The 105,193-nt window shown below is 47.7% G+C and overlaps 1 protein-coding gene across 3 annotated transcripts; it reads left to right on the forward strand.

Moving 5' to 3' along the window:
* The first annotated feature begins 2,708 nt into the window (after positions 1 to 2,708).
* On the forward strand, positions 2,709 to 100,514 carry PIK3R5 (phosphoinositide-3-kinase regulatory subunit 5). Of its 3 annotated transcripts, none has more exons than XM_037914177.2 (19): positions 2,709 to 3,052; positions 46,466 to 46,578; positions 64,898 to 64,998; positions 67,474 to 67,542; positions 69,060 to 69,198; positions 75,812 to 75,881; positions 78,382 to 78,556; positions 79,420 to 79,573; positions 80,804 to 80,887; positions 82,976 to 83,717; positions 84,285 to 84,438; positions 85,012 to 85,137; positions 85,808 to 85,936; positions 87,423 to 87,516; positions 89,334 to 89,410; positions 91,125 to 91,218; positions 95,385 to 95,467; positions 97,038 to 97,150; positions 98,659 to 100,514. In XM_037914177.2, exons 2-19 carry the CDS (start codon positions 46,479 to 46,481, stop codon positions 98,804 to 98,806), a joined length of 2,652 nt encoding a protein of 883 aa, XP_037770105.1. In that variant the 5' UTR covers positions 2,709 to 3,052; positions 46,466 to 46,478; the 3' UTR covers positions 98,807 to 100,514. The 3 variants fall into 3 exon arrangements, with proteins under 3 accessions (XP_037770105.1, XP_037770106.1, XP_037770108.1); XM_037914178.2 differs by lacking the exon at positions 2,709 to 3,052 and adding an exon at positions 3,304 to 3,372; XM_037914180.2 differs by lacking the exon at positions 2,709 to 3,052 and adding an exon at positions 38,989 to 39,891.
* The last annotated feature ends 4,679 nt before the right edge of the window (positions 100,515 to 105,193 follow it).

Raw genomic sequence — 105,193 nt, forward strand, 5'->3', positions numbered from 1 at the left:
ACCAGAGGTGACAGAACCCAAGGCCTCCAGAATCCCATTTCATTGACACATCACTGGCTGGAAGTTGAAGCTAGGTAAATTCGGACTGGAAAGTACTGATTTTGAATAGCAAGCGTAATTAACAATTGGAACAATTTACCAATGGCTGAGGTGGAGTCTCCATCATTTTAAAACCAGATTGGATGTTTCTCTGAAAGATCTGCTCTAGTTCAAACAGGAATGAACTCAGGGAAGTCTTATGGCCTGTGTTATGCTGGAGGTCAGACTAGATGACCGCAATGGTCTCTTCTGGCCTTAGAATCTATGACTATGAGTCACATGTGTTACACGTTTATTTCAAGTGTAATCAATGAAGGGGGGATTTTTTTCTCTCTCCCTTTCGGCTTCTTTTGAAATTCACTGGAATCTCACACAGAAACTAGCGTCTATTTCAGCCTTCGAGTTTCTTTCGGATCTTGCCACACGAACGACCTGCGGTCGCTTTCTTAAGAAAAACCAAAACCGCGAGGAAACCCAATGCAAAATCCCTAGTTATTAAACACCTTGCTAGCTATGGCCTCCTATGACCCAGTCACTGTGCAGCAGCAACAGGAACATGTTTCTTGCATGATGGCAGAGAGGGGGGGAAATAGGACGAATGCCCCTTTCCTCCACTCCTAACACCCCTGTTTGTAGTTGAGAGGATGGCAGCGGTCTCTGAAGACTGAAGATCATAGAATCATACAATCATAGGACTGGAAGGGACCTTGAGAGGTCATCTAGTCCAGCCATCTGCACTCATGGCAGGACTGTGTAATAACTAGACCATCCCTGACAGGTGTTTGTCTAACCTGTTCTTAAAAACCTCCAATGACGGAGATGGGGGAGGTGGCCAATTGGCTGCTTAAGACGCTGGAGAGGAGATAAGAAGAAGGCTCCTGGCCCACCACTCCAGAGAAAGGGCTTAAAGCAACCTGGGTGTGGGAAGGATTGGAACTGGGGAGCAAGAGAGGTCTGCAGAGTAGGCCTAGGCTGATCCCTGATGATATTTTTCGATGTGGAGGTCTGAAAGTTAAGCTTCCCGAATATGAATATTGTCTGAATCAGAATAATGCAGCATCTGCCCATCTCTGTCATGCAGCATCTCTATATCAATGACATAGACAGTGGCCTTGTACAGTGTGGCACAGCTGGCCTCTCCAGCATGATGTTGGATGTCAGCAGGTGATGGTGCATCTGCTCAGCCCTCCAGTATGAAAATCCCTCACTACAGAAACCCACTCAACTTCATCTCTGCACACTTTGGGGAGTGCCTGTAAAGTTCTTCAGTGTTTCTTCAATAACCTGGATTGGCCATTTATCCCTCTTCTCTTTCAATCCCTCTCCTGGACCGGGCCCATCCTGTGTTCGTGCATTCAGAGCTTGGCATTTCAAGGTGGGCTAATTCTAGTTCTAGCACTTGTTTCTATTAGGTTGTACAGCACTCCAGGCACTTTGACCAGGGGCAAGATTGGCAGTATGCCTACAATTAATGATTAATTGAAATATACATTAATTATTATTATTATATGTGTCTATAGTGGGTGAGAGGTATGAAATATGGCCACTGCAAGAACCAGACATTTGGTTTTTTTTTTCGTTTTTTTTTTTTTTTTTTTTTGGATTTGTGGTGCTTTTATATTAATAGCCAAAAAGTTGCAGAGTCTGAAAGAAACAATTAGCCAGAGAGACCAGCATTCTAGGATCTAGGGAGGAGAAAAAGAGATTATATAAAATGCTGAACAAGGCAGGAAAAATAGATACATGGATGCGTATGGAGATAGACAAACACAAAGAAAGAGGGGGCTGTATGGGATAGACAAACAGAGAGGATAGATAGACGTGTATGGGGACAGACGGATGTGTATATGAACAATTAGATAAAGTATGAGGACAGACAGAGTGGTGTGTATGGGGATAAACAGATGTGTGTGTGGACAGACAGACAGAGCGGTGTGTATGGGGACGGACAGACAGAGCTGTGTGTATGAGGACAGACAGATGTGTGTGTGGACAGACAGCTAGAGGTGTGTATGAGGACAGACAGCTAGAGGTGTCTGGGGACAGACAGAAGGAGCAGTGTGTATGAGGGTAGATGTGTATGGGGACGGACAGACAGAGCTGTGTGTATGAGGACAGACAGATGTGTGTGTGGACAGACAGCTAGAGGTGTGTATGAGGACAGACAGCTAGAGGTGTCTGGGGACAGACAGAAGGAGCAGTGTGTATGAGGGTAGATGTGTATGGGGACAGACAGAAGGAGCAGCGTGTATGGGGGTAGATGAGTCTGGGGACAGACAGACAGCGGTGTGTATGAGGACAGATGTGGCTGGGGACAGACAGACAGAGCGGTGTGTATGAGGACAGATGTGGCTGGGGACAGACAGACAAAGCGGCGTGTATGGGGGTAGATGTGTCTGGGGACAGACAGACAAAGCGGCGTGTATGAGGATAGATGTGTATGGGGACAGACAGAAGGAGCAGCGTGTATGGGGGTAGATGTGTCTGGGGACAGACAGACAAAGCGGTGTGTATGAGGATAGATGTGCATGGGGACAGACAGAAGGAGCAGCGTGTATGGGGGTAGATGGGTCTGGGGACAGACAGACAGCGGTGTGTATGAGGATAGATGTGTCTGGGGACAGACAGACAGCGGTGTGTATGAGGACAGATGTGTCTGGGGACAGACAGACAGAGCGGTGTGTATGAGGACAGATGTGGCTGGGGACAGACAGACACGGGTGGTCTCTCTCCCCAGCGCTGGCTCCTTGACGCCCCGTGCCGCGCAGTGCCGGTCCGGGCTCGGCTGCGCTCCAGGGCAGAGGCAGCCGCTCAGCCACGCCCCGCCCGCAGCCCGCCCCCGCCCAGCGCGTCCCGGTCCCTCGCTGGTGCAGCCCAGCGGCGGCTACGTTGCCTCGGCTCCATCCCGGCCATGGAAGCGGCTCGCTGCGGAGACCCAGCCCGGCGCCGCGGGCTGTAGCGCTGCCGCGGGACCCAGGATGGGCAGTGAGCCCCGGCGGGAGCTGCCCTGCAGGTGGGTGAGCGGAGCCCGGCTGGGGCTGGACGCCGGGGGGGCGAGCGGAGGCCGGCTGGCCAAGCCGGGCTGCAGGGGGGCGGCTGGGGCATTGGTGGGGCTGGCGTCCCGGCAGGGCGGCGGGACCCGGGGGAGGGGGGCCCCGAGCGGGGAGGCAGCAGCTGCCCCTGCCCGGGCATTTCCCCTCAGCCCGGATGCGGATGGGTGCTGCCCACCCCCGAGGGCGCCGTGCGTGGGGTGGGGTCTGACTCCCAGGCTGGGTGAGGTCTCGCCTGTTGACAGGAGCGATGGGGAAAGGCCCCGGGTGGTGAGATACAGAGGTGAGTCATTTCTGAAGCTTGTTTTTCTACCGGAGCCTGGTGGGTGTGAAAAGTTCCTGGGCTGTTTATGGGCCATCCCAGGTGTGGGACCCGGTTTGGGGGGGATGTCCCAGCTCAGCCCTGCCGGCGGGCGGGGAAATTCCAGGGGCTCTCCAGCCTGTCATTGCAGTGGCTGGATTTTTGAGCCTCTGTCTCTGCTGCCCCAGGTGGGAGAGCAAGCAGTGACCTGCTCCCCCCACTGCAGGAGGATGTTAAACAGTGGCCTGTTATGGCAGGATTGAATGCACTGGCTCTCCCAGGCCTGGAGTCCTGGAAATAACTGGAGAGGATTTGGGACCACATGCTTTTGATCAGTCCTAATCCATGTGTGATTTGTGAGAGGGGAGCCGCCTTCCCCTCCGAAGCAGCAGGGATCGAGAGGAGATGGGGGTAGGCACTAACGTGGAGACAGAATCCATCAAAAAAACGCCACATAGGGAATGGAATGTGGTTCTGGACTCTGCCCAGATGGACACAGGAGTAAATCATACTCCTAGGAACATAGAATCTAGAAGCAGACAAGACCCACCAGGTCTTTTACATCCACGTGGCTCTCAGCGTGGGATTGTTCCCTGAGGAGCTTCATCCAATCTAGTGTAAATCTGGGCACCGTCCCTTCACCTTTCTCTGCGGCAGGAATTCCCCCAGTCGAATGGAGACCGATGAGCCACTCTCCTTTAGTGCGTCAATCTCCCATCCCTAGTTAAACTTCACCGCAAAGATCATTTTGCTATGCAGCTGCAACTGGCTGGAGCTTGGATCCAGGCTGGTGCCCGTTTTGCTCTCGCTTGTCCTGACCACCTCCGAGAAAGGCTTAATGCAGATGTTATAAAGGAGTGAAAAGACTCAGTTGATTGAACTAGCTGCAGCGTACGAAATATACAGAAACAACCTCCGAGGCGTTATCCCCACTAGCATGTTTGTTCAAATTGCACACTATTACTAGCACTTGTTCAGCTTCACTGGCTGATTGTCTGTAGCACTGTGTCCCACTGTCACTACCAGCAGTCATGGTGCAACAGCGAGAGATGAAAGTTGGGGTTGCCTGCATTGCTGTGTCATCGTATCTCTGGTAGTGCTAAGCAGCAACAGTGTTATTATTCAGTAGTGAGTTTTTTAAATAATATGTTTGTATATTCTGCAAGCTTCTATTTAGGAAGATGAAAAATGCCATAAAAAACATTCTGGGGGGAAAAGACACTATTTCAGTCTTTCACTTTTTTATAGTAATACTGAGGTGGCTCTGAAAACTGGTGCAGAAATTTGAATACTAACAATTCCAGAGCACGAAGCAGATGTGTGAATTTCAGATCAGAGTTTGTAATGAGAAATTTGGAAGGGAGGAGGATAAAAGGTAAAAATATAAAGGAGATTTATATTTGGCGCCTTCCGAGCCACATACGATAATCTTCAGAAGTTTGAGAGCTGGGCACAGCTGCCAGGGCTCAGAGCTTCTGAAGCCACGAGCCCTGGCAGGTGCCTCCTATGGGGCTGAAGCTCCCTAGACTCCCCTCCCTGCTGGGCAGAAGCCCCTCTCCCCTCCATCCCACCCGCCCAGGAGTGCTCAAATTATAGACAGCTGGATAAGTATAGCTCCTGGATCTGTGCTATACAATCCATAAGTGCCCTGCTCTTTATGATGGAGGAGAAGTGGTGTGGAATCACAACAGGTCCAAGCATGCAATGCTCCATCTTGGTCCAAGTGTTCAGGCCCCTTTGTATGCCTGGCTACGCAGCCTCCATGGATTGTGCCTGTGAATTAAAGATGAAGGCAGCTGCTATCTGCGTCACTTCATGTAAACTTGATGCATCCTTTGGGCTCCTGGTGAGATGCCAATGCAGCCTGTCAGTTGGGCAAAGTTTGAACATCCCTGATGTGATAGGAGGGGACAGCAAACACGTTGGAGCAGGGTCCTGAAGTTCTTAGCAAGCAACCGAAGAGAGAGGCTACATGGGAGGCAGGGACAGAAGCAAAACGAAACTATGTTGTGGCTTCTTCTACTTAACTTTATAAATAAAAATTCATGTTATGTGATGAAAAAGAAGAACTGAATCTAGATGAAAGCGTCAGAGGAAAATTACCACACTGTGCTCTCAGAAGAGCCTGGCTTTAACAAGTGCAGTGGAGTGCTTGCGGCTTTCAATAAACTAGCAAACTCTGTAGCTGTAATTGCACCACTGGTGTAGCTCCGCTAGTGGAAGAAACATACTGTGGACACTAGTGTAGACAAGACTGGGTCACCTTTGTCGTTGTGTCAGCTCAGTGACAGGAGTGCTTGCAGCTTTTGTATGGTACAGCCACAGATCAAGTGGGGCTAGGTTTCAACTTCTATATTTATTTAATAAAGTGGACATTTACCTGCCCCTAATGTGTGGGGTGAATAATTTAAGTCTTGGGGTTTTCCTTGTAAACTTTTGAGGGGATGCCCAGACGTGGGACGATGTGCAAGGCATATTGGGGCAAGCCCTGCAAGAGCATTTTCAAGTGTGTGCCTGGAACAGTGTAGATTGTGTTGACTTTTAAGCTCTGGTCCTCTTTAAATGCTTCAGAGCTCTGTATTTCCATTATCTGGAATAGGTGCGAGGATTGGATCAGGTTCCTATAGAAACAGGGGCTCCCCCACTGGCTTAGCTCCACGGGTTGATGTGTGTTTTTCATCGCTAGCTGAAACTTTGGTGCCCAGTTGTGTGGTTTACAGAGCTGTTTAGCTGGGAAGATTTCAGGGTTGGAAATTTCATCCTGATGGTTCTGGGAAATAGTACTGCTCATTGATACAGTTGCTGATCTCCTGCTTTTTCTTCTCTCTTAAAGAAGATTACCTCTCCCCTTCCTCAGGAGGCCCTGGATGGTGGTGATCTTCCATTGCCAAACAGAGTCCATCAATGCCACTCTTAGCTTGATGTGCAGTGCTCCTTCCCCATCCAGGAACTGAGAAAACTCTCTTTGCAGCCCTGGCATCCTTTACCGGCCCAGTGACTGAGGGGGCTGGGCCTGGGGCTCTTAAATGTATGAAAGTGTGATGAGTTAGCTCTAGAATCCCCAGGCTGCTCTACTAGGTACTTCCTGAAACCACACAGAATAACATGCACTTCATGGTTGCTGCAGGGCTGTGTGTTTTTGGTCAGCATGCTTCTGCATTGCCCACTGAGCTGCTGCTCAGGTGAATGGGTGGTAGTTAGCAGCATTCTTGCCTTGCGTACTGTGCACGCCACGCAATAGTGAAATGCTTAAAGATACACAAGGGCTGTTGCATGGGCAACTTGGTGTCATCATCGTGCTGTGCTGTTGCCCCCTCTGTGAGGTGTCCCAGTAGGGTGGACACGACCTTCCCTCTCCTGGTCACAGGCCTAGTTGGTGGGGAAAAATCCATTTTTATTGTCCTTCTGGGGAGGAGAGCAAATGCAGTTTCCAAACTCACTTCCCGTTATAGACACCAAAAGGGGGCTTTTGTGTGTTGATGATCTTGTCTTTGGCTGCCAATTAACCCAGCATGAGAACTTGTCTCCCTAATGATGCTTCCATGGGACTCCTCGGGTGTTTTAATTGCAAAGATTTGAGCAGCTAGCAAGCGATGAACATGGAACGTACGCTGTGCAGTAGCTAAAAGACACAGTTCTTTGGCAAGCCTTCATTAGGAAATAAGGACGCTGGCAGGAATGCTTCGGAGATGCAATTTTCTTAATGAAAGCTACTGAATAGGGAGCCTCATGGGGAAGAACAGGCTCTTGCAGGGCGCTGCCAATTGCGCCTCTGTAGTGTTAATTTTGTATTTCCTCTTCATTGTTTCTAATACCCTCTTGGAAGCTTGCAGATAAACACTTTGTTTTCCTACTAATTGTGTCCTGTTTGGCAAGCAGTGGTTATAACACATGTTTTTTGGACTACATGAACTCCTAGGTTGTTAGTCTTTGATTTCAGGCTTTGCCATTTAAAAGGCAGCTTACATTTGCAGTAAGATGATCCCTATCATTAATATCACTGTCTCTCAATGATCTCCCCGTAGATATTTGACAGGCAAAAGCATGGCTGACTTTTAAAATATATTTATGAGAACTGTAGCTGGAGTTTTCATGTGTGAAATTGATGCAGTGCCCCTGTGAAAAGTGGTTTTGTAAAAAATGGATGGTCATGTTTGTGTCTTGATTGTTTTTGTGCCCAGTGTGCTACATTTTCAACAAAGGTGGCTTATCTAAATGACACCCTGAAATCTCTCCCAGAATCTGAGAGTTAAGCTGGGTTCTGCCTTTCATGCCTCATGACCTGTAATAAAGATTCAAATTCTTCTCTGGGACAGTTGTGCAACCTCACTGTTTGCATTGCATGCACACCTGTAACTAATTGGTTAGCTATGCTCCAGTTACAGGGATGATCAATTTATGCACAAGAAGGAATAAACTCCAGCATGGTCTTTCTTTCCCAGTTGTGCTGGTTCTGCAGGGGAACAAGGGGTAAAAGCAGAACACGTGTATTTTTGCCACTAATGTGGGCATATGTCATATTTTTGAGTTAAATAGGAAAACGGCATATGTTACTTGGCTAACTACTTATAGGCTATCCTCACTGTAGATCCACAGAGGGAAAGCGCTATTGAAATGCTGCTGTCTGTTTGACACAGTTCTCAGCTGTCCTTGTATTAGGAAGGATGTAACTTTCTTCCAGTTTTCTGTATCTTTTTTTATTTTTTGATCAAACATGCTTCTCCCAAAGTTCTTTCTTTCTAACTGGTATCTTGATGAGTTTGTACATCCCTTAACCTATTCCTTCAGCCACTGACGGTGTGTCTATTTAAACCATATCCTTGAGTCAGAGGCTATGCCACAAACAAGTTCTCATCCTTTCAGGTGGCATTTCCTTTTTCTCATTGTTTCTGGCAATCTGTATAAGTGAACCTGCACATGTGTTTCTTCACTAGCAGTGCTTTTGTGTTGCTAAACTTGGCAAATAATGGCTCAGTGTGAACTGAGGAAGACTGAGCTCCTTAATACAAGAGGGAGCATGATCTATTTAGGTAATGAAGTTGCAGTTCTTGGGTTAAGATAGGACTGCAATTCTGATTGAACATATTATAGCACTATAAATCTTGCCTTTTTAACACAATGAGGCTGCCATCCTGCATTGGATCTGTGCAAATGGACCCCCCACAGAATGCTCTAGACATTATGTAGGGCTCTCCTTGGGACTGGCCACGTAGATCCAGTTGAAAGATCGGGCTTAAATTGCTGCTGAGACACTCGAGAGTCCATAGGAGATTCTCTACCAGGTTAGCTTCATTTTAAGGTGGATCCAGTCTGGGTCGCTATTGTTGCTGGGTGAAAGGCAAAAGAAACAGTAGTCTGAAGAAACCACAGGGGCACAGTGGGCTCCAAATAACTCGTTGAACACAGCATGCGGGGCCCAGTTACTCAGACACACGGCAGCTCTGGCTGAGTTTTTTTTTCGTAGAACATAGTGAGCTCACTAACTATTGATATCAGTTTGGAGTAGGTGGTAACCCTTTAAATAAAGTACCTTTTATAAAAGTTTTGGGAGTGCTGGTGGTGATTGCAAAAATAGGTAACATCTCAGTCCCTAAAATTCCTCCCCTGCAATGAACTATTTAGTGAGCCTATTCAGCCTCCCATCACCCCTGTGAGATAGGGAAATGCTGTTATCCCCACCGTACAGATGAGGGACTTTGGCAAAAGAGAGACTTAAGGGTATCTCTATGCTGCAATCAGAGGTGTGACTGCAGCACGCGTGCGTGTACCTGAGCCAGCTTGGCTCTAGCTAGCTCCACTGACCATAGCTAGCTCCACTGACCATAGAAGCTGCGGCCGCATGGGCTGCATAAGCCCATCCAGGACTCTGGGTGTGTACTCAAGCAGCTGGCTCATGTTGCTACAGCTTACTGCTGTTGTTACTTGAGCTAGCTAGATCAAAGGTAGCCTGGGTATGTCTACACGTGCTGCAGTCACACCTCTGACTGCAGTGGAGACAGAACCGAAGCGGCTTGGCCAGGTCACGCAGGAAGCCTGTAACAGAAGAGGGAACTGAACCCAGGTCTGGCAAGTCCTAGCACCCTGGGACATCTTTCCTCTCTTCAGGTGTGTGCTGGGATCTGCTCGTCTAGAAGACATTGCAAGACTGGAGCTTTGGTGGATAAATATGTTTCATTCCCTAGCTGCTCCTTGTATTATGATAATGTACAATCCAAGAAAGCAGACCTGGGCTTGTATAGACTCCTTTTATTCTTGTATTCTCTTGTTCCAGAGAATGCTGAAGGTGAGACACAGAGAATTCCTTGATTCTTTTGGTATTGTGGAGCTGGCTTGCACGGGTGGGTAACTGGATGGATGTTGGACATTAAAACCCATCCCATCTTTAGAAATTAGCAAGACCATGCTAACCCTAGCCCATCTCCAGGTCAGAAGGTGGAGTGGTCTTCAGCTGCAGCCTGGAGAGATGTTGCTGTCAGATCCATAGTTGCAGTTGCATGCAATTTTGCAGGATAAATTGGGTTTAAACCCCTTTGTGAGCCATGAAAACAAATGTGGATCGGAATCACACTTTTACTCTCCGGGTCTGTCTGTGCTGGGGGAACTTCTGAAAAATGTCTCACTGTTGCTAACAGTGGCTTAGCCAAAGGTCAGTAGTGATAGGAACCCTAGCATAGATGAGGTTTCGGCTTTTGACATGGCTTTCAGTACCGCTCAGTTTAACCTTGCTAGGAGCAAATCTAAATGATTGAAAACAGTGAGGTCAGCAGCTGAAACAGTGTCCGTATTACCAATTAGGGCTCCCTCTCAGTGGGAAATGTTTACGCAAAGGGAGTTTTAGAAACAGGGCCTTAGGGTAAAGATTTAATTTGTTTTTTGTTTGTTTTTTGGTTTTCTGTTCAGTTTCAAACAAATCTGTTTAGTACCTTAAGAGTTAAAAAACAAAAAACAACATTCAGGAACATTAGGGCTGGGGTTTTTTCCTGACCCTTCTGTCCTGCAGTGTCTTTGTTTCATCACTAGAAAACTTAAGCAGACACAAATTGCATGTGTAAGCTAGTTTTTAAAAATAACTCTATTGGGCAAAGTCATCACTCCATATTCATATATGGAATTCACCAAAAAGAGGCAATGCAGAGTAGTGGGTAGAGCACTGCACTGGCACATGGGAGACATGGGTTCTATTCCCCACCCTACTATGTGATGCTGGGCAAGTCATTTAACCATCCTCTATTTTTTACCATCTGACCTCCTTGTCTGTCTTATCCTTTTAGACTGTAGTCTCTTTGGGACAGGGAATGTCTCTTATTATACATATGTACAGCACCCAGCACAATGGGGCCCTGCTCTCAACTGGGTCTCGAGGTGCAAACAGTACAGCCAATTGGCAGGAAGGGAAATGACTTACCATGTTATCTTTTATGTGCAAAGTCTCTGGGGCTTTTAAGACGGGAGCACTTTGGAGAGAGAAATGAAGCTGGATGGCCAGTGGAGCAGTGAAATAATGGGAGGGGGATGATTACATGGTATTGCAGTGTCCCTGTATTCACTTATTCCTGGTACAAACCTACATGATGGGACCACCCACATGTACCTTTCACATGTTAAAACTCTGGTTTTCCCTTAATGCTCTGTCCTGGTGGAGCTGTTGCCATGTGTCCTTTCTTCTGCCCTCTCCTTTTATCTTTCCTTTGTGGGTATCCATTCATGACCCCTTGAGGCTGGGCAGAACTTGGGCATGTGGCTGGGCACAGTGCCACAAGCGCAGGGAAGCAAAGCTTGATCCAGGGGAGCTTGCATTCTGAGCCTGTCCCCCGGGGAGCTGCTTCTGGGCTGGATGTTTTGAGGCCATCATGGGAAGTAGCTTCATGGGCAGTGGGTTATAATAGGACAGGGAAGGGTAAGCCTTCCCTAGTGCAACCACCTCCGGACACCTGGGCCGTGTGGCCACGCTTCTTCCCCTCCCTGCTCTGCCCCTTCCACAAGTCCCCCAGGGCTCGCTTCTGCTGCCTGCCTGGTAACTTTTCCTCCACTACACCACCCCTCCTGCCCAGAGATCACTGCTGCATTCCTCCTTTCCCCCGCTGGGGCAGGGTGTGTGAAGGGGGACGCAGCGAGCCAGTGGTGGATGGGGGTGTCTGGTGGGGGAGTGAGGAGGTGGGTGGGAGAGGGGTCTCACGGTGGCTGGGGGGGTGAGGAGGGACCAGGCGAGTGGGGGGTCTTGTGGTAGGACATGGCAAGTGGGGAGGGGACAGGGGGTAGAGACGAGGTCGGAAGAGGTGGGGCAGGGAGCTAGCCTTCCCTAGGGGAAGCTTCACCTACCACCAATGAGTAGCTTGTTGGTATAGGCATATAATTCTTACCCAGTATTTGAGAGTGGTTCTGGGTTCAAATCCCCTACAAGCCTTTTCAAATGCCAGTAATTGTCCTGTGCCTTCAGGATAGGCTCTAGTTCGAACAAGAGTTATTTCAGAGAAGGTCTGTTGCCTGTGTTTAAACAGGAGCTCAGGCTAGATGGTTGCAGTGGTCCCTTAGACTCTATGGGTAGTGCTTCTGGATTTAGAATCCATGAATGGGTTTGGGTCACTTTTAAACATTTTCCCAGTAGGTCTGGGGCAGGCTCAGGGTCCTGCAGTGTTCCCCATCCCCGCTGCTCATGCTCCCCAGGTCAGGGAGTGTTGCTTTAGCAGGATAAGAAGCTAGGTTTTACAAAAGTGTCCAGGTGCTTTATATCAGGGGGTAGCCGTGTTAGCCTGTATCCACAAAAACAACAAGGAGTCTCGTGGCACCTTAAAGACTAACAGATTTATTTGAGCATAAGCTTTTGCGGGTAAAAACCCCACTTCTTCAGATGCATGGAGTGAAAATTACGGATGCAGACATAAATATACTGGCACATGAAGAGAAGGGAGTTACCTCACAAGTGGAGAACCAGTGTTGACAGGGCCAATTCGATCAGGGTGCTTTATAACTTCCTTAACAATTCTTCCCTTTCCTCTGCCCTGTGAATAGCAATGGTGGAGTTTCCATTGCGTGCCAGTGACGGAATGCTCAATCCTACAAGTGAAACTATCAAACCCCACCGCTATCTCAAGTTAACTCTTCCTCAGGCTTGATACTGAAGTTGTAGTTGAGAGTATCATACCAAATGAAACTAAGCTTCACTGTTATGATAAAGGCCGAGGTGGGTTTCTTTTTTTGTAATTGATGCCAGGAACAAGTGCATTTTCTCTCTGAAAAGTGACTATGTACTGACCTTTATGTAATCATCGAGTCAGATACGTGTTTGTGTTTGGAGTCATTTCTGCTGTGAGGAAAACAAGCTGCCACCCTCCCCAGTTAGCCTGGCATATCACACACAGCAATGGAGGAGTGAACTGGATTGTGTTCAACAGGATGGTTACTGAGTTCAGTTATACTTGTGCAACTCCATAAAAGGCAGTGGGACTGCTCAGGTATTACTGAGGGCAATCTTTGTGAGGACAGGTGTTGCCAAGGACACATCTTATACTATGTGACTTTTTATTATTCGGTGAAGATGCTTGAGAAAGGAAGAAATCAGCTTGAATCTCAGATCCTAGGCTTAATCTGCAGGACTGACAGTTAAAACATCTTTTGATTTGTAAATTGAACACAGTTGATCTAGAATTACTGGGCAATGAGAAACAAGGAGCACCATGATGTTGTTTTTAGAAAGTTAATTTTCAGAGTTGAGCCGCACTTCAGAAAGAAGAATTCCCAGCATATAGTGGTAGCTTTTAAGTAACCATAGATGAGACCTGTTAGGTCATAGTTTTTAAATTTCTTGAGCAATAGGGCTTCCATAGTTTCCTTTGGGAACTTATCTCCTTATTAAGATGTTAGAATGTTATGTCTATGCTATGAATCAATCTAAAGAGCTGAGATGTCTTTTTCTGACTGCCCTAAATTTTTGACATTTGTAACAGTTGGAAGGAATCCTCTAATAAAGTAACATGGGAGGGAATACCTTTATCCTAGAAATGATAACTCGAATACAGAGCTGGGGAGAAAAACATGTGTCCGTTCTGCATTTAGCTGCTTTCTGACAAGATGCATGGTTTTTTGTTTTTGTTTTTATAAACAGTGAGTGCGTCTCCCATTTGAAGACTGCTCTGCGTTGCCTGTCTGGGAGATTAGCATGTGACATATCTTGATTTTTAGTAAGGCTTTTGACACAGTCCCACATGACATTCTCATAAGCAAACAAGGGAAATGTGATCTAGATGAAATTACTGTAATGTGGGAGCAACACTAGTTGAAAAAAACTTACTTGAGGAGTAGTTATCAATAGCTTGCTGTCAAACAGGGAGGGTGTATCTTGTGAGGTCCAACAGGGGTCAGTCTTGGGCTCAATATTTTCATTTCCACTTATAAAATGTATGGATGACACCAAGCTGGGAGGGGTTGGAAGCTCTTTGGAGGACAAGAGTAGGACTCAAAACAGGCTGGATATATTGGAGAGTTGGTTTGAAATGAACAAGAAGAAATTCAATAAAGACAAATGCAAAGTACTACTTTTAGGAAGTGCAAAGAACTACATATAGGAAGGAAAAATCAAGTCCCCAGATACAAAATGGGGAATAACTGGCTGGACGGAGTAGTACTGCTGAAGAGGATCTGGAGGTTATAGTGGATCACAAATGTATTATGGTATGATGCAGTTGCGAAAAAAGCTAATGTTCTGGGGTATATTAACAGGCGTGTCGTATGTAAGACATGGGAGGTAATTGTCCCTCTCCGCTTGGCACTAGTGAGGGCTTAGCTGGAGTACTGTATCCAGTATTGGGCACACACTTTAGGAAAGATGAGGACAAATTGAAGAGCGTCCAGGGGAGAGCAACAAAAAATGATAAAAGGTTTAGAAACCCTGACATCTGAGGAAAAGTTAAAACAACTGGGCATGTTTAGTCTGGAGAAAAGAAGACTGAGAAGGGAACCTGATAAATCTTCAGATATGTTCTGGGCTGTTATAAAGAGGATGATGTTCTCCATGTCCACAGAAGGTAGGAGAAGAAGTAATGGGTTTAATCTGCAGCAAGGAAGATTTTGGTTAAATATTAGGAAAAACTGTCTATCTCTAAGGGTAGCTAAGCTCTGGAATAGGCTCTGAGGGAGGCTGTGGAACCCCCGTCACTGGAGGTTTTTAAGAACAGGCTGGACAAGCACCTGTCAGGGATGCTCTAGGTTTACATGTTCTTGCCTCAGTGCAGATGGACAGACTAGAGCAGGGGTTCTCAATCTTTTTTTCCCCCTGTGCCCCCCCCCCCCCAACATGCTTTAAAAGCTCCAGGGCCTGGCAGAGGAGCCTCAGGGGGTTCAGGGCTCTGATTTTTCTGCCTGAAACCAGCTGAGGGCTGTGGACCCCTGGTTGAGAACTGCTGGACAAGATGACCCCTCCAGGTTCCTTCCAGCCCAACATTTCTATGCTTCTATGTGGGATAGTTTACGCGGAGGAGAGTCTTGGAGGAGGATTTGGTCTGGTGGGCAAAGTACAGATTTGTTGCAGTCTGTGCTGGAGATGACTTGGTGGGGCAAAATTAGCATCATTCTTTCTCAGCATGATCAAAATCCTCCTTCGTCATTTTAGAGGGGTTGGGAGTGGAATTCCCCCCTATCTTTCTGTACATCAAAAACAAAAATAGAGCTTGCCCTGTGACAGTGCTAATACCAAGAAAGATGTTTTAAAAATAAGCCTGGAGGAAGTGATAGTTTGCACATCTCCTTTCCAACCATTCTGCAAACAGTTCTGTCCTGTCAGTACCACATTGTGTTGATTCCCCAAAGACTGCGTGCAGATGTGGTCGCCCCATCTCAAAAAAGATATATTGGAAAAGGGTCAGAAAAGGGCAACAAAAATGATTAGGGGTATGGAATGGCTTTTGTATGAGGGGAGATTAATAAGACGGACTTTTCAGCTTGGAAAAGAGACGACTAAGGGGGGATATGATCATGACTGGTATGCAGAAAGTAAATAAGGAAGTGGTATTTACTCCTTCTTATAACACAAGAACTAGGGGTCACCAAATGAAAGTAATAGGCAGCAGGTTTAAAACAAACAAAAGGAAGTATTTCTTCACACAATGGAGAGTCAACCTGTGGAACTCCTTGCCAGAGGATGTTGTGAAGGCCAAGACTATAACAGGGTTCAAAAAAGAACTAGGTAAATTCAAGGAGGATAGGTCCATCAATGGCTGTTAGCCAGGATGGGCAGGGGTGGTGTCCCTAGCCTCTGTTTGCCAGAAGCTGGGAGTGGGCGACAGGGGGTGGATGACTTGATGATTACCTGTTCTGTTCATTCCCTCTGGGGCACCTGGCATTGGCCACTGTCGGAAGACAGGACACTAGGCTAGAGAGACCTTTGGTCTGATCCAGTATGGCTGTTCTTATGTTCTTGCTGCTGGCATCTAAAGCTAGACCTGCTCTCTGTGAAATCTCATCATTCATGCTGCTTAGTTATTGTGGGGAGGATGTCTGCAGATGCAGCTCCCCCCGATGTTCCTATGTGCCCCTCCCAGGGGGCTGTGAGGTGGGGATCGAGCAGTAATACCAAGCGCTCCGTGCATCCAGGTCACTTTCCCAACCTGGGCTGTGCTGTGAGGCGAGCATCAGGAGCTGCTGCTCTCTGCCCTCCCCTTACGCAGCCGAGGTGGAGAAAGTGACTGGGATGCAGGGAGCCCTGATGTGGCTCCTCACTCCCCGCTCCCTCACAGCCCCTAGTGGGGACTTGGAGGAGCAGCATTGGAGAGGGTGAATGAGCAACAATGCCAGCTGCTCCATGCATCCAGGTTTGTTTCCCCAAGTGGGCACGGGGGGTGCAGGGGTTCAGGGCAAAGGGGGCACAGTGCAGGGGATGGAACACAGGATGGGGCAGAGGTTAGGGGCGCAGGGGGCACAGTGTAGGGGTTAGGGGTGAAGGGGGGCAGGGGTTGGGGTGAATGGGGACAGGTGGGGAGTGCAGGAATTAGGGGTGGAGGGGGCAGAGTGCAGTGGTTAGGAGCGCAGGAAGGGAGTGCAGGGATCATAGTGTAGAGGTGAGGGGGCAGGGATTAGGGGCAAAGGGGGCACAGTGCAGGGGCTAGGAATGCAGAAGGGGTGACCAGAGTTAGGGGTGCAGTAGGGGGGCACAGGGGTTGGGGAGCCTGGGGAGTCCACGGGTGCCAGGGGCAATGGGGGGGAACCACACCCATGGGGGCGAGGGGCACAAAAATACAAGTTTACCCAGGACACCGTTTTCCCTAAGGCCGGCCCTGAGGGATAATACTGAGCAAGTCCTAAGGGTTGTAACGTAAATTACCATCACTGGGGAAAACATGCCTTGACACAGAGAGGTGGGGACAAATTGTGAGAGCAGCAAGGACCTCCATGGCCTATAGAGCCAGGGGGCAAGTCATACGTATCACTAGATTTCTGAAAGTGATTTTTTTAAAAGATCTGTCTGAGTTTAACTCGTATTCCCATAAAACTGCTCTCATTTTATCTGCAGCGAATTCAAACATATCTGTTCAATAATTAGAGAGATTTATGCCACACTCTCTAGATCGTCGTGATAACATCACGTAAGTTCCTGTGTTTCACAACCTGCTCTATCAATTGACTCTGTGGGTAAGCTCTGCCCATCAGCGTGATTTCTGCGTCTGTAGTAACTTGCCAAGTTGGAGTAGGGGGAGGAGATCAAAGGAGGGCAAAGCTGAATTGACCGGCGTAAACATGTGATTCGGGTGGGTGGGCAGAGGGCTGGGGAGGTTGGGCCCAGTAAAACTGTAACTGCCCTGCTTTTGGGGTGTTAGTTATGAATGGTGGAAAGGGCATTAAGGGGGTGGAAAGGGCTTTCAGAACAGCTTTGTGCTGTTCTAAGGGGTGTGAGCGAGCATGCCCGAAACCAAAAGCAGAAGTCTAGAGTGGGAAGCTGTCTTGGGGGGATAAGAGGGGGAAAGTCACAGACCATACACAGCTCCCGACCCCTGCTCATGTTAAATGCCTTCCTGGTTTGTTCACTGCTTGATTTGCCCCTTCTCCTCCCACCATCTGCACACACCGTGAAAGGGAAAACCTGTCCCTGATGACTAGCGACCTGCCAGGACCAATGCCACACAGTGCATTGCTGGCCTAGCATGTTACAAGTACAAGGATCTCCTAGACACCACCAGATACCCCTTCATCCACTGCTCCCACCGTGTGGTTCTGTCATGCACCAATTCCCCATCAATTTAATATTGGGTACCCCGACGGTACCTAGCACCTGGGCATCTGGGTGCCAGGCAACCAGTGAGAAGCACTGATCCCACAAAGGGCTGGGCTTTTGTAGCATCCCCTTTCCCCAGGGATGTTTTCATGTATCCTTCCCTTGAGAGGAGAGATCCTGCCCCTCTTATGGCGTTTCCTCTCTTCCCTCCTGTTTGTCCCCACGTGGGTCTGTCGGAAGGAGATGTTGTTTCGAGGGAGGGGGGAATGTCTCTGTCAGACAGTTGTGTCTGGCTGGCATTTGGATCTCGGCATGCTGAGGGTTGGGCTCAGTTTAATCTCCTCTGGAGGGGGTTCTGTAGCTAGGGGCCCTCTGCTGAGAATACAGCTGCTGCAGCTCCAGCTCCCCTCCGCCAAAATGTGGGGGTTCTAGCCCCATTCCCTCCTTCACACATGTAGGGTTCCAGCCCCACTTCCCCTGCCCTCCAGCCCCTCTTGGCCCCTTCCAATTTCTTCCTCCAAAATGAAAAATATACACTGGTAGCCCAAAGGCTCTGTCTGCAAGGAGGGCACCACGACCCCCGGAGCAGCTCTGCAGGTAAGAAACCCCACGGTGAGGTGCCAGCACCACTACCCAGCTCTGCTACACAGACTGTTCACTTTGGAAAGGCTCGTGCTACTGTGATAGCATCTCTTGCATCAGCTGTGCCATGCAGCTATGAAAGGCACCAGGGCCAGTCTCTGCTTTTTGGTGTCTGGTGCAAACCCAGAGCTATTCCATGGAAGTAAAATCCCTTTGTTATTAAAGCAGGGGATTACCCCAGGTGTAACTGAGAGCAGAGTCTGGCCCCAGAACTGGAGTAGGATGCACTTTTCTTCTGACCCCTCCAGCTCAGTAGCTCCATTGCAGACAGAAATCTTTATCTCTGACTTTCAGTTCAGTCTTTAGGGGAGGCATCCTGTCCCACTTCTGAAGGGACTAAAAGCCCGAGAGCAAACCTCAGTGACTACTGAGTCTAATCAACAGAATTATAATGCGAATGCTTCTGTCCATTTTATACTAGTGGTTTTTCTCTGAAATAACTAAAATGGTGCTGTGGTCACATTTCGCTAACTTTTGGTGCAACCCCACCTACCTATCTCTAAACTTTCCCACCAAGAAGCAAATGTAAGCTGTTCTGTGAGGTCAGGGTTATAGCCTTAATAGCTTGGAGAGGTACTTAAAACAAGAGCAAAGAAGTACCCTGTTGCCCGTACAACCCTTGGGGAACTGAGTGAATTAGAGGGTTGGAGTATATTGAGCCTCTCTTTTTGATTCAGACCCTGCTTGTCATTGGCAATCTTAATGGTAGCCTCAATGGAGGTGTCAAGGATTGAATTAAAGATTGGACTGCCTTTCTTTTCTAGAGAGGCTGGGTTGGGTGCTTAATAGCAGTAGACTGGTGTAACTCCATTGGGTTACATTGATTTACATCTATTGAAGATATGGGGTGAAATTCTGGTCTCATTGAAGTCTACAGGAGTTTGCCATTGAGTTCAGTGGAGCTAGGATTTCACCTATGGCCTGGTGTCTCCAGGGCATACATCTGTGATGGGGCCCATGGGGAGATGAAGTCCGTGCTGCCTGTTCTGCATCTGTTGGACTTTGGCAACCAGGATTGTCAATCCAGAACCTTTCATCAGCCCTAACGTCATATTTAATTTGGAATTTACTTACTCTTTGGTTTTGGCTACACTGTCAATCATCTAATGTAAGTTGTCCATGAAATGTCTATTAAAAATTGACTCTGAGTGATTATGAAGTACACATTCTTTATGATGAAAGTGGGAATAAGCTTGGTTTTTTTTATGGTAGGAATCTGCATGTCATACGCATCTTACTACCTGCCCAGTTCTTCGATTTCTAGACTGCTTTTCATTACAGTAGCTGGATGCGTCTTTACAAAGTTTACGCCTCACTTGCCCAAAAGTGAAGGTACAGTGGATACCCCTGGAGAACTCTAGCTGCTGTGGCCACCTACGGAAAGGTTGACTTCTGTTGTCATTTTTCACAAATCGAATTTTGCCGACAAAACAAGTTAAAGCCAAACCAGATGAATCTATCTTGCACTCTTGTGTTGTAGTGTCGGAGCGCCTCCCAATCTTTAATGTGTTTTATCCTCACGGCACCACTGTGAGATAGAGAAGTGCTGTTATTCCCTTTTTGCAGGTCCAGACTTGAAGCACCAAGAGACTAAGGGCGGAGTCCATGAAGGGACTTAGGCGGGGCATTGCAGCACCTAACTTTTAGGTACCTAGAAAATCGTAGGAACAACACTGTGATCCGCCAAGCTGAGTTAAGTGCCTAGGCTCCCTGTAGGATGAATTGGGAGAGATAGGAGCCTAAGAATGCAATCCACAAAAGCCAGCATGCTGGGCAGGAAGCTGCCTAAGCCAGCCAATAAGAGATGCTGACAAGAGGGACCCCACCTAGGCCCTGCCCCTCTCTTGGAAACAGGTGCCTAAATCTGGGCTACCGGGAAACGTCTATCTCTGCTTGTGATTCATGAACTGGTGGAGAAGTGGAGGAGGAGGGATGTCTGGCTGCCTAAGTTACATGCAAGGCCTAAACCAAATGGGGCTGCAGCAGGAGAAGGAAGATCTCTCTTATAACCTTTAGCCTAGTGGATAGGGTACTCACCCAGGATGTGGGAGACCCCCCCCATTCAAGTTCCCGCAACTGAGGGAGGGAAAAGGGATTTGAACATGGACCTCTCAGTTGAGTTCCCCAGACACTAGGCTATAGAGTCATTCCAACTCTTTCTCTGGTCTAAGTAATATTTAGGTGTGCCATTGTTTAATTAAAATGGAACAACTTCAATAGGAGAGCTTGAGGGAGCCCCACATCAGAATTATTTTGTAGCCTCATGGCTGGGGCACTCACCTGAGAGGCGGCAGATCCCTGATTAAATCCCTTCTCCCCTTCAGGTGCTGTTGGGACTTGAACCCGGGGTCTCCTCCAGCCTGATGAGTACCCTGTCCACTAGGCTAAAGGTTATAAGGGAGGGCCTCCCCAATCCTCCCCAGCTATTTTGCGTGTACTCGTCTGAGGGGCTCGATCGAGTAGCCGTGCTCACAGGCTGCCTGCTGGATGGGGCCTCCACATGCAACTTAGGCAACCGAACGCCCGTCTATCTGAGCGTGTGAAGTACTGTGGGGCTTAGTTGGGAGACAGGTGCCCAGGTGCCTAGATGGAGGCTGCTGTGTGCATGTCGAGGGGAAAAACTTAGGTGCTGAGTGAGTGTAGGCACCTACAGGTTTAGGCGGCAGCTGAGAGGAGTTTGTGGTTTGCAGTGTTGATGTACCTTCATGGATCCTACCCTAAGTGATTTGCCAGAGGTCCCAGAGAAAGCCTGTAACAGAGCAGGAAATCGAACCTGGGTCTCCCAAGACCTAGGGTGACTCCCTGAGCATTGGACCATCTTTGCTCCCTAAATATCTTGCATCATATCCTTACACTTCGCTATGTTCTGGCTGTGGTGGCATGGCAGGTGCCCTTATGTAGCCGTACCACCCGTCCTGGAGAACTCGGAACAGATGTTAACAGCTTCCCAGCCAATTTTAACTGCACTCATGGGGCATTGGGTGACAATATACGATGCATAGTGTATATTAGATAACTGGCTACCAGGACATTCAGGGCTTTAAAGATTTTTCACCAGCACCTTGACTGGTGCCCAGAAATGAACAGGAAGCCTTTGCAGAGACTTTAGCATAGATGGTGAGAATCTAGGGGCATTCATGGGTCCAAAAGGAGACGAAAGCTGTAAACCACTGTGGTAAAAGGTGTATGTATATTCCCACAATAGATAATGTAGATGCAGCCGTGACCCTTCAAACTGACCTCCTACCAACAAGCAGTACTCCTTAAACCATCTGGGTTGAGCTGTAAAGAGTTCATTTTCGTCTGGATTCTTATCTTGGTCAGGCACTCAGTGAGTGAGTAGTGACACCAGAGCCTGGGTAGCCAAAAAAGATCATAAAGCTGGCTGTCAGCATATGGGTGACCATGCAGTCCACAGTTATTTATCATCTCCCATAATGGCTTCACGTACACATTGAACAGAGGGGAGGTCACAAAATGGAACCCTGCAGAACCTCAAATTGGGGGCTTCTTGGGGTGGAAAGAGCCCACTGGGGAGCCACTCGGTCCATCTTGGAAGATCCATCTTATTCAGTGGGAACAAATGTTTCAAAACAGGCTCCTCAGAATATCGGACAAAGGTGTAACAGGATCCAATGGCTGGAAGTTGAGGCTAGACCATTTCAGACTGGAACTAAGGCATACATTTTTAACGGTGGGTGGAACTAACCATTGGAACAATTTACTAAGGGCTGGGGTGGATTCTCCATCACTGGCAATTTTAAAATCCAGATGGGATGTTTTTCTAAAAGAGCTGCTCTAGAATGATTATGGGGGACTTCTATGGCCTATGTCATACAGGAGGTCAGACTAGATGATCACTTGGCCTTGGAATCTCTGAATCTGTTTATGAATCAAAAGCTAATAAAAGCTGCATATATCCTTACCTTTGTCTGCTGTTGGTAGCTCATAACCAGTTATTGATATCAATGCCATCTACCCTCCTGATACTGATATGGGTCAAGAAAATGCCTCTCAAACTTTACCCAAAGGAGGGAGTGTCAAGACAGGGCATCGGCATCATGGCAGGGTCATTAAAGATGGCTTCTTGAGCAAGGGTCTTACTGTAGCTTATGTAAGTGGGACTGGCCGTCACAGGGACACACTTATCAGTAATAGACACCTAATATCTCCACTGGCCTTAATCAGCCATGAAGAACTGGCTCCATCACCCAGGGGGTCAGATGCACACTTTCAATTCTGAGAAACTACATGTGTCAGTTGTCAGAGTATGTGGAGCCATTGCAACTGAAATACAGATTAATACTAATACATAACACTAGCAATTTCATGTACAGGCACAGAAGCCTTCGGATGTTAAGAAGACCATTTTGGCCTTTTCCTTCAGCAGCCCTCAGATCCACAATTAGATTTGTTTCAGAAGTGCCAGATGATTGTTCTGAAAAGCTGGAAGTGTGTTTCCAGTGATAATGGAGGTGAAGCGGACTGTGTTCTCAGCATGTTCCTTGGGCATCCCGAACTCAGTGATAAAACCTTTGTTCCGCACCATGTATTCTGTACAGGTGGCAGGGACAGAAAATAAGTGTGCTGTGGGGAGGTGAGAGGTCTGCCTGACTTAAGGCATTTTTTATGACAACTCCTGACTTTCTAGCATCTTCAGTCCACGGGCAGATTCTCACACTTCCCAATTATGCAATAGACTAAACAGGGTGTGAATTACAGGCATAGGTCTTTGGCCTTTTGCTTGCTAATTAATACACTGTAATTCCCACACTGAAGAGTCACAGGGTGATTCGGAAGTATTACCTCTAAAAATAATTAGTCATGTTAATCTGGTGATGAAGCTACAACAGTAAATTCAAAGCAGGGAATATTTTGTGAATCAAACCTGACACAAAGCTCTTCTATAAAAAGGTTTCTTCTTGACGAATCCCCTTAGCAGATTGGAGAGCAAGAAATTTTCCCTAGTAGGTACAGGGAATCTACCCATCTGACTCTTTCGGACCTAAGTGATTATGGTTGTGACGAAAGCCTTCTCAGTGTAACTGAGGCAGTGATACCTGCCTGAGTCTGCAGATAGCCTGAAACAGCAGCGAGACCTGAACTCTCTGCAAATCCTGGCCTCAGTGCGTGGGCTGAGCAGAAGGACTATGCCCTGGGGAATTCCTCTGGCTCTGGAGATAGAAAGAGTCTTTTCTTTAGGACACCTTATGGCAGCCAGTCTGCAACTGCTACTCTGATGTCAAGGTTGTAATAGCCTCTGCAGGGAAGGTGGTGGATCCCCTGTCCCCAATCCCCACTGCAACATGCAGGGAGCAAGGGGAAGCTGGATTTCTCTTAGTGCAAGGAGGGGATGTCCTTTGACTTCTTGGCTCTCCAAAACGTGCCCTATCTCTGTATGGTGCAACTACACTGATTCTATAAGGGTGGGAGTATCAATGGCTGTGGAGGAGGGATGGCATCTGTGTACATCGGGTGTTGGCTGTGAATCTCCTCTCCCCCTGTTTCTGTATCGGTTTCATTGTCCAAGCTTCTGCCAACCTTTGACAGGTTCCCTTGCCCCCCTTAAATCCTGCATCCCCTTTGGTAGCGAGTTGGATAATTCTCTTGGTGAGTAACCAGCTGGGTGATTTGCCTTTGCGATAATGTGGTTATTTCTTGGCTCTGAATAACTTGTGTGTGGTTTATTTTTCTCTCGAGTACTCACACACGCACTCTCTCTACATTTCCTGGTACTGTACAGACTAGACCAAAGTCCTTAGCTGTCAGTGACCACACGGATCAGCTGCGTAGTGCGAAGGGATGCCATACGTGCGTCTCAGCAGTGGGAGGAGGGTGAAGTCATAGCCCAGAATAGGAAACTGCAGCAAAACTTCCTTCTGAATCCAGAGCGCTTCCCCTTTGGGGTGATCATACGAGAAGGTGAAGTAAGAGGATCTCTTCAGAAAATGCAGAAGTGTAGGATGCTGGTGGAAACCATCTTTAGCTAATGGGAGCTTCCTCTTCAGGCCCCAAAGCATTTGGGCCTTGGTACATGTGTTTATGAGGATGGATTCAGCCACACAGCTTGTGGCTTCCTCTTCAGACAGGAAGTCTATCGGTGTAAAATGAAAGATGCTGAGAGGAACTGGCTGTTTTCTCTGAAGAGTCTCTTTCCATCATGCTGTTGTGGTGACGGCTGGGAATTATTGGGAAAGCTCCTCACCTGCCACTTAACTGTGTCCAGAGTTGAAGTCTAGTCTGCTGTAGAGTGTAAACTCTTCAAGTTTATTCTGGACCCACATTGGCAGCTCAGGTTGTGTCCACTGTTTCTCTTCTCCCTCGTCAAGGGGAAAGGGGGTGAATTGGCAGACCGCTGTTGCGCTACTTAGGATGTCAACAATTTGTTCATCGTTGTTGCAACGGGGGAAAAGGCTGACATGTCAGGATTTCTTTTGTTGGAGTTTTCTTTGATGTAATTTGATTACTCAACTCTACGTTTTCTGAGCAGCAGATAAAAACAACACAGGGAAGTAGCATATGCAAATACATATCTGAAGCCAGAACATTCCAGATATGTGAGTGACATACCCAAAGTCACACAGCCGGTCATTGTCAAAACCAAGATTAGAACTTGGGTTTACTGATTCTCTAAGGTTTTTGTATGGTTTCCCACCCCAGCACAATGGAGCTGATGTGGTGCATAAGGTTCATAGAAATGTAGGGCTGGAAGGGACATCAAGAAGTCATCAAGTCCGGCCTCTTGTACTGAGGCAGAACCAGGTAAACCTAGGCTATCACTGAGAGGTATTTGGCCAACGTGTCCTTAAATCTCCAGTGACAGGGATTCCACAACCTCCCTTGGAAGCCGGGTCCAGAGTTTACCTGATCTTATTGTTAGAAAGTTTTACCTAGTATCTAATCTAAGGCTTTGTCTACACTAGCATTTTTTTGGTCAGGATGTGAAACCCACTTCCCCTTCCCCCCCCTCCAACTGGACACAAATTTCACTGACAAAAGCACCGATGTGGACAGTGCTATGTTGGTGGGTGAGCGTCATGTAGTGTCATGCTTTTCCCTTATCTTTATTGAATTTCATCTTGTTGAATTCAGACCAGTTCTCCGATTTGTCAAAGTCACTTTGAATCCTGTCCTCCAAAGTGCTTGCAACCCCCCGCCCAGCTTTGTATCATCATCAAATTTTATAAGCACGCTCTCCATCCCATTATCCCAGTCATTAATGAAAATATTGAACAGTACCAGATGCAGAAAAGACCCTTGTGGGACCCCACTAGACACACCCTCCCAGTTTGGCAGTGAACAATGGATAACTAGTCATTAAGTACAGTCTTTCAACAGTTGTGCACCCGCTTTATAGTAATTTCATCCAGACCACATTTCCCTAGTTTCATTATGAGAATGTCATGTGGGACAGTGTCAAAAGCCTTACTAAAGTCAAGATATATCACATCATTTGCTTCCCCCATCTGCTAGGCCGGTAAGCCTGTCAAAGAAGCAAATTAGGTTGGTTTGGCATGATTTGTTCTTGATTAATCCATGCTGGTTATTCCTGATAACCCAATTATCCTCTAGGTGCTTACAAATTGATAATTAATAATTTGGTCCAGTATCTTTCCAGGTACTGAAGGTAGGCTGACTAGACTACAATTGCCTGGGTCCTCTTTGTTCCCCTTTTTAAAGACAGGTACTATGTTTGCCCTTCTCCAGTCCTCTGGAACCTCACCCATCCTCCGTGAGTTCTCAAAGATAATTGCAAATAGTTCCGAGATCGCTTCAGTTGTTCCTTATGTACCCTACAATGAATTTCATCAGGCCCTGCTGACTCGAATACATCTAACTTATCTAAATATTCTTTAACCTGTTCTTTCCCTATGTTGGCTTCATTCCTTGCTCCTTGTTGTTGATATTAATTGTGTTTAGTGTGAGTCACCACTAACCTTTTTAGTGAAGACTGAAGCAAAATAGGCATTAACCACCTTAGCCTTTTTATGCCATCAGTCATTAGCTCTCCTTCCCTGCCAAGGAGGGACCTCCACTTTCCTTCATCTTTCTCTTGCTCCTAATGTATTTAAAGAACCTCGTCTTATTGCCTTTTATGTCCCTTCCTAGATGTAACTCATTTTGTACCTTAGGTTTTCTGCTTTTGTCCCTACATGCTTGGGCTACTCGTTTGTACTCCACCTTAGCAATTTGGCCATGGTTCCTCCTTTTGTAGGATTCCTTTTTATTTTCAGGTCATTAAAGAGCTCCTGATGGAGCCATATTGGCCTCTTACTAGTCTTCCTGTCTTCCCTTTCCATCCGGATAGTTGGTAGTTCTGCATTTAATATTGTCTCCTTGAGAAACTGTCAGCTCTCCTGAACACCTTTTTCCCTTTGATTTTCTTCCCATGGGACCTTACCTGCCAGCTGTCTGAGGCCATTGAAGCCTGCTTTATTTGAAGTCCATTTTCCTTATTCTGCTCCTCACTCCTTCCTTTCCTTAGAATCATGACATGTATCTTCATCAAAACTGCCTTCCATCTTCAGATTCACAACCAGTTCCTGACCGTTGGCCAGAATCAAGTCTAAAATGGCTGTTAGCCTGGTTACTTCCTCGACCTTCAGAACCCAACGGTTGTCCCCAACTTTTTGTCATGGGAAAATTGAGACACAGATGCAGTAAATGAGTTCCCTCACGGTGAGACTGAGGATTGGATTTGGCCTTGGAGTCTGGAGTTCCAGGTTTGATAGTGACCTGTTGTGTCAATTGTAGGATGACAATGCTTACCTGCCCAGCAGCACCCTGTGTGCAAACATTGTCTTTATAGCACCAAGGATTAAATTTAAGAGCCTTCTTTTTTGTTATATTAAGTGCCTCCTGCAGCTTGGAGGAAGAGAGCATGTCGCTGCCTAGTCATCAGTCATCCCTTCTTGTGTCCTGGCTCTGTCGCCATCCGCAGAGCCGGGAGGGGTGTGACATACTATGGGTGTGTACAAAGGGGAAGAGAGACCTGGAGGGCCTGGGGAGGAGGAAGCATTTCCTAGAACTAGCAGGTGCAGTCACAAAGGAACTTTTAGCTAGGCAGGGTGGTGTGGGGACCAGGAGATCCAGGTTCTATTCACAGTTCTGCCACTGTCCTGTTGTGAGGCCCTGGGCAAGTCACTTCCCCACTCTGCGCCTCTGTTTCCTCTTCCAGCCTTCATCTTGCTCTATTGCGACTGTAAGCACTTTGGGGTAGAGAGTCTCTCCCTGTGGCCAGATTCATACTGAAAACTTTTGCTGGCCCATCCACACCAGTCGGGGCTGTGATGAGCTGCAGCTACATTGCTGTTCCAGCCTCCTGTATTAAACTGGCAAAATTGCACTTTTGCTGGTATAGTTTATTTCACTTGAGGGAGCTGACATAAGCGATACCACTATCAACTGTGTCCCCAGTAGCAGCAGTTGGCCAGTATAGTGTACTGGCATAGTTATACCAGCAAAGCCTTCCAAGCAAGTCTTCCAAGTCCTGATGTCTGTACACTGCCTAGCACAATGGGTCCCTGATCTCGGTTGGAACCTCCAGAGACCGCTGTAATCCATATAATAGTAATAGATTTCAAGGTATCAGTTCTCTCACTGCTGAATAGTCTCAGCTCAGTCGATGTTAAAACGCTCTAGATTGGAGCTGATCCAGAAGAATTTTCAGCTTGATTTTTCCAAGTTCCTAATTTCAAAGCCATTGGTTTACTTTTGTTCAGTTGCTCCTCTAGTAGATTTCATGAGGTTTAAATACCAAGCCAAGACCTCAGGTTACAGCCCCTGAATCTCGCTGTCTGTGATAAACTCCAGTGTGGTACTGTTGTATCAACTGACACACTATCTCTCCACTTGAATTCGGGACTCCATCCCACTGTGTTTGTAAAGTTCAGCCTAATATTACCGTGTCCTGTCTCTTGAGGGCTTAATTTCCCAGCCATATTGTTGTGTTAATTATAATGTTTTGTGCGGATCACAGACAGAGTTCCTGTAGAGGATGATGAGGGTTGCAAAGTGGCAGAGTAAGGATCTGTCTCTGTCTATCTAGGTTAGGGATCTCAAACTTGAATCAACAGGAGGGCCACATGAGGACTAGTCCATTGGCCTGAGGACCGCATCACTGACACCCTCTGCCCCCGGCCTTGCCCCCACTCCACCCCTTCCATGAGGCCCCGCCTCTTCCCAGCCCTTCCACGCCCCTATTCCAATCCCTTCCCCAAATCCCTGTCCCTGCCCCGCCTCTTCTCCGCCTTCTCCCCTGAGCACGTGGCTCCCCACTCCTCCCCCCTGGAAAGCGCTAAGCGCCTGGAGGTAGGCAGAGGAGCAGGGATGCGGTCCGCTGCAGGGAGTGGGGGGAGGGGAGCTTGGCGGCCTGCAGGAAAGAACTCCGGGAAGGCGGGGGCACGGGGAGCTTGGCGGGCCGCAGGAAATAACCCAGCGGGCCGCGTGTTTGAGACTCTTGATCTAGGTACTTATATGGGCCCTATCACTACAGTATCTGAGCATCTAACAAACACTGAATTTAGCCTCATATGCTCCCAGGAAAGTATCTTTGACATTAATGTTCAGATGAGGAGTCGGGGCCAAGGGAAGTAAGTAACTCACCCAAGGTCAAACAGGTAGTCCATGGCAGAGCTAGATTTGAACCCGGATCTTCTGAGTCCCCGCCCAGAGCAATAACCACACCACACCACCATCCTTTCCCTTGAAGAAGGCATTGTAACCATAATGCTGCATTCCGGTATTTTCAAACTTTACGAGCAATTGTGAATGTCCTGCCTTTGGTGTTTTCTACTCCATGCATCTGATGAAGTGGTTTATAGCCCACAAAAGCTTATGCCCAAATAAATTTGTTAGTCTCTAAGGTGCCACAAGGACTCCTTGTTGTTTTTGCTGATACAGACTAACACGGCTACCACTCTGAAACCTGCCTTTGGCAGGCTTTCTTTAACCAACAACTTTCTGTACGAAATTAGGATCTTAATGCTACTTTTAAAACAAGTCCTTTTTTCCCGTCACAGTTTGCATTTTGTTCGCTCCCCAGCCACAAGCAAAATGCAGCTGAACTGGGGTGCTGTGCCTATGATCTTGCCCACTTTAGCACAGCTTTATATAAGAGATAAGCAGATTTATGTGCTTGTGTTTTTAAAACACTAATCTGTTCTGTTTTTTCTAATTTTTTGCTGTTCCTGCGTGCTCTGTGCCAGGTTCCTAGCTCCCTTGGCTGGAGTTGAGGCCAGCCCATTGCCACAGCTAAATCTTTTATTTATCTATTTGGCAATCGTGGGCAAAATAGCTAGCAAACGAATTAAACTTTTCATTGCTCGTGAATTAGATTTCCCAAGTGGAAATGCGAAATCTCCAGGGGCAGGATCCTCAGCTGTTCCAAGTTGGGATAGCTCTGTGGACTTCAGGGGACCTGCTCTGTTTTACACCAGCTCAGGATCTGACCTTAGATAGCTTTGCATAGCTTTGCTTTCTTGGTTGAAGTGATCTGAGCTCTTTTGTGTATTTGAGTGTTTAACCTAATTACGCTACTTTAAAGCTTCAGTCACTGGTGTATACTGCTTCTGAGGTACCCCTGACAGGATGTCTTGGTTAAAACAAGTGGTTCTTGTGGGTTAGAAAAAACCTCTATGAAATATAGTTTGTTTGTCTTTTTTAAAAGAAGCTTTCAACAGATGCACCCTGCTCCTGTTAAGGTCAAAGCAGGGTCTTTATTTTCACTAAAAACAAGGTGGTGTAAGAAAAAATAACGCTTCTCGTCTGCTATTCTTGCACTGCTTTGCAAACCTTAACTATCAGAGCCTCCTAGCACCCCTGTGAAGCATGTAGGACATCACCATTTCACAGAGGAGTAAACTGAGGCACAGGGACATCACCTTAGGTTGTACAGTGACTCACTAGCAGAGTCAGAAGTAGAAGCTAGGAGTCTTGACTTTCAGTTCCCCCTTCTAGCCACTAGGCAACACCGTCTTACTGTAGTTATGACATCTGGACTGTACACTAGGTTGTTGGGGAGACAGGGTTTGGATTTTTGGTGGCTTTATCTCTCTCTCTCTGTCTTAGGTACTTATCTGGCCCCCATTACCATAGTCTTGGAGCACCTCAGTTTTTAATGTTTATTTTCCCAACACCCCTGAGAGCTATTGAAGCTCTGTTATTACCATTACCCCCACACATTTTCCCAGATGGGGAACTGAGGCACAGAGACTCAGTGACTTGCCACTGACTTCTTGGGTGACCTTGAGCTGAGTGGTGAATTAAACTACATCTCCGGAGTCCCAGCCTAGAGCCCAAACCATGGGACGATGCTTCCTCTTTGATGAGCCATCAAGTCCAGTTGATCTCTCTTTGTGAGTGTCTTACAACATAACACTTTGGAGGATGAAATGAGAGAGCTGCTGTTCCATATGTTTGCCCAGGATTTCTCTGTAAGGGTTATATCTAAGCGCAGGCTAGATTCGCAAGGCGCTGTGTGTTGTCTTTGGACAAGAGGACAGGCAGGTCGCAGTATTCAACCCGGATCATTTTTGTAGTATCTGAACTTGATTGCCGTGCTGTAACCTGGGACTGGAATTTCCTTGTAATGGCTGGCTGGTAATTGATCACAATAACAGGGAGAGCCTTTTCTTGCAGCTGAGATGTTGAGACTCACTCTTCACTTGCCTCAGGGATAAAATTGGAAGGAGCTTCCAAAGAGAGTAAGGGTAGCAATTCTTAAAAAAACAAACCAAGTTTAAATTTTAACTTTGCAGAAATGTCAGCAGTATAACAACAAGCAAGTGTGGTCTGCTATCTGCGTGAAGCATAATGAGTGTTAGATGCTCACAAGAAAGTGCACAAATCCCTGGGCGGAGAGGTTAGTTAGGGGTGAAAGAGCAGTAGGAAGCCGGAGGACATATGTAGTAGAAGGTCTATGTAACAGAGAGGGGGTGTGGCACATGGTGAGCATGTTGTATAGCCTTATAGGGGTTTTTGAGTAAGGTGACGCCCACCTGTGCTATTCTTCTGGAAGGTGTGTAGTGTTCCACTAACTTAGATAAGTCAGGCCAGATCCTGGGGCTGGTCTGCAGCCGTTTGATTCCCCAGGCTGCTAGTCTGTTTCTACCAAGGAGCAGCTTAGAGCAGCCTCAGGACTATGCTAAATTGTGCCAGCAGGAGTGGCCCCCATGGGTCTGGAGAGCAAAGGGGCTCTTGTCCTTGCCCCCTTTTCCAGGATTGTCTCTTCTGTGCCAGGAGCTGCAAGGTTGAGGATTGCATAGGCCTGGTTCTGTGCCACTAAAGGACTCCTCTATGTAGGGGGAATCCTTAGCTGGCCATTTACAGGAGCTTTAAGTCTGCTCTGCACTTCTGGGGTGTCTGAAAGGGGTTGAGGATCAAGACACCCTTAAAGGACCCTGATTTTCATAGGGTTGGGGCTCAGCACCCATAATCCTTCGACCCTTGTGGAAACTTTTAGAGATAGACCCTAAAATCTGTCCTGGCCTGCTGTTGGGCCAGCCAGTCAGGATCTTCCAAGGAAATGACCACTCTGATATGTCGCCAAGGCTCTGAATGCAGCTTTGCCACCAGAGCAGATCAGGGAATTAGGGTAGTTGCTGTATGCAAGATTATTTATCAATAGTTGTCGTCCCCGTTCCCCCCCCCCAAAAATCCTGTAGTCACGTTGTTCCTGCTGCTGACTCATTTTGAGGCATGTTTCTCTCTTCTCTGGCTGATACCAAGAACAATACCTTTGGTGATTAGAGGATAGTTAAATTTGTACTCATTAAGGATGACAGATGGGGGCATTCTCCTAGCTGGTACAGCTACTGGAATGAGTTTTGCAGATGAATGGTTAGAAACTTACAAAAGATGTGGCAAAAGAAATTTACATGTAGCATAACATTTATCCTCTCAGAAAATGAAAGATCAGTTTTCAGCTGTAAGAGTAAACTGCTGTTTGATGCAAACTGCAGGTACTAAGGAGTTTCTTTGCTAAAATGATTGGGAATTGTAGTAGCTAATTAGTTCAATCCCTATGCAATCTCATGGCTATTTGAAAAGTAGGGCGTGGGGCACACGAAGAACCCCAGGGTGGCTAGCTTTGTTGATTTCACTGAATTTTGTGATATTTGGTGTCTTTCTGGTAGCTCCAGCTCTTATCAGCCCCATGAATATGTGAGAATCTGACTTTCTTTTTCTTTTTAATGGAAGTTGAGATTCTAGCCCTCCTGGCTGCAGAGAAAAGTTGGAAAAAGTGACCTCTGAAGGTGCAGACACCAGAAGGCAAATCAGAAGACTAAATGTTGTTTGGCTTAAAATCTTTTTTTTTTTTTTTTTTTTTGGTGGGGGGGGGGGGGAGCGAGGAGGAAGGCCTTACTTGCGGGTTTTGAATGCTTGGAATTGGTCACATGGCAGGCCCATTCTCCGACTCTCCTAGATGTTGTGTTACAAGACACGGTGGTGCTGGGATGCAGCACCTGAGCTCTTTAGCTTCTTTTGAGCACCCAAAAGTGTGTCTAGATGTGTCATTAAAATAAGAAACAGTCCCTGCTCCAAAGAGTGACCAGCTGAATTCAGACATGACCTGAGGAGGGAGGGTCATAGATCAATAAAAGAGGAGGAGGAGGAGGGGTAAGAGGAAGAACAAGAACCCGAAATCATGGTTTTATACCCTTATTGAAGCAGGAAGGATAGCCCAACAGGGCACTAGCCTGCGACGTGGTAGCCCCAGGCTCTCTGAGTGGTCTGGAGCAGTTCTCCATCTATAAACTGGGGATACGAGCACTCCCCGACTTCCTACAAGGATAAATTTATTAAAGACTGAGAGGTGCTCAGATAATACAGTCTTAAAAAATGTCCCGTGATGTCCCTTTCCTATGTAAGTGGTTACAATGGCTAATTACCTTCACTAATGAAAATGTGCACCTTATTTCTGTCTGAATTTGTCTAACCTCATCTGCCAGCCATTGGTCTGTTTACACCTTTGTCTGCTAGATTGAAGAGCCCTCTCTTAACGAATACAGGGGAGACCCCAGAGACATAAGGCCTTGCAAACAAGGGTGGGGAGTTGAAACATGGCTGCAGAAGAGGGCAGGACTGAGGCGATATCGGTGCGTAGCCCCCAACGATTCTCAGGGTCTGGCACCCAACTGTGAGTTCTCAGAGTCCTACTCCTCTTCAGCAAGCTCATGTGAGAGACAGCTGGTGCGTAACTCATCCCCATCTGTGTTTGTGGCGTGGTGTTTGTGGAAAGGTTTGCTTTTTCAGCAACTGGGTTACAGTTCTTGACGTGAAGGGCGGGCTCAGTCTGTAGCCCTTATTTGACCTGCCTGGAAAGGATTCTAAATGGTAGTCTGTCTGTCTGTCAGGGTATGGATTGGGTGGTGAGGGGGGTGGGACCATACACAAGAAGGACCTAGGGAAGAACACAAGTGACCTTTGACAGTACAGCTTGTCTGTGGGAGTGAATAAAGGAGAAACCGTGCTGAACTGGGTCTGCCAGGGTGCTTCCAGCTTTCTTCAAACTGCTGGCTGTGCTCTAGGGGTAAGGCCCTTGGCACGGCCAACCTGACTGTGAAGATCCTGCCCCCAGGTGCCAATCAGGGTGTTTGCCTGTGCTCTTGCCTACAGAGGGAAGGTCCCAGTGATGGGCCCCCACAAATGGAACAAACAAAGCTCTTTTTGCCAGCAGCATCTTGCTGCAGCCTCTACGCTTGGCTGAAGTAACTGTAGTTTCCACCATTTCAGATCTGCCAAATTAGACACCAGGACTGGTTTGCATGTGTTGTCAGCAGTGCATCACCTGACAGCGCTGCAATGTTAAACTGAGAGCCTGGTGCAATGGAAGCTCTTGAGACAACAACAGAAGCATGTGATGGGCAAGAACAATAATAGCTGGCTGTTACAGTCTCTCTCTAGGGCATTTATTGTCACCGCGCCCTTGTGTTGTTATCCACATTTCACATGATAGCTGCAGTTGTAAGGATGGGTTGCTTTCCAGTAATGGGGATGAAAAATCCTACAAACTCAGACGTAGGAGAGCTGAACTGACACGTCCCTAGTGAGACCCTCTTGCCTCATTGCTGCTTTAGGGCCATGTTCATCCCTGGTGTAACTTCATGGACTTTTAGTGGAGGCACATCAGAGGTGAATGTGTCCCTTCAAATCCAAACGCTCCAGAGCAGCTGTTGTCTGCGCCAACGCATTAAAAAAACCCACACCTGTATGGTATTATGGCTTTTAGTTTTGATCTGAACTTAGTTTGTTGGAATGTCAAGGCTTCAGTTCTTTTATTAGTGAAGGGAAGTTGAAAACTCAAATGCATAATCTCTTCACCCTCTTCCATGCAAACCATGTATCACCATCACAACAATTCAATTTTTGGAACAAAGACAGAAAAAAGAGACAAAGCTAAAAACAGGAACTAGTAGATAAACACTACTCTGGGCTCTCTGCTTGTGAGACGAGCTGCCCTGAAACATCTGTCGAGGTAGCAGTAGCTCTCTTGGGAGCTGACAGGCTTGCGGAGTCCAGTTCTTCAGGTCTGCTGGTGTTCATTCTTGTAGTTACATCTTTCCCTCCAGCCACAAAGCCAGGTGGTTAAATGACTGAAAAGTTCTTCCATTCATGAGAAGTTTTAGGAGCATTATCTTAAGTATAGGCTTAAATATAACCCTTCAGCCTGTGTATAGGAGATGGTTAGGGTGCTAGTGGGGGACACCAGAGACCCAGGTCAGTTCCCTGCTCCTCTGCAGGCTTTTTGTGTGACTTTGGGCAAATCAATTAATCTCTTGCTGCCTCAGTTCCCCATCTGTACAGTTGGGATACTGCCCTACCTTGAAGGGATGAGATGAGGATCAATCCATTAAAGACTGTGAGGCTCTCAGGTACGGGGCATCAGGTAAATACCAGAGACAGACATTCAGCTGTGACGTCTTGAGTTCACTGTTACAAAAGAATTCTATGAAGTCTTCAGGCTTATGAGCCTGGTTTCTTTGTTAAGAGGAAGATAGGAAGATTAAGAAAGCAATCCTGGAGAAGAAAGAGACTTAAGAAACCAAGTAGAAAAAAAAAAAAAAAAGGACAACCATTATTATTTGTGTAACAGTAATGGCTAGAGACCCCAACCAAGATTGGGGTGCAGTGGCAGCTAGGCACAGTACAAACAAAATGTGATACAGTCTCTGCCCCAAAGAATTTACAAACTAAACAGAGAAAAGAAATATCCCCAGTTTACAGATGGGGGACTTGAGGCACAAAGGGCCAGATGTCAGAGGCATTTAGGCACCTAATGGGATTTTCAAAAGCATGTAGGTGCCAAACACCCATTGATTTCATTGCATCTTTAGGTGCCTAAATACCTTTAAAAATCTGGCCCAGAGGCTAGAGTAAAAATTTCAAAATTGCATGTAGTGTACATACCCATGTAGCCCCCCAGCATGGGTATAAGTATCAGTGTAGACAGTGAGACATGGTTTCAGTAAGTAAAGACACTCATGAAGGATGTGGGTATGTACCTGAGTGCATACCCCACATGGCTCTCCGCTCGCCGAAGCTCTGCCTGTGTTTACCCTGCTGTTTCTATCAGTGTTGTGTCCCACTGCCTCCCCACTGCTGGAGCCTTTCCCTGCCTCAGGAATAGTCTCCGGCAGTGGGCAAAGGCTTGGGCAGCTCCCTGCTGCTGGAGACTCTCGCGGTCTCCCCTTTGCCAGAGTCTTTCACTGCCACATGTAGCTATACAGCACAGTGTGGACACAGCGTGCTTTCACTGTGGCATGTAGCTGCACATATGCTACATGCCACCGCCAGTTGTGTGTAGGATAGACGTAGACTGAGTTGAGATTTAGGCTCCTGCGTCACTTAGGTGCTTTTGAAGATATTACTCTACGTTATTTGCCCACAGCACTGGTTTGAGGCTCGCAGAGCAATGCAGTGTGGACGTTCCAGCACAAGCTTGAAAAGAACAGGGCTGCAGGCACATGTCCCACAGAGCCGGGTTTACTATGCAATGTGGACATACCCACAGGGAGCCTGTAGCAGAGCTGGGAACTGAACTCAGTCTCTGTGTTTTATTGCTCACCCTGTCTAGTGTCACACAGGGAAACTGGCAAAGTCAGCCACTAAACCCAGATCTTCTTGGATATTTAATGTTGATAAGTATGTCTAGTTTTGGTTTTGCATGTTGTGGTCCCTCCAATGCACGAACTCTAGCATTAAGCGACTGCTGCTGATGCAATTAATCTCCAGGGTGGAATTAGGGAAATCCTGTTAAATAATTCCTATTTTCAGCAGCGTGAAAGGCTTGGAGAGAGAAATTTATGTGGCGATGACATTTCTTAAGCAGCTCTCAGCTTCCTGTTGGCTTTCTCTTTTGATCCCCTTATCTGTAGGCACTTAGTGAAAGCTAAGCAGAAGAAGCTGGACCAGAGGGAGTTGGAGGAATAAACCACACATGACTAACACACTAAAAAGGGCCAGCACTTTGGTATCCAGAGCTGGAAAATTAGTCACCCAGGTTCAATGGTGTGTGTTTTTAAAATATTTATCTCCATCAGCTGCTAACACTTCAGGAAGTTGCTCTTTCTTCTGTATTTCTGCTTAATAGGGAATATTTGCACTAGAATGTTCCGGCTCTTTTGCAGGTCAGTGCACTTGGCCAACCCTCTCTTTCACGATCACAATACATGCCCCTCCTATGGAAGGGCATCGCTGATTTTTACTTCCAGGATACCTAGTGCTGAGCTCCAATATGTCCATAATGTTGAGTTTGAGATAATTCATAGTCCCTCCCTTTCCTTGTTCTTACACTGCAGTAATCCACATGGTGGTGCAACTTTCTGCCTTTACACTTCTACAGCACATTTCATCTAGATGGGTAGCAACGCTCTCTGCAGTTTGATGTCGAGTATTCTATGGGACTTAACTGTGGCTGGAAAAGTAATATGAAGTAGTAAAATCTAATACACCACTAGCTAAAAAGACATCCCATTGTCAGTATTCATGACAAACTGGAGAAGAGTAGAAGCATGGGTCTCTGTTTTGGATAATAGAAAGCAAGAATTATTGCAGGGTTATTCCATACTGTGCATGTGTGTGCGTGCTTTGTCCAGTTCAATCTTAAATGTCCCCAGTGATGGGACTTGGATTCCTTCCTTGGGGAATATAATCGCTAGCTGAAGAGCTGTTGCTGTTGGAAAGTTTTGCTTGTATTCTAAATGATTCATTTCTTTAAGATCTGTCCCATTACCCCCATATATATGTACACCCGCGTCCCCTCACCCTGAACTACGTCATTCCTTTCCATACTTGGAATGGGATTCTTGTAGACGGCCACCCATGTTCCATTTTCTTAGGTGTTGCTTAACCAAGCCATACATCCTTGGCTCACTAAGGCCTGAGAGATGTTTAGCAGCCTAAATGCTCAACTGAAGTTAAGATATAGGCTTCATGCTCCATTTAGGAAGAAAGCATGAGTGAGTGGCACCTGCTGGCCTAATTGGGATGGAGATAGCAACCTGCTCTTAAACATCTCCTGTGGCCCTTGAAGTATGAAGTAGAATAGTAGGATGGAGATGTGTGGTCTTGTGGCTAAGGCACTAGACTCTGGCTCAGGGTAGCTGGGTTCAATTCTTGGCTCTGCTGCAGAGTCCCTGTGTGACCTTGGCCAAGTCCATTAATCTCTCTGTGCCTCATTTTCCCCATCTGTAAAATGGGGATAATGATCCTTCCTTTTTGTCTCTCATCCATTTGGATCCTAACCTCTTCGGGGTAGGGGACTGTCTTTTACTATGTGTATGTACAGCATCTAGTGCCATAGGGACCTCCTCTTGGTTGTGGATCGATAGGCACTACTCTGTTCAAATAATCATATCATCCTTGGTGTACAGATAGGAAAAGTGGAGCAGAGATGGTCACACAGTGAGGGCCCAGTACTGCTCCCACTGACTTCAGCAGGAGACGGGTGAAGTCCTGAAGAAGACCCAGGAGCTACTGATTTTCAGGCTTAGGCCCATGCTTCCTCTCAATGTCTGTGCTATTATTAGGGTTGCCAATTTTGGCTGGTTGTATTCTTGGAGATTTCATCATGTGACATAATCTTTAATTCCTGGAGACTCCAGGCCACTCCTGGAGGATTGGCAACCCTAGCTATTATAAACAGACCAACTGGGGCCACACAGCCACTTGCGCACTTGGTTTTTACATGGTGAATCAAAACAAGTTCACACTTCTCTTATTTCTAGAGGGACTGTCACATGAGGCCGCCTGTGACCACTGTGACCTCACTCCTAGGTTATGTTAAGGGCTCGGTTCGTGACTGAGGCAATCCCTCCCCCTTTGGCTGTGGGCAAAGATCCTCTGATTCTGCATCAGATGCTGGTTTCCCCCTTGAGGCCAGTGGTGATTCTCAGATCAGTGATGGATTTGAGTACCCCATGTCCCCAGTGGGACTTGGCTTCCACCTATCTGAGTGGAGAGAGTTGCTCCCAGTCGCATGCTTGGGCTTATATGCTGTTGTCTTCCAGCAACCCCGCTGTGCAATCAGCTCACTTCCTACCCCAGCAGGCCAGGAACCGGTGACCCAATAAGGAAATAATGTTTACCGCCTGGGTGTTTGGATGGTTCACTTGCCTTTTGTGAGCGGATGTTTGTCAAACCTGTTGCCTTCTGGATCCTTTGATAAGCCACCTTCGCAGGGTTTGAACGAACTTCTTATCTTAGTCATCTCCCTGCCCTTTGATGCTCTGTGCATACTTGAGCATAAACACAGAGGGTGACTGTGCCTGAGCTGTGAGGATCGTAAGAAATTGTGGGTTGCTCCCTGCTGTGCCCCGGATCCCACAAGAAACATCCTATGGCTCCTCAGTCTTTCTGCTCCTGGGCTCCACCCTTTGACACTGGTACTTAGGAACTGTGTGCACAGGAGGAGGAGGAGACCCTAGAAGCTGGGGGGCTAAGAATGGCAGAAACTAGGACTTCCTCTGTGATCTAAGGAAATACGTGGATTTCATAGAAGGAGTAAGTGCCAGCTGTGCAGGGCTAGCTGCTTGTAGCATACGTGTACACGCACACATGGATGCTCTCCTTGCTTTCTAGACCTGTGCTCATGACACAAGGGACTGTGCTTATTCCCAAGAAGCCCACTGCAACTCCTCAGCGTCAGAAGAATTCAGGGCTGAAGTCAATACAGGCTTCAATCAAGGGAGGCTTTAGGGTTTTGTGTCTCTTAAGGAGTGATCACCGGCAATAGCTCTTACTGGGACATGACCTGCTCAGGCTGCAGTGAGCTGAGCTCATGACACCTTCCTGTGGACGGCTTGGTTTCTGATCCCTGAAGGCTGGCGTGTGACGCGAGAGATGCGCCGCTACACTCATTTGCTTCTCTGCTGGTGCTGAGCTTCCAGATCTCTTTGTGGCAGGGGGCTTGGGTGGAGAGGATGATTTGTTGCACTACTTCAGCTTTTGTGCCACTCAGAGTGAGTGATCTGCTTGGACCTTTGTTCTGGTGACATTGGTTTATTCCTGCACCTGACCCCTGCCATCAGAGTGAAATGGGGAAGGCGGAGAGATGAGATGCTGTCAAAGGGAAAAAACGAATTCCCTGTAGGGTCTAAATCACATGTGCCTGGTCCTGGCAAACCATTAGATATGATCTGGATGCTTTTGATTTCAAAGTAAGTGATTGCCGCTGCAGTTCTTCTCCCACCCAGCACACCTGCATGGATTCCCCTGTATCCATGGTTTGGTTTGGTTTAGTTTCCGTCCTTTGGCTCAGATGACCCGAGCCCTTCCTCTCTCACTTGAGTGGAGGCGAGGGCTGGGTGAGGAGTGACAGCACTGGAGGAGTGGAGTCCATGAATGAGACACAGGGCAGAGTAGCATTTGTAATCATGCCAGCACGTAGGTCTCCGCCCATCCGACTTCCCAGTGAAAGCGAGTGTGTTTGCAAACCAGGCCTCTGGGCTGGGTGGTTTTTTTCCCATTTCCTACTTTGGCATTGCAGCCAGCAGCCTCTGAACTAGCAGGGCAGGAAGAGCTACCGTCTTGCCTTGAATGTGCCCTGGGGGCTTTCTTGTGTGTCCTGGATGCTTGGATTAAAGACCTTGTTCCATGCCGTGGGTTTCTCCTCCACCGAAGGAGATGATTGCAGGCACTCAGCGGGCCGGTTGCTTTTTGCACATGTGTCTTGGGGAGGTGTCGCTGGTTGTAATGGAAGGTGAAATCTCAGATTGTGACATGGCTGTCTGGGTTTCTTCTCTTGGCCTTTTGGTGGAAATGGAAGAGAAAGAGCATTAATGTAGCCAGGATGCAGAGGGCTGTACCCTCTCCAGATGTCTCGCTGGAATGGTCTGATCTGAAGAAGTGTGGGGTTGGGAATTGCCCCTTGTGGGACAGAAGTCTTTGTAGCCTAAGCAAAAGCAGCTGTGCTAATGGCTGCCTCTCCATTCGCTGCAGTGGAGTTGCACTCATTCACATCAGCTGAGGATCTGACCCTTAGGCTTGATTTCCTTCTTGCTTACACTTATCCAATGGAGCAACTTCTAACCCCCCCACCCTACCACGGTGGAGGGGCTGAATCAGGCCCTATGTATGTAGGACATGCTGTACATATTAGACACCTCTGAGTTAGTATAGGCTCTTTTCCTATAGTAAAGCCCACACGCATTTCAGTTACGTAGCATACCAGGTCCTATTCATGTAGGCTCTGTTTTGAACTGCTAGAGTGAGATTTCCAGAGTTTAAGCCTCCTTTCCATCCTTCCAATTCTGGGCTGCTCCAGGGACCAATGAGGCCTCTGGCATAATTTACACACCCAAGGGGAGTGCCCAAGCTATGGCAGCCTTCCTGGCTTCCTCTGGGTAGCAGTGCCACCAGAATGCCCACAGTTCTATGCATAGTAACTCTGCCCTGCCCTGTCAGCAGGCTGGTAGGGCTGCATAAATTGCCCTTACCCAAAGCCTGTGGCAGGGGGAATTCTCCCTTCACTGACCCTTCAACACTGCCACAGTATAAAAGGGCTATAGCAAAGGGGTGAAGCCCTCGCCTAATGTTTAACCTGCGCGTTCCCACCTGACTATTTCTGCAGGGCTTTCTGGCCTGGCTAATGCAGCTGAAACCCTCCGCTAATAACCAAAAGATGACCTCAAATTGCATGGTTTAGATCTAGAACTGGGTAGGAAATTGTTTTCCTAGCCCATGAGAATTTTCAAGATTTTGAGAATTTATCTGCCCTGCACCTGGGACAAAAAGTCGAAATCTCAGATTCTGTTTTGTGAACAGCTAGTCCAAAAATAATTTTGGAATGGGTCAGTCAAAGATTTTCCTTTCAATTTTGGCCTTTTAAAAAAAATACACTTTTTTTTTTACTATAAATTAACTAATATTTTGAAACAAAAAGTTGTTTTGTACCAAAACTCACAACTCTTTGGTTCAAAAAGTTTGATTTTTTTTTTTCAAATTGGGAGCTTGTCAAATCTGTCTCTTTCCTGCCAGCCATTTTAGTGTCAACTAATCAATATTTTCTGATGGGGAAGAAAACCCATTTAATCAGAAAATTCCCAACCAGCTCTATTCAAATCCAGCTTCCTCCATAGTGGGGCTTAGCTCAGTTCTGGCTCTGCTTTGGGCCCGTCTAAGCTTGTATCCTCCACACGCCATCTCTTAAAAACCAAACTAAATATAGCAAACATATATTTGGCACTCAAAAAAAGTGTACTGCAGTGAGAGGCAACGTGGCTTTATTTTGTTGTTGCCGCTGTTAAAGGCATTTAAAATGCTGAGCAAAACTTGCTTTCTGTGAACTGATCACTCTACTTCTTTGTAATCCACATAGTTGGTGGACAATGATTCTTAACTTCCCTGTTGTCCTCTCGTTCTCAGTCACTTCCCCTTGATCAGTAAGAAGCCGCTTCATTAATGAATCAAGCTGTGCGGTGCCACTCATGGGCGGGGAAGAGAGAGGCTAGTTCCTCATTGTAGCATGTATAACAGTAGAAGTCTGTCCTATCTGATCAGCTATCAGTTATGTACTATGGTGATGAGTTGCACTAGAAATCGGTGTCTAGCGAGATTATCTGTCTCCTTTCAGAAGACACAGTGCCTCTTAATTATTCTAACTGTTCTGGGATTGGAGGAAAATGGCCTTTTGGTTCAAGCACAGGACTGGGAGTCAGAAGACCTGAGTGCTGTTCCCAGCTGTTGCAGATTCATTGTGCGATCCTGGGAAAATTACTTTAACCTCTCTGTACCTCAGTTGACCTCTCTGTAAAATGGGGCTGGTTGTGAGGTTTAGATCATTCATGCCTGTAAAGCATTTGGAGATCTTTAGGTGGAGGCTGCTATTGAAAAGCAAAGTTATTGTATGGGGAGTTTTTACCCCCAAAAAGGGAGACGTGTCAGATGCTCCATGGAGTCCACTGGGGACTTGGCTGTTGATTTTACATGGAAGGCACTCAGAGACTACAGTATTGGGCAGTGATATATAACTCTGACATCTAGTTCATCCAGCACATGCCCTGTTTGTGCAGAATAATTGGGGCAGTTGGTCTGAGTCCTACCCTATTCCATATGCAAGTGAATTCTCTAAGGAGAGACATGGATTGCCTCATTCCAGTGGGGTATTCGTACCCCCATTGCTGTCGCTTCCCCTCTCCTTCCTGTCTTGTGGGTGTGGCATCTCCAGATGCTAGTGTGTGGCGTGAATGGCAGTGACATGCACTATTGCTTTTTTATTTCCACACACAGCCTGTTCTGTGAAGGCTAGAAAAGACACAGCCAGGAGTCTTCTCTCCTGAATCTACTCGCTGTCTTGGTCTTTTTCTGGTGCTTTCCGTTCTTTTCCCTTCCCTGAAGAACAAATTCCAGAATTCAAGCCTCCACTGAAAACTCCCCAGGTGCCTGTTGTCTTCTGCCAGATCTTGCACAGCCTTTAGTAAGTTGTTCTCAGGCTCTCTCTGGGACTCTGTCTGAGCCACAGCTGCAGGCCTTGTTACGGAAAGGAAAGGAAAGCCCTTCCATTGTACCATGGCATACTGCTCGGAAATTTACAAAGCAGCACCAAGGTGTGGCGATGGAGCTGGAGAAGGATTGATCCCAAAGCATCAGCCCTGCCAGTGCTTTGAAGTGCCACTGTGGGCAACTCACCCTGCATACTCTTAGCGCTCGCAGGCACTTGCACCTGAAGAACTCACCCCGGTGCACTAACGTGCTATCGCAGATTTCCAGAAGTGACTAGAGATTCGGGGTCTCTCCATTTTGTGGGGCTCAGATTGAGATACATAAAAAGGGCCCAATTTCCAGCAGGCAGGTGCTCAGCTCTTACCGAAAATCTGGTCCCTTTTAAAGTGTCTTAAGCTGGGCACCCTAAAAGGAGACACTCCAAATCACTGGACGCTCTTTAAAACCTTAGCCCCAGTCTTTGGCCTCCCCTTGCATTGCTGGGACTAGGGAGGTGACATAGGGTATGTCTGCAGTGCAGTGGGAGGTGGGATTGCAGCCCATGTAGAGTTACCCAAGCTAGCTTTAAGCTAGCTGGCATGAGTACCTATTAGCAGCAAAGCTGTGGCAGCTTGGGCTTCAGCACAGGCTACTGCCCAAGTAGGTGGGCTTGCACAGCCTGGGTCACTGTGGCTTCACTGCTCCAGCACTTGAGCTAACTAGAATAAAGCTAGCTCAGATACATCTACTCCCTCTGCAGTGCAGGCAGACCCTTAGCAAGGCCGCTTGGAAAGTTTGACTTGCATTTTCCAGTACTGTCCCCTGTAACGTAATTTTGCACAGGTTGTGGGTCTGTTTGGTGGGGGGGGGTGACGTGAGGGGGAATGAAATGTCGCTAGTTCACCATTCTGGACACATTCCAAAGTCCTTTTTCCATTAAATTTTCAACAGACTTTGTTGAATACGACAAGCCTTGGAGACGTGTGTGGTCACCACAGGCACATTAGGAAACCGACAGATGCATTTGTACTTTGTGGTTTGAAAATTACGGTAATAACTTTCCCTTCAGGTCCCAACGTCCATTTCCTATTTCAAAATCAAGGGGCATAAGGGAGGGAATTCTGCTGTTCTGGGACAGTGCGTGGCAGGTGGATCAAGAGTTCTCAACGGGCAAGAGGCATTTCCTAGACTTTCTTTGTTGAACACTAGACTAACATTAGCCTTTCTTCAGATGACCCAGCTGTGTTCTCGAACAAGCTGATATGTAGGATTTTTGTGCCCTGTGGCAATGTGCTGGGTGATACATGAGTCATTGCCTTCTTAGTCACCGCTTTCCTTTTGACGCTTGCCACAAGTCATGAGTGAAATGCCAAGCAGATCGGAAGATGAGCACATACTCTCTGTCTGTTCACTTCAGACACTTTGTGGCAGAATCTCTTCTCCCTACACTGCCATAGCAGAGTCAGTCGGTGGGAGTGTGCATGCTCGTTGACAGGAAACCAAAACAGTCCATGGTAGAGTCTGGTGCCAACATGTCGAAGAAGCTCTTCACTTCCCAGTAAAGCAGAGTGCTTTCACCTGCCAGGCCAGTGCTTCAGTGCCACTTTTGCCTGGAGGGACCCACGTGTGGATTCTCTGAAGTGTGGATGAGGTAGGAATAGGGGCTTGATTCTCTGACTTGCCAAGTTCATTTTGCTCTGCTTAGGAGCCCAAGGCAGCTAGAGGCCTCCATCAGAGATCTTCCCCTGTGCGGGGCAGCCTCCACCAGCATATAGCTGATGGTGTGGCTAGGCCAGCTCTGCCATACCAGAACCCTGCCCACTGACGTGAAGGAGGTAGTGGGTGGGCAGGAAGGTGTAGGGTGGAGCACAGCTCTGTTATACTGGGTTCTCCACAGAATGTAAGCTGCCTGCAGTGGCTGTGAATTGAGGAGCCATGATCGCCGAGTTCTGCTTGGATACATTCGAGAATCAAGCCAAGAGAAATGCTGGAATGCCCCAGACTCAAGTTCAACCCTTCGAGGATCTTCTAGGATCCTAGTGTGTGTTGAGAATGAATAGGAGGCAGCTCCTGCCATCCAAAGGCAAAGGCTGCACTGGCTAAACCTTCCTCCCGGGAGACATGGATTTTAGATTGTTATTTTTAATTGAGAGGCAAGGAAGCTCTGAGACCCCACTGAGGCCTCTGGCTAAAGAGGGGAAGGTGCACACCCAGCATTAGCCATCTGGATGTTCAGCTCTGATTGCAGGGGAGGTGGCCTTAACTCAGTAGTCTCTTCATTATTTGTAATAGAAGGAGGTACATGATCACTGCCATGATGCTTAACTGAAAAGGCTAGTTTTCTTACCACCAGTGTGTCCCCCACCGCTCTCTTGAATTGGATGTAATGCTGTAAGAAGGACGATGCCACGTCATGTGCGACTCATCGTGTGTTGGCCTGCCTACTGGGTTTGATCCCTACACAGTAGGGGTGGAAGGGTATTTTCCATACAGTGAAATTGATGGTGAAATGTGCGTGCAATCTGCTATTTCAACATGGCTGTGACTATCCTGCATGACGAGGCACTCTATCTGAGAGCACAGACTACATGACCATGTGTGTCCTGTGTTACCCCAGTAGTTTCTTGGTCTTTGCCTTAAGTGGGCCAGTCAACAGCAGGAACTGGCTGGAGAAGGAGCAGATCCAGCTCCCCTTTGCAGACCCACAGGTTGTCTAAGGCTAGAAATATGATCCGTGAGGAGAGGCACTGTAGGATGAATCCATAGCCACTAACAATGTCCATCACGGTCACTATTTAAATTACACGCCTGCACTGTGAGGTGGAAAGAACTCGGAACCATCTGCTCCCTTTACCATCTAAGCCACGAGACTTCCTTAGCTGTCAGTTATGTCAAGGCTCTTTGCAGGCCTATAGCCACTAGACTTCATCATCATTGCAAACGCATGAGCGAGTCTTGCTCTCTCCAGCGGAGGGTAGTTGTGAGCATACGCACGTACTGCAGTTGTGGAGGATCTTACGCCCCCTGGTCACAACAAAGAGACCCTGCAGCTCCTCTTGATTGAGTTGCCCATGTCTCTTGTTTTGCTGACAGTTGGGAAGGTAGGGAAGACAGGCAATTGGCAGAGAAGATTACAAGGTAGCAATGATAGTATCTGAAAAGGTCGGGAAGAGACTCTTAACTGGGTGAAATTTCAAAGTGGATGTCCTTGCTTTTCAAGGCTTCGGAGAGTTCTTTTGTGTTCTCTGCTCAGTAGAGTGCTCCTGGGTACAGCCTGGTGATGTTAACTCTTCTCTCTCTATCTCTATTTAGGAGATGATCTAAAATGCAGCACACAACTTGCACAGAGGACAGGATCCATCATGCACTGGAAAGATGTCTACACGGGCTGAGCAGAAGTGCAGCCTCCTCCACCACATGGACTGGTAGGTGACCCAATATTCATGTGCTTCCTGAAGGCCCACGGTATCCTCACCAAACCTTGTGGCATAAATGTCCTGGGATCCTTCCTGCCCTTTCTGTTGATATTTGTACATCTTGTCCTTTGCCTGGTAACATTCTGCCCAAGCAGCGGGAAGGTAATATGGCTAGGAACTACCGCCCCATTCCTCTAGCAACTTTGGGGCTCAGAACCACCTTCCCTTCAATACGAGTTAGAGATGGGTCTGCTCTACTTACCCACTTGTGCCTGCCCAAGTTCTTCACCTAGCTGGAAAGATGTGCCAAGATGTTGAGAGATTCATGTTAAGTTTAAGGTAGTGAGTAAACGTACTATGGTGTATGCGAACTGGTCAGAGCACTGGCTGAAAAGGGTAGGAACCTCCACTCACCACATGGGATGACTCCTGTTCTTTGACTAGCTGGTGCGGTCTTGCTTCGGGGCAAATGCAGCTCAAACCTATATTTCTGTGTGTGTGTGTGGAGGGGGGTGGGGTGTTCACTGGGGTTTTGGGACAAGGGGAACAATGAAACATGGTGGATGGCATTTTCCAAAGGACCCAGTGCTGGCCTAGCTCTGTCCATTAAAGTCAATGGTAAAGTTCCCATAGACTGCAGTGGGAACAGAGTTAGCTCAGTACTGAGTGTTCTGGCAGTCCCACCTAGCATTCAGTGCCGGGGGGTGTGACCAACATTCAGTTAACTGAGGGAGTGGGTGTTCTGTTAACCAGAGATTAAACGGTTCCATGGAACTGCAGTTACATCGTCTCATTAAAATATTCCCCCTCCCGTGTCTGTCGTTTAGTCACGTCAGGCAGCGTCACTGAAGACATGGAGACTGCGTATAGAGTAAGGTATTAGTCTGTGTGAATAAGCACGTGAGAAACTCTCCCTGAATTTCTGTCTTGCTACTGGTACCTCTGTGCTTTACTCGCCGGTCACTGCAGTGCAGGGACTGTTGGTCTTTGCTACCCTGATTTTCACGGTTTTATAACTTGGATACCAGTAACTCTGGATCGTGATCTGAGAGACAGGTTTCAGCCTGGGATAACTACATTCATATCTTACCAAACTTTTTCCCTTTCCCCCAAGATGACCAAAGTATACAACCCTTTCCCAGCCAGCTGGGTCAGCCATCTTTAAATTAGAGAATGGAAAAAGAATGGGTGTGTCCCAGCTTTGGGTGTGCTGTGTTGGTGTATGCAACTGTCACGGGTTGTTTTCAATGCCCGGCACCTTTATGTTTCTGGATGTCTGCTTGTCTGGAGCTGCTGTTTTGTAAGGCAGAGATGATGCAGCATGCTATCAGGCAGTTGAATGCTGCACATGTTCGTGGAGACTTTAGATTCATAGGTTTCTAAGGCCAGATGGATCATAATGATTATCTAGTTTGACCTCTGCAAAACCCTGGCCCAAAACACTCACCCTGAAACTTTGGCATCAAGCCCATATCTTCGGTTTGAGCTATACCATATCTTTTAGAAAGGTATCTAATCTTGAATTAAAGACTTCAAGGGGTGGAGAAACCATAGGCAAACTGGTGAATGACTCTTGTGTTTTAAAAAAAAAAAGTGCCTAATTTCTAATCTGAATTTGTCTAGCTTCAGCTTCCCGCTATTGGATGTTGTCAAGCCTTTCTCTGCTAGATTAAAGATCAGTCTGTCAGAAATCTCTTCCCACGTAGATACTTGTAAGCTCTGATCAAGTCACCTTTTAACCTTCTCTTGGATAAACTACATAGATTGAGTTGCTTTAATGTCACACTGGAAGGCGGGTTTTCCCAGCCTTGAATCATTCTTGTACAGGTTGAACCTCTCTAGTCCGGCACCCTCGGGACCTGACCAGTGCCGAACCAGAGAATTTCCCGAACCACGGGAGGTCAATACAGAGTGCCAGCGGGTCTCCATTGGCACAGGAAGTAGGATAAGGGGGCTGTGGCAGCACCCCCAGGCTTTGTACCCAGTGTGGTCTGCGCCTGGGGGCCCCCTTGCCGCCCCCCCACCAGGGGGCTCTGATGCCGGCCCTAGGCCCCAGCCTCTGGCCCCTCGCCTGGGGTCCTAGCTGCTGGCCCCAGGTCCTCCCACTCCCTCCCGGAGCTTGAACACCACGAATCAGCTGTTCACTGAGCTCCGGAAGCACTAGGAGGGAGGAGGAGGAGTTAGTAAGCGCGGGGCCGCCAGCGCACGAGAGGCGTGGGGAGAGGGGGGAGCTTGCCGGGCCATGGATGTTGCCGGACCAGGGGAGTGCCGGATTAGAGAGGTTCAACCTGTAGCTCTTTTCTAAACACTTTCCAATTTTTCAACATCCCATTTGAAGTTTGGACACAAGAACTGGGCATAGCATGAAGTAGTGATCTCGCTAATGCTGTATACAGAGGTAATATCACCTTCCTACTTCTATTCAATATTCCCTTGCTTCTATATCCAGTGATCGCTTGCACCCTCTTAGCTATAGCATCATGCTGTGAGCTTATGTTCAAATGGTTATTTACCATGGCCGCTCGGTCATTTAGTGTCACTGAATTCCAGGATATAGACCCTCAGCTTGTAAATGCGGCCTGCATTCTTTGTTCCTGGTTGTATGGCCTTGCATTTGGCTGTATCTATTAAAACACATTGTTCAAATGACCCTGCCTTGCCAAGCAATCCAGGTTGCTCTGTATAACTGACCTGTCCTCATCATTATTTACCACTCTATTTTTGTGCCCTCAGCAAATTTTGCTAGCATTGATTTTATATTTTCTTCCAATTCACAAATAAAAGATATTGAACTTAATTGGGCCAAGAACAGACCCCTGTGGGACCACACTAGAAACACCCCCATTCAAATAGATGATTCCCCATTTAAAATTACTTTGAGATCGATCAGTTAACCGGTTTTTAATCCATTTAATTCAGGCTACATTTTTATCAGAATGTCACACATGTCTAAATGAAACACCATCCAGAAGTATAAATCTATTATGTCAACACAGTTACCTTTACCAACCAAACTTGTGATCCCATAAAAAAATACCCAGTTTGACAAGTCTTATTTCCATAAAACTATGTTGATTGGCATTGATTTTATTTCCATGCCTTAATTCTTTACCAATTTTCATTCCATATCATTTTTTCCATTATTTTGGAGCGCATTAGTATCTGACTAGCTGACCTATAGTTACCTGGACCCTCCTGGTTACCTTTTTAAAATAGTGACACAACATATGTTTTTTTCCCAGTCCTCTGGAACTTCCCCAGTGTCCCAAGATTTGTTAAAAATCACTCTTAATGGTTTCAAAGGCTCGTCAGCCAATTCTTTTGCTACTCCTTGTGGAAGCGATTAGTCATTCGCTAACATCCACAACTCTTTCACATCCTCCCTAGTTACTGATGGAATAGAAAGCATTTCATTATCACTGTGGTATATGAATTCACCATCCTGCTTCTTTCCAAATACAGAACAGAAATATTTATTGAATCACTTCTGCTTTTTCTGCATCATGAGGGACAATTTTACCATCCTTGTCTAGTATCAGACCTATACTATTGCAAAGAGTTTGTTTATTCCTGATATATATTTAAAGAATTCCTTCTTAACCTTAACCCTACTGGCCACAGTTTTGCATTGTTGCTTTTTGCATCCTTTATTAATTGGCTTTGCCAATTTGCTTTGGCTCTTCCTTGCTTTTGCTGTGTTCCTTAATCTGAAATAAATAACTGACTTGAAAGGAAAGCAGTTGCTGTTTGTGCTGGAAACATAGGTATACCTGATCCTGATTCTGTGATCACAGATAATTTTCTGCACATCTGCATATTTAATACCGTGATTTATTTTCCGGTACTATGCTTGCAAGCCGTTGCTCCATAGTTAGTGACTAATTGCTTCCAATGTTTCACCCTCCCCTACCAAAAAAAGATCTGACTTAAAAGTTGAGATTTGTGAAGTCAGCAAGAAGCAGGCACGTGAATTACAACTGTGCTCAGCATTTCAGAAGTAGGATATGCCTGTGGTAGGGATTGGGTCTATGTACAGAGCCCAGCAGGAATCCCAAGTTGGTCAAGGAAAAGCTTCCCTGAGGTTGCAGGTTTATTTGCAGGTTTTCTGGAGCAATCAAATTGAAACAAATTGGCAGGGTCTCTGTCTGCATTCCATCAATGCAGCTAAAGAGTCTTCAGACACAAAACAAAATTAAACCAAGGCAGCTCCCATTTCCTGGCTCCTAGCTGGAAAAGCCCAGCTGTTCCCCTAAGGGTCAGAAAAGAGCTCACCTCTGGGAGCCCCTCCCAAGATAGGGCTTCGAACCCTTTTGGGAACCAGTGCTGGGAAATAGCTTCGTAAGACCTACGCCTAGGCGGGCCACTCAGCAAAGGTATTGAACATCTCATCACAACATCCAAGTGTCCTCTTAGCTCCACCTGTAGCACATATTAAACTCCCTGTACCGGAGAGACGTTAATACCCAGCTATAGATTGTTGGTTGGTGATCTAAGGAGGAAGAGTGGGTTGTGGTGAAAGCCCTGGCCTGAAAGACAGGAGATCCAGATTCAATTCTCAGCTCAGCCACAGACTCCCTCTGATCTGGGCAAGTCACTTAACTCTGTCTCGGTTGTTATGAGAATAACAAAGCTGCTAATGAGAGTGTTGTACTATAGCGATTTAAATACCTGGCTAGATTGTAAATAATACCTGGGCATAGCATGAGCTGCAAATATGCTGCACGGGCCTGGACTAGGGTCTGGGGAAAATGCCTCCTTTTCTCATGCTTTAAGTGTATTGCCAATGCTAATTGGGGATGAGGGAATACAATTCAAACACAAATATAAACAAAATGAATAATGGAAACTGCAATCTTCCGCTCGTGTAAAGACTGGTTTGGTTTTTGCAAATTTCCTGTGATGTGTCTACTGGCTTAGCATGGGGCTGCCCCTGGATACAGGGTTGCTGCCATTCTTTTGTTTAGATGAAAGAAAAAAGCCCACAGAAATATTTGCCTTGTGGGGAGAAGTCGGAGATGTACCTAGAACTCAGTGGAACAAAAAACAAGGGAGGGGACTAGGACACATTTTAGGTATATGAACCCTGACAATGAGTACAGTCTTCAAAAGCACTTAAGTCCCATTTTCCAAAGTGACTTAGACGTGTGGGAGCCTAAGTCCTTATTGACTTTCTTGATTTTTTTCAGTGGGACTTAGACACATTTTGAAAATTTTGCCCAGTGTTCCTTTAACTTGCAAGACTTTAAAGAGTCACACACACGGGCAAATTATTACAGTGAATTGATTTAGTCAGTGAGATATCAAGTGCACAATGGAAACAAACTGAAAAAATAGACAAATGTTTTTCACCCTGTCAACCTGTGTCTGTTCTACTGATCCTGGGTGTGACTTGTACCAGCTGGCTCAGAGTCATGTGGCAAGTTTGGTTTATTTATTTTTTTTGAAGTTGACAGTTGTCCTTTTTAACAAGAAGCAAAGGGGAAGCGTTAACCACAGCTGCAGAATTCAGGAGGTAGCAGCCGCTGGAGGAGGCGTGTTGATGCCAAGTATTGCAGTGTAATTCTGAGAAAAGAAACCTTCAAGCCTCATCCTTCCTAGCCACCTCTCCTCTTCTCCGCCCCCCCTCTCCCCCCCGCCCCGATATTGGCCTGGCTGTTGCTCGATTCGAGGTGTGATGTTGTAATCTTTGTTGACACTGAAGATCAAAGCAGAAACACTTCAAGGTGCTATTCTGCACATGCTTATGTAGCGTGATTCAGGAGCTAGTCCAAATTCAGTGTTTGTAATATTTATTTGTGTTACCGTAGCACCTAGGAGCCCCGGTCATGGACTGGGAGCCAGTTGTGCTAGGTGCTGTACAAACAAACCAAAAATGATGGTCTCTGCCCCAAAGAGCTGCTGGTGAGTCTCTGTTTCCTGTTCTAAAGTGAGATTTCTCTGGGAGTGGCTGTTCAGTCACATATTGTTGGACTTTCTTGTTAATTTCTTTGCTGCAAAAAACAGCTCGACCTATCCTGACGTGGTGTTGGAGGCAGCGTGGTCTGCTGGTTGGAGCATGGGACAGAGAGTCAGGAGAGCTGTGGTCTAATCCCACTTTTGCCACTGACTTGCTGTCCTTCAGCAAGTGGCTGATGACTCTGGCTTTTTTCAAAGATGCTGAGCTTGCGAACTACCATGGGACTCAAGAGCTTTCAGCACTTCTGAAGACAAGGCTGTTAACTGATCTGTCTCTGTTTTCTCACAGGCAGAGTGAAGATGATACTGACTTATTTACCTGCCTACTAAACTCGCAAGGGTCTTGTGAGGATTAATTAATATCTGTGAAGTAACTTGTACGTGTAGCGCACTCTAGAAGTGTCTGGTGGTGGTCACCTTTCAAGTCAAGCACCAGTGCTCTGACTGGGCCAATGTAGTTTGTGTGCTCTGGTTCCGAGCCTCTGATTTAGAAATCAGTGAATGCAGCTCCCTGTGTGATGATCCCATTTTACAGATCAGGAAAATCGGGCTGAAAAGTTGACTTGCCCAGTACCCCGTGAGGTTGGTGGGAAGGGACCCTGGGAGTTCCTGGATGCTACCATGACCTGGTGCTACTTTAATTTTGTAAGGAAGCATTTAGGGTGCAATAAAGCAGCAGAAGAGGCTGAGATTTTTAAATGACCTTTTCTCCCTGCAGTGCCTGCATCCTGTAGCAGATTATCTCCACTGGAGACAGTCCTAGCTGCTATGGGAGCTACTGCATCTGAATACTCTGGATTTGAGAATGAAATCAGCAAGAGATGCTTTGTAATGGACAGCTCTGTATAGAACCCTACTGCTGCTCTGCGTTTGTCCCAGCACAGTGTGTGCAAGGAGGGAACAGAGCTACTGGGATACTCTTCTAGGCCTCACCACCTTCTTGCCTGTCTTAATTCTTTGTGTATGCCGGAGTGACTGCACTGCAATGCACCAGCTCAGTGTGCATGGATGATGTTACCCTTTAATGACCTGCCCATAGACAGGCTATAGGACATTCCACCTTTATTCCAAAAAGAAAAGGAATACTAGTGGCACCTTAGAGACTAACCAATTTATTTGAGCATAAGCTTTCGTGAGCTACAGCTCACTTCATCGGATGCTCATGAAAGCTTATGCTCAAATAAATTGGTTAGTCTCTAAGGTGCCACTAGTACTCCTTTTCTTTTTGCGAATACAGACTAACACGGCTGCTACTCTGAAACCACCTTTATTCCAACTTCCCTGTTTTGGGGTCTTCTATAGTTCAGGTGGCAGAGATGTGTGGTTTTGGAGCAGAAGGACTATGTGCAAGCTTATATGTAGCATCTGTTCTCTGGAGTCCATTCATCGCTCCTCCACTGAGGTCAGCCCAGAATCAGTGTGCTGTAGGACAATATAAACGGGCTCTCATTGCTTCAGATTGCCCAAAGTCAGTTGTCATCCAACTGAGAGAAATAGTCAGCACACCTGCATGCCCCAGAAGAAGGAACATTTTCCTTTAGGATATTAAATTGGTTTTGTATTTAACTTTCTAGTGCCCTCAGCTGGCAAGCGGCTGACCCTGAGCTGGGTAGACCCTGCCTCACTAATGGGCGTAGGTTGGTGAGGAAAGGAATGTTCACTCTGCCAACTCCAGTGCTCACACATTGCCTGGGCTGGTCTTCACCTGAGAACAGCGCTTCATTAAGAATGACTGACTGATTTGCAGACATGTATCACCGGCGTGCCTCATTTCTAGGGATGTCCCTCATTACAGACCCAAAGTTCCATACACAGCGCACACATCTGGCCTCCTTCACTTATGATGTTGAGAATTATTTACATCAGAAATGAAGAACCATGGTGCAAAAGTCCATTAGAGACCCTAAAAGGACGGGTCCCCCAGCATTGTCAGTTTCCTGCGTGAATAATGTTTGTGCCCCTCGCTATGGGTCTTTGTCATGTATTTAGACTGTGGCAGGCTGAAATTCATAGATTTTTAAGGCCAGAGGGGACCATTAGATGAGCTAGTCCAACCTCTTTTATAACACAGGCTATAGAATTTCACCCAGCTACCTCTGTATCGAGCCCATTAACCGTGATTTAAGGTGTGATTACAGCATTTGCCACTGGGTGCAAAACATTGTCACTGATAAAATTCTGTTCATGCATTTGTGGCTTTGTAGGGAAAATTGCATTTTCAGGTTTGGTCTCCCACCTAAGGTGATTTGCTCATCTTGGAAAATTTGAGCAAGATCCATTTGGCCATTCCACTGAATAACGCGAGGTGGGCAAACCACTTCTCCAATCCTAAAACAAAACTATTCTCACCATGCTTTTAAAGGGGGCTTAATAAAAATGGCTGAAGTTCATGCCATGGCATGGAACTAGCCCTCAGTGAGGAACCAAGTGCTTGTTCTTGATTTTTTGGAGGCTGGAGGCATGCGGTTTGAGAGAGATGCTGCACATGTATCATGAAGTCATCAACAAATCATGCTTGCTTTGTATCTTTAGGAAAGGCAGTAAGATGCCTGCCATGAAGTCCTTTAGATGAGCAATCATCGCTGCCTTGGGGAGTGGTGGGTTGCAGTTTTGGTCATTCTCTGTTTCGGAGTCAGCTTTCAGTGCCCAGACCAGGAAGTGAGTCCTCTGAGAGTTTTGGGGATTCTCCCCTCCCGGGGCAGGAAGGGGAAGTGGAGGCCTCCTGGTGCCTCTTAATTGCTGTGGCATAGGGTGCACTTACATGCCTGTGCATGCCTTCATACTGGGCACTTCAGACACAGACCTGCTCTCGTTAAACTCGGTGGCAAAACTCCAGCAGCTTCCAAAGACCCGGGTCAGCCCCTGAACTAGCTGTGCCGCTTGACATGGCTAAGGCCTTTGTGCCTAGCTTCAAACCTGCTCGAGCACTGAGCTGCAAGCAAGGAGAGGAAGACAGGGATTTAAGTTACAGGGCAGATACAGAGACTCTGAATGTCTTTGTGAAACACTTTTAAAACACAGAGTTCTAAATTAGCCCAGCTCCCCTTCTCAACCACATGGGCCGCTCAGCCAGTCAGGAGGTCTGTCCTAATGGGCACACTCTAAACCAGAGGTACGCAAACTGTGGTCCGCGGGACTGTCATGCCCGGCCCTTGAGCTCCTGTCCGGGGAGGTTAGCCCCCGGCCCCTCCCCTGCTGTCCCTCCATCCCCATAGCTACTCCACCGCATGGGCAGCGTGGCTGGTTCTGGCCGGGCGGCGAGCTCCTGCTGCTCTCAGCTGCATGGTAAGGGGGTGGGGAGCGGTGGGGGGGGGAGGTTGGATAAGGGGCAGGGGTCCTGGGGGGCAGTCAGGGAACAGGGGGCGGTTGGATGGGGCAGAGGTTCTTGGGGTGGGGGCAGTCAGGGTACAGGGAGCAGGGGGGGTTGGATAGGGGTGGGGTCCCAGGGAAGCAGTTTGGGGCATGGGGTCCTGGGAGGGGGTGGTCAGGGGACAAGGAGCATGGGGGGTTGGATGGGTCTGGGGTTCTGAGGGGGGCAGTCAGGGGGCAGATAGGGGGTGGAGGCCAGGCTATTTGGGGAGGCACAGCCTTCCCTACCCAGCCCTCCATACAGTTTCACACCCCGATGTGGCCCTCTGGCCAAAAAGTTTGCCCACCCCTGCTCTAAACTGCATTTTCATGCAGGTGTAACCTTGGTGAACCCAGTGTAATGCTTGTTAATGTGGAATGAGTCTCTGTCCCCTCCCCACCCAGCTTGCGGATCCACATACAGTTGGCTAAACCTGCCAGCCTGTGAACTCTGTCCTTTAGCTCAAGCACTAGAGCCACAAACAGAGGCAGCTAACAGAGACCCAGAAGGAGTAGCTGCAGACTCTGTGGTTGGAGGTAGTGGGAGTTGGTGGGTGCTGTGTCTGGTCTGATTGTTTGTTCCCTGTATATGGGATGCATAGCTGGGCTGTGGGCCCCATGGAGCTTTGTTTGGGCAAGCTGTATGATGTGTCTGAGTGGTTAATCACTCGCTGGTGGTGAGGGGTGGGACTGAGCAGAGCTAAGGGAAGGCTTGGTATAAAAAGTCACTTGCTAGATTCACTCCAGAGCTGCAAACAGAGTCAGCTAACAGGGCAGTTTTGGAGGGAGTGTGAGAGGATTTTCTTCCAGGTTCAGCACTACATCTAATACCAAGATGGCCAGCGATGGAACAGTGCTATCATTTAAGAACATCTTACTAGAGGCACAAAAAACCACAATCGAGGAAGAAGGGCCATGCTGGGTAAAAGTCCAACCTGGGTTTATAGGGGAGGTGAAGGCAGCTATAAAAAAAACATTATAACAAATGGAAGACGGGGACATTGATGGTAGTGAATATAAATCAGATGTTAGGAATTGTAGAAAATTGATAAGGAAAGTGAAGGAACACAAGGATAAATCTATGTCTAGAAAAGTTAAGGACAATAAGAAGGAGTTTTAAAAAATATATTAGTAACATAAAGAATCCTGGCAATGGTATCGGTCCATTACTAGATGGAAATGGTAGAATTATCAGTAATAATGCAGAAAAGGCAGAAGTGTTCAATAAATATTTCTATTCTGTATCTGGGGAAAAAACAGAGGAAGAAGTCTTAACATATGGTGATAACACTCTTTCTGTTTCACTAGTATCTCTTGGAGGATGTTAAACAGAAGCTACAAAGCGTAGACATTTTTCAGTCAGAAGGTCCAGATAACTTGTATCCAAGAGTTTTAAAAGAGCTAGTTGAGGAGCTCGCTGGGCCATTCATGTGGATTTTCAATTAGTCTTGGAGCACTGGGGAAGTTCCAGAAGACTGGAGGAAAGCTAATGTTTTTCGTCTTTTTAAAAAGGGTATACGGGATGACCCAGCTAATTGTAGGCCTGTCAGTCTGACATCAGTCTGGAGCAAGATAATGGAGTGGCTAATACAGGACTCCATTAATAAAAAAATTACAGAAGGGTAATGTAATTAATGTAAATCTGTATGGGGTTATGGCAAATAGATCCTCTCAAACAAACTTGATATCTTTTTTTTTTTTTTATGAGATTACAAGTTTGGTTGATAAATGTAATAGTGTTGAAATGTACATAGACTTCTGGTTTAACTTGGTACTGTACAATATAATGATTAAAAAAACTAGAATGATATAAAATTAAGATGGCACACATTAAATGGATTAAAAACTGGCTAAGTAATTGGTCTCAAAATGTAATTGTAAAAGGGAATCATCATTGTGTGGGTATATTTCCAGTTGGGTTCCGCAGAGATCAGTTCTTGGCCTTATGCTATTTAACATTTTTATCAGTGACCTGATAAAATCATTCCTGATAAAGTTTGCAAACTGTGGGAGTGGTAAATAATGATGAGGATGGGCCACTAATACAGAACGATCTGGATTGCTTGGTAAACTGGGCGCAAGCAAACAATATGCATTTTAATACAGCTAAATGTAAATGTATCCATCTAGGAACAAAGAATAGAGGCCATGCTTACAGGATGGGGGACTCTGTCCTCAAGCAGGGACCCTGAAAAAGATTTGGGGGTTGTGGTGGATAATCAGCTGAAAATGAACTCCCAGTGTGATGCTGAGGCCAAAAGAGCTAATGCAATTCTGGGATGCATAAACAGGGGAATCTTGAATAGTAATAGAGAAGTTTTTATCTTTCTATTTGGCACTGGTGTGACCACTGCTGGAATACTGTGTCCAGTTTTGGTGCCCACAATTCAAGAAGGATGTTGATAAATTGGAGAGGGTTCAGAAAAGAGCCATGAGAATGATTAGAGGTTTAGAAAACCTGCCCTATAGTGTGAGAGAAGCAAGGAGCTCAATCTACTTAGCTTAATGAAGAGAAGGTGGAGGCGTGACTTGATCACAGTATATAAGTATCTATATGGGGAACAAATGTTTTAAAATGGCTACTTAATCTAGCAGAGGAAGGTATAACACAATCCAATGGCTGGAAGTTGAAGCTAGGCAAATTGAGACTGGAAATGTGGCATAATTTTTTAACAGTGAGAATAATTAACCATCGGAACAATTTACCAAGGGTCATGTTGGATTCTCCATCGTTGACCATTTTAAAAGCAAGATTGGATTTTTTTAAAAAAAACTATGCTTTAGGAATTATTTTGGGGGCAGGTCTCTGGCCTGTGCTATACAGGAGGTCAGACTAGATGATCACAATGGTCCTTTCTGGCCTTGGATTCTATGACTGGCATGGCCTATGCTTTTAGGTCCAGAGCCCCCAAGTTCACTCCCCAAAGAAAACACTTGTTACACCAGGAACGGCAAAAAGCTGACTGAGAACAGTGGGTTATAATGGAGGGATGTGGGGGCAAGAATTCAGCCTTAGCTTTAGCCAACAAGTTCATTAATGATGTGGCGATGGTGCAATGGTCACATGTGCTGGGTGCTTGTGGCCTTACTTTAAAGGCTTGTTCACAAGAGTTGCAGAAAGGGGCTGCTGTTGGCACGACTGGGATGTGTTGGCTACATGTTACAGTGGATACATCTTGAATTACAGGACACTGAATTGCTTTACGCTGTATTTCATAAAAATACCCTCTTGTCGCAGCAGAGCTGAGGTGTGCTCCTTCTCAGTAGACTGCATTGCACCCCAAGGTGACACCTACAGAAGGAAGTGGAGTTTGTGACTAAATGTCCTGTTTGCTTTAAAGGTAGCCTATGATCTTCTGACCAATCCACATAGGCAGCATGTTCATGTCTAAATGTAGCCCTAGGGTGGGGTGACAGGGTTAGGGATCCAGGAGTCTCCGGCACTCATGTCAAGGCCCTGGATACTCATAATGCAAAGCTGGTGTGGAAGTAACATGGTGACGGTGGTTGGAGTCAAGAATTCCTGCAAAGGCCTGGAACCCTTAACCCATGGTGATCACTGTTGGCCCAGTACTGCTTCACTGAGCCATGTTTTCCTGGCTTCCCGTGTCTGCGGATTTCAAAGCCAGAATGCTTTTGCTTAAATACATTTTTAACAGGGACACAGCACTGCCCTGGCTTACCGAACTCTGGTAACCAAAGGCTGTGGATGTCTCATGGGGTTATGCTGGCCTAAGCTCTGCAGCAGCTGTCCCCTCTGCCTGAGTCATCTGCGTTCCTGCTGTAACGAGGAAACTCTGATTATCCAACCCTCTGATTTTAACCTGTATCAAACAAGTTCCACTCTATCTCATGGGGTGGGATTTAAATATTGCTTTGCTGCATCATCATGGGGTTGGCCCTGGGCACTGGGAGACCCTGTGATCACAAGAGTGGCCCATGTGATCTCAAGCCAGCTCTGCATCTGTGATACTTGCTTTAGGCCCCCTCCCCCATCCCTCCTTCCTCACCTTGCCTGTTATCTGTTTTCTAAGAGCTTGCCCTCTCTCTCCCTTTGGAAGGAGTGCAGCCCCCTCTCCCACATCTCATTCAGTCCAGAATAAAGCAGCCAGCCAGCACTGTGATTTCCTCCTCTCTTGCTAGTGATGAGAGGAAGGAAAGAGCATGAACCTTGTTGCGCTATTTGTACTTGTGGCTGTGCTCACACAGGAAATGGAGTTCTCCTCATCCGGCAATTTACCAAGGTGTATTCCAGTCCCCGCCGCTTTTGCAAATCCCACTTTGTTGCCTTGGGCTTTTCCCTTCTCCACAGTGAGGCAGCTGGTCTCAAAGGCATCTGTTCCAAACATCCTGATTTGCCTCAGCAATAGGCAAACCCGCCTGACCCCCTCTGCCCAAATCAGTCCAGCTGAAGGCAGAGGTAGTTTGCATCCAGATCATGCCCAGCCCTTGCCCCGCCCTGTTGCTTTGCCAAAATCAGCCAGGTTCCCAGCAGCTCTGGGCCTCCCTGCTGGGACAGCTACTTTCTTGAAAATCTCTTGTCCTGGGACTTTCCCAGGAAGGTACTGCTGTCTAGGGTGAGGCTGACAGAGGGAAACCCCACTGTGTGAAAGATCTGATTACAGCGACTTGCCAAAGCCCAGCAAAGAGAGTAATGAAGTTCAGGAAATGTGTACTTCAAATCACATTGACTTCTGGGAGAAAAGCCGGTCAGAGGTACTGCTGAATGAAAAACTGAAACATTGCTGAATTAACTATTGAGTTGTTGGCCATGCCTCCCATTGTGCACAGATTAGATCATAAACAATACCACATTGCTAAAGTTGTAAGCAAACCAGGCAGAAGTCGGGCAATGCCAAAGGTAAGGTTACAAGTGCAACTTTATTTATCTTCCTAGTGGGTAGGACTTTTGCCCTGAAATCCCAATATTGTTGTTTCTGCCGGCCCCTTGCCCAATTCAGTGCTCGCTGAATGAGGCAGCTGTTCGGTATTTATTTATCAATCACCTCTTAGATCAGAAGAGGGAAGCTGCACATGCTGTCAATCTCTCTGTCAGCCTCAGAGCTGATCGAAATGGATTGGAGCTGGTCAGAAATTTGGGCTTTTGCAAAATGCTTTTTCTTGACCCAGCCTTCCCCCCACCTATATCTTGGGCCTTCACAGTGTGGTGTCCTGCCCACCCAAAAGATGAAGCAACCTCCCTGAAATCCACAGCCTGGGGTATCTTATCTCTGTTATCACATGGAATTTGTGCCTAAAAACAGGACAAACCTGTCTGGCTCCTGCAGTTACGGAACTTCAGTGATATAAGCATAACTGGGACACTGTATATTATAATGTGATTATGCAGCCACATTAGTTAATGCATAATTGTCTTCCTTACTGGATATGCAGAACAACTCTCTTCCAGAATCCACATTATTATTATTATTTATTTATTAAATGTGTTTAACCTCTATAGGCTGTGAAGAAAACCTTCAAGATGTGACCCCTGGGTAATGATGTAGTGCTACCCATGCGAATCTTCTGAAACAATAGAGCTAAGAGGTGGGAACTGCCCCAATAATCTCAGTTTAGGGACGTTAACTCTGAAGGCTAATGAGATAATGTAGGCATGTCAAGTATTTCAGTGCAGATCATTTTATTCAAAAGGTTATGCTAATACGTTTGTCTGTCGGTTGTTGGAAGTGGCAGCAGATATTGCCGTGGGGAGCAATGGGACAGCTGGTTGCTATTCAGCTTAGTTGGGGGGTGGAACACAAGGAATTCAGACCTTCCCCCCTCCAAATTTGGAGTAACCTCTACCCAGAAAGTGGAGGGAAAGAGGAGCTGCATCTACCTCTCCAGTATCAAAAATCTTCCAACCTCCGCCCCCATTACCCGGCAACCTTTACAAAGCAGTCCAGTGTGTTCAGTGCAAAAATCTGCAGCTGCTGACAATCTAGAGGCAATGTCCAACTGAACTTGAATTGCAAATTAAATGAATATTGAGGGAGAAAGGGGTATTGGGAACTTAGCAAAGCAGTAAGGAGGAGAGGGCTTAGTGGAGCAAACCGTGGCATAATTCAGGGGTTCCTGCCACATAGGTTCCTCCTGCATAATGTGCCGCATAGGACTTTGATTGTAACTTCATTGACAGCCAGCCAGCCAGAGTCCAGTTACACCCAGCGTGCCAATCTAAAACCTTCTTGCGCTGTCACATGTCACTTAGGGCATAAACCACCATCCCTGTCTATCCTGGGCTGCTCTTTGCTTGTCCTCCATGTTGTTAAGTCCCTGAAGTTTTTCCTCTCTGTCTGACACAAGGATTCTCTCAGTCGGCCTGTTTTCCACGTTCCCTACCCAGTGGCAGATGCTCTGGCTTCATTCTTAACATGAGCTATTTCCATCTATTCTGGGTATCTTTAGAGATAAGGGGTTGTTGAACACTCTGATGGATCTTGACATTTGTTATAAATTCATTCAAGTGAATACCTAGTATTTGTATTTAATACCTAAGGCATTGAGATGTCGGTATCTTTAGGAGGATTTCTAGCTTGCACGTAAGGTGACCAGATGTCCGGATTTTTGGGGCTTTTTCTTATGTAGGCTCCTATTACCCCCCACCCCCTGTCCCGATTTTTCACATTTGCTGTCTGGTCAACCTGCTTGCACGTCTGTATGTTAAAGTGGCAGTGACATTGGAGTTGAAGATTTGTAGTTTCGTCTTTAAAATTGGTAGATTTTTGATGACCAAATCTTGTTTAAACTGGTGTAGTGCCAGGTTGTGACATTTTCTTCCTGGACATCCCCACTGGCTTGCATGTTACTGCCGAAACATGTGAACTCTTACATTCCTTTGCCTTCTAATGTAACACGGGAGTTGGGAGTTGCTGGGGTTCTCATTAGATTTGTTTTTTCATAACTGATTTTTAAATCCGTCTTTCTTGCGCTGCTGGGCATTCTTTGCTTACATATGGGTAGAGCTGTCATTTAGAAGAGCTATGTCGCCAGCAAAACCGAAATTTTTGAACGTACTGTAGTTAAACCACATGAGGCTTGTATTGTATTCATCCACGCTTCTCGTCATGAGGTTAGTGGCAATGACAAACAGGAGAGGTGAGAGAATGCATCCTTGTTCGACACCAGTGTTTACGTTAAACCATTTATTCAAGCTCTTCCCATAATTAAGACACAAGTGTCTGGTTTGGGTATCTAGACTAGTTCCAAAACAACAGGCTATTGAAGCATTATGATCAAGCTTTTCAAATTAAAATTAATAGGAACTGGACACCCTTTGGTGGCTTTGAAAATCTCAGCCTCTGAGCCCTGTAGCAACTCGCAAAGGTTTTAGTTAACACAATGACTGTGGAAGCTCTTTTATTCTGCACACCTGTTCTCTTGCTGTGTTCAGAATCGTGCTGACGTTAGAGCCCACAATAAGGTTTACTGCCGTTTACATTGTAAAGCCAGTGCAGCTACTGGGGAGGGAGCTGCAGTTTTGTTTGGTTTGCACATTATTTACACAATTGTTTGTTCATTTCCTATGGCAGCACCTTTCCTTCTAGGGACAGACATGCACAGCTTAACCAGAGTAATAATACACCACAGCTGGGTCAAGGTGCTGGCAATGATGCATGAGATAGAAAGAACCAGACTTGACTCTCAGACTTGCAGGGTGAGCTGGCAGTTATGGAAAAAATATCTTTTTCTTGCCTGCTGATCACACTTGTCCCAGAGTCACAGAGATCCAGTAAATAAGGAGCCCGACTGTACCCCTTTTCAGAATAACTTTTCGGAGCAAGACTGCACTTTGAAATTCCATGAGTGTTTCTCAGTGGAATAGCTTTGCTAGTAACAACAGCTACCCTGCTCAGTGGCTCAGGTAGCAAAGCCAGCTGAATGTTAATGGTTCACGGTATGAGCAGGAGTGGGGAGGACTGGCTAGGGCTGTGAACTGACAACGAAGGAAGCAAGTGTCAGGAGATGTATTTTACTGGTGATGCAGTTTCAACTGGTCTGGATAGATGTGACCTTTTTCTGCTCCCTCAGTGGCTCATAAATCTTGCATCTTCTCCTTCAGAAATCATTTAATACCAGGGTAGAAATAAGTTGTGTACTCTGTGAAGGTAAAAAGAAAAGGAGTACTTGTGGCACCTTAGAGACTAACCAATTTATTTGAGCATAAGTTTTCGTGAGCTACAGCTCACTTCTGAGACCTGAGATGGCTTTCTAGGTCTCTTGGCTAAGATTAGTGGCAGTATCCTTGTATTGGAGGCATTCTCTGTCTGGACTCTTTCCCAAGCTCGCTCTCCGGGTCTTTTCTCTCTCTAACGTCTCTGCTCTCCGACTTGCTAGCTGCACAGGTGGGAAGGTGTGTGGTGATAACGGTGTGAGACTTGGAATTGAGGGATATTAAATACTTGGGTGACCACAGTAAGAGTTATTTGCCTCGTTACCTTTGTACCATGTACCCACAATCGCCATCAGGCCAAGTTCAAGTCCTGCAAGGTGCTCAGGGGTCAGGGCCTGGAGCATTTAAAAAATCCTAAAGCTCCTGGATGAGGATTGTGGGTGACACCACCGCTGCTCTGGTACAATGGAACTCTCTACCTCAAGGGTAAAGCTCATCTGTGCAGGAGACGGAGATTTCACGGAGTCAGTGCCAGACTGTGGAACAGACTCCTCCAGGAACTGAGGACCATCCCAAACATCCCAGCCATCCGCTCCAAGTGCACTTCCCTGACTTGCCTTCCCTGATATCACCAGGGAGCAGTGTGGACTCTGCCAAAACAATTCCCAATGAACCGCACGTGACAGACATTAGTCATGTCAGTTAATGTGTGAATGGAAGGTGCTCAGATACTGTGTCAATGAGGGCAGGATAAGAACAGAATAGAATGAACATGCTGGGTATCTAGCTCTCACTGGCACAAAGTGCTAGCCCCATACTCCAGGTGTTATCGGTTCCTTCTGTGCACCCCCACTGCCAACTCTGGAGTTTCTGGTGTATTTGAAATGTGGTTTTCCTTTCTCTCTCTGATAGCTGGGCTGTGTCTGAACTGCTGGAGCCTGCAGGAGCTGGTCAGCCGAGATGCAGGAAACTACCTCATCCTCCTAGAGAAAATCCTGCAGAAAACCAAAGAGGTAAGGCCCTGCCAGCGAGAATGAAGGATGGCCCAGCAGGGAGGAGGCTTGGGGCAATGGGTGCTTTGTTGTCATTAGGATGGAGTCTGGCAGGGGGTCCTGCTCTGAAGTCTGTAAAGAAGCCTCGTCCCCTATATACTTTGAATGCTAGGTCTCTTGCTTTCCATGGAGGAAGGAAGCCTTTGAGCAGGAGGAAGTCAGAGTGTTATGCCCAGTGAAAGAGAAGCTGGTGTCTGGCCTGCAGGCTTGCTGGTCAATTGGCCGTGTTCTCTCTCTCAGCACCAGAGACGCCCAACTCTGCGTGTGGACCCCCAAATGTGAATCTGATTTGCTGTGAGTTGGCCCCATTCCCGCTTGCCCCGCTCCAGTCAGCGTGCAAAAGTGTCAGCCCCTGTGCCCAAAATGATTTGAATTTTGCAGTTTTTAGCAGATATTATAATAGGGTTAATGACTGAGCGTCAGTGCCTGGAGACAGTCGAGCTGGCCCGACGTTAGACCTCTGGAGAGCAGCTTCTGGCATGTGGGAACTGCAGAGAAAAGGGATGTGGTAATGCACTGGGAAAAAGAGCAAGCCTGAACATCTGCACTTTGAATAGCATCACAAGACACAAGGAGAGGTTTCCTACTTCCTGAAGTGCTGCTATGTGCATGACCTCCAGTCCCACAATAGCGACCGCCTTCCTCGGCACTTGGGGAGCAGCCCAGATTCCAGTCTCATTCTCCATTGTGTGCTGGCCATTGTGCAGGGGGAAGCCGGGGAAGGGAGATCCCAGCCATACGGTTCCAGGAGTCCTGGGCATGCATGTTTCTAGGGGCAGGGCTGCAGTTGGTTTGGTGTGCTAGGATTTATGAGGCTTGGCTTCCTGAGACCCTCCCTTGTTGCAAGCTTTTCTTTTTTTGCCTGTCCAATTCAGAAGGAATTGATGGCTTCCTGCTATTTTAATGGAAGCTTTGCCTCAGCTATTCTGGTTTGCTTTGCAACCAAAAATACATTTGGAACGTAGGGACTGAGCAAATGCTAGCATCTGTAGTAAGCAGCAGGCTGCTAGGGTTTGCTATGTCCAGCTAAGCATGGAAAGTGAAGGATCAGAGGTGCTGAACTGTTAACCTTCAACAAGTCCATCTTCTGATGTGAGGCCATCAGTTCTCCCAAGTTAAGTAGCCTCAAGCCTTGGGTGGGAGACCTTAGCCTGGCAGGAGGTGGTGTTAGGGACTCTGGAGTTCAAGCGAGCAAATAATTCGCATGACAGTGTTGCCAACCCCCACAATTTTATCATGAGTCTGACAATATTTGATGTTTTCCTTAAAGCCCCAGCTCCTAGATTCATGTGAGTAAGTGAGAATCTCAGCTTTCATTTTTGTAAAAAGTTTCTAGCCTTTCTAGTTAAGGAGAAAATCTTAAAAACATGACCCAAATGTACTTACCCTAAAGACTCAAACCAAAAGAACTAAAATGAACCAAAAATGTGTCTGTTGGGGTTTTTTTTTTAGGCCTGATTCATGATTTTTAAATGGCTGGGGTAGGCAGTATGGCAACTAATAAATTGATTATTTTTTAATCTTTTCCCCCTTTTCTCCAATCGTTCAGGAACACCTCATGCTATTCCTGTATGGATTCATAATTATTGGTGAATTTCCTCAGTGAATAATTCTTAGTCTGCAGATTGTCCATAATTAGCTTTGTTGCAAATTTTCACAATGTTGCCTAGTGATGTAAATCAGCTGGTGGTGTTTCTGTTATCTGGTGCATGATTTACATTCAATACACAGCACACATTGCAACAAGTGTGAATAAAGTTCCGTGCTCAGAATATGTAAAGGGTTACAAACTTGGCTGGATATAAATTCCCTTTTGAATTTGAATAGTTGCAAAAACTATTTTCCATTATTCACTCATGTGAATCTAGGATTGACTGGCACCAGCTAATCTACATTTTTAAACATGACTGTCTTTGTCCTCGCTGGGCGCTAAGTAGCATTTAACAGAGTGTTAATTTAAAGATTGTAGTTAACACATTTTCTAATGCGCCTCACTTTCCCGGTGTAGACAGAGCTTGGATGTGTTGTGCCAATGGCCTACTCTGTACTTACAAAGCTAGGCTGATATAGCTGCATTGGTTAGGGATGTGAAAAACCCATGCTCCTGACAAGCGTAGGTGCGCCAACCTAATCCCCAGTGCAGACACGGCGTAGTTACGCCAACCTAAGGCCAGGTCTACGCTACAGACATATCAGTATAAAAATGTCGCCCAGGGGTGTGAAAAGTCCTGTTGAATCCTGTGCAGTGCCTGTTGAAGTCAATGGGAATCTCAGCATCATTGTCATTGGGTGGGGTACTGGACAGACCCTATATGAGCAATTCTTGCGATTGGATGGTTTCCTACAAAGCTTCCTTCCATCTCCTGACAGCTTTTGGGTATTTCTGTAACCAAGTAGCACTGCTGATACTCCTCTTCTCGTGTGTATTTCCTGCAGGTCCAAGAGACATGCAACTATGACCTCCTCACTCCATTGGCTCTGCTCTTCTATTCTGCAGCTCTGTGTGTAAGTCCTAAATTTTTTAACCAATTGTAACTTCAGCTTCAGGGACGGGCTGAGAATTGGAGCACTGGCCTAGCTGAAAGCAGAATAATGTCATTATATAAGACATAAGAACTGCCATACTGGGTCCATCTAGCCCAGTTTCCTGCATCCGACAGTGGCCAGTACCAGAGCTTCAGGGGAGTGTACAGAACAAGTCAATATTGGATAGTTCCATTCCGGCTTCTTTCCCAGCTTCTGGCAGTCAGAGGTTTAGGGTTGCCCTGTACATGGGATTACATCCCTGATCATTGTGGCTAATAGCCATTGATGGGCCTCTCCTCCAGGAACTTATCTAGTTCTTTTTATAATCTAGTTATACTTTTGGGATATCCTCACCTGAAGTACTGTGCTCTGCCCTAGTCTTCTCATCTGGAAAAAAGATCTAGCAGATGTGGAAAGGGATCAGAAACAAGCAACCAAGTATCATAAGTTGGAAAGACTGAAAAGTTTGGGTCCATTTACGTTCAGAGAGGAGATAAACGAGAGGGGACGTGATAGAAGTATACAAAATAACCTGTGTATAGAAGGTGAATCTGCCCCATTTGCTCTTTCTCATAATTAATCAAACCAAGGGAACTTCTAATGAAACCCAAAGGCAATACATTTAAAACGGATAAAAGGAAATACTTTTTTTCAGGTTTCAGAGTAGCAGCCGTGTTAGTCTGTATTCGCAAAAAGAAAAGGAGTACTTGTGGCATCTTAGAGACTAACCAATTTGTTTGAGCATAAGCTTTCGTGAGCTACAGCTCACTTCATCTGATGCATAAAAGTGGAAAATGCAGTGAGGATGTTTTTATACACACAGACCATGAAAAAATGGGTGTTTATCACTTCAAAAGGTTTTCTCCCCCCACCCCACTCTCCTGCTGGTAATAGCTTATCTAAAGTGATCACTGTCCTTGAACTGTGCAGTTCATTGCTCCAAGATCTCTGGGAGGCCAAGAACTAAGCAGGATTCATAAAAGGGTTAAGCATCTGAAAGGATGGGAACATCCATGGTTGCTAAGAGTATGTTCTCTTTAATAAGAGAGAAACTCTCTTGCTTTGGTGCATAAGCCACTAACTGATGGAGTTTAGGAAGAAACAGCCCTAACAGGCAGGTTATTCTGTAGTTGTCCAGGGAAGGGTTTCTTGAACCTTCCTCAGAAGCATCCAGTGCTAGCTACAGTCAGAGAGTGGACTGTACAACCTCTGGTCTGATCTAGACTGAGAGTTATTTTTGTTATCCTCCCAGCGCCAGCCCAGATACCTGCTTTCCCATGTTGCTAATGGCCGCTGAAACCTCCTCCTCTTTTATTTGGGCTATCGAGCAGCTCAGTTTGGGAGCCTAGTTTGGGACCTGGGAGGATCTGAATCCATCTGAGTGGTGTCGGGGGGCAGGGAGGGACCAAAGCCAAAGAGGAAGGACAGGCCTCCATGACTGTGTCCTTGACCCACCTTGGATTGTAATCCTCATGCTACTTCTTTTTCCCCTATAGACTCCTCACTTCCCACCAGACTCTGACCTGCTTCTGAAGGCCATTAGCACCTACCACACCTTCCTTACCTGGCCTATGCCCTACTGCAACATCTACCGGGAGCTACTGACCTTCATCAGCGATGAACTCAAGGCCCCAGGTAGGAATCCAAACAGTCCATCATTTTACAGATCCCTCTGATGTGTAGTCTTTGTGGTGTTGGGTGCAGCTAACTTAGCCTCAGAGGGTCTGAGTGAAGTATTTTGACCGTTCTTCATGCCAAACCAGAAATGCTCACCGCGGTGGCCTGGTATGCACAGTGTTCTCTCTGAAATTCTCCGAGTGTTGCTCTCATACACACACGTTGTGTTTAAACAAATCATGCAAAGCTCAGGACCAGCAGCCATGCAGCAAACTGTGGATCCATTTGCTACCATCTGCTCTGTGTTTTCCAATACAGTTGTAAATGGGCTTTTGTCATCTGGGAGGAGCGGGCTGAGACGGCTGAACTCGTTTCACTGCTGCCCTAACACAGATTGGAAGCCAACTCTCCTCCAGAGGTGAAAAGCTGAATTGACATAGTTACGTTTCCAGGGTCATGTGTTTAGCATTAATGCTGTCACGTAGAGGAACCGCGTTGCATGGCACCGGACGTGTCTCCATGAATGTTAAATTCAGATAGACATGCTGATCTCGGTGGATTCATGAAGCGGATGAGAATTTCCACTGCAGCCTCTTTGTTCTGGGGGTATCTTTTGCATGGCAAACCAGCTCTGGTTGCTCCCTGCTGCTATTGTCACTAGCCCTAAACTTTGCTTTGCGAAGGAAAGTGACTCAGCGGGACAATTTGGTTATAACAGTGAATCCATTCATTCCCATCAGGGTGGCTTTAGTCTTTGAGTGTGCTGCTTTGTAAAAAATTTTCATACAGTACCCTGGAACTCCCAGCCACTGCTTTGTGGCTGAGGTGCTGTCTCTGTGTAATTGGACTTTGGGCTCAGCTGCAGGCGAGACCTGCAGCATGTAATCGTATCTGTCTTTATGCAGTAGAATCTTCTTAATGAGGCTATGCTCATGGATGGCCTATTGGTTCCAATTAAGCAGCTGTTTCAATTAAAAGAAGAGGTCATTTAAAAAGGGTCTTACACATGAGGATGGGATGCAGAGAATCATTTTTCTTCAGCACTCTATTAGAACAGATTGTAGAATTTCACACCCATTGAACGTCTGGTTAATCACCACATCACCCCTTGGCACCGTTTGATTGCTAATGCAGGATTAGATGAGCTCCAAGCAGGGTTAGGGGATGTGCTGTTGAAAACCTGTGTTGGCAATGGGCAGGCCATGTCTACATTAGACCTTACAGTGGTACAGCTCTTCCGTCGACATAATTAAACCACCCCCAACGAGTGGTGGTAGCTATGGCAGCAGGAGAAGCTCTCCTCTCTAGTGTGGACACGGCCTTAAGTCTGCACAGCAAAGTTTTACTGGCATAGCTATGAATAAATCACACCCAGCGTAGCTATGATGGCAAAACCCCCAGTATAGAGAAGACAGAAGAGTGCATCTGTCAGTTTAGCTAATGTTGTTTGGGGAAGCGGTGTAGCGGAGAAGAACTCCTTCTGTCTGCCTCTGCTGCGTCTCCACTTGGAGACTCTGCCATCCTAGGTGTACTGGCATAGGCTCTGTAGTGTAGGCGAGCCCTGAGGCACACATCATTGCTAACGCCCTATGTACTAGCGCAGACAGGGCCAAGAGGAGGCCCCGTACTCCAGAGCTGAAGCACTCTGGGAGGACAGTGGGGGAATACACTGTGTGCTTCTTAACTGTGACGTTACCCAGGGATCCAGTTTCTGCTGGTGATAGTGACTGGCAACAACTGCAGGCTAATTATCAGCAAATTATAAGTATCAGCAAAGATTCTTCAGCTAGTGCCAAGGGGTTAAGTAGAGATTAACCAGGTGTTAAGTGGGGGTGAAATTTGAGGTTCCAGAAATGGGGGTGGATAGAAGATGCTTTCGAGGAAGCAAAAGGATTAAAAAAAATTTTTGTAACTGCCATCTAAACCACATCCCAGCTCAGAGCTGCCCTGGTACGGGCTGGGCCCTCAGGCCTTTGTCTGGGTTGTGGATATGATGTTAAGAATAGTGCACTGATTGTATTAAGTGAGGTGGCAAATGAGGCCCAGTAAGCAAGGGGGTCTGGAGACCTTTCACTGGTTGGAGCTCTCAGGCCCTCCCAAACAGGGTTCCCAGTGAAGCAGCCCAGTGGCTGGGGTTGGCCCTGGTCTACACTACGGAGTCAGGTTGATGCAAGGCAGCTTACGTCCATTTACCTTAAATCAGCCCCTCCTGGGTACTGCTGCAATGGTAAACCTGGCCTAGCATCCCCCACCTTTCCAAGGGGTCTCCGGCCATTCCCTCTCATCTGGCTGGGCCTGGTCTCTGAAATGGCAAAGCCACACAGAGCTGGGCTGCGATTCTGCAATGTCAGAACCAGGGATGATTCAGAACTGGGTCCCATTTTATCCAGACCCCTAAAGTGAGGGTGAGCAGGTGGGAAATTGCTCTGGATTTGGCCAGAGAGAGACTGTGAAGGTCCCCAAAGAAAGCTGCCTGGGTCCAGCATTCTCGTCTTGACCAATCCACCTAGGCCCCCTCTGCTGTGCACATCTCTGCGGCCCTGATGTTTCCCACGCTGCCTGTAATGAGAACCAAACTTCACAGAGCAGGCTGCACTGGCCAGGAGACCTGCTGGTCCCAGTAATGGGCACTGCTCCCATGAAAGAAAGTGATTGAGGACTCCGGAGGGATAAAAGGAAAAAGCATGAGGCCAGACAATGACAGCTGGGAAATGGCACCAGCAAAACAGGGAAGTCTTCTGTAACTCAGTGCAGGCTGTTGGCCAGTTCCTGTTTGCTGCGGCGTGACGCTCGGTTGCGTGGGAGCAGTGATGGGATGCATTGCTCAATGCTAAATTCTGGCAAGGCAGGAAACTGCAGTATTCTCCAGGGGGCAGTGTGCTTTGGGAATGCCTCTTTCTGGTTGACAGCTGGGCTGGGCTACATGCTCCTGTCTAGAGATGGTATATTCTGACCCCGTTTAATGGCAGCACAAGTCCCAGTTTCATGTCGCGAAAGCCGCGGTGCTGGGATGGAGATTATGCTGATGTCACAGGGCTGCCTTTGCGTGGGGAGTGCGTAGGGGGACAAAGACATGCAGCAAGGCCAGGGCTTAGTGAGAACCTTCTCCTCACAATGATGAGTTCTGTTTTAAAACGTCAGTTTGACATGTCCTCCCCCACCAGTCACCTTCTTCATCCTCTGGGCTCTGGAGTTAACCCCTTAAAGCCTGCCTCTTCCATGCTGCCAGCCGGATGAAAGCTGCTGAGTGGTGTGTGCAGTATCCAAAGGGTTAATGTTTCCCGCTCTGAACTGTGCGGCGCCCACCAGGAAACTGGGTTTGCTGTGATGACAAATCTAGTTTCTTTCGTTAACGGGGGTCTCTCCTGCCCCCTTGACCGGCAGGCGCCGGGGACGTGGTGCCAGTGAGAGGCAGACTGCAGTGTGAGGTTCAGACTGGGATGTTTGGCCTGCAGACCTGACCCCCAGGCAGGGGGAGGAGATGTTGGGGTGGTTTGTTTTCCTACCACTATGGCAGCTCCATGCACTTATGCATCCGCAGCATCGCAGGGGAATGCGGCAGTGCAATACGAAACAGGAGAAAGTGTTTGGAAATCAGTCCCAGGGTTAGACCCAGTCCTGATAAAGAGCCTTCCATCTGAACCAGGTTTGGGTGCACTTTGTCCTCTGGGCTGCAGCTTTGTGCTGAAACCAGGAAAGGAATTGTGTCTACACAGCAGATGGGAACCGTCCAGTATCTGTAGTGTGGATGGGCCCTAGAAGTACCAATTGGTTGGTATGGTGGTGCTATCGATGATGCTGCCCCTGAACTTCCCTTGAATCTCCCAGCCTCATCTCCGTGGTCTGTTATCGCTGTGACACCAGTTCAGGAAGCTTGTTTTAAACATAACTGCAAACCCCTGGGAGATCCCCAGGAGCCTTCACTGCATCCTGCTCTCATCATGACACCATTGTGCCCAAGAATAACTTGGCTGGGGGCTTGGAGCCAAATTTCTCTTTACACTGTGTGAGGAGGCAGATGGTTTGACAGCCATGGAAACAGACAAAGCACAGGGCAGTGCCAGCGTGCCCTGATCATGAGCTGGAAGGACCGTCTTCAGGGACCAGAGCCTCGTTCTCTCTCCATGGCACATCCAGTCCTTGGCCTTTCCACTTTCAGTTCACACCAGTAACAGTGATAGCTTTGTGGAGATCACACTTGTCCACTGGAAATCCAACCAAGACCTTATAGACTCATTCTGTTTGCCGGGCACTTCCGGAGCTGTTTGTGGTACAGTGTCACCAGATACTATCCAGATGCTTCAGCTTTCCTGGGAATCTTATGAGGTCAAAGCCAAGAGGTAAAGATTAACCGAGACAAAGCTGCTGTCAATATTTACCAAGAGTTCAATAAACCTTGGTATTGTCTGAGAGCCTGGCTCGGTGTGGATTGTTCTGCAAAGCATGATCGTTGAATGAATCGATAAACAAAATATCGGCTTGGATAGCACAGGCTGCCCCAGGAAACTGAGCGGAAAGGCACCACTCAATCAGGGGATGCTGCTGCAGGGGCTTTATGAGGCCCATGTCTGGTAGCTGCTTGGTGTCCTGGCTGAAATGGATTTGGTAGGTCTCAGTCCACTTCTCAGGAGCCACAAATTCAGATGGACAAAGCTGTCATCACCCTTGAGGCTCATTGGAAGTGGCCAGGCATGGGCATTCCACATGGACTGAATGCCCGTCGGGTGATCCTGGTTCAGGGGGGAAGCTGTATGGGGGAGGGGAAGCTTGCACGACTGCTGCCTGCATGGCAACTTGTTCTGTGGACAGATAAAAAGCCTATGCCCAGGCCTGAGAATGCAGGCCGGTACATGCTGAATTTGCACATGCAACCTGAGAAGACTTTAGAAGTCATGTTGGGGAACGGGGGGGATGGGATGCAGGTAAGAGAGAGAAGTTTGTCCCCTCCCCGCCCCCCAGCACCTGGGACCCCAGTTCCTAAAGCACGTTACAGACGCTGAATGAAATAGATGAGAGAAAATCACTGCAAAGTCTTCTCCACCTAGTGAGGCCTTGTGGATGTCCTGGGGAAGCGGGTGGTTGCTGGTTGCAGTTCAATAGTGTGAATTTTAGTGGCGTAGGAAAATTTTCCCTGTTTGTTTTCCCCCGTGACTGGTCCTATTAAAGCCAATGGAATTGCCTCACCGGAATGGACAACGTCCTGCCCACAGCAGTGACCCATGTCAGAGGCGTCAGAGACAGGACTGTACCCTGGTATAAAGCCCCTTATTTTATCCTGGTTCCCTGCTGCTGATCAGCTGGTGTCCTGAAGCCTGGGGATCAAGAGCTCGTCTCCTTTAATTCTTCCTCGCCTGACTGTGGAGGTTGCTTTTGGGAGTCAAGTGGCCAAGTCCCTCCATGGCACTTTAGAGACTCGGTGAACAGTGAAACCCACTGACCTTGGTGTCTGACTGTTCTGCACCAGCCTAGAGACTGTTCATGACAACAATATGCAGAGCTGCTCAGCACTGCTGGGCTGAACGTGGCTTCTCGTGGACTGGTGCAGGCTAGAGCATAGACGGTGCAATGGGGTGAGATTGGTGAACTGCATGGTCATGTGACCCTGATGGCCTCGGCAGCCACCCGGCTGAGGCCACACATCTTACACCTTAGCAGTGACTCACCTTCCTGGTCCCTGTCTGCTCAGCTGAAGGGGATCCTGGGACACTGTAAATGAAAACTGGACAGAACAGTAGAAAACAGCAGGGCACGGTCTGGCACTGGCAGAGGGATGCGACCTACTGGGTTTTCTCTGTTGTGTGCTTCGTGTATGCCCTTGCTCCCTGCCCCTGCTATCCATCACATTCCCTTGCTTTCTCTTGTTAGCTGAACATAGTTTAGACTTGCCTTCAAATCTCCCTGGAGTTGCTCCGGCTTCATAGCCCCCTCCTCCCTGCATCTGCTTCCGGCTCTTCTGCTTGCCAACCTGCCTTTCAGATCTTGTGTCCTCATCTTTTCCCAACACGCCCTTGCACTCTGCCCCTGTGATTTCTCCCTCAGCCTCCTGCTTGCCACCTCCATCGCTCCTGTCTCATACTCACCTCACACCCAGCTCACTGCTCTGACTGCCATATGCCTCACGCTTCTCCTCCCTGCTCTGTGTGAGCTCCCCAACCTGCTCCATGCTTACGGTTGACCTTGTCTCCATCTCCTTTGGTTTCTGTCCCATCACTCCAGCCTCTTGCCCACATTGTCTGGTCCTGACCACCCCTCCGTTCCCTCTCCATAGCTCTCGCACAGTTGAAGTAGGGCCGGTAACTCACCGCCAGCATAATGTCTCCTATCACTTTGCCATAGGCTTTGTTCCCATCCCCCACGCCTACCTAGGTACTATTGGTTCCACCTGGAGTGTTGGGTGAGCCTCTGAATGCAAGTTACCTCTCAGGCCTTGTCTAGATGAGGCCTGAAGATGTGAAGTTAGCGTGTGGTAGCTAATGCATTTTAAAAGATCAGGCGCCCTCCTGATCTTTACCTTGGCCAGTTCAGCAAATGTTAAAAAGACATGCTTGATGCCAGCAGTTTACTGGCTTGTCTTGCTCCCATATGATCCAAGTTGCTGCCGTCAGTGAATTGCTTCTCTCTTTCCCCACAGGGATTTCGTACCAAAGGCTGGTGAGGGCGGAGCAGGGACTGTCCATGAAGAGTTGCCAGAGCTCCACTGTGTGAGTGCTGCTGTGGGGAGGTGGAGGGATCGATGGGGGCGGCTTTGTGTGGACTGGCAGCTGGTCTCCCTGGAACCCCCACTGCTCTTTCCATCGTGCTCATAATCAAGGGGCAGATGCCAAGCTAGGGCAAGCAGCCCCTAGAAAGTCACCCAAGATGCAGCTGTGGCTGTGTATGGGTTCAGGGGGAGAAGGGGCAGTGGAGAACAGCACTGAACTAATGGTCAAGGCATATGGATAAAGTGGAAATACCAGCATTCCCAAAGTGGCAGTCCTGGGCCCTCTCCAGTTCTCAGTGTGTGCGTGTGTGTTTGCTGTTGCCCCATGGTGGGAAATGCATGGTCTTGACAAGAACAGGATGGTGAAAAGAGGGAGCTGATCTGTGGCTGTCACCCGGAGAATGTTTGGTCCGATCACTATGCGTGTTGGAGAGCAGAGAAGATCCAAAGTGACATGCATTAGCCAGAAGAGGTGCGGGGCAAAGATTGGAGGGAGGGGAACAGCTTCACCCCATCCCAGGCAGGAAGTTAGACAGGGTTCATGCTTGATCAATAAAAGTGCCATCTCTTGACAAATAAGCAAGCCAGCACGTAGCCCGGAGTATGTGACTGAGACAGAGAAGGGGGAGGGGGCCTTATCTGGGCCTTCGATCTCTTCCTCCCCACGCTATCACCCTCATCTGTAAATATGAAAGTGTGAATGCAGAGCTGATCTCTCCCTAGCCTGCTATTAACAACAGCCGCTGGCTCAGCCATCGCTCAGGTTCCCCTGCTGTGAGCATTTTTTATTTCAGGCTTGTCGGCATGCAGTTGTACTGCTTTAAATATACAAGTGTGTTCAAATGGTACAGCAGCTCGCCTCCCAGTGAGGATGCAGTGATAAAAGCATAAAGGTGCTTTATACCAGGCTGGCTATCCCTGTATGGGAAAGGGACTAAGTTATACTGGTATTTGGTGTGTTAATACCAGTGTAACCACATTCACACTAGCAGCTGTACCAGTATAACTGTGTAGGTAAAAAAGAAAAAAATCATACCCCCTAACCCACATATTTCTACCAGTACAAAATCTGTGTATAGACCAGGCCTGGGCATTATACAAAGCCTGTGCCCATTGCCTGAGCCTGTGGGCCTACTGAGGCCCCGGTCCTGCAAACCCTGCAGCGTGCGCTCAGCTTTAAGCAAGTCCTGTTGATTACACTGGGACTGCTCACCTGCTTAAAGTTAATCACCTGCTTAAGCACTTTGCTGGACCAGGGCCTTAGCAATTAACATGCAATTAGAGGATGCTGTTAGTATGGAGAAGAAACTCCATTGCCGTGCTTAAGGAGTGCCTCTGCTCCCCACTGCTCTGCCTCAGGCTGTGCGCCATGTCCTGAAGGTGAACAACCTCTGCCTCTGGTGGCCTAGCCGGGAGCCCAATTCCAGGAGCAGGGGCCTTCCTCTGAGACCACCCACCCCAGGTGTTTAAATCTAGGGACTCTTAGTTTGAGCACCTTGGTCAATCTCTGCAGCAGCAACTGGACGCTGGGATAGAGACGGGTCTTGTATGGTCTATATCCTCTCATGCCATGGATACGTTCAGTCACACCTGGAAACTAGCAAGGATCTGGTGCATCTGCCAAGATCTCATGTGGGTCCAGTAGCCAACCCCATTAACCAAGATGCCGTCTCAAGGGCAAGTTTGGTTTCCTTCTCTTACTCCGTCGCCCTTTCTGTCCTTCCCCAATCATGTGTGATCTGTCTCATTTAGACTGCAGGCTGTTTGGGGGAGGGACCCGGTGTCTGTCTGATGGAAGGGCCATAGCGCTGTGTGCAATCACAACGGTCTAGATTTGCACCGCTGTCAACATAGACTTCCTGCTCTGTGCCCAGCCTGTACATTGGTAAAATAGCCTGTGGCCTGACACAATTGGCAGATTGTGCTGATGGGAAGCCCAGGAACCAGAGTGCTGGGGCTGGTCTGCCAAGCACTGACAGAGCAAAGCTGGTCTTTAGAGGCCATTGCTGACAGTGCATGAGGGCGCAGAGCGGGAGGACTGGGCAGTGCTGTGTGTGTACAGTAAACTGGGATAATGAGGTGAAGGGCTTCTCTCAGGCTCCATGTTCCTGTAATGTGGAAGGATTTCACCATCTGGTGGGTGGAATAGTTTGGAATTGATCAAATGCCACACAAAGCTCCCAAGTCCCTCTGCTCTCCAGGTCGTGCTAACAGTGCAACTGTTATTTATTATTTGAGCATAAGCTTTCGTGAGCTACAGCTCACTCACAAAAGCTTATGCTCAAATAAATTTGTTAGTCTCTAAGGTGCCACAAGTCCTCCTTTTCTTTTTGCAGATACAGACTAACACGGCTACTACTCTGAAACCTGTTATTATTTATTATATCTATTCCCATGTCAGGGTCCAGTTTGCAAGGTGCTGTTTAATTAACCCTGGAGCTGCAGTGAGTTGAGTTGATTTTATCTTACGCTCACTAACCTCCATCCCATGTTGCCCTTAGCACGGTTCTGCTGCTCAACCCCTCTGAGGTTCAGAGCGAATATCTGTCTGTCGCCAAGAAGATGAGCACCGCGGAGCACAGCCAGCACAGAACCTTCGTCATGCTAATTGGACACATCTACCAGGCCACTTTTGGGACCAAGTGCGATATGGGCAGCTTACAGCGCATTCTGAAGGTAGAGAGACTCCTGCGTTCTGCATGGAGACCTTTAAACAAGAGCAATTCTATCCCTGGCACACAGGGTGATTTTTCTGTGTGCTGTTTAGCAGTGGTCTTCTCCATCCCAGAGATGGCTGCAGTTCCATGCTGACCCTTGTGCAATTCACGGATCAGTCTGGTTGCACAGTGCTTCTGGGGATGCTGCATGAATGTAAATTGTCTTGTGAGTTGCAAGGGGGAGGTGAGATCTCGAAGCAGTTCAATTCAGAAGGTAGAAACAACTATTCGTTCCCATAATTTTACAACGAAACAATGGGAAATGGCGATGAATAGAGCTTGTTGCGTTGTCAATCAAAAGTTTAAAACAAAAGAAAACGCGGTTTCAACAACGATTTATCAAGGAAAAAATGTGTTGTCATACTTTCTTTTTTGTTTAATTATATTTAGATTGAAACATTTAAAAGTACTTTTTGAAACTTTTTTGTGGTTGGGGGCGGGGGGAAGTCCCACTTTTTTCTCACTACTTTACTTCTTTGCCCTGCCCTGCCCTACCCTGACTTTTCATTTTTTTAACCCACTGGAAAAAAGGGGCAGAAGGCAAAGAAGCAGGGAGGGAAGAGAAGAGACCAAAGTGAACAAAAGTTCCAATTTTCTTGTTTTTTAAAATAGTTTAAATTTCCCCCCCAAACAAAAAAAATGGATTTTTTTTTTTAATGAAATTCAAACATTTTTTCCCAAAATTTTTTATGGGGGTTGGGGGGAGAAGGGTGTTTCACTTACCTCTGGCCAGGATTCTTTTTCTAGAAGAAATGGCTTATGCTTCATGAAGAGAGACCCACATGTAGACAAGCTGTCTCTGAATCTCTGTGCTCTCTTTAGTCCAAGACCTTAGAAGAGCTCTCAGAGATCCATTCTCGCACCACAGAAGCTCAGGAGCTGGCAGCTGTTACCAGCGACCCTGTCGCAGCCAGGGAACAGCTGCAGTCCATGCTGCAGGACATTGCGGCTGAAGCAGGTTTCCCTAAGATCACAGGTATGAGAGTGAGTGGGGTTGTTCTAATTTATACAATGTTCTACTTTTCTTTCTCTAGCCTGGCCTATCATATACATTAGCTGCTCTATTTTGAGAGATCAGGAGTGAATGCTATGAAGCATGAAATCCTTGACTGGACTACATTTCAAAAGTAGAACAAAAAATCTGTTCTGGCTCACTCCCTCATGATGAGCTGGTCTTTGGGGGGGGGGGGGGGGGGGGGTTTCTTGCTTATTTCTTTTTCTGCTCCAGAATCACAGCTTTTATTTTAAAAAAAAAAAAAAGTCTCTAACCCTTATGGTTAGGAAGAAAACTTTCAAAACACAAACCGATTGTAACAATGACCACTGCCTGGGTCTGCAGACAGCCTGAAATTATAGCTCTGAGAGCTCGGAACTGCCCCATTCATCTCAGAGTATCAACCCTCATGTCTGGCAAGGATCGCTTTAAATGTCGACGTTGTGAACTTTTTCACCGCTGCCGAAAGCACTCACACAAGGAGAATGCCTGGCTGTATGGTGAAGGTCTGCGTGATCGGCTGTGAGCAATGGCTCATTGCGGTGTCTTTACGGAGTGTGGCATGGATTGTGGGCGGAGTTTGGGAGTGCCATTCCAACCTGATCTCTGGCCCCAGCATGGCAGAGGGGCGGAATGGAGCACAAAGCGGCATCTTAGCCCCACTGAGTCGGGACAGAGTCCAAGGAGCCCCCCAGATGAGCTTGGCAGAGGCTGTTTTGTTTAACACGTGCACTGTCTGTGGTGAGAAGATTCTCACGTTGCTGTCCTACATGGGTGGAGCTCACCTTGTGGGAGGAGCTAGTGAGAATTCACTGCTTCCTCCCCTCCGCACATTCATCCCTGGCTGTTAGGATGAATTGCTGGTGGCATCACTTGCTGGAGAGGAGGGGGTGGGGGCTCACAAGTGGAAGAGGGGCCTTGATGCTGGGACTTTTCACTTCAGACGACGCTTGCCTGAGCTGACTTAAACTGGCGCTGAATACATTTAGGCTGGAAATGGAAGACAGTTTCTAACCATCAGAGGAGAGAGGTTCTGTAATGGCCCTTCCAATAGGAGGGGAGGCGAACAATCTAAATGGTTTTGAGATGGAGCTAGGTAAATGGATTATGAGATGGAGGGGCCTGCAATAGCAGGGGACTGGACTCAGTCACACAGGAGGTGCCTTCTCACTCTATGTTCCTAACTTGCCACTTGCTCTTCTCTCTTCTCAGGGATGGCCCAGTCGTGTAAACTTCACACAGTCCCCATCCCCGTTGCTCGATGCTACGCTTACAGCTGGGACAAGGATAATTTCGGTAAGGCTAAAACTCACCCACAGCTTGGCTGAGGAAGAACTCCCCTGGCCCCCATGGCACAGGCGTGCAAAGAGAGCTGCATTGTGGGGAGTTTGACTTCCTCGGAAGCACGGGGCCAGTGGCAGAGGCAGGATCCCAGACCAGAGAGGCTTTCGAGGCCCGATCTTGCAAACGCACACGTGCTCTGTTCGAAATGTGTTGAAGTCAATGGTGCTCCTCGCAGGATTAAAGTTAAGCATGTATGTGGGTGTTTGCAGCACTGAGGTCTGGCTCAGCACTGATATGGTACCTTCCTGTGTTCCTAGAATATAGATAATGTCAAGAGAAATAATGGCCTTTGATATTGAAAATGTACGTTACTGGAACCTACCCAGTACTTCAATGGGACGTTCTCTGGGGCAGGAGCTGCCTTTCGGTTCTGTGTCAGTACAGCGCCCAGCACAATGGGGACCTGGTCTGTGACTGGGGTCCTAGGTACTACAACTATACAGACAATTAATAATAATGCAACTGTAACAGGGTGGCGTGCCCCTTTAATGGTCAGGGATCCTGTGGCCAGCCCTGGCTCGTTATCAGATTCAGCAGGGGAGAGGTCAGTGATTGCCATAAAGGGCTGAAAGGGCTCAGTTGCGGGGGGCGGGGGGGGGGGGCTGCAGGAAGGAAGTTGGCTCCTGGCAGGTCCTGGAGCAGTGGGGAGAGACACAAGTGGAAAGGCCCTGGGGTCCCTGCCGCCTGTTTTGGTCTGGGAAATAACTCTGTGTTACTTGGCGAGTTTTGTGTTGAAATGAATAAACCACACCCCAAGGCAAGGGTCTGAAAGAGACCTAGGACGTGGCATCGGCCCTTCCAGGGCTGGGCAGACAGGCCAGCTGTCCTACGGCAACTTTGCCAAATTGTAGCGGCCCGCTTGGGGGCAAGTTTAACTCCCTTTGCAGAAGGCTACACCGGAGCTGGAGGTGCGAGTCCTAGTTTGAGGACTGTGCGAAAAACAGATGTGTGAGCCTCCACAGCAGGAGCAGTGGGAGCGCTAGCCCCCATGAGTCCGGGCCTGTCACCTAGGATGGGTACATACTCGGGGTGGCTAGCCCCTCGCACTGCAGTGGCCACGCTCTGTTTTTAGCATGCTAGCTCAATGAAAGCTAGTGTGGGTATGTCTCCCCGAGCTGGGAATTTCACCTCCAGCTCCAGTGTGGGCGTACGCTTTGGGCAACAAAATATGGGCGTGGGGGGGTTCCATTGCCCTCAGGGTAGGGTCAGGTGAGCAGGGTTTTTTGTGCCTGGCCTGGTAATTTCCTCCCTCCTCCCCCCATAGCAATTTTGCAAGCGAAGCTGCTACTTCTCTTTTACTCCCAGTCCCTGCTTATGACAAATCTCTGTGTTTCTGTGCAGACTGTGCATTCAATGCCAGCAGGCCCCAACAAGCTACATCAGTTCTGTCACTCTGGAAAACAGTCGGCCCACCTGTCCTCCCCTGGGCTTGTCTGTTTCATTCTTCTCACAGAGTACATTTTTGTCAGGGAGCCAGTGGCTTTATCACTTTCTGACCTGGCTGGCTATCTTGATTAGTATTAAAATACGTTTTAATGGGGTGTGGCCATAAGTAGTAGAACTAGTTGACAATCCAAGTTGAAAGGAAGCAAAACAAATGTTAGTTTACTTTGGTGTTTGGAAACCCAAAGGAAACAAAAACTTCCATTTGAAAGAAAACTGACTTTTGTTTCAAGCTTTTTTTGCATAAAAAATTTCATTGAAATCGAATCGTTTTCATGAAAGTGTTTTTAGTTTTTGACAAAATCGCTTTTTTCCCCCCACCAAATCCACTTGTTTTGGTTAAAAAACGTTGACAACCTCTGACAAGATGACTTCTGGGCACAAGTGCATTTGGTATTAGTGTGGGACAGCCTCAGAAAGGAAGTGGTAGAAGTTCCACCACTGGGGTCATATGAGGCTGGACAAAGTACTGGAGAACACACTGTAGAGGATAATCCTTCACTGGCCCTAGGGTGGATGGGCTGGGAGGCCCGATATACCCCTCCCATCTCCCATGTTGTGTTGTTTAGGATTCTGTGCTGGCTCTTATTCTTTCAGATATCCTCAGAGACGTACTCAACAAGGAGAGCGATGTTCTCAAGCCAGTGCTCTTGGAGGATGAGGAGGAAGAGGAGACGGAAATTGATGGCTGTTCTCCACAAAGAGACTCGCTCCTTTCCTCCATCTCAGCGGTTTCCAAGGACTTTGTGTACTCAGAGTTATCAGAGGAGGCGTCGAAGCATTCGCGGATGTCTCTCTTCACCACTTCCAAGGACTCCATTTCGGAGCTGTCAGTGGTCTCCAGAAGGTCCTTTAAGTCCTTTGTGTCTAGCCTCAAGGACTGCATGGACAGTGGCTATGCCGAAGACAGCGACGAGAGCTCTCTCGATCTGGTGGGGAGGCTGGACCTGAAAGAGGAGACGACACTTCACAAGCAGAGGCAGAGACTGGCCAGCAAAATCTGCAAGCTATTCAAGAGCAAAAGCCAGCTGGTCTTGCGGAGAGACGTAAGGGACTATCCTGACACTGGTTCGCTCTCCCTGCCTCTGCGCCGGGCCGAGAGCCTGTGCAACCCAGAGGCCAAGCACCGCATCCCAGCGCGCTCCCGGAGGGCTCTTTCCTTGCCCCAGCACGTGCTGAGTCAGCGGCTCCCGCAGCACCACACAGCGCAGAACGTGTGCATCCAGCGCAGGCCCTTCCTGAGCTACGACGAGGACACCAAGGTCTCCACGCTGCGCGTCGTGGTCTTTGGCTCAGACCGCATCTCAGGAAAAGTGGCCCGGGCGTACAGGAACCTTAGGTGAGTGGGATGGCACCAGGGGAACCCAGCTCCCATTCCTTGTGTGTATTTAACCAGCCCTCCCACCACACGTCACCTTACGGAGTCCAAGGGCCAGAGCCTCCGGTGGTATCAATGGATGTCGCTCTATTGATGTCCATGAAAGGCGGGCCCAGATCCTGTGGCTATGCCCTGGTGCAGACTGTGCTGTGAGGTGATGATGGCGGATTGGGTTCCCACTCTGTTAGCCTCCAGGACTGAGGCCTGGTGACGAACCCTTCACCACACTCGGTGCTGTCCCTTCGTGGTGCACGTGGCAGTGTCTCGTGCTGTGGTGTTGCGCAGAGCCCCTTGTGCAACGCACTGTGCGAACATCCGACAGAAGGAGGGTCCCTGCCCCAGAGAGCTTACGAGCTAAGTAAAGAGTGTTGGGCTGCTCCTGCACTGTTTCCCTCACCGCGCACACGACTGTTTGTGTGGGGGTGGGGATGGCGCGCGCGCGCCTTACCTACCTGACACTAGCCACACCTCGTTCGTGCTGACACAGTGGGCTCTCTGCAGTGCTCTCCTTCCCTTTCCCTGTTCTAGACTACAAGAAATCGATTGCCCATTACTGACAAGGTACTTCAAGCTGCAGTTTTTCTACATCCCGGTGAAGAGGAGCTGCCTTACCTCATCTGCACCACTGACACATCCTCCTCCTTCTCCAGGAGATCCTCACCTGAGAGCCTCAGGGCAAACGGTACGTGCTGTGTCTCCCGTCGGACCAGCTCCTAGTGTAGAGACCTGCCTGCGTCACACAAGCAGCGCCACGCTTGGCCCTCACTGGTTCCCCTTGTGGCTGGCTCGGCAGAGAGGCCAAGTACTGAATAGACCAAGTGCACCTGAGGCTGGCAGGGAGGGAAGCTTGTCCTGTCCCTGTCTGTTCTGTAGGCAGCCTGCCCTCTTGATGGCCAACAGTGCAATACCTTCTGCCAGCTCAAAATTCACTTGCAGTAAGAAAAATAAATGAAATCAACCGGCCCAGGAGGGTATGTCTACACTGCAACTGGACACCTGTGGCTGGCTCATGTCTGCTGACTTGGTTCTCGGGCTACAGGGCTGTTTAACTGCAATGTGGATGTTCAGGCCTGAGCTCTGGGACCCTCCCGGGGTCCCAGAACCTGGGCTCCAACCTGAGCCTGAGCATCTACACCACAGTGAAACAGCCGCGTAGCCTGAGCCCCATGCACCCGAGTCAGCTGACATGGGCCAGCCGCAGGTGTTTAATTGCAGTGTAGACATCTCCTGAGTGACTCTGTCTGTCTGGTTTCAGGAACCCAGCTCAGCTGGGGCACAAAGCAGCACCAACGAAATCTCCCACTACATTGGGATGTTGGACCCATGGTACGAGCGCAACGTTCTCGGGCTGATTAACTTGCCCACGGATGTCCTGTGTCAGGTATGTCGGGGAGCTCAGGAGGAAATGAGCTTGGCTTTGGGTCCTTACCCCACTGCCCCTTTCCATGTGTTGGCATGGGGGCGGGAGGAGGGTCTCTCCCCTTCATTTGGAGTATCCACCATCAGCTGCTAGTGTTGGACCAGCTGGGTCTGCTCCAGGATGGGTCTAGTTTTGAGCTGTCCTGCAAGATCCAGGTTGGGAGCCAGCTTGAGGCTCTCCTGGGGCTGACCATTGCCTGCCTCTGGGGAGTGGCTGGTTCCAGCCTGACCCACCCCGTTGCTCTGTCTCTTCTGTGAGTCTGTTCACAGGACAATGCACAGGAGGCCAGTGTCCCCATCCCCCCTGCTGTGCATTAGGAGACTAACTGGCCAATAGGGAAACATGGGGGAAACTCCGGGGCAAGAATTGTGTTCTCGCTGTTACTCCCCACACTGGTCACCCCCGGGCGCCATTCTCAGCAGAGAGGCCGAGAAGGCTGACCTGGTCCCAGCAGGGTGGGGTGGAGGTATGTCAGTGGCGGAACTCGCCCGGCCACAGCACCTGTTCGGAGGGTTTTAGTCTCCAGGGCTGCGACCCCAGTACCTTTCCCCAGCACCCACGACCTCCCAGCCCTGTGCTGAACAGCAGGAGCAGAGCGGGTTTCCATGTCACCTCCTTGTGCCTATGCCAGCAATCTGCCAAACCCGAGGTGGAGCCTACGGAGGAGTCCAGGGAGCAGCTGCCCATCCTGGCTGACATGGTGCTTTACTACTGCCGGTTTGCTACTCGCCCGGTGCTGCTGCAGCTCTACCAGACAGAGGTACGCAGGGCTGGGCCTTTCCATCCCACCTTGCACATGGGGTTTGTGAGGACTTCTGTCTCTGCATAGATCAACTAAGGACTCCAGTACCAACCTCTACGAGACAAAGGTCTCTTCAGGACTGATACGTCCATGATGCTCAAGGGTTCGGCCAGTTCCTGCCCCGACCTGGCTATTGTGGGCCGGTGAGACTGTGCTTCCAGGGGCGTGCGCAGGAATTTAAATTTGCATGCTTTTGGAGGGGCACATTAAACACACACAAATGAAAGGTTTGCGTGACCCCTGCCGTTTCTCGGGACGCCTCTGGCAGGGACACCCAGCTGCGAGGAGGCAGCAGAAGCTCCCCCTGCAGGGGGCGCTCCCCATGTCTCTTCAATCCTGGCAAGGAGGAAGCAGCAAGGCAGCTGACTGCAGGGTCCTTCCCCGACCCCTACAACTGCAGCCTGCTGCTTCTCCTTCCCTGCTGCTGGAGTCCCAGCGCTGCTGCCTGCTCTGCAAATGCCTGCTGAGGCGAGTCGGGGCTGGAGGCAGAGGAAACACATGGGACTCCAACAGCAGGGAAGGAGAAGCAGCAGGCTGCAGCTGCAGCGGTGTGGGGAGGAGGAGCTCAGCCATCAGCCGCCCTGATGCTTCCTCCCTCACCGGGCTTCAGGAACCCACAGAGATTTTGGGGGGCGGCAGTGCCCCTGCTTGCCCCACCCCCTTGTGCATGCCCCTGTGTGCTTCCATTAGTCAAGTCCATCTCCTTCTGCTTTATCACCATGGTAGGAGAGCCTGGTATGCAATTGCCCCTTCCTGCATTCGCTAATGGCTCATGATGGACTGATGCCCCTCCTGATCCTGGTGATGGAGCTGGTGTAGGATGTTTCTGGGGGATAACGATCCGCGGGAACTTCTATTAACCAACAGCGACCTCCAGAGAAACCGATCTGCTGCTGTTGTAGAATGCAGTGGTTCTCAGCTTCCTCGGGACGGTTGAAGTGTAGTTCAGATCACACCATAAAGTCTCCAAACTCTCCACTCTGCTCTCTCCCGATACCCTGGTCCCTAAGAGAGGATGGGTGTCCCATAGACAACTTCTCATCTAACTTGTCTTCCTTTCCCCATACACGTATGGCTCTCACCGGTGCTAACAATTACATACACGCTTTGCTTTCTGAAATCCCTGCGAGGAGCCTGTTCTCCAAAGCCTGCTCTGTCCAGCATGCAGAGATTGAGAGGAAGGTTCTTGTCATCCTGGTGCTCTCATAACAAGGTGTTGGGCGTGGGATGCATATGTAGGTAGTGATGGTAACAGGCATTTATCAGAGTAGGAATGCTGCTGTCGGATTGCTGTGACTTGCACTGCTAGGATTTTCTAGCTTGAGGGGTTCTCTCTCCTTGCACTGCTTCATTTGAAGGCAGTGTACTATTAGGAATATGCCCGGCTCCCTCATTGTGCAGTGCATTCATAGTGCATCTCTCTCTTCTCTCCCTCCCCCGACAGCTAACCTTCATTGGAGGTGAGAAGAAGACTGAGGTCTTCATTCAATCCCTCGAACTGGGCCACTCAGCTGCCACGCGGGCCATCAGGGCATCGGGTAGGTATCCGATCTGGACACAGATGTTTCCTTGCCTTCCTAAAGTCTCATGCATCACAGGTTCTGTAGTGATATGATGGCAGCTTTAGAAATTGGGGCACAGATAGATTTGATGGTGAATGCTTAATAACTAGCTCCTTAGGGGAGCACAGAGAAATCGGATCCACAGTTGGGTTGGATTACAGATGGCTGGGGAGAGTGGTTGGGAGTTGGGATATAGAAAGGGATTTTTACAAACCTGGAAACTAAAGCATCATGAAACCTACATTTTCCCTTCTGTAACAGTCTTTATGATTTCTGTTTCTCAAGGAAGTTTTTTGTTACTTTTCCCTTGATCCAAAGTTAATTTATTTTAGCATAGCTAAAAACAGGTCCTTTCCCCTTCATCAGGTCCTGGCACAGTGTCTTGGAAACCAGCACATCCTTTTTCTTTCTTTTTCTTGGCGGGGTCTTTACTCACAATTTCTCTTTCTGTCTTGATACTTCAGTTATAAAATCTCTTGGTTATACTCTTGTAAGCCTTAATTAGGCAAAGAAAAGAAATGGATAGATCCATAGATCTTTTAAAACAGGAAATATTGTTTAGTAGAAAACAGCTACAGCCACGGACACACAAGCAGGCATCCACACAGCTTCAGTTCCAATTTTGTCTCACTTGTTTACCAGAGACCACATTCTGTTTGGAGCTCTGTGCAGCACATAGAGACTCTAGTGGCTAAATTATATACTGCAAGAAAACACATTATTAATTTGTTTTTTCTTTTAGCACTGAATCCTTTTCTGTGCTCTGACTTCCTCTTGCTGTCTCCAAGCAGAACTTACAAAGTGCTCTCCATTGAACTAGTTGCCCCTATTCCCATAATATGGACAGGTTATGCTTCAATAGTGAAACCCATCAACCATTTTCATCTTTAAACACTTAGGGCATAATTTTGAACTGGGTTTTGATGATGCAGTTTTGCACCCACCCTTTTGCACCTGCAATAATTTTGTCTGGAAAAAGCATCAGCGAACTTCAGGCACAAAATTTAAAGCCCAATTTATGATGGGTACACATCTGCAAAAAAAAGAAAGAAAGAGCCCAGCTGGTAAACCAGCCCTTTACAGCTTTGTATTTTCCCGCAAGACCCAACACTTACCCAACAGCACCTGCTAATTTAATTTAATTTCTTTTCATTCTGTGGAGAGGTCTCCAGCTGCTTATTGTGTTTTATGCTGAAAATCCCCTATGAGCTTATTCATGTGGGGCAGCTTTTAAGCTAACTTTAGTTTTTCTTTTTGCTCCTCTGTCACATTCCAATAAAACAAGTGGCAGGCAGTGTAACAAACAGGTTAACACTGATCCCCTTTTCGTTGCTTGGCTATCACAGGTCTACTGAAGAGCATGTTTTGACACACAGATGATTTCTGGAAACGGGACTGGGTGTCTGGCCTGGGACGGAATAGTAGAGCCCCATAAGACCAGGGTTTGAGTCCTGATGACGGTCTGAAGTAAAGTATTTGGTGGTCTTAGCTCTGTTCTTAATAGGCAGCAGTTTTTATCAGCCAAACCACCACTCGCAACAGGAGGGGTGATTGGTCTTTCCTCTGAACGTGTTCACCCATCTGCCTCATTCTGCTTTGTAGCAAGCTGAGGTACTCTAAGGCCACTTGTTCTGCTGTCACCAGGATGCATGACTTGAGAGAGAGCGAGAAGCTGAACTCCTCAGAAACAGGGCAGCTTTTCCTAAGGGGAGAGGGACTGGTGTGAACATGTATTGAAGGGCGGGGAGAGAAAAGGCTGTTGTGTGACTTTAGCTTCTGTTTGTATTACAAAGGTCCAGGCAGCAAAAGGCTGGGAATAGACGGCGACAGAGAAGCAATCCCTCTAACACTACAAATCGTCCATAGCAAGGTAACTGGGTGGTAGTCCGATGGGGACAGAGGCTGCAGGAACTTCTTCAGCATTGTGTAGACCTCCACTGAGTCAGAGATTTTAATAGGGTATATGAAGGAAATCTCTTTAAGTGGAGAGGAAATAAACACAACTCAGAGAGCTACAATAGGCATGTTTAGTCTGAAGAAGAGACAGCTGAGGGGGGACCCGATAACAGTCTTCAAAGGGCTGTTCTAAAGACAACAAAGAGAAAGTGATCAAATGTTCTCCATGTCCACCAGGGCAGGACAAGACATGATTGGTGTCATTTGCAGCAAGGGAGATTTAGGTTAGATATTAAGAAAAAATTCTAACTTTAAGCACTGGGGCAGCTTCCCTAGGGAGGCTGTGGAATCCTCGTCATTGGAGGTTTTTAAGAACAGATTGGACAAACACCTGTCTAGGATAGTCTAGCTTTGGTCCTGCCTCAGCGTTAGGGGATGGACGAGATGACCTCTTGAGGTCCCTTCCAGCCCTACATTTCTGTGATTAGGAGAGTGTGTTTATATCAGTTGATGGGGAAGGGGAAGAATATCTTGTGATTCAGGGTGGAAGCTGATCTTTCCTCTTTGTGGAGTAGGGAAGGAATCCCTCATACCATATTGCCGAACAACCAGGTTCCCCATGGGGGGTTTTGCCTTCAGGTACAGGTCATGCATGGAGAGGGAGATCTGACAGGCCACCATGTCTGGGAACCCGGTTACAACATGAATATGTTTTGAAGTGTAGACGGGACTTTAACCTTAATACTGAGCTGTGGTGCAGCCCTGGAGAGTCTGTGCTGTAACCAGGTCTCCAGACATTCTTCTACTTGTAATGCAGAGAGGTTCTTTATGGCCACATTGCCTGATAAGGGGGATTCTTTGAGTTAATTGATTCTCCCTGTTGGGCCCTTTCTGAAAGGGATTGGTGGCTATTTAAATGACAAGAATTTAATCGCCAAGAGGAAAAATTAATTACAGATCTCTGCTCATATCTCACCCATGTCTCCGCCACGTGTTTGTTTCTGGAACATGAAGGGAACCTCATCTGAGATGGAAAGAAACCAAAATGCTGCCATGTGTGAGGCTATGAATTTCTGAAGGATAGTGGCAGTTTGCACTCTTCTGGCACTTGACAAACACTAATAATGTTTGCTGCATTTCAACAGATCCAGCAAATTTCTTTGACCTGTGCTTGACATTAAGCTCATGAGTTGGCTTCAATGATCTAGTCTGGTGCTTACAGTTAAACGTGTATTTAAATGCTTTGCTGGATCACAGCCTAAATAAGCTGAAAGCACTTTGGCTCCCTGTCCTCTACTTTCTGCTTCATTTATTGGCATAACCAATGGTGGCCTCCAAGTGAGCAGGAAGTGTGATAGGCCCTATATAAATACTGGCTCTTCTTTCATGCTGGTGGATTTCCTTACTAAAGTAGTAAAAATCCTGAGAACAATCTCCACCTGCTTACGACAGTAGCCGATTCAGTACCCTGTTCAGCTATCGAGCATTAACCTACTATTGGAATGGATGGGCAGCTTGGGCATCTGGTAGTTTGAGCAAGTACATTTAACTGGTGCTAAAGGTCCCAGGACCAACCGTCTCAGTGTAAATCCAGTTCTGAGCTATGTCAGCCAGAAGGTCAGAGATGAGCAGAGCAGTATCAGGGTGGAATGTGACCCGTCTCTCTCACTTTTGCCTGGTCTCTGCAGACAGCAATCAGTGGAAGGAGCCACTGGAATGATGTTGAAAAGGTCTGCACCTCCGTCAACCTCAGCAAGACCTGTAAGAAGTACGAAGAAATAGGTGAGTGCTGGTGCCCTTAAACCTTTACACAGGGGCAGTGGGAGAGGATGGAAAGTGGACAGCGGTGGTGCTTCTGGCATGGGGAGGAGTGTGTGTGTCATGCAGGAGAAGATATTAGCGATGCCTTCTGTGCTTCGGGGCAAAACAAGCCATGCCATCCTGATTCAGGTCCCCTCCACCTTTAAGGCCACCTTCAGGGATGAAAGGGCGCTTCGCTCTGTTCACTGCCCTGAGCCTTCCCCCAAGGGGTGCCACGTGTGGCTCTGTGATATGAACGTCTCTCCATTAGGAACTGGATTGAGCCCCGCAACTCCTCTCGTGCAGGCATAGAACAGCCATCAGAGGGTGGCGATCTTCAGTCTGTGCTGACCCGATCTGGGAGGAAATGGGTCACAGAGGTGAAAGCTTCTGGGTCCCATTAACAAACCTCAGAGCCAGGGCTTAAATGTTGTTTCCAAAACTGTTCTGCATGGTGGACAGATGCACACGGGATAAACATACCACATGCCTAGGACAGGCACCAAAGGCCAGGAATAGGACATTGTGTAGGATCAGGGCATTGATTTCCCTAAGCAGTTTTTTTTCTACATGTTTTGTTGGTTGAAATGTTGGGCTGAGAATCATTACATTAGTTCCTTAGTAAGGGCCCTGGATTCGGACCCTCTGCCTAGCTGGCAGGAAGAGCCCGTGGAAACCTGGGGAGAGGTTGCAGGCCTGGTGGCTAAAGCACTCGACCCGAAGCTCTGCCCTGCCCTGGAAGAACTTTGTGTAGGGTCCTTGGAATGAACTAGCCCTCTGCTGTGTCCGGAGAGAGGCCCAGGGCTGGCTGAGGGACTGCCGGGTGCAGATGTTGCGGGGGTGAAATCTGCCTAGTAGCCATCTCCTCGCCATCCCTGCCTCGCTCGATCTGAAGGGACCTAACCCATGTCTGAGAAGGAGCCATTCAGTGACACAGTCCAGAGCCTGGCACACTGCCTGTCACTCAGGTGGGCTGCCAGAGGGGAAAATGGGACCATCATGGGAACTGCCAAATTAGCAGAGGGGTGCGGTGTCCCTGAATGCAGGTTTTTCTGTGACCTTCCTGTGCAGTCTAACATTCCTTCCTTTCATGGCAGCAGCCCTACAGCAATGGGGTGGCCTGTGCCTGTTCCACTTTACTTCCAGGTGTCCCGGCTCACGCTGTGGCTGGTGCCAGCAGGCCCATTCCAAGATGAAGGTGCTCTTGGTGTTGCCGTTCAGTTCCTCTTGTGCAGCTGTTCATCCCAGCCCACTTAAGGGACAGGCAGCCTAGCAGACTTGGTGCTGTGTTGCTGAACTGCTCCTCCGATATGGGTCAGGTCCCTTCAGGCCAAGGCTCAGACTCCATGTTACCGAAGCAGCTTTTTTGCCCTTTTTTGCCCAACACGAAAGTGTTGCTGATGCGGGGGAAAAAATATAGAACACACCAAGCGTGGGATCTGCCCTGCTGCTTACGGCAGCTAATTAGGGGGTTGAGCAGTATCGCTTCCACAAGAGCTGTAGCGGAGACTCGTTATGTCGGGACCATTGGACAGCCTGTCTGACCTGTTCAGTGCAGGGTACGAAATGTAACGTACTGGGGATTATGACACTCAGCTCTGTCCTGTTTTCAAACCCAGATGGAACGGTAAATCCATCTGTACCTTACACTGACAATAGCTAGCCTGTAAAACTCACTGAGAGAGGATGCTGAAGCCAGAGTTGAGCAGGGTTCAAACTGTATCGAACCTGGATCTCTCCAATAAATAATATGAATAATAACATCATGGCTATAGAAGCAACAGCCTGCTGTCTGGGGCTAGGGAGAACCTCCCCTGTGGAAGTTTGCATAACGTTCTCCACTCCAGAATTTCTTGTGCCGTTCTTTGAAGCAGCTGGCACTAGCCACTGCTGAAGGCAGCACGTTGGACTTGGACCAGCAGTCTGACCTAGTATAGCAATTCCCATTAGGCAGAGCTGTGCTCTGGTTTGCCAAAGGTGGAGATGGGGCCTGGTCCAATCAACCCAGAGCTCTGGGGGTGTTTGAAATCCAGAGCATCTCTGATCTTTTGCCAAGAGCTGGGCTTGTGACCCTGGGTGAACCCAGTCTGAGTTTTGGGGTTGTTCCAAACGTGAGTCCTGGTGAGTTTGCCTGGTTTGGGGTTTCTTCGCCAAACATGACTAGAGCAGGAACTGGCTGCGGTCGAGAGGTGGCCATTGGAGGCTGCACAGCCCCTACCTAGAAGCACCAAAGAACATAATGCTCTTGTAGGTGCAACGTGAGAACCAGGGAGATGTGCACTTAGGCTTTTATCTGTCTGTCCTGCCATCCTTAGCAGCTGACCCTGTCCAGTAGAGTTAATAACTGAACTCACAGTAGGCCAGTGCTCTCATTCCTTGCTGCTCCCCCCACGGCAGTTGGGTCTGTGTGTTTGTTTTGTTGGTTACATTTCTTCCTTTCTCTAGATCCCCTGGTAGTACAATGTGCCCTGAGCCACCCTGTTAAATGTTTCAGCGCTGTAGTCTTCTTAATGAGAGGTCATGGTTCTTCTTTTGCTTGAACACAGCACTGCTTCGGCAGGTGGAACAGATTCACTTGAGAAGATCTTGTATTATCCTCAAAAAGAAAAGGAGGACTTGTAGCACCTTAGAGACTAACACATTTATTTGAGCATAAGCTTTCGTGAGCTACAGCTCACTTCATCGGATGCATCACTTTTGCGGATACAGACTGACACGGCTGCTACTCTGAAACCTTGTATTATTCTGTTTCACTGAAATGCTCCATGTGATGCGCCCTGGCACATATAAATTTGCTATAAAGGCAGCAGTTGGGACCAATCATTCAGATGGAGCAATAGCCAATGAACTGGAGCTTCTCGGAGCCTCTCTATCTAAAACTCTTCCATCAGCTCAGACACCTCCCTCCCTCCTCCTGGAAAAGCTGAAGTGTTGCTATCACTTAGTTTTTGTTCACCACCACCACGTTGCAGGCTGCAGATATTGCAAAGCTGTATATTTCTGTTCTATTTCTGGAGCTTAACTTGCTGATCTGCCTGCAAGCTGAGTTCATTCTGGGTGTCTTTCGATAGGCTATGCGATGTCTAGGGAGAGGTTTTCCCATCGCACTCCAATTCCCTACATGCCACAGAAATCTGGGATTATCTTTCACATTCACTGGTCTGGCCACAGGATGTCACTGCAGCTCCAGACACCAGCTGCTCACAAAATAGCTGAAAGGTGTCAGGCCTTTAGTGAAGACATGGAAGTTTTTAGGTCACTTGGCCTGCACCAGCTATGGAGGGAGCTAGAATTTGTTCCAGCCAATGTTGCAATTGTCACTTTTGTAGATCCAATTTTTTTAGCCCCTATAATGAAGTTAATTGGCTTTCAGGTAATGTCTGTAAAGCTGGATCATGTTTGAATCTGGATAATGCTAAGTATTTCTGCCTTCTTTTCTGGTTTTCTCGCTCTCTTTGTCTGTGTGTGGGGGGGATGTGCAGGGGGAGGCTGGAAGGAACATCTGTTTGATTTAGCTCAGGCTGTATAGCTGGAGGCTGTTGTATGTGGCAGCAGAGCAATCTCTCGTTTTGTGCTCTTTATTCAAAGAGAGATAATTAACTCTGTAGAGCTGGGATTTGGGATCTTGTGGCTCACAGCAGTCCTGGAATGCTGTGATGTGTAGCTGGGGATTTCCAATACAAACAAACAATAACAATAATACTAAGCTCCTGTAATAATCTCCCTTTCAAACAGTCAGGTGGCATTTTAAGGCTCCAGGTTTGTATTGGGACCCCTGGCCTGGCCCATTCAAAGGGGTTATCAGACTGAGGGTAGCCCTCCGACTATCTGATACGGGCTAACTTCTACAGGGCTTTGAGTTGCAGGACTGGTGACCTGTCCTTGTGCAATATCCATCCTGTTAGCATGACGGATCCTTGTTAGAGATACTTGATTGAGAATGGGGTCAAGAGATCCCTTCTTGACTCTCCCCCCTCCCCTCCCTTCAGAGACTCTGAACTTTGCTACTTGCCACTGGCCAAGCAAAGCCGGAGGCTACTCCTTCGGGAGCATGGCAGTTCTATGCCTTGGGTGCCAGAGAGACCATTTCAATTAAAATCCAAATCCTTTCGAATAGCCCAAGCAACCCCCCCTCTCTTCTGTTCCAGACTCGCAAACGGAGTGTCTGACTTTAACCATAACCGAGGTCGTCAAGAGGCAAAACTCCAAGTCAAAGAAAAGCTTCAATCAGGTAAGTTGGATTTGCCGTATTTGTATCCTCGTCTAGGCTGGTAAGGAGAGAGTAACTGTGGCTCGTTCGCTGTCAGGGGAGGAGAAGGTTTGAGAGCTTCGGAGAGGCCAGTAACTTGTGCCCAGATTCCATCACAGTTGCCATCTCCATGAACTCTGGGGCCCTCACTTCCAGATTGGCAGAAAGGTGCTGTGTGTGCCTAGCCGTGGCCTGTATTCGCTGTGCAGCCGCAGCTGAGTCTCGCGGCTTAGGGAGTCCTGCTTGTGGTTGCACCAGCACAATGAGAACTAGGATGCCAAGTGGCAGAGGGAAAAACCCAGGCAAAGCTGCAGCTGGAAAAGTTCCCTGTTGTGTACCCAGGGCTGTATCAGCACCTGGAAGTCAGGCTGGCAGATGAGTCCTGCCAGCACAGCAGGTGTTCAGGGAGCAATGCACTGCTGGATCCTGCCAGCATGGGTATCGAAGCTTGTTGGGAAACTGTAGGGAATAACTGCTCTGTGTGATGGCTGACGACTTCGTCTGTGAGCAGCCGTGTGTTGGAGGACTGGGATTTGGTGCTGCCTCTGGCAGATGCGGCCTGAGCACCTCACAGCTCCTGTTGAAGTCCATGGAAGCTATCGAGTATTCAGCACATTTGAGAATAGCTCACGTATGCAGGTGCCTTATTGTGGGGCCCCCTCTCTGAAAATCTTGGCCACTGTATTTTAAAACCAATCTGTTACTTTAACAGCCCAGATGGGAGAACTGAGCCCTCTGTGCCTCTAGCACCCAAATCCAGCTGTATAAATAGATAGATGTATAAATCTTGCTTTCAGAGCGTGTTCCAAGGCAGGGTAGGTTCCTCTGTGTTAGCGTGTAAGGACAGCAGTTTAAATCCCAGATGAGGCCCTTGCTCGTAACTGGGGGCTCTAGAACTAAGAGAATGAGCTGCTACCACTTGAGCTAAAGGACAACATCCCCAGCAGTCAGCTTAACAGACCTGTATCCTCAGTGGACTGGACGCACACTGTTACACCAACATGGACACCCAGTCTAGCTTGTTATTTTAGAGTAAGGACGACAAATGTCTCCATGCATATGTGAACGTTCAGGGCGAGTCTCTTACCCCGTGAAATCCTCCCTCTTGAATTGCCTCATAGCCCGGCTCCTCCTCAGGCCAAGCCCTGACACTAAGGTTATGTCTACATTTGGGGCTGAGAGTCCCAGCTCGCACAGACATACTCGGGTTAGCTCTCATCGTGGTGCAGCTAGGGTAGCAAGGTCCACAGTGAGCAGTGGCATGGGCTAGCCACCCCGAGTGCATACCTACTGGTTTCAGGCAGGTTTGTGTTTGGCACAGCAAGCCCGTGACACTGCTCACTGCTGCCTGAGCTACTGCAGCTACACTACTAGCTTGAGGAGAACTAGCCCAAGTACATCTAGGCAAGCTTTAGGTGTAGACATACCCTAAAAGGCGCAGCATATAGTGAATGGGATCCTGGCCCCTGGCTGCACATGCCACAAAGCCAAGCTGTGCTGGCTGGAGAATGTTCTGAGCCTGACTCGTGGTGTTTCTCTCTGTCTCTCGCAGCAGATCAGCGTGTCCCAGATAAAAGCAGACAAGGTCCAGATCATTGGAGTCAACTGTTCCTTCGCCGTGTGCCTGGATCAGGATGAGCAGAAAATCCTGCAGAGCGTCACAAGGTAGGAAATGGCCAGCATGTCTCTCTGCAGCTGTGGCTAGCCTTCCTCTGGGGACAAGTGCTGTAGGTAAGGCACCCCCAACGAGTCATGTGAGCCCTGAGGGGACTAGCCCCCAAGACCCAAATGTGCTGCTTAGGCTTCTGAACCCGTGTGGACTGTCTGTGGCCAATGCTCCAGTAAACATGCATTCAAGGGGCTAGATGGCCTAAATGGGGCTCTGCACTGCATAGCAAAGCTGCAGGTCGTGCAGGCAGGAGCCATGATGCCATTCAGATCACAACAGCCATGTGCAGATGTGGGTACAACTAATACAGCCAAGCAGGAGCGGAACCTCAGTCCCCTGTCCCAGGATGGATTCAGCACCAAGGTGCCCTGCTGTTACCAACAGGTCTCAGTCCTTATGCTGCCCCTCTCCAATTCTGCTCCAGGCTGGAACCACTGGGAGGCTGAACTTTTACCGAGAGGTTGAAGGTTTGAAATAAGATCTCCAGTTCCTAACATTCAGTCACCCACCTAGGGGTACAATGCAGTCAAGGATCTCCAAGCAGAAAGAGATCTTCCAGCAGGACTAATCAGTCAACTAGGGGAATTCAAGGCACAATAAATACTGTGACTAGTGACTGTGCTGAGCATATAAACAGAATAGACGGCTTCCAAACCTTGCAAGGATTCTGCCCTGGTATTGGGACGCTCATTCCAGATAGTCCACATGCCCTTCAGTGGGGAGGTTGTGGGGGGAAGGGGAAAAGACAAATGACTGTCTGTCCATGAGTATAGCCTAGGGTATCATCTCCAGTGGAGTATTTCTCCTCCTCAGAGAGGACCAAGCTGTATTACCAGGGATGAGATCAGATGACATGACACAGAGCAGTGCATTTTCGCTTGGGCTCAATACAGGGGTAACTCGGTGAAATTCTCTGGCCTGTGTTAGGCAGGAGGTCAGCAGAGATGATTGAAGGGTCCCTTCTGGACTTGGAATCTATGAACATTTAAATGGACTGTAAGCAGTGTTGTAACTGTGTCAGTCCCAGGATATAAGAGAGACAAGGTGGTTGAGGTAATAGCTTTTACTGCACCAATTTCTGTTGCTGAGAGAGACAAGCTTTTGAGCTACTCAGAACTCTTCCTCAGCTACTTATGCCCCAGCTCTTCTCTTAATCCTTTTATTGCTGCAGGATCCAAAGGAGATCATTTAAAACTTTGATACAGAGAATGCAAAATAAAGTGTTCCACACTTAAATTCAGGAAATGCAAAAGTTTTGTCTTGTTTTTTTTTTTAGGGTGTACATTTTCAGAAGTGCCTGTTGATTTTGGATGCCTCCACTTCTGGGTCCCCAGTCTGAGCAATCTTAAAGGGGTTGGTTGGTCAGGTGCTCAGCACTTCAGCAAATCAGGCCCCCCTCTGAGGGTGCATGTGGTCCCTGTAACTTGAATTCCATGGCATGCGTTCTTACTGCACTCCAAGCCTGTCCCAGCCCTGTGATTTCCATTGCTCATTTTATCTGCAGGTGCGAGGTCTCCGCATGCTACAAACCCAGGGACGGTGAACCCTGCACACTGAGGACATCCTCTTTGGATCACCTCCCCCAAGACCAGCCTGAGTTTTGTTCTCTTCTGTGCTTGCCCATTGCCACCTTCAGCGGAGCACTGCCATAGAAGAACCAGCAAGGCCAGGGCATAACGTCCCAGGCCCCATGCCGCCTCAGACCAGACATGCCTCCAGCCGATCCTGATAGTTGCAAAAGCTGCCCCTGGAAGAGGAAATTTATTGCACTCCCTTGGGTCAGGGAATTAGAACTTCCTGCACCCAACCGTCTTGCAATGGGAAGCATTGGCACAATGGATGAGCTACCCCTGGCCTGTGTTTAGCATGCCCTTGAGAAATGGAGGGTCACTTCAAAGCTCTGGTAGCTGTCGCAGTTCATGGCCTCTGGGAGGGAAGTGGGTTCCTTGTCATCTCCAGATGGCGCTGCAGCGAGGTGGGGCAAGGAGGGGAGTGCCACTTTCCTGATCAGCTGTACTTGGAGTGAACTTGCAACCAGTGTAGATACTGGAAAGGCTGTGATAGGTGGTTTTGGGGACACACAAAGATAACGAGTCACCTTAAACAGCTGGAGAGTTTCAAACTAACCTCCAGACAATGTCCTGATGATGCTTCGCCCAAAGCAAATTTGAAGATCACTGTTAATGTTACGAATTCTTTGGGGTCGGGGACAAGTTTACTCTGAATTATTTGGGGGCTTATTTGTCCTACAGGCACAAAGATGAGGGCTGCATTTAGGGCAAGGAGGAGCTGAAGGCGGCTTGCAGACCATGGCTTGGGTGCCAGTGATCTAGTGCAATAAGCGATTTCTGGGCATACATTGATCTATGCACCGTGTTACAGTTACTGTAAAGCTAGGTCACCAGAACGATCAACCTCTGCGTCCTGCTAAGTCTCTGAAAGCACAAGCTCCCTGTTCAGTTAATGCTCCCGTGGCCAGCTTACCTGCACTGAATGCTGGGTGAGAAACACCCTGGAGAGGTGAATGTATGGTGCCAATGGCATCGCACTCACAGTTCTGGGAGCAGGGGAGGTGAGTACTAGGGAGGCCATGGTATTGAGCCAGGTTAAGTTTAAACGTACCAGAGAGAACAGTTTTGCTGCAGAAGGCCCTGGAGCCAAAAACACTAGTGACACAGCGGTTATAGGACTTCGAGCCCCCTGGGAGAACCCCTCTCTCCAGCAGGAGACAGTTAACTCCCTTCTTTCTTGTTAAAAGGCTCTAGGTGCATGGTGCCAGGAAGGTGCAATAGCTGTGCGTGCAATCTGACCACAGAAGCAATGGGAGTTGGAACAGCCTTGTTTGCTACTCTTCACCACAAAGCTATTTATTAGTGCTGGTTGGGTTACTGCCCTGTTACTAACATGCCAAAGCCCGCATGCCTCTACTGCCTTACATGGGTGCAGGCGGTTCCGAACGCCCGGGTGGGCTCAGCCACCAGCTAAAATGCCCTTTTGCCAGGCCAGGAGGGGATCGCTGCACCTTATCCTGTCACAACAGTGTAATCTGTGATCTTGGCTAAGTAGATCTCGCCCCGTTAACATTGTAAACACTGATGCTTTCGCTGGCCACACAAAAATATTGGAGAGCAGAATTGCCCTGTAATAAAGAAAAACAAGCACAAAACTCTAGGAATGTATAACCCCATTAAGGATTTTGGGCCTGCAGTGCTTTTTTTTAAAATGATAGAAACTCGTTTCAGGATGAACTGTATATATGTTGGACATCAGCAAGTTTGTGTGTCTGTGATAATTTGTAAAATATTGTTCAAAGAACTTTTAAGAAAGCTGTAAAATATTAAATGTTGATTTATTTCAAGAGCAGTGTGAGTGCAGAGTTTGTGTAATCAATAAAATGTGGTGAGTGCCAAGCAATTCCTGACCACGAAACGGGAATGATGTGAGGCATTGGAGCTGTATCCTTTCAAATGCAGTGATGGCTGTAGCTGGGTCGTTTGCAGGGGTTGAACCCCCATCACTCCCGGTTCTAAAAAGAATTAACCTCTACAGCTTGAGCTGAAGTATTGGACATATTACTCAAGGACAGTGACAGGCTCATAAACATATATAGTCCAGCCACTAGAGGGAAGTGAAGACCCACACTGCGTTAATTTGAAAAAAGAAAAGGAAAGCTTATGCTCAAATAAATTTGTTAGTCTCTAAGGTGCCAAAAGTCTTCCTTTTCTTTTTGCGAATACAGACTAACACGGCTGCTACTCTGAAACCTGTGTTAATTTGAGTTACATATGCTTTTCCATAAAAAGAGTGACTGTATATAGTCAGTCTAAAATAGCTTTCCATCGGATAGAGGAAAAAGAACAAAAGTAAAGTCTCCACAAGAGAGCACAGTGTATGTGTTTCTTCTGTAATACACTGCAGCCACTCTTGCACTGTTCTTGTTTTCAAGATAAATAAGGGATATTTTTTTCCAGGGCTGTAAGTCATACTACTCCTATGACCACACATAAAATTACACCAGGTTGCAGTGTGATACATCCAAGCAAGAGGAGGTGTTACCCCTTACAGAAAAAAATACTGTCATAGAGTAAGAAGCTCTAGTAACCTTCTGGTAAGTTTAGGACAACTCCTATGTCTCCAGGATATCTTTTCTTTTCACCTAGCAAATGTTGCATTCTGGCCTGTGCCTTTCTAGCCCATACTCACCCTCCCGCCGCCCCACAAAAAACCCACCAAAAAGGAAATAGCCTCCCCCCAATATTAAATGAGTCTTTAAAAAATAATTTTAACTAGTTGTTTCAAGTGTACCCTGCCCCTTTGTGTTCCCTTTCTGGGGATATTCAAGAAAACAAGATGTTTAGCTGAAATGTCTGAAGGAACTGACAAATTCCAGTGAATAAGCTCGGAAAAAATGCAATCTCCTTGTGAATAGCTTGAGCAAAGAGAAGGTGACAGCTTTATATATAAACAATCTTTTAGGAATTAGCTGCTGAGCACTATTTTAATTCTGATCAGAGCTGGTTGAAAATTTTAGCAATTTTTAATTAAAATGGCTTTTGAAGGAAACAAATACTTCCACTTTTTTTAAAAATTTTTAAAAATGAATTGAATTTTTTTCGGTTTATTTTAAAAACACTTCCCCATCTTTCTCCCTTTTTAAGGGAGAGAAAGGAAAGATGAGGAAAAAAAGAAACAACATTTTTTTTTAAATCCAAACCAAAATGGAACACTTTTGTTCAACTTTTTTTTTTTTAAACAAAATGAAAAATTCTTGTTTCATTTATAACTTCCCATGGAAAATACCTGCCATTTGTCAGCCTGAACTAATTCTGATCCTCTAAGTCTTGGTCTACAAAAGGTTTCTGGGGAGGGCAGCCTTATTCCATCCACCATGGTAGGACACTTTACCACTCCAGGCCAGTAGCACGTACTTGGGAATCATTGTAGAACAAAGCATTGCAGTGTATGTTTGCTGGCATTCAAACAACATCCGTTCTTTATCTCTCTCTGTTATCCTCAGGAGAGTGATATCATTCATGGTCACCTGGTTGAAATAGGGTGTTTTTCTTAAGGAGACATTCAGAGGTGCCTGTTCCTGCTGGGCTGTTTGCCTGTAGCTGAACAGAAATGTTCCCCGCTGTTAGCCACAGGGAGTGGGGAGGTGCTAGCTACGCGGTGGGGGGAGGCAAAATGCGACCTTGGAACGAAAGCACATGTGCTATGTAGGTAATGTTAACAGCAAGGTTTACCGTGAAAAAGTGTACCCATTGTTCTATAAAATGTGTCTTTTTAAATACCACTGTCCCTTTTTTTTTCTCCACCAGCTGCATGTGTTTCAAGGATCACAGGATCTTCTCCTTCCCAGAGGCTAGCGAAGATTAGAAGGTGGAAAAAACACACTCGCGATGAAATGTTCTCTGATGAAATGTTCTCTCTAAAATCTTACTGTCCTCCCACACTGACAGAGCACAGATGCATGCGTGGAGGCAGACAATGTCAGAGTGCAGGAAAGCACAAAATGACCGGGAGGAGAGGTGGCGGGCTGAAGAGAGGGCTGAAGCTGAAAGGTGGCTGCAGCATGATGAGAGGAGGCAGCATTCAATGCTGAGGCTGCTGGAGGATCAAACTAATATGCTGCAGCGTATGGTAGAGCTGCAGGAAAGGCAGCAGGAGCACAGACCGCTGCTACAGCCCCTGTGTAACCAACCGCCCTCCTCCCCAAGTTCCACAGCCTCCTCACCCAGACGCTCAAGAACACAGTGGGGGGGCCTCCGGCCAACCAGCCACTCCACCCCAGAGGATTGCCCAAGCAACAGAAGGTTGGCATTCAATAAGATTTAAAATTTTAAACTTTTAAAGTGCTGTGTGGCCTTGTCCTTCCCTCCTCCACCACCCCTCCTGGTGCTTCTCTCCTCCACCACCCCTCCTGGGCTACCTTGTTAGTTATCCCCCTATTTGTGTGATGAATGAATAAAGAATGCATGAATGTGAAGCAACAATGACTTTATTGCCCCTGACAGCGGTGATCCGAAGGGAGGAGGGGAGGGTGGTTAGTTTACAGGGAAGTAGAGTGAACCAAGGGGCGGGGGGTTTCATCAAGGAGAAACAAACAGAACTTTCACACTGTAGCCTGTCCAGTCATGAAACTGGTTTTCAAAGCTTCTCTGATGCGCACTGCCCCTCCTGTGCTCTTCTAACCACCCTGGTGTCTGGCTGTGCGTAACCAGCAGCCAGGCGATTTGCCTCAACCTCCTACCCCGCCATAAATGTCTCCCCCTTACTCTCACAGATATTGTGGAGCGCACAGCAAGCAGTAATAACAGTGGGAATACTGGTTTCGCTGAGATCTAACCGAGTCAGTAAACTATGCCAGCATGCTTTTAAATGTCCAAATGTACATTCTACCACCATTCTGCATTTGCTCAGCCTGTAGTTGAACAGTTCCTGACTACTGTCCAGGCTGCCTGTGTACGGCTTCATGAGCCATGGCATTAAGGGGTAGGCTGGGTCCCCAAGGATAACTATAGGCATTTCAACATCCCCAACGGTTATTTTCTGGTCTGGGAATAAAGTCCCTTCCTGCAGCTTTTGAAACAGACCAGAGTTCCTGAAGATGCGAGCGTCATGTACCTTTCCCGGCCATCCCACGTTGATGTTGGTGAAACATCCCTTGTGATCCACCAGTGCTTGCAGCACTATTGAAAAGTACCCCTTGCGGTTTATGTACTTGCCGGCTTGGTGCTCCGGTGCCAAGATAAGGATATGGGTTCCGTCTATGGCCCCACCACAGTTAGGGAATCCCACTGCAGCAAAGCCACCCACTATGACCTGCACATTTCCCAGGGTCACTACCCTTGATATCAGCAGATCTTTGATTGCGTTGCCTACTTGCATCACAGCAGCCCCCACAGTAGATTTGCCCACTCCAAATTGATTCCTGACTGACCGGTAGCTGTCTGGCATTGCAAGCTTCCACAGGGCTATTGCCACTCGCTTCTCAACTGTGAGGGCTGCTCTCATCTTGGTATTCTTGCACCTCAGGGCAGGGGAAAGCAAGTCACAAAGTTCCATGAAAGTGCCCTTACGCATGCAAAAGTTTTGCAGCCACTGGGAATCATCCCAGACCCACAACACTATGCGGTCCCACCAGTCTGTGCTTGATTCCCAAGCCCAGAATCAGCCTTCCACCACATGAACCTGCCCCATTAGCACCATGATGCCCACATTGCCAGGGCCCGTGCTTTGAGAGAAGTCTGTGTCCATTTCCTCATCACTCTCGTCACCGCGCTGACGTCGCCTACTCGCCCGGTTTTGCTTTGCCAGGTTCTGGTGCTGCATATACTGCTGGATAATGCGTGTGGTGTTTAATGTGCTCCTAACTGCCAAAGTGATCTGAGCGGGCTCCATGCTTGCCGTGGTATGGCGTCTGCACAGAAAAAAGGCACGGAACGATTGTCTGCCATTGCTTTGACGGAGGGAGGGGTGACTGACGACATGCCTTACAGGGTTGGCTTACAGGGAATTAAAATCAACAAAGGGGGAGGCTTTGCGAGAAACAGAATGGCCCCCTCTAGGATAGAACTCAAAACCTCAAGGACAGAACTAAAAACTGGGTTTAGCAGGCCATTGATTTCACGGAGGGAGGGAGGAGAAAATGAATACAAAGCAAATCTGGTCTATTTCTTGTTTTGATCCACTTCATCTATCTTTATACATCTTGCTGGCACCAGACTGTGCAGTAAGACCACTAGCCATCGTCATCTCCTGGGTGCTCGGCAGAAGACGGTGCAGTATGACTGCTGGCCATCGTCTTCTGCTGGCTGCAGATTAAAAGACAGTGCACTGCCGGTAGGACTGAATCGCCATGAGACGAAACTTAAAAGGGAAATGACCTGGCTGAGTCACTCCCATGTTTTCCCAGGCACCCCTGCCCTCATCGAGGTCAGTTAAGAGCACCCTGGACTACGTCGACGATGGCTACCACTCATACTGCACTGTCTGCTGCCAAAAGGCAACAAACTGCTGCTGTGTAGCAATGCGGT

Source organism: Chelonia mydas, chromosome 14, assembly GCF_015237465.2.
Source record: "Chelonia mydas isolate rCheMyd1 chromosome 14, rCheMyd1.pri.v2, whole genome shotgun sequence".
NCBI lineage: Eukaryota > Metazoa > Chordata > Testudines > Cheloniidae > Chelonia > Chelonia mydas.

Excerpts from the sequence above, each read along its gene's own strand:
- PIK3R5 (XM_037914177.2), top strand. The coding sequence starts at position 46,479 with ATGCAGCACACAACTTGCACAGAGGACAGGATCCATCATGCACTGGAA. Across the intron at positions 69,199-75,811 it reads CGATGAACTCAAGGCCCCAG|GGATTTCGTACCAAAGGCTG; the intron begins GTAGGAATCCAA and ends CTTTCCCCACAG. Across the intron at positions 87,517-89,333 it reads GCGGGCCATCAGGGCATCGG|GTCCAGGCAGCAAAAGGCTG; the intron begins GTAGGTATCCGA and ends TGTATTACAAAG.